This window comes from Ahaetulla prasina, chromosome 5 (assembly GCF_028640845.1).
Source record: "Ahaetulla prasina isolate Xishuangbanna chromosome 5, ASM2864084v1, whole genome shotgun sequence".
Classification (NCBI taxonomy): Eukaryota; Metazoa; Chordata; class Lepidosauria; order Squamata; family Colubridae; genus Ahaetulla; species Ahaetulla prasina.
In genome coordinates, this window is record NC_080543.1 from 11648082 (window position 1) to 11791422 (window position 143341).

Genomic DNA, 143341 nt, shown 5'->3' on the forward strand with positions numbered 1-143341 from the left:
GTATACCAATGACTGCATCTCCAATGATCAATTGGATAAGCTATTGAAGTTCGCAGATGACACAACAGTGATTGGTCTCATACGAGACAATGACGAATCCGCATATAGGCGAGAGGTCGAACGACTAGCCTTGTGGTGCAACCAAAACAATCTGGAACTGAACACACTCAAAACCGTAGAAATGGTGGTAGACTTTAGGAAAACCCTTCCATACTTCCACCTCTCACAATACTTGACAACACAGTATCAACAGTAGAAACCTTCAAATTTCTGGGTTCTATCATATCGCAAGATCTCAAATGGACAGCTAACATCAAAACATCATTAAAAAGGACAACAAAGAATGTTCTTTCTGCGCCAACTCAGTAAGCTCAAACTGCCCAAGGAGCTGCTGATCCAATTCTACAGAGGAATTATTGAGTCTGTCATTTGCACCTCTATAACTGTCTGGTTCGGTTCTGCAACCCAACAAGAAAACACAGACTTCAGAGGATAATTAGAACTGCAGAAAAATAATTGCTACCAACTTGCCTTCCATTGAGGACCTGTATACTGCACGAATCAAGAAGAGCCGTGAAAATATTTGCAGATCCCTCGCATCCTGGACATAAACTGTTTCAACTCCTACCCTCAAAACGACGCTATAGAGCACTGCACACCAGAACAACTAGACACAAGAACAGTTTTTCCCAAGGCCATCACTCTGCTAAACAAATAATTCCTCAACACTGTCAGACTATTTACTGAATCTGCACTACTATTAATCGTTTCATAGTTCCCATCACCAATCTCTTTCCACTTATGACTGTATGACTATAACTTGTTGCTGGCAATCCTTATGATTTATATTGATATATTGATCATCAATTGTGTTGTAAATGTTGTACCTTGATGAACGTATCTTTTCTTTTATGTACACTGAGAGCATATGCACCAAGACAAATTCCTTGTGTGTCCAATCACACTTGGCCAATAAAATTCTATTCTATTCTATTCTATGTATGTATGTTTCTATCTATCTATCTGTCTGTCTATCTATCTATCTTATCTATCCATCCATCCATCCATCTCTTTCTTTCTATTATCTATCTGGACGAACCGGTAGCAGAGGTCACGTGTGGGTCTGCCCACCCACCCTGGTGTAAAGACATCCTATTTAGCCACATTTTCGAGGCTGGGGGTGTCGTGTCCCACTCCTCCGCTGACGGCCGGGTCGGGGAAGTCCGTATCAGGCGTGCCTCTGCAGCTCTGCCAAAGTCCTAGCAAAGTTCTCAAGGCAGGCAGGAGACCAGGAAGTGACTTCAGCAATCCAAGGTAGACTTTGCCTGACTCAGAGAATGCCATAAAACAGATCCTTTATATAGGCCATGGGGTGTGGCTCCATGACTCAGCACTTATCCAGGCCTGCCCCTCCCTTCCTTTTGCTGACGCCACCTATCAATTCTCCTGAAGCGAGGATCTCTCCAGGCTCCAGCTGTTGGCAATTCACATTCCTCAGGCTCACATGCTGTGGGGGAGGGGGAGGGGTCTAGTTGCTCCATTTGCCTGGGCATGGAGCCAGGGCTGGGGGCTGGAGGCACATCAGGCCCTTCGTCTTGTTCTGCCTGTCTGGGCATGGTGTCAGGGCTGGGGCCTGGAGGCATGCCAGGACATTCCTCAGCGTTCAGCAGGAGATAAGAGAGACCCAGCTGCAGGGAAAGCGAGTGAGACACAACAGGGGCATGCGCGGAAGGCTCATGCGTTAGCAAAGTACATACATGGAAGGCTGGGCGCATGTACAGAAGGCGTGTGTGTGAGGCGAGCATGTGCATGTGCAGCAAACCAGTGGTAAGAATATGTGAATCCCTCTGCTGGTCAGAAGTGTACGAATTGGTCATAAGTCACTTTTTTGGGGGGCCATTGCAACTTCAAATGGTCGCTAAAAGATGGTTGTAAGTTAAGGGCGACTTGTACAGTACTTCATCCCCAATGCTACTGCTGCTGTCATGGCCCTGTGTTGAGGTACCCTAAGTATCCCAAGTACGCACAGGTGCAGTATATGTGGTACCTCGCTCAATAGTAGTAAGTGTGATTGGAGATCTACTGGACAATCATTTAAATATGAGCCAGCAGCTGCCAAAAAAACCAACACAGTTCTAGGCTGCATAAACAGAGGGACAGAATCAAGGTCACGTGAAGTGGATTCGCATAACGACTGCAGTGATTTGCTTAACAACCATGGCCCAAAAAAAAGATTGTAAAATCAGACGGAACTCACTTATCAACCGCTTTGCTTGGCAATGGAAATTCTGGGCTGTGGTTGTAGGTTGAGAACTACCTATACAGGAGCAGCTTTGCTCTTGCCCTTATGCAGCAAGGGGAAAACTTTTGCCCTTGCTATAAAAGGGAAATAGCAATAGCACTTGGACTTATATACCGCCTCACAGTGCTGTACAGCCCTCTCTAAGCAGTTTACAGAGTCAGCCTATTGCCCCCAACAATTTGGGTCCTCATTTTACCCACCTCGGAAGGATGGAAGGCTGAGTCAACCTTGACCTGGTGGGATTCGAACTCCCAAATTGCAGGCAGCTGACAGTCAGCAGAAGTAGCCTGCAGTACTGCACTCTAACCACTGCGCCACCGTGGCTGAAATATGGCAGATGGGCAAGGGTGGAGCATCAGCTTACTGATATCTGTTAGATCCTTGGTGCTTTCTAAGTTTGGTTGTTGGCAGCAGGTTTTTTGTTACCCAACTAGGTAACATTATCATTGCTATTGACTCTGGCATATAGTATCTATACAGTAGGTTGCTAGGGCAACGTTGGTGGTAGCAATATTGAGTGATAGATGTGGCTTGCTCCATTGTAAATGAGTACATAGTAACGGGGCCACAACATGTGTCTCAAAACCATCTGCCACAGGGCAGGAACTATGGGAAAAGGTCAGCCTGAAAAATTCAGAGAAATATCCAGATAAAAGTTAAATGTTCCCCTGCACATGAATGTTCCTGACTCTAGGGAGCCATGTTCATCTCCGTTCCAAAGCCAAAGAGCCAGCGCTGTCCGAAGACATCTCCATGGTCATGTGACCAGCATGACTCAACGCCAAAGGTGCACAGAATGCTGTTCCCTTTCCACCAAAGCTGGTCCCTATTTTTCTACTTGCATTTTTTACGTGCTTTCGAACTGCTAGGTTGGCAGAAGCTGGGACAAGTCACGGGAGCTCCCACCCCATTACGTGGCACTAGGGATTCGAACCGCCGATCTTTTAATTGACAAGCTCAGCATCTTAGCCACTGAGCCACCGTGTCCCCTACCCAGATATCAAATATCAGATGTCAAGTCATAGAACACAGAATAACAGGGTTGGGAGCAGTGGTGAAATCCATTTTTTTTTACCATCGGTTCTGAGGGCGTGGCTTGGTGGGCGTGGCAGGGGACGGATACTGCAAAATCTCCATTCCCACCCCACTCTGGGGCCAGCCAGAGGTGGTATTTGCCGGTTCTCCAAACTACTCAAAATTTCCACTACCGGTTCTCCAGAACCTGCTGGATTTCACCCCTGGTTGGGAGGGACTTCAGTGGGCTCAGGCAGGAGACCTTACACAGATAGTCCTCGACTTACGACCACAACTGAGCCCAAAATTTCTGCTGCTGAGCAAGACAGTTGTTCAGTGAATTTTGCCCCGTTTTACGACTTTTCGTACCACCGTTGTTAAGTGAATCCGTGCAGTTGTTGTTAGTAACACGGCTTTAAAGAGGAACTGGCTTCCCCATTGACTTTGCTTGCCAGAAGGTCCCAATGATGATCGCATGAGCCCAGGACATTGCAGTCGTCGTACATATGAGTCGGTTGCTAAGCATCTGAATTCTGAACACGTGACCGTGGGGATGCTGCAAGTGTGCAATGTGGTCATAAAATCCCTTTTTTTCTGTGCCATTGTAACTTTGAACAGTCCCTAAACTAACTGTTGTAAGTCAAGGACATCCAGTCATATGCACTTAAATACACAATGTTCCAAAACAGCAGGTGCCAGGTGTGGGTTAATCAATCGCTTAATCCTGCTTCAATACAAGCATGAGGGAAATAAAACCTCAAATCGATTCAGAATAACAGAATAAAAAGAGTTGGAAGGGACCCTGGAGGTCTTCTACTCCAGGGGTCTCCAACCTTGGCAACTTTAAGCCTGGTGGACTTCAACTCCCAGAATTCCTCAGCCAGCAAAGCTTAACACACAGAATCATCTATTGCAATGTCCTTCCTGTTAAAGACTACTTCAGCTTCAATCATAATAATACAAGAGCAAACAATAGATTCAAAACTTAATGTTAACCGCTTCAATCTTGATTGCAGAAAATATGACTTTTGTAAACAGAGTTGTTAATGCTTGGAATACATTACCTGACTCTGTGGTCTCTACTCAAACTCCCCAAAGCTTTAACCAAAAACTGTCTACCGTTGACCTCACCCCTTTCCTAAGAGGACTATAAGGGGCGTGCATAAGAGCACAAAAGTGCCTACCGTTCCTGTCCTATTGTTTCCTTTCACTATATGTGCTTGTACATAATGTTGTGACAAAAAAAAAAAAAAGTTTGGAGACCCCTGTTCTAGTCCAACCCCCTCCTAGGGCAGGAAACCCGATACCATTTCAGACAAATCGTTGTCCAATCTCTTCTTTAAAACCTCCAGTGATGGAGCGCCCACAAATTTTGGGGGCAAGTTGTTCCACTGATTAATTGTCCTCACTGTTAAGAAGTTTCTCCTTAATTCCAGGTTGCTTCTCTCCTTGATTAATTTCCATCCGTTGCTTCTTGTCCTTCCTTCAGGCGCTTTGGAGAATAGCGTGACTCCCTCTTCTTTGTGGCAGCCCCCGAGATATCAGAACACTGCTATCATATCACTCCTAGCTCTTCTTTTCATTAAACTAGACGTACCTAGTTCCAGCAACTGTTCTTCATATGTTTTCCAGTCCCCTAATCATCTTGGTTGCTCTTCTCTGCGCTCTTTTTGCATTCATTGTTCTCACTGTCAGGAAATTCCTCCTTAGTTCTAGGTTGTTTCTCTCCTTGATTAGTTTCCATCCATTGCTTCTTGTTCTATCTTCAGGTGCTTTGGAGAATAGTTTGGCTCCCTCCTCTTTGTGGCAGCCCCTGAGATATTGGAACACTGCTATCATGTCTCCTCTAGAACCCCTTCTTCAAAATGCAAAAATCTATACCGATCCCACGGAAGCTAACGAGATTGTTCTACAGGGAAAGAAAGTCTTCTCCAAACTTCCCTCCCTGCGCAAAACTATTCACACAGGCAAAGATCAAAAACTAACTCTTATACTCTTGAACACTCCCTCAAAGTCCTAAAAAGGACCTGTGAATTTAATGGAAATGAATTGAAATAAAATTAACCAAATAGAAGACTCTCAGGCAACATTCTGTCCCATTCAATATGTCACCACTTAGATGAGTAGGGGTGACAAGATAGCAGTCATCCAGTATTTGAGGGCTGCCACAAGGAAGAGGGAGTCAAGCTATTCTCCAAAGCCCCTGAAGGCAGGACAAGAAGCAATGGGTGGAAACTAATCAAGGAGAGAAGCAACTTAGAACTAAGGAGAAATTTCCTTGACAGTTACAATAATTAATCAGAGGAATGACTTCCCTCCAGAAGTTGTGGGTGTTCCAACACTGGAAGTTTTCAAGAAGAGATTGGACATCCATTTGTCTGAAATGGTAGAGGGTCTCTTACCTGAGCAGGGGGTTGGACTAGAAGACCTCCAAGGTCACTTCCAACTTTGTTATTCTGTTATCCTTCCGAGAAAAACTTTAAAGAAATGGGTGCAGATCCCAGGTGGCCCAAGTCTTCTAGGAAGGAAGGAAGGAAAGAAGGAAGGAAGGAAGGAAGGAAGGAAGGAAGGAAGGAAGGAAGGAAGGAAGGAAGGAAGGAAGGAAGGAAGGGGGATGGAGGAAGGAAGGATGGAGGAAGGAAGGAAGGAAAGAAGGGAGGGAGGGAGAAGGAAGGAAGGAAGGAAGGAAGGAAAGAGGGAGGAGGAGGAGGAAGGAAGGAAGGAGGAAGGAGATGGAGGAAGGAAGGAGGAGGAGGAAGGAAGGAGGAGGAGGAAGGAAGTAAAGAAGGAAGGAAGGAGGAGGAGGAAGGGATGAGGGAGGGAAGGAAGTAAAGAAGGAAGGAAAGAAGGGGGGAGGGAGGGAAGGAGGGAGGGTGGGAAGGAAGGCAAGCAGGCAGGCAGCCCGCCAGCTCTCTGGTCGGAATTCCCTTCTGAAGGGTGAAATGTGATCTCTCCCAGAGGGGCCGGAGAGGCGGGGATTCCTTGGCGGTGCCAGATCCCGAGAGGGAGCGAGGGAGAGAAAGAGAGAGAGAGAGAAAGAGAGCGCTCGCCTTCGTTGCTGCTGCTGCCGCCGCCGCCGCTCGCTCCGATCCTCCCCTTGTCCCCACCAGACAGGAGCCGCGGCGGGCAAGATGCGCAAACAACCGCCCGGCCAACAAGAGCATCTCTACAAGCTGCTGGTGATCGGCGACCTGGGCGTGGGCAAGACCAGCATTATCAAGCGCTACGTCCACCACAACTTCTCCCCGCACTACCGCGCCACCATCGGCGTGGACTTCGCCCTCAAAGTCCTCAGCTGGGACTCGGGAACGGTGGTGCGCCTCCAGCTTTGGGATATCGCTGGTGAGTTTCCCCGCCCGGCCCGGAGCGCAAGAGCAAACTTTGCTCCTTGGATGTTGCTCTCCTCCACCTGCTCCTCCTGCTCCTCCTGCTCCTGCTCCTGCTCCTCCTGCTCCTGCTCCTGCTCCTGCTCCTGCTCCTGCTCCTGCTCCTGCTCCTGCTCCTGCTCCTGCTCCTGCTCCTCCTCCTCCTCCTCCTCCTCCTCCCCTTCTTCTTCTTCTTCTTCTTCTTCTTCTTCTTCTTCTTCTTCTTCTTCTTCTCCTTCTTCTCCTTCTCCTCCTCCTCCTGCCCCAGATGATGGACTACAGTTCCTATCAACCCGGTCTCCTGGCAGGCCACAGTGGGAGGTATAGGCTGAGAGGTCAACCAGGCCTGGGCCAGGTTAGGCCAGGTTGAAATCCGTTAGTGGAAGCTGGGAGAACAGATGTACAGGGACCAAAATTGATGGGTTTACTTTTTTTAAACAAGGATGGATAACAGAATAGCAGAGTTGGAAGGGACCTTGGAGGTCTTCTAGTCCAACCCTCTGCTCAAGCAGGAGACCCTATGCTGTTTCAAACTAATGGATGTGCAATCTCTTCTTAAAAACCTCCAGTGTTGGAGAATTCACTATTTCTGGAGGCAAGTTGTTCCACTGATTAATTGTTCTAACTATCAGGAAACTTCTCCTTAGTTCTAGGTTGCTTCTTCCCTTGATTAGCTTCTTGTTCTTTGGAGAATAGGTTGACCCAAGCAGAGGATGATGATGATTGATGGTGATGATGATTGATGATGATTGATGATTGATGATGATGATGATGATGATGATAACAGCATTTGTATGTGGCAATTCAACCAAAGTCCATAGGATACTCAATTAAATATAGAGCAACAAGTACAATATTCTTGTGCAGTCACTCACGCCCTTGTGACGTCTCGTCTGGACTACTGCAATGCTCTCTACATGGGGCTCCCCTTGAGGGGCATCCGGAGGCTACAGTTAGTCCAGAATGCAGCTGCACGGGTGATAGAGGGAGCCCCTCGTGGCTCCCGAGTGACACCTATCCTGCGCAGGCTGCACTGGCTACCTGTGGCCTTCCGGGTGCGCTTCAAGGTGTTGGTGAACGTCTTTAAAGCGCTCCATGGCATAGGGCCGGGTTACTTACGGGACCGCCTGCTGCTACCGAATACCTCTCACCGACCCGTGCGCTCTCACAGAGAGGGACTCCTCAGGGTGCCGTCGCGACAGTGTGCCTGGCGACGCCCAGGGTAAGGGCCTTCTCTGTGGGGCTCCCGCCTCTGGAACGAACTCCCCAGGACTCAACTTCCGGACCTCCAAACCTTTCGCCGTGAGCTTAAAACTCACTTATTCATCTGCGTTGGACTGGGTTAGTTTTTTAAGTTTATGGGTTTTTAATGGGTTTTATTTCTAAATTTTAATTCTGGCCAATTTAATAAGTTTTTTAATAGCATTTTAATTGTATTTATAGTGTATTATGTATTTTTACTTGGCTGTGAACCGCCCTGAGTCCTTCGGGAGAAGGGCGGTATACAAATTTAAATAATAAATAATAAATAAAATAAATAATAAATAATAAATAAAATAAAATAAATAAATAAGTGGGTCAGCAACTTGGATTTCACGACTGGTCTGGCCTTAAGCAGTTTAACATAGTTTGTGGTCACATCGAGGCACATATGAAGCCCTGTTTGTTTGCTGTAGCATCGTGGGCTGTGTGAGCAAATGGCCTGTTAAACTAGGATTAAGATTTAATTGGATAGATCAGCCCAGCCCAGTTCTCTGAGTTGGTTCTCTGAGCCTTGCCCCTAAGTAAGGAAGCGTAATAAGAAAGAATTGTGTAATTGTGACACACTGAATTGTGTAACCTTCTCGGTGACTCGCTGAATCCATTGGGTCTTATGCCCAAGTAAACCATCATACTTTTTTGAAGCCACATTTTTAAGCTCTGGATGAAACTCAGAAATCCAGCGTCATCTCATCTAAGTTGATCCAAAAGTTGAAAAAGTTTGGACTTAACTTCTAAACAAGCGAACACAATACGGCAAACTTTTATTTTATTTTTAACTTATTACACAATTGGCCTAAGACTTTAAAACATTTAAAATTCTAAAAACCCATTAAAATTCATAATATAAAGTTAAAAACCAACAAAATTTAAGCCAGCCCTGCGCGAATAAATAAATGTGTTTTCAATTCGCGGCGGAAGGTCCGAAGGTCAGGTATTTGGCGTAAACCAGGGGGAAGTTCGTTCCAGAGGGTAGGAGCCCCCACAGAGAAGGATCTTCCCCTGGGGGCCACCAGCCGACATTGTTTGGCGGACGGCACCCTGAAAAGTCCCTCTCTGTGTGAGCGTATGGGTCGGTGGAAGGCATGAGGTAACAGTAGGCGGTCCCGTAAGTACCCAGGCCCTAAGCCATAGAGCACTTTAAAGGTAGTAACCAGAACCTTGAAGTGCACCCGAAAGACCACAGGCAGCCAGTGCAGTCTGCGCAGGAGTGGTGTTACATGGGAGCTACGTGGAGCTCCCTCTATCACCCGCGCAGCTGCATTCTGGACTAACTGAAGCCTCTGGGTGCATCTCAAGGGGAGCCCCATGTAGAGAGCATTACAATAATCCAAGCGAGAGGTAACAAGAGCATGAGTGACTGTGCACAAGGCATCCCGATCAAGGAAGGGGCGCAACTGGCAAACCAGGCGAACCTGGTGAAAGGCCCTCCTGGAGACGGTCGTCAAATGATCTTCAAATGACAGCCGTTCATCCAGGAGAACACCCAAGTTGTGCACCCTTTCCTTTGGGGTCAATAACTCGCCTCCAACAGTCAGCCGCGGCTGCAGCTGACTGAATCGGGGTGCCGGCATCCACAGCCACTCCATCTTGGAGGGATTGAGCTTGAGCCTGTTTCTCCCCATCCAGACCCGTACGGCTTCCAAACACCGGGACAGCACTTCAACAGCTTCGTTGGGGTGGCCCGGGGTGAAGAAGTACAGCTGAGTATCATCAGCGTACAGCTGGTATCTCACCCCAAAGCCACTGATGATCTTACCCAGCGGCTTCATATAGATGTTGAACAGGAGGGGCGAGAGAATCGACCCCTGCGGCACCCCACAAGTGAGGGGCCTCGCGGCCGACCTCTGCCCCCCTGTCAACACCGTCTGCGACCGGTCAGAGAGATAGGAGGAGAACCCCCGATAAACGGTGCCTCCCACTCCCAATCCCCCTAACCGGTGCAGCAAGATACCATGGTCGATGGTATCAAAAGCTGCTGAGAGGTCTAATAGGACCAGGGCAGAGGAATAACCCCTGACTCTGGCCCTCCAGAGATCATCCACCAACGCGACCAAAGCTGTCTCCGTGCTGTATCCGGGTCGGAAGCCGGACTGGAACGGGTCTAGATAGACAGCTTCATCCAGGTATTGGGGTAGCTGCCGCGCCACAGCACTCTCTACAACCTTCGCAACAAAGTGAAGGTTGGAGACCGGACAATAATTACCCAAAATAGCTGGGTCCAGGGAAGGCTTCTTGAGTAGGGGTCTCACCACCGCCTCTTTCAAGGCAGCAGGGAAAACCGCTTCCAACAAAGAAGCGTTGATAATCCCCTGGAGCCAGCCTCGTGTCACCTCCTGAGTGGCCAGCACCAACCAGGAAGGGCACAGGTCCAGTAAACATGTAGTGGCGTGGAGCCTCCCCAACAACCTGTCCACGTCCTCGGGAGTCACAAGATCAAACTCATCCCAAACAATCTCAACAAGACATGACTCCTCCCTCTCGCTTGGATCATCCCAATTTCCGTCCAGACCATCCCGGAGCTGAGCGATTTTATCGTATAGATAACCACTAAACTCCTCGGCACGTCCCTGCAAAGGGTCATCCTGCACCTCCTGATGAAGGAGAGAGCGGGTCACCCGAAACAGGGCGGCCAGGCGGTTATCTACTGACGCAATGAGGGTAGAGGCGTAGGAACGCTTCGCCTCCCTCATTGCCACTAGGTAGGTCTTAGAATAAGACCTAACTAGTGTCCGATCAGCTTCAGAATGACTAGACCTCCAAGTACTCTCTAGGTGTCTTATCCGGCATTTCATCTCCCTCAGCCCCTCGGAGAACCAAGGGGCCGGCTGAGATCTGCGCCGGGTCAGAGGCCGCAAAGGCATGACACGGTCCAAGGCTCCAGCCGCGGCCTATTCCCAGGCCACAACTAGTTCTTCAGCCGTGCCGTGGGCCAGATCCTCAGGAAATGGCCCAAGCTCCGTCAGGAACCTCTCAGGGTCCATCAGGCGCCTGGGATGGAACCAACGTATTGGTTCCGTCTCCCTGCGATGGTGGGTGGCGGTTTGAAGGTCCAGGCGAAGGAGAAAATGATCTGACCATGACACCGTTTCTGTTGCTAAATCATCTAATTCCAGATCATTTAGCCACTGTCCAGAGATATAAATTAGATCCAGCGTGCCTCCTCCCATGTGCGTAGGGCCATCATTTACTCGAATCAGGTCCAAGGACATCATGGAAGCCTGGAACTCCCGAGTTGCAGTCGATGACAAGCCGGTCGATGGCAGGTTGAAATCCCCCATGACTATAAGTCTGGGGGTCTCAACCGCCACCCCGGCAAGTACCTCCAAAAACTCGGGTAGGGCTGTGGTCACGCAGCAAGGAGCCAGGTACGTGATCAACAAACCCAACTGATTCCTATGGCCCCACCTCACAAAGAGGGATTCACAGCTGGCAATCTGAGGGACAGTGGCCTCCCTCAGCTCTAGATCTTCCTTAATAACAACCGCCACCCCCTCACCCCTACCTTGGGCCCTCGGTTGATGAAATGCTTGGAAACCCGGAGGGCACAGCTCAACAAGGGGGACCCCCCTCTCTGGGCCCAACCAGGTCTCCGTGATGCCCATAAGGTCCGCGGACTCCCCCTGAATAAGATCACAAATCAGGGGAGCTTTATTAACCATGGACCGAGCATTACATAACATCAACCGAAGACCCAAGCTCTGAGGATCATGGCCACCCGAGGAACGGGTAGGGACTGAGGGGCCAGAGCACGTGATCGCTTTCAAACAGCGAGCACGTGCTCCCAACACTCGATATGCCCCCCCCTCCGCCATATCTGCCTCTCTCACTTACCGTACAGATTGAACAACCCTCTAATCCTGGAACAAACCCCTCCCCCTCTGCCTTCAGACCAGATGCCATAGTGCCGCGAATTAGCACTGGGGCTGGATCCCTCCCCGACGTGTTTTTACCCCCACCCGTCATATCCCTCCCCCCCTTAAAAAACCCTTATTTAAAAATCTATTTAAAAATCCCCATATATATGTATATGTATATGTATATGTATATGTATATGTATATGTATATGTATATGTATATGTATATGTATATGTATATGTATATGTAGGGCTTGTCATATTCGGGTCTTTTCCCGTGTAAAGTTGAGAGTATCTTGGCGACGTTTCGACGAGGTCTCACTCGTCATCTTCAGGCTGGTGCTTATGGCTTCGTGCTTGTGCGAGCTTAGCGTAGTCGGAGCTGTCGTCTCTCTATAAATACTGGTGGAGAGGTGGGGAATGTTGCTGTAAGTGGGTTGGTTGGCTGTGTAGTTGCATCTTGATTGATAGGTGGAGTGGGTGTTTGCAGATTAGTCGGCTTCTTTGTAGCATCCTGTGTGAAGGTAGTCCTAGTTGTGTGAATGAATGGACATAAGCGGAAGACTACCTGTACAACATGAAGTAAGAATCTAAGCTGTTTATTCAATCATCTCTTCCATTCCATTTTTTGAGAGATATAGGTGCGAAGAGAGTTTGGGGTACTTCCGCACTTATATCAAGTTGTGTAATGGCTGTGGCTTCTTGAATTTGCATTGTGGAGACAAGGAGACCAAAATTCGCATTTTCACATATTATTTTATTATAAATTCTACAGGGACATTGGATCTGCTTATATCCTGCTTGCAATATGTGCATTTCCAGTAAGGCCAGATAATTTATAAAGTGGACCATTTCTTCTGGAACAGAGGTCTCCAATCTTGGCAACTTTATTACTTTTTTTAAATTATTATTATTTTATTATTTTTTTAAATTTGAATTTATATCCCGCCTTTCTCCGAAGACTCAGGGCGGCTTACACTGTGTTAAGCAATAGTCTTCATCCATTTGTATATTATATACAAAGTCAACTTATTGCCCCCAACAATCTGGGTCCTCATTTTACCCACTTCAGGAGGATGGAAGGCTGAGTCAACCTTGAGCCGGTGAGATTTGAACTGCTGGAAGTCAGCAGAGTTAACTTGCAATGCTGCATTCTAACCTATCTTCCTTCCTTCCTCCCTCCCTCCCTCCCTCTCAATAGCACTCGGACTTATATACCGCTTTACAGTGCTTTACAGCCCTCTCTAAGCGGTTTACAGAGTCAGCCTATTGTCCCTAACAATCTGGCTCCACATTTTACCCACCTCGGAAGGATGGAAGGCTGAGTCCACCTGGAGCCTGGTGAGATTTGAACTGCCAAATTGCAAGCAGCCGGCAGGCAGCAGAAATAACCTGCAGTACTGCAGTCTAAACACTGCGCCACCATTTTATACCCATGCTTAAAACAGGTAGTCCTCAGCTTACGACCGCCATTGAGCTCAACCTTTCTGTTGCTAAGCGAGACAGTTAACTTGCAGGATCCAATCTGGGTCGGTCACCAGGACCAGAGGTTTTGTCTTCCGAGCTTGTGTTGGAGCCCATCTTCAGAGAACTTCTCTCTCAGTTAAGTGAATTGTAGTCCAGTGAATGTTGTCCCGTTTTACAACCTTTCTTGCCACCGTCGTTAAGTGAATCACTGCAATTGTTAAAATTAGTAACATGGTTGTTAAGTGAATCTGGCTTCTCCATTGACTTTGTTTCCCAGAAGGTTGGAAAAGATGATCGCGTGACCCCGGGACATGGCCACCGTCATAAATCTGAGTCAGTTGCCAAGCGTTTGAATTTTGATCACGTTACCGAGGGGATGCCGCAACAGTCACGGGTGAAAAATGGTCGTAAGTCACTTCTTTCAGTGCTGTTGTAACTTCGAACAGTCGCTAAATGAGCCGTTATAACTCGAGGACTCCCGAACTGTGATATCAGAAAATAACATTTTCCATCAGCTGCTTTTTCCAAGGGAAAATGAGAGTAGAGACAGACAAGAAGAACATGTCTGTTCCACCCACGCTTACTGAACTTACCTGCATGAAACATTGCAATTTTTTTTCTTGCAAAATCCTTCCGGATTCAGTGCCGTCTTCCTGAAAATTCAAACATCTACACGCACCATTGCCGTGTTTATCCTAATTACCCTAATTGCTACACTGTGGGGATTTGCAAACAATAGCACACTCTAATGCCACCTAATTATACCTGTTATATTAACTGCAAATGGACTTTAGATTTCTTCCTGTTGCAAAACACGTCTATCGGAATGTGTTTTCTCAATGCTATTCTTGCAAAGGTCAAGAGTCCGTACTAAAATTAGTATCAGCACTTCAGAATTTCAGAATGGGCTGTTCCAGCCTCTTGATGCAATAAATTAATCTACTAGGGGTTAATGAATGGGGAGGGGGTTTGGAATTTTCTCCGACTTAATGTGGGGGGACATAACCAGTGGTGGGATTCAAATAATTTAACAACTGGTTCTCTGCCCTAATGACCAGCTGAGTAGGCGTGGCGCAGTGGTCATGTGACCGTGTGGGCATGGCCACTTCAACGTCACTCACGTCGATGGGCGCTTCGCCTTAGCTGTTACAATGTAATAAGGGTTAACCAGAGAGGCAGTTTCTGTAAGCAGGGCAATAAAGATTAGGCTAGAAACAACACCAGAATGTTTCCTTCCTGCCTTCCTTACAGGATTAGCCCTGTAAAGTGGAAAAAATAAGATTTCTTCCAATAACTGGTTCTCCGAATTGCTTAGAAGGTTAACAACCCGAATAGGTGCAAACTGGCTGAATCCCACCACTGGGCATAACTTGCAAGTGACAGGAGAGAAGTTAGAAAGCAACCTTAGAAAGTGTGACTTCACAGGAAAAAGTAGTGGAAATGAGGAACCCACTTCGTGGGTCAATCCTCAATAACTGAGTTTACACATGCTAGGGCTGTTCCATCTCTGACCTTGGGGAGGGGAGTAGCACTTCTCTGTCCAAATTTAGTATGAAATCTGAGGGGTTCTTCTGTCCCCTTCCCCACTTCAGACACACGAGCCAGCGGATTCACGGCTCTTATCAGTCCTGGCAGAGAAATCGCAGCTGCCTGCCAAAGTTCAAACAAATGACTCACATAGCAAGACTTTCAGCTCTTTTTGAAACGGTTCAGCTAAACTTTTGCTTCCTGTGGAGTGAGAGCAGTCCCAAAGCTCTTTATATATCCTGTGGGGTGGGGCTCCTGCCCTACCCTTCCCTTTGATGACGCCGCCTCGCTAATCTTCTGAAGCGCAGGTCAACCCAAGCTTGATTATTATTATCAGCTGGGTCTGAAGGCGTAGCCTGGGGAAGGGAGGAATCAGGAATGTCGGCCTCATTATGTCCTCCGACTGGTCTGGTTCTGGCTCCTGGAGCCGAGCCAAAGGAATCGGTGCTCCCGAGGTAAGCCTTACTGGCCCTTCCCCCTCACTCTCTGAGTCACTGTCGGGCATGGGGTCAGATTCGGGGGCTAGAGTCACAACAGGGGTCTTCCTGGCCTTGTAGCTCCTGATTGAAGAGCAGGCGCAGAGGTGAAATCTACTTACCTTCCTTACCGGCTTGGGAGTGCATGCATCGCACATGCATGTCACATGTGCGTGCAGACCTTCTGCGCATGCGCAAAACAACATATTACACCCGGGTGGGTGGGCAGAGCTTTGCTCCACTATTGCTACTGGATCACCGAACTACCGGCTGTGATCACTACTGGATCGCGTGATCCGGTCCGATCTGGTAGCATTTCACCCCTGAGCAGGGGCCACCTGTGGCCTTTGTACAACTCCATGTGGTGTGACCTTTCTAAATCAGGGGCAATTACTCATGCCCTAGTCACCTCGTGGTTTGACTACTGCAACACACTCTACGTGTGGCTGCCCTTGAAGACCACCCAGGATTTCAACTGGTCCAGAATGCAGCCGAATGGGCAATGATGGACCTGCCTTGGAATATATGTACAGGTAGACCTTGACTTACAACGGTTCATTTAGTGACTTTTCAAAGTTACAATGGCACTGAAAAAAGTGACTTATGACCCGTTTTTCATACTTATGACCGTTCCAGCATCCCCCGTGGTCACGTGATTTACATTCGGATGCTGGACAACTGACTCACATTTATGACGGTTCCAGTGTCCCAGGATCATACGATCATTTTTTGTGACATTCTGACAGGCAAAGTCAATGGAAAAGCCAGATTCACTTAACAACCATCTTAATAATTTAACAATTGCAGTGATTCACTTAACAAATGTGGCAAGAAAAGTCTTTAAATGGGGCAAAACTCACTTAACAAATTTTTCACTTAACAACATAAATTCTGGGCTCAGTTGTGGTCATAAGTCAAGGACTACCTGTATGTATGTATGTATGTATGCATGCATGAATTGATGGATGAGTGCATTAAAATCTATCTATCTATCTATCTATCTATCTATCTATCTATCTATCTATCTATCTATCTATCTATCTATCTATCTATCTATTACATTTATATACCGCCTATCTCATTTTCAAGCAACTCTGAATGGCTTACAACATAATAAAATAAAAATATAAAACAATTACAGCATTAAGCACATTAAAAATATTGAGCATTAAAAGTTAAACATTAAAGTTAACAACAAACTGGGTAGAGAGCCAGTTTGGTCTAGTGGTTAAGGCACCAGGTTACAAAGCAGAAGACCGTGAGTTCAAGTCCAGACTTAGCCACGAAGCCCAACGGAGTGATTCTGGACCAGTCACTGTCTCCCAACCCAACCCACCTCAAAGGGTTGTTGTTGTTGTTGGGGAAAATAGGAGAAGGACGATACATTGGGATATGTTTGCTGCCTTGAGTTATTTGTAAAAATAATAAAGGCAGGATACAAATAAATAAGATTGTCTTCTAATCTACTGACCACCTCCAGAATGGGATTGGCAGAGTCAGGTTTTTGGGTCCTTCCAGAAGAGGCTGGGGGCACAGAGGGCATGAACCATGGCAGAAAAGGATTTCCTGAAAGCCAGCTGGCTGACTCTGAGCCAATGAGACGGTGAATTCTAGTCCCGCCTCAGGTATGAAAGCTGGGCCAATCACCAGGAGACTGAGTTCTGGTCCCATCAGAGACATGAAAGCCAACTGGGTGACTTTGGGCTAATCACTCTGTCTCAGCCCAACCCACCTCACAGGGTTGTTGTCATGGGAGGAGGGGAAGGACAGAAACGAGTATTCGACACACTGAGTTACTTATAAAATAATAAAGACGGGATAAACAAAATCAAATAAATATTGCTATCCAAACTGCTATCCAGTTACACAGGAGTGAAATGTAAAATTTGTTACTACCGGTTCTGTGGTGTGTGGTGGGGGTAATGTGACTGGGTGGGCGTGGCCAACTTTTTTTTTTAAACTTTTAAAAAGATTTTTTCTACAACCTCTTCCGCCGAAGATGTGTAGAAAAAAATGCTTTTAAAGGGTTCTGAGAATCCCAGCTGAGTTGCCTGATTGCCAGAACCTTTTAAAAGCATTTTTAAACAACCTCTTCGGCCAAAGGTTATAGAAAAAATGCTTTTAAAAGCCTCTGACAATCCCAGCTGAGCTGCGCGATCATCAGAGGCTTTTTTTTTAACTTTTAAAAGCATTTTTTCAGCCAAAGAAAAAATGCTTTTAAAAGTAAAAAAATTAAAAAAAACTCTGATGATCACGCAGCTCAGCTGGGCATGGGGGGGGGGAAGGGATTTTTGCTACTGGTTCTCCGAACCACCCTCCACCATCGTTACCGGATTGGGTGATCCGTTCCGAACCGGGAGCATTTCACCCCTGCACTTACAAATCCTGCTCAGTAGAGTTACCACATCTAAGCTGCTTTTAATCCCGCCACCCTTTGACTGAATGGAGCATATCTCCAACTGAGGTTATTCCTGCCTCAAAGTGTCTGAATAATACTAGTCAAGACACTAGTGTAATAAAGTTAAAAGTTGGCAAAAACCTGTACATTTACAAAGCAAAACCTGGTTAAAAAAAGGTTCTAGAATTTCTAGATTTTAAATTGAAAACGTATCTACCGTACGTAGACCAGCCAAGCTCAATAGGCACATCATTTTTCCATTTTCTATTTGGAAAAAAAATAATATCCCTCATTGTTTAGAATACCTCTAGAGAAATGCCACTTTCACAAAATTATGTGTTTTTTTTCCTCCCTGGCCACTTCCTCCGTATAGAATTATTACTCCGCATTAAGCCGCTGCTGGGCTAATGAAATTTGTACATCGGTTTTAATTATCATCAATTTGTAGTGGTGATTTGCCAATCTGGCTGTTTTCAAGCTTGCTGGAAATATTACAATTTCCAGTCGGTGTTCAGTAGACACCATCATTTTGCAGCCCTCGAGCAACCGGCAGTTTATGACAGAAAATGCTGCTTTTTTGTATGTTATATAAAATGTGGGAGGCAAAGGAACACTGGAGGGGGGGGGGAAGGGGAGAGATGGCCCGCCCTTGCGTGTCACGTGTGAAGGGGCTGGGGTTGATTCTTCCCCGGGCTCCGAGTGAGTTTTTTTTTTTTTTGGCTCTGCAGCGAGAATGTTTTTTGCCTCCTGCGGGGCGGATTCCCGGAACAGAGATTTACTTTGCATGTGGTTTGCCCGGAATTGACCTGGTGATTTTTTTAAAATTATTTTTTGTTCACCCAGTTGTTTTGAGTTCCGCTGGAGAGTTTGGCTCTCTTGCATTCTTTTTTTTTTTCATTGTTTATTTGTGCATTTGTCTTCTTCTTTAAATGACATAAGTTCTTAATAGAATAGAATAAAATAGAATTTTTTTTAATTGGCCAAGTGTTCCACCATCTTACAACTTTCTTGCTAGGTGCGTTCAAACTATATTCATGGAAATTTTGGGATTCACTGGATCCCATACGCTGGGTACTGTTCCTAGTTGTGAATTAATCAGGGTTTACCTAATTAAATAGAATAGAATAGAATAGAATAGAATAGAATAGAATAGAATAGAATAGAATAGAATTTTTTATTGGCCAAGTGTGATTGGACACACAAAGAATTTGTCTTGGTGCAGATGCGCTCAGTGTACATAAAAGAAAAGATACGTTCATCAAGAATCACAAGATACAACACTTAATGGTAGTCATAGGGTACAAGTAAGCAATCAGGAAACAATATAAATCGTAAGGATACAAGCAACGAAGGAAGGACATTGTAATAGATGATTCTATGAGTTAAACTCAGGTCATGTCGAAGGCGGCGTAGTTCTAAATTTTCTAAAGCCAGGATTTCAAGTCTGGTGGCATAAGTTATTTTGTTGTATTCAGTGGTGTGTTGTTTTTTTCTCCCTTCCTCAAACAGCAACTGGGTTTGGTTGGGGTTTTGTTTTGTTTTGGAACGAAACTTTGTTTCCACAGTTTTTCTTTCTTCCTTCTCTTTTGTTCTTCTCTCATCCAAGAAGCGTCTCACTTCGCTTCAGTTCACTTCACTTCATTGTTTCTCACTTCACTTCGCTTCATCTCTTGAAAAGCGGAGGGTGTTCCACGAAAAAACAAACAAAAAACCAGAAAGTCCAGTTGCCTTTTGGAAAAAGCATCTTTATCACCAGATTGAGAATCTCCCTTGATATGGGACACATTTTATCAATGGCTAGATAGCAGTATAGAAAAATAGAATAGAATAGAATTTTTTATTGGCCAAGTGTGATTGGACACACAAAGAAATTGTCTTGGTGCATATGCTCTCAGTGTCCATAAAAGAAAAGATACCTTCATCAAGAATCATGAGGTACAACACTTAATGGTAGTCATAGGGTACAAATAAGCAATCAGGAAACAATATCAATATAAATTGTAAGGATACAAGCAATGAAGTTAAAATTATACAGTCATAAGTGGAAGGAGAAGGGTGATGGGAACAATGAGAAGATTAATAGTAGTGCAGATTTAGTAAATAGTTTGACAGCATTGAGGGAATAGAAACAGAAGTTAGAAAAGAAGAGATATAAAGGGAGAAGATGGTATAGAGCAGGGGTCTCCAGCCTTGGCAACTTTAAGCCTGGAGGACTTCAACTCCCAGAATTCCCCAGCCAGCTTCATGATTCTTGATATGGGACACATTTTATCAATGGCTAGATAAGTCCTCCAAGCTTCAAGTTGCCAAGGTTGGAGACTCCTGCCATAGACAATCTCCATAGACACCACACGCACACACAGTGATAATCAGCTCCACTGAACACAACTCGAGAGGGATAGCTGTCTAGGCCCCCTCTCCCCACCGAATTACAAATCCCATCCTCCCCAGTTTGCGTGAACATTGCTGGTTGGAAGTTGGTAACTAAACATAGTTCGGTGATGCCAGGCTGGGGCTTTTATCCATCCTGCTAAACCAAGTTAAAATGAGATTGTGGCAACTTTAAGATGTGTGGACTTTAATTCCCAGAATTCCCCAGCCAGCCTTGGTTCTGGATTGCATATGCTACCCCAGTCCCTGAATTGGGAATGCTTCTGGCTTCTTGAGTGCACAATGACCACAACTGAGCCCAAAATTTATGCTGTCAAGTGAGACATTTAAGTGAGTTTTGTCCCGTTTTACGACATTTCTTGCCATGGTTGTTAAGTGAATCACTGAAGTTGATAAGTTAGTAACCAGGTTGTTAAGTGAACCTTGCTTCTTCATTGACTTTGCTGGTCAGGAGGTTACATAATCCTGGGACACAGCAAAGGTCATAAATACGAAACAGTTGCCAAACATCCAAATTTTGATCACATGATCATAGGGATGTTGCAAAGGTCATAACTATGAAAAATGGTCATAAGTCACATTTTTCAGTGTCGTCGTAACTTTGAACGGTCACTAAATGAACTGCTGTAAGTTGAGAACTACCTGTACCATGATTTTCCTGACAAGATTATGATTATGTTGAATTTATGATTGTTATTGGCTAGATAGGATCACCTTTGAATTACAGATCGTCTTTGACTTATGACCACAGCTGAGGCCAACATTTCTGTTGCTAAGCGAGACATTTGTTAAGTGAGTTTTGCCTCATTTTATGACCTTTCTTGCCACCGTTGTTAAGCGGATCCATGCAGTTGTTAAGCTATTTAACATGGTTGTTAAGGAATTGGCTGGGGAATTCTGGGAGTTGAAGTCCACCCATTTTAAAGCTGCCGAGGTTGACAAACGCTGATATAGATATTAGAAATGTTCTTAAAAATATAGAAATTAGAATTTCAGCCCTGAAGCATCCACCCAAAAAAGCTGAGGCGCATCCATGGGTGCTATTCAGCAGATTCTGACAGGTTCTGGAGAACCGGTAGCGGAAATTTTTAGTAGTTCAGAGAACTGGCAAATTCCACCTCTGGCTGGTCCCAGAGTGGGGTGGGAATGGAGATTTTGCAATAACTTTCCTCCAGGAGTGGGGAGGGAATGGAGATTTGGGTAGTATCCTTCCCCTGGAGTGGGGTGGGAATGGAGATTTTGCAGTATTCTTCCCCGTCACACCCACCAAGCCACGCCCACCAAGCCACGCCACGCCCACAGAACCAGTAGTAAAAAAAATTGATTTCCACCACTGGGCGCATCTAACAGAAATCATTGGTGCCCAACATTATTCAAGAATAAACTTCATTTCATTCACCCAAATACTTGGATTGGATTGGAGCATGTCCCATTTTTTGAAAGGCGAAATATATCATCATATTCCATCCTTCAATGGCTTGGGGGAAGGTGGGGGGGAAGGTACTGAAAACCCATTTTACTCAGGCAATTTTCCACAAGCACAAATTAATAGTGAAGGGAAATTCATCAAAAGTAGAAAGTGACAAATCTGATCCAAGGTTTCAACATCTGTTCCCTTTCTGGTGAAGAGAGCTACTGTATCTATACAAGCCAAAACAAAACAAAAATGCAAGAGGCTTGATTTATAGGAGGAAAGACCTTTGTGAACCAGGATGGAAAAAATAAATATTTACATCATGACAAATTATGTTTTTAGGGGTCAGCGTTGGCTCCTGGCAGAGAATTCCCTTCATTCAGATACTGTAGTTCTCTATGTGGTGCATTTTCACCCCTCTTTTTATTTTATCCGGAGGAAATGGCAATTAAAGTTATTCATTAGGCTGGAAATTATTGTCAAATACAGCTATATGTTAAGCCTGTGATGGCAAACCTATGGCCCGCGTACCACAGGTGACATGCAGAGCCCTCTCTGCGGGCATGCGAGCCGTTGCCCCAGCTCACCTCCACCTTGCAGGTGCGCAGGCGCCTCCCGCCAGCCAGCTGATTTTGGGGTCTCTGCTTTGCATCCTCAGGGGGCGGGGTGCATGCGGGAAACATGGGTGCATGCGTGAGGGTGTGGGGGTCATGAGCACAGGCGTGGGGGTGGGAGTGGGGGCGGGGTGTGTGGCATCCCCCTTGCGGACTGTTTTTGGTCCCAGGAGGCTGCAGGGAGGCCTGCTAGGCCCAAGACAGGGCACGGGAGTGGGTCCTGTGCACTGTTGTGGCTCCAGCCCCCTCCCCCGGGCCTGGCCCCCTGCCAGAGAGTGACTCAGAGAGTGAGGGGGAAGGGCCATCAGGGCTCCCTTCTGCAGGGTCGGCCTCTCTGATTCAGCTCCAGGAGCCAGAGACAGGCCAGGTGGAGGAGGTGACGAGGCCTCCGTCTCCTGTATCTCCCCCCGCCCAGGCAACGCTTCCAGACCCAGCTGTGGACAATCAGTCCTGGTTAGATCCCAGGTTTCGTAGACAAGAGAGGCGGGAACAAAAAAAAGGGGGTGGGGCAGGCCTAGAGACTGCTGAGTCACGGAGCCAGACCCCACAGGGTATAAAAGCAGGAGGGGCTGCTCTACTATTTCGTGACAGACAAACGAACTGACTGGAAAAAACTTGAGCTGAATTATTTGACTGAGCATTTGGCCTGAATTGCTGTTTGTTCCTGACTTCCTGGTTGCTCCAGTAACGAGCTTCTGTGATGCCGGCATCTGGGAAGATAAAGGAAACCTTGGTATTTATTTATTTTATTTATTATTTAAATTTTTATACCGCCCTTCTCCCGAAGGACTCAGGGCGGTTCACAGCCAGATAAAAAATACACAATAATACAATATAAATACAATTAAAATACAATTAAAAAACTTATTAAATTGGCCAAGATTAAAAATTTAGGATAAAAACCCATTAAAAACCCATAAATTTAAAACTAACCCAGTCCAGCGCAGATGAATAAGTAAGTTTTAAGCTCGCGACGAAAGGTTCGGAGGTCCGGAAGTTGACGGAGTCCTGGGGGGAGTTCGTTCCAGAGGGCGGGAGCCCCCACAGAGAAGGCCCTTCCCCTGGGCGTCGCCAGACAACACTGTCGCGCCGATGGCACCCTGAGGAGTCCCTCTCTGTGAGAGCGCACGGGTCGGTGAGAGGTATTCGGTAGCAGCAGGCGGTCCCGTAAATAGCCCGGCCCTATGCCATGGAGCGCTTTGAAGACGTTCACCAGCACCTTGAAGCGCACCCGGAAGGCCACAGGTAGCCAGTGCAGCCTGCGCAGGATTGGTGTCACACGGGAGCCACGAGGGGCTCCTTCTATCACCCGCGCAGCTGCATTCTGGACTAACTGAAGCCTCCGGATGCCCCTCAAGGGGAGCCCCATGTAGAGAGCATTGCAGTAATCCAGATGAGACGTCACAAGGGCGTGAGTGACTGTGCACAAGGCATCCCGGTCTAGAAAGGGGCGCAACTGGCGCACCAGGCGAACCTAGTGGAAAGCTCTCCTGGAGACGGCCGTCAGGTGGTCTTCAAAAGACAGCCGTTCATCCAGGAGAACGCCCAAGTTGCGCACCCTCTCCATCGGGGCCAATGACTGGCTCCCAACAGTCAGCCGTGGACTCAGCTGACTGTACCGGGATGCCGGCATCCACAGCCACAGCCACTCCGTCTTGGAGGGATTGGTAGACGATCGTTGGTTTGCTGCCAGAGCTGATAGCTGCCGGGACTACATTGCTGGCTAATTGAGTCAGTTCACATGTTTCCCAGACTGAGGTGTGGGGGGGGGGACAGAACATGCACATTTGTGGGAGGGTGAGGGTAGCTCAGGGGGGGGGCACCCACATTGCATTATGGATTATTGCTTTCGGCACGCTTTCAGCACGGGATGACAAAACGGTTAGCTGTTATGTATCTTTAAATGTTTTGGCGGGAAAAAAGCATGTTGCTGATTGGTTGAAGCCGCCGGTTAAACAGTATATAAGGAGAGGTTTTTCTCCAGCCAGGTTGCTGGGTTCACCATATATTAAAGAGCTGTTGTCACTACCCTGGTCTCCAGCCTCGTTACTTCCCGAACTTAACACTGGCGGCGAGGTGGGATCTCGAGGCTAAGGAGCACCAGAACCGAGCTGAAGCACGGAAGAACCGAACCCAGCAAACCCAGGGCAGAAAGCGGAGATGGCCAGTTACACTCCGCCCGCCGTTTGACCCAGCCAGAGAGAAATGGGGAACGACATGACCCGTTTGAAAGCTTCTAAACAAGCGAACTGCAAGGAGTTCAGACAACCATAAAGGGCATATTTCTTGAGCCACTGCGGTCCCGAGGTCATTGACATCGCGGAAGCCCTGGCAGAGCCAACATCGGTACAATCGGTATCGTGGCAAACTCTGCAAACCATGTTAAAAAACCATTTCGCGCCAACGCCGTCCAAATACGTGCGGCGTTTTGAATTTGGAGAGCGCCGACAGCTAGAGGGAGAATCCATCGGCGACTACATGGCCGCCCTGCGGAAAGCCTCCAAAGACTGTGGGTACCGAGACCTGGACGAGGCGTTGCTGGAGCAACTCATCCGTGGGGTCAGAGACATGCGTTTGCGGAGGCGGCTGCTATCGAAAAGCAATCTAACGCTGGCAAACGCCCTGGACGAAGCCAGAGTGCATGAAATGTCCACCCAAGCGGCGGAGACCCTGCAAAAGCCTCTCACACCGAAGGCGAGCACAAAGTCAACCCCGGTGCACCAAGAAGAGATCCACCTTTAAAGCGCTCCATGGCATAGGGCCGGGTTATCTACGGGACCGCCTACTGCGACCAGATACCTCTCACCGACCCGTGCGCTCTCACAGAGAGGGACTCCTCAGGGTGCCGTCAGCTAGGCAGTGTCGTTTGGCGACGCCCAGGGGAAGGGCCTTCTCTGTGGGGGCCCCCACCCTCTGGAACGAACTCCCCCCAGGACTCCGTCAACTTCCTGACCTTCGAACCTTCCGTCGCGAGCTCAAGACACATTTATTCATCTGTGCAGGACTGGCTTAGATTTTTAAATTTAGAGGGGTTTTAAATTGATTTTAATATTTATATTTAATATTTATATTTCTATTTTTAATAATTCGGGCGCTAGAATAAGTTTTTTAAGGATTATTTTAATTTGTATATTGATATTGATGTTTTATATGCCTGTGAACCGCCCTGAGTCCTTTGGGAGATAGGGCGGTATATAAATTCGAATAATAAATAAAATAAATAAATAAATAAACTACCCTGGTCTCCAGCCTCGTTACTTCCCGAACTTAACATTAGCCATAACTGTGTTACGCTGTTCATTCTCCCCTAACCTGTCGTATCTTCATTTTAATGGGTACAATTGCTAATGGATCTTCACACAGCATTGTATCCATCTTTGATCCTTGTCTTGATTTTTTTTCTTAGTTGGTCTATTTTAGATCACTCATTAGCATTGAGTTAAGGTCTTGGTATATTGGAGATTTTACAGTATCCTTCCCCCTGGAGTGTGGCGGAAATGGAGATTTTATAGTATCCTTCCCCTCTCATGCCCACAGAGCCACGCCCACAGAATCAGTAGTAAAAAAAAAAATATTGAATCCCACCACTGCTCTCCTTGTACTGCCCAATGGAATTTAGGGAAACAGCAGCACCAGCAAAACTATTACAAGCTTCTTGTCAGTCATTGAGTTTTGAGTTCCTTTCAGACATAAAGAATAGAAGAATAATCATCTGAAACATCCTATGTGTTCCTCTTTGTTCAAATGGACAAAGATGGGGTGGGAAGAAAATTGTTACTCCAAAGAATTGGAGGGTTCTAGGCTTTCTTCTGGTTCAACAGTGAATGAAATCTGAAGTCTTGAGATTATCACCAAGGCAACAAGACAAGGCTACACTTCCATATAAGGAATAGAATAGAATAACAGAGTCCGAAGGAGGACTTTTAGTGCAACTCCCTGCACAGGCAGGAACCGTACACCACTTCAGACAAATGGTTGTCCAATCTCTTTTTAAAAAACTTCCAGTGATGGAGCATACACAACTTCTGGAGGCAAGTTGTTCCACTGATTAATTGTTCTCACTGTCAGGAAATTCCTCCTTACTTCTAAGTTGCTTCTCTCCTTGATTAGTTTCCACCCATTGCTTCTTGTCCTGCCTTCAGGTGCTTTGGATAATAGGTTGACTCTCTCTTCTTTATGGCAACCCCTGGGATAATGGAACACTATAGTTAGCAGTTGTGGGTTGTTTTTTTTTTGTTTTGTTTTGCACTTGTGTCAGAAGCGTTGAGGTTCCTCCAGGTTGAAAGGATTTAGCTGGTGACTTCAATGCTGTCCTGGAGATACCCAGTTTATTTATTTTATTTATTTATTATTTAAATTTATATACCGCCCTATCTCCCAAAGGACTCAGGGCGGTTCACAGGCATATAAAACATCAATATACAAAATTAAAATAATCTTTAAAAAACTTATTCCAATGCCCTATTATTAAAAATAAAAATATAAATATTAAAATCAATTTAAAACCCCTGTAAATTTAAAATCTAAGCCAGTCCTGCACAGATGAATAAGTGTGTCTTGAGCTCGCGACGGAAGGTTCGAAGGTCCGGAAGTTGACGGAGTCCCGGGGGGAGCTCGTTCCAGAGGGCGGGAGCCCCCACAGAGAAGGCCCTTCCCCTGGGCGTCGCCAGACGACACTGCCTAGCTGACGGCACCCTGAGGAGTCCCTCTCTGTGAGAGCGCACGGGGCGGTGAGAGGTATCTGGTCGCAGTAGGCGGTCCCGTAGATAACCCGGCCCTATGCCATGGAGCGCTTTAAAGGTGGTCACCAAAACCTTGAAGCGCACCCGGAAGGCCACAGGTAGCCAGTGCAGTTGGGGAGGGGTAGCTCCTTTCATATCCCTGGGAAGGAGTTAGAGTGAAGGATGAGAGCTCAACCCTGCAGCTCTCGGATCTCGAACGTAGGCATGCTAACTGCCTGCCCACAGAGTCCCGTGCCACTGTGCTCCTAGCAGCTGTATTGAACACAGGGATAAAAGCACAAAAGAAAAAAAGCAGAATGTAATAAAAATACAGTTGAATTTGCCGGCATATTTAATCTTTACATTGTTCAATTTCCGACACCTGGCATGACATCTTTAAAGCCCTATTTTGCTTTTCCGGATGCTAGAAGCTTTGCCCGTAGGGCCCATCTGTATCCTGCATTACTTATTCAATCTTGTTTTCATCAGAGGGTTTTTTGCAGATTTTTCTTCCTTGATCCTGAGCAAAGTATGCACCGAAAACCTCAACTGTCATTCAAAATTGAGCCACTTCCATTTCACTGCCATCGGTTTAACATTGGAGATATTCGTGTTTTGCAAAGGGGATTTCAGGAATGATAGATATTTCTCTTGTGGTTGTGATCCTGTTAGATGCCATCAAGTCCTGACCTACTTCTGGTGAGTCTATGGATAAATGCCCATTATCTCAATGTGTTCCTGGCGTCCATGTGACATCCGTGCAAGGACACAAGATGAGCCACTGAGAGGCCATCAAAATAATGAAACATGCATTGTGATGTTACGAAGGAAGCTCCCTTCCTTATGTCCCTGTGTGTAATGTCACAATATAACCTGCCAACCTGCCTGCCTGCCTGCCTGCCTGCCTGCCTGCCTGCCTATCTATCTATCTATCTATCTATCTATCTATCTATCTATCTATCTATCTATCTATCTATCTATCTATCTATCTATCTACCTACCTACCTACCTACCTACCTACCTACCTACGTATTTATCTATCATTTTTAGCTCTGTCATCTGCCTGCCTGGCTGCATATCTATCTATCTATCTATCTATCTATCTATCTATCTATCTATCTATCTATCTATCTATCTATCTATCTATCTATCTATCATCTGTCTGTCTGTCTGTCTATCTATCTACCTAACTATCTACCTACCTACCTACCTACCTACCTACGTATTTATCTATCATTTTAGCTCTGTCATCTGCCTGCCTGCCTGCCTGCCTATCTATCTATCTATCTATCTATCTATCTATCTATCTATCTATCTATCTATCTATCTATCTATCTATCTATCTATCTATCTATCTATCTATCTATCTATCTATCTATCTATCTATCTATCTATCTATCTATCTATCTATCTATCTATCTATCTATCTATCTATCTATCTATCTATCATCTGTCTGTCTATCTGTCTGTCTATCTATCTGTCTATATCTATCTATCTATCTATCTATCTATCTATCTATCTATCTATCTATCTATCTATCATCTATCTATCTATCTATCTATCTATCTATCTATCTATCTATCTATCTATCTATCTATCTATCATCTATCATCTATCTGTCTGTCTATCTGTCTGTCTATCTGTCTATCATCTACTGTGTTCTTTTTGCTGACGATGTTAAACTATTGAACACTGTGGACAATGCAACTACCCTTCAAAAAGACCTTGACTATGTGTCAGATTGGTCTAACAAGTGGCAACTTCAAATCTCAACCAACAAATGCTGTCTTGAAAATTGGCAAAAAAGTTAAAATAAAATAAATCAAAACATAAAATACAAATTAGATGGACATGACTTTATAGATGATCCTCACTCTGTCAAGGACCTTGGGGTACTCATTTCTAAAGATCTAAGTGCCAGAGCCCACTGTAACAACATTGCCAAAAAGGCACTAAGGGTTGTTAACCTAATCTTGCGTAGCTTCTTCTTTGGTAATATTGTACTACTAACTAGAGCATACAAAACATTTGCTAAACCAATCCTTGAATACAGCTCATCTGTCTGGAACCCGCACTGCATGTCAGACCTAAATACAATCGAGAGAGTCCAGAGATATTTCACAAGAAGATTCCTCCACTCCTCTGCTCGCAACAGAATACCTTATGTCACCAGACTCCAAATTTTGGGCTTAGACAACTTAGAACTACACCATATTCAGTCTGACCTAAACATAGTACATAAAATTATCTACCACAATGTCCTACCTGTCAATGACTACTTCAGCTTCAACCACAACAATACACAAGCAAATAATAGATACCAACTCAAGGTAAACCGCTCCAAACTCGATTACAGATAATATGACTTCAGCAACAGAGTGGTCAACGCCTGGAATGCACTACCTGACTCTGTAGTTTCTTCCCCAAACCCCCAAAACTTTAACTGTCTACTGTTGACTTCACCCCATTCCTAAGAGGTCTGTAAGGGGCGTGCATAAGCGCACCTGCATGCCTACCGTACCTGTCCTTATATTCCTTTTTTACTTACTCTTTTCATGTATCCAAATTATGTTTATACTTTTACCTGTTATCTTATATATGATTGACTAATAAATAAATAAAATAAAATACCTATCATCCATCCATCTATCTATCTGTCTGTCTGTCTGTCTGTCTGTCTGTCTGTCTGTCTGTCTGTCTGTCTGTCTATCTATCTATCTATCTATCTATCTATCTATCTATCTATCTATCATCTATCTATCTATCTATCTATCTATCTATCTATCTATCTATCTATCTATCTATCTATCTATCTATCTATCTATCTGACATTTTCCCAATCCAGTATCATTCTCAGTTGCGCCCCTTTCTTGACCGGGATGTCTTATGCACGGTCACTCATGCTCTCGTCACTTCTCGCCTGGATTATTGCAATGCTCTCTACATGGGGCTACCCCTGAAGTGCACTCGGAGACTTCAGCTAGTCCAGAATGCAGCTGCGCGGGTGATTGAGGGAGCACCACGTTGCTCCCGGGTAACACCACTCCTGCGCAGTCTGCACTGGCTACCTGTGGTCTTCCGGGTGCGCTTCAAGGTTTTGGTTACCACCTTCAAAGCGCTCCATGGCTTAGGGACCGCCTGCTGTTACCACATGTCTCCCACCGACCCGTGCGCTCTCACAGAGAGGGTCTTCTCAGGGTGCCGTCCGCCAAGCAGTGTCGGCTGGCGGCTCCCAGGGGAAGGGCCTTCTCTGTGGGAGCACCTACTTTCTGGAACGAACTTCCCCCCAGTTTACGCCAACTGCCTGACCTTCGGACCTTTCGCCGGGAACTGAAAACTTATTTATTTATCCAAGCGGGACTGGCCTGAGTTTTAAATGCTAAATTTTTTAAATTTTTTAAATTTTAAATTTTAATTGTATTTTATTGGGTATTTTATATGGTCAATTGGACGGTTTTAATTTCGGCCTTTTTGGAATAAGCTTTTTAATTGTTATTTTAGTGTGTGTATAAATTGTTTTAATGCAGGCTGTACACCGCCCTGAGTCCTTCGGGAGAAGGGCGGTATAAAAGTTTAATTAAATAAATAAAATAAATAAATTTTGTGGATAAACACACCTTCTACAACAGAAGTTCGATCTCAGTCCTACACACATTTGGCCTCAATTGGGTGACCAACATCACTGACAGAGAGATTTGGAAGTATCTTTGGGGACTGGGATTGCCTTCTTCCTGCAGTTTCAGGATTGAGGATGCTACACCTGTTGGGAAGTACACAGAGAACAATCAGCAAAACTTTTCTTTGGTGAGGTCAGTTCTGGAGATCATAGTGAAGAAGGTGGAGGTGCCTCCCAGTACCAAAGCAATAGCAAGCTTTTGGGTTGATGAGACTCTAGAAAGAGTGCAGAGAAGAACAAGAAAGATGATTAGGGGACTGGAGGCTAAAGCATATGAAGAACGGTTGCAGGAACTCAGTATGTCTAGTTTAATGAAAAGAAGGACTAGGGGAGACATGATAGTAGTGTTCCAATATCTCAGGGGTTGCCACAAAGAAGAGGGAGTTGGGCTGTTCTCCAAAGCACCTGAAGGCAGGACGAGAAGCAATAGGTAGAAACTAATCAAGGAGAGAAGCAACTTAGGAGAAATTTCCTGACAGTTAGAACAATCAATAAGTGGAACAACTTGCCTGCAGAAGTTGTGAATGCTCCAACACTGGAAATTTTAAAGAAAATGTTGGATAGCCATCTTTCTGAAATGGTGTAGGGTTTCCTGCCTGGGCAGGGGGTTGGACTAGAAGACCTCCAAGGTCCCTTCCAACTCTCTTATTATGTTATGTTACGTTATTTATCTATCTATCTCTGAACTCTCTCTTGCTCTGAAGAAGGAGGACAAGCGTGACGTTGTGACAGAAACTTCATCTGAAACTTCATGAACTTCTGTTTGACATCCCAGTGCAAATACAAAACAGTAGAAGAGAAAAGATGAGTTCGCGGGCTTTTATTGTAACTGAAGCTCATGCTAAATGTTCTTCCAGTGTGGTTTTTGAGGCAAGAGTAGTGCCTTTTGAACTTAGTGGACAGGATCGTGTGCGCACTCAACAAGCTTAATAAAAATAAATATCAGTGTAGGGACTCACAACAGATGTCTTTTAATCTCGCTTCCTCCCCAGTATTTCTGAACGTTGTAAGATCTATATATCATCTCCTACAAAAAATTTTTTTTTCCAGTTTTCCCTGGATGCTGCCATTTCCTTGCCTAGAGATATTGGTGGCTCTTGACCTGTCCTATTACTTGTAATCAAAACGCTGTTCAAAATGCAATCGGCTGAGTTAATTCCCAGATGGTCTGTGATAATTACTCAAGCCCAGCTGGCCACTCCAGATGGTGTAATATATATCAACCAGCCATGAGAAAAAGCATATCTTTCGGAATATGAGTAGTAAACAGCAGACTTCAGGATCATTTTGTGGTGTCAAGGCTTCAAGCCACTTACCCATCAGATTAGCATGGGGCTCTCTCAGTATCCTAACAGGATACTTGCCAAAGAACTGTTCTTGTTGTTGTTGTTTCTTTGTGTAATATAATATGTGTGGGTAGATACATAATTTTGTATGTATTTATTTATTTTGCCATGTTTATGTAGTGCGTATTGGAGCTGGTGACCCTTTGAGAGCTGTATGCAATGAAATTTCATTTTAATGTATGCTGATTCGTGTATAAAGTGACAATAAAGTTATTCTATTCTATTCTATTCTATTCTATTCTATTCTATTCTATTCTATTCTATTCTATTCTATTCTATCCTATCCTATCCTATCCCATCCCATCCCATTCCATTCCATTCCATTCCATATCCTATCCTATCCTATCCTATCCCATCCCATCCCATCCCATCCCATCCCATCCCATCCTATCCATCCCATCCATCCATCCCATCCTATCCTATCCCATCCCATCCCATCCTATCCATCCCATCCCATCCCATCCCATCCCATCCCATCCCATCCCATCCCATCCTATCCTATCCCATCCCATTCCATTCCATTCATTCCATTCCATATTTTATCTATCTATCTATCTATCCTATCCTATCATCCTATCTATCCTATCCATCCCATCCATCCCATTCCATATCTATCTATCTATCTATCTATCCTATCCTATCCTATCCTATCCTATCCCATCCCATTCCATTCCATTCCATTTCATTCCATTCCATATTTTATCCTATCCTATCCCATCCCATCCCATCCCATCCCATCCCATCCCATCCCATCCCATTCCATTCCATTCCATTCCATTCCATATTTTATCCTATCCTATCCTATCCTATCCTATCCTATCCCATCCCATTCCATTCCATTCCATTTCATTCCATTCCATATTTTATCCTATCCTATCCTATCCTATCCCATCCCATCCCATCCCATCCCATTCCATTCCATTCCATTCCATTCCATTCCATTCCATTCCATTCCATTCTAAACAGGACAAATGAGGCTACTTTGTGGTTTCACCTGTTCTAGATAAAGGGTTGAGGTCAACTCGGTTGAGTCATAGGTATCCAAAACTTGCATGATGACCTCAGAATATGGATTGCAACATTACTGAAGCAAATTCTACCATTCTAAGTCAGCATATTGCCCCAAACAATTTGGGTCCTCATTTTACCGACCTCAAAAGGTTGGAAGGATGAGTCAACCTTGAGCTGGTGAGACTCCAACTGATGAACTGCTGGCAGTCGGCAGTCAGCAGAAGTAGCTTGCAATACTGCATTCTAACCACTGCACCACAATGGCTCAAACCATGCTCAAAAGCAGCTGCGCAATGTGTGAGAGACATGATATAGGAGGGTGCTGGTGATTGGGCCTTCAAGTGTAAGAGAAGAAGAGAGGGAGAGGGAGAGGGAAGGAGAGAGGGAAAGGGAGAAGGGGAAAGAAAGAGAAGGAGAGGGAGAGGGAAAGGGAGAGGGAGAAGGAGAAAGAAATAGAGGAGAGGGAGAAGGAGAGGGAGAAGAGAAGGAGAAGGAGAGGGAGAGGGAAAGGGAGAAGGAGAGAGAGGGGGAGAAGGAGAGGGAAAGGGAGAAGGAGAAAGAAATAGGGGAGGGAGAAGGAGAGGAAGAAGGAGAAGAGAAGAGAGGGAGAGGAAAGGGAGAGAGAGAGGAAAGGGAGAAGGAGAAAGAAATAGAAGGAGAGGGAGAAGGAGAGGAGAAGAGAAGGAGAGGAGAGGGAAAGGAAAGGGAGAAGGAGAGAGAGAGGGAGAAGGAGAAGGAGAAGGAGAGGGAAAGGGAGAAGGAGAAAGAAATAGGGGAGGGAGAAGGAGAGGAAAATGGAGAAGGAGAGGGAAAGGGAAAGGGAGAGAGAGAGTGAAAGGGAGAAGGAGAAAGAAATAGAAGGAGAGGGAGAAGGAGAAGGAGAGGGAAAGGGAGAAGGAAAGGGAAAGGGAGAAGGAGAGAGTGAAGGGGAGAAGGAGAAAGAAATAGAAGAAGAGGGAAAGGGAGAGGGGAAGGGGATGCTGATGATCCAAGTCTCCCAGCCAGAGATCAGCTCAGACAAATGATTTTTATGGTTTAGTTACCGAAGGCAAAATTCATACCACCCACATACAGTATATAAGGAATCCAGCATGTTTTGATTCAGCATGAGGGTGACCCTAGTTACGAAGTCAACTTCACTGTTTACTTCCTTATCCTCACGCTCAGCACTTCATTGACAGCTTGAGCTCCTTGTCTTCTGCATGGTTATTTATGGGAGATTAAAACAACAACAACAACAACGTATTACTATAATTTCGTCAGACGAATTACAGTAAAAAATGACAAACTCTGCGGTGCTAAATTGTAGAGGTGCCTTCAAGATGTATTCATCACCCGTCAAATCCACTTATCCAATATTATTATTGATTCCTCCTCAGAAGAGGTCGCTTCGGAGAACAACTTATAGGGAACGGTCTCAGTTGTATCGTCCTTGGTTATATCTGTAATGTGATAAGCTGCCTCTTAAATGATTCATGGCCTAACCTGAAATATGTCTCTTTTTAAGCGAGAGGAAATGAAACACTTTGCGGAGACACAATCTTGCAAGTTCTGAAAAGGACATCGAGGAAAGAAATTTGTCTCATAGGAGAACGGTAGCAATACAATTGGTAAACAACTAAAAAAAAAACACCTTCCCCAAAACAAATGAGAGCAAATTTGCAAACTATTGGTAAGAATGAATAGAATAGAATAGAATAGAATAGAATGGAATGGAATGGAATGGAATGGAATGGAATGGAATGGAATGGGATGGGATGGGATGGAATAGAATAGAATAGAATAGAATAGAATATGGAGAGGAATAGACTAGACTAGACTAGACTAGACTAGACTAGACTAGACTAGACTAGACTAGACTAGACTAGACTAGACTAGACTAGACTAAGACTAAGAATGAATAGAATTAGAATTAGAATTAGAATTAGAATTAGAATTAGAATTAGAATCAGAATCAGAATCAGAATGAATAGAATAAGAATAAGAATGAATAGAATACGACTTCAGCAACCGAGTGGTCAATGCTTGGAATGCACTACCTGACTCTGTGGTTTCTTCCCCAAACCCCTGAAATATTAAGCTTAGACTGTCTACTGTTGACCTCACCCCATTCCTAAGAGGTCTGTAAGGGGGCGTGCATAAGAGCACCAGCGTGCCTACCGTCCCTATCCTAATGTTCCCTTTAATTGTATTCATTTTATGTATTCAATTCATGACTATACTTGTATATATTATCTAATATGTACTCGACAAATAAATGAATGAATGAATGAATGAATAAATAAATAAAATAAATCCTTGACTGAAGTCTCTTCCAAAATATAAGCATGACCTCTAAAGAATCAATAGTGTCACCCATGATCATTGTTTCTGGCTTTGTTTATATGAGGAGCATCAGCTGTTGGTTTACTTCAGATTTTTCTTCGTCAAGGCTATTGATTTCTCTCTGTTCTTTTACCTCAAAGCAAAACAAAATGGAGTTACAGGTAATCTTCGACTTACAACCTCAATTGAGCCTGAAAATTCTGTTGAAAGCGAGAGACCCAAAGGTGCTTTTTCAAGAGGCAACTGGACTTTCCGTTGTTTCTTTCAAGACTTTCAGCTTCTCATTCAAGAAGCTTCTTCAGCTCTGAAGAAGCTTCTTGGATGAGAAGTGAAATATCTTCAAAGAAAAACCAGAAAGTCCAGTTGCCTCTTGAAAAAGCACATTTGGGCCAACCATGACCTGGATGACCGAGGATCTCCGTAGACACCGCGAGTTGTTAAGCGTGAGAGTTGTTCGGTGAATTTTGCCCCATTTTACGACCTTTCCCGCCGTAGCGGATAAGCGAATCACTGCAGTTGTTAAGTTAGCAACACGGCTGTTAAGTGAATCTGTCTTCCCCGTTGACTTTGCTTGTCAGACAGTCGCAAAAGGGGATCACACGACTCTGGGACACTGCAACCGTCATAAGTGTGAGTCAGTTACCAAGTGTCTGAATTTTGATCTCGGGATCATGGGGATGCTGTAACAGTCATAAGTCGGAAAAACGATAATGAATCGATTTTTTCCCCACTGCCGTCGTAACTTTGAACCGTTGCTAAATGTACTGCTGTAAATCTATATAATATCTAATATATAACAACAGAGTTGGAAGGACTTTGGAGGCCTTCTAGTCCAACCCCCTGCCCAGGCAGGAAACCCTACATCATCTCAGTCAGATGGTTATCCAACATTTTCTTAAAAATTTCCAGTGTTGGAGCATTCACAACTTCTGCAGGCAAGTCGTTCTACTTATTAACTGTTCTAATTGTCAGGAAATTTCTCCTTAGTTCTAAGTTGCTTCTTTCCTTGATTAGTTTCCACCCATTGCTTCTTGTTCTACCCTCAGGTGCTTTGGAGAACAGCCCGACTCCCTCTTCTTTGTGGCAGCCCCTGAGATATTGGAACACTGCTATCATGTCTCCCCTAGTCCTTCTTTTCATTAAACTAGACATACCCAGTTCCTGCAACCGTTCTTCATATGTTTTAGCCTCCAGTCCCCTAATCATCTTTGTTGCTCTTCTCTGCACTCTTTCTAGAGTCTCAACATCTTTTTTACATCGTGGCGACCAAAACTGGATGCAATATTCCAAGTGTGGTCTTACCAAGGCATTATAAAGTGGTGTTAAGACTTCCCGTGATCTCGATTCTATCCCCTCTGTTTATGCAGCCCAGAACTGTGTTGGCTTTTTTAGCAGCTGCTGCACACTGCTGGCTCATATCTAAATGGTTGTCCACTAGGACTCCAAGATCCCTCTCACAGGTACTACTATTGAGCAAGATACCACATATACGGTACCTGTGCATTTTGGTTTTTTTGCCTAAATGTAGAACAAAAATCGAGGAATACTGGTACTGATTTCCTACTGGATACCCATTTACTGATAGATGGTGTTGCATTTCATCTCCACAAGGTGCTTTTTTCAGGAGGCAAATGGACTTTCTAGTTTTTCTTTGAAGACGTTTCACTTCTCATCCAAGAAGCTTCTTCAGCTCTGACTGGATGGCGGGGAATGAAAGGATTTATATTCCTTGCAGACAGCTGGTCATCTGCATCCTTTTAAACAGTCATTGGGGCCACGTGAAGGTTAATCTGTGTCCTCAGGGTCACCTGAGTGGTGCAAATGGTTCCTGTAGTCTGCAATTTTTCCTCTGGAAATCCATTCCTACTCCGACACCATTTGAAGGGTATTCATCCCAAAGTGTATAGCTAAAAGTCTATGGAGAGTCTTGGTCATCCAGGTCAGGGGTCTCCAACCTTGACAACTTTAAGCCTGGCGGACTTCAACTCCCAGAATTCCCCAGCCAGCTTTGCTGGCTGGGGAATTCTAGGAGTTGAAGTCCGCCAGGCTTAAAGTTGCCATGGTTGGAGACCTCTTATCCAGGTCATGGTTGTCCCAAAGGTGCTTTTTTAGGAGGCAACTGGACTTTCTTGTTTTTTCTTTGATGATGCAAGGAATATAAATCCCTCCATTCCCCACCATCCAGTCAGAGCCGAAGAAGCCAATATCTCAGGGGTTGCCACAAAGAAGAGGGAGTCAAGCTGTTCGCCAAAGCGCCTGAGGGCAGGACAAGAAGCAATGGGTGGAAACTAATCAAGGAGAGAAGCAACTTAGAACTAAGGAGAAATTTCCTGACAATTAGAACAATCAATAAGTAGAACGACTTGCCTGCAGAAGTTGTGAATGCTCCAACACTGGAAATTTTTAAGAAAATGTTGGATAACCATCTGACTGAGATGGTGTAGGGTTTCCTGCCTGGGCAGGGGGTTGGACTAGAACAGTGGTCACCAACCAGTGGTCCGTGGTGGTCCGTGATAAAATTTTGGTGGTCCGTAGAACAATTATTTGCATTTTTATATTGCACTAAATACTATTTATCTTTTTTTTAAAAAATCATATTAGTGGTCCGCAGGATTTAAAATTATGAATTTAGTGGTCCCTGAGGTCCAAAAGGTTGGTGACCCCTGGACTAGAAGACCTCCAAGTCCCTTCCCTATTATTATTATAAGCTTCTTGGATGAGAAGTGAAACGTCTCCAAAGAAAAAACAAGAAAGCCCAGTTGCCTCCTGAAAAAAGCACCTTTGGGATATCCATGACCAGCATGACTGAGAATCTCCATAGAATTCTCCACTCCTCCGATTACAACAAAATACTTTATGCCACCAGACTTGAAATCCTGGATTTAGAAAATTTAGAACTCGGCCGCCTTCGACATGACCTGAGTTTAACTCACAGAACCATCTGTTACAACGTCCTTCCTGTCGAAGACTACTTCAGCTTCAATCGCAACAATACGCGAGCACACAATAGATTTAAGCTTAATGTGAACCGCTCCAATCTCAATTGCAGAAAATATGATTTCAGCAACAGAGTTGTTAATGCCTGGAATGCACTACCTGACTCTGTGGTCTCTTCCCAAAATCCCCAAAGCTTTAACCAAAAACTATCTACTATTGACCTCACCCCATTCCTAAGAGGTCTGTAAGGGGAGTGCATAAGAGCACCAGCGTGCCTACCGTTCCTGTCCTAATGTTCCCTTTAATTGTATCCAATTTCATATAGCTATTGCATACTTATGATTATATATATGCTTATATATTGTATAGTTATTTCATACTTATGCTCATGGCTTAGGACCGGGATACCTTCGAGACCGCCTTCTGCCGCCGATTGCCTCCCAACGACCTGTGCGCTCCCACAGAGTGGGCCTCCTCAGGGTGCCGTCGACCAAACAATGTAGGTTGGCGGCCCCCAGGGGGAGGGCCTTCTCTGTGGCGGCACCAGCCCTGTGGAACGAGCTCCCTCCAGGATTACGACAACTACCCGACCTCCGGACCTTCAGACGGGAACTGAAGACTATTGTTTCAGCGTGCAGGACTAGCCTAAGATAAAAGGTTTTAGCATATTTTAATGGGGTTTTTATAGGTTTTTTATTTTTTAGTGACCAGGCCATGATATTATCTAGTTTTAATTGGGTTTTAATGTGTATTTATTGTACTGTTTTAATATGCCTGTGAACCGCCCTGAGTCCTACGGGAGATGGTGCGGTATATAAGTTCGATTAATAAAATAAAATAAAATAAAATAAATAAATATATACTGTTGTGACAAATAAATAAATGAGGACCCAGATTGTTGGGGGCAATAAAAGTTGACTTTGTATATAATATACAAATGAATGAAGACTATTGCTTAACACAGTGTAAGCCGCCCTGAGTCTTCGGAGAAGGGCGGGATATAAATTTAAAAAAAAAAAGAATTTTATCCCCAGTTTTTATGGAGTTGCACTGAAAAGAAGCAGAAAGTTATTTTACTTTGGAAGAATTGCTGCTGCTGCTGCTGCCATTAGCAAATTTGCAGTGACAATTTAGCGAGTCGGTGTCTGTACAAAGCCTCAAGGTTTTTGTTTGGGTCTTTGGTCCTTTCATGACATAAAAAAGAGATACTAACAGTCTCCCATTTGAGCGATCTCCTTGCCTCAGGCTTTTCAGAAAAAATAATTGCTACCAACTTGCCTTCCATTGAGGACCTGTATACTGCACGAATCAAGAAGAGGGCCGTGAAAATATTTGCAGATCCCTCGCATCCTGGACATAAACTGTTTCAACTCCTACCCTCAAAACGACGCTATAGAGCACTGCACACCAGAACAACTAGACACAAGAACAGTTTTTTCCCGAAGGCCATCACTCTGCTAAACAAATAATTCCCTCAACACTGTCAGACTATTTACTGAATCTGCACTACTATTAATCGTTTCATAGTTCCCATCACCAATCTCTTTCCACTTATGACTGTATGACTATAACTTGTTGCTGGCAATCCTTATGATTTATATTGATATATTGATCATCAATTGTGTTGTAAATGTTGTACCTTGATGAACGTATCTTTTCTTTTATGTACACTGAGAGCATATGCACCAAGACAAATTCCTTGTGTGTCCAATCACACTTGGCCAATAAAATTCTATTCTATTCTTCTATTCATCATTCCAGCAAGGCTTTTGGTAATACTAAAACTCCATGAATAATTGGCTTCCTCCCTTAGTCAGTGTTTAGATGGTGCCGCTGGGACCAGTTCTGAGATGCTTTAGAGGCATCCTCTCTACCCAGATGATACTCAGGCTATTATTCTTCCAACATGTCAGGTTGAGAGGAACAATACTACTACCCTTCAAAAAGACCTTCACTTTGTATCCGATTGGTCTAAAACTTGGCAACTCCAAATCTCAACCAGCAAATGCTCTGTTTTACATATTGGAAAAAAGAACCCAAACACTAAGTACAAGCTTGATGGACATTACCTTACAGATGACCCCCCCACCCTGTTAAAGACCTTGGAGTTTTCATATCAAATGATCTAAGGGCCAAAGCCCACTGCAACTACATAGCAAAAAAGGCTCTAAGAGTTGTAAACCTAATTTTGCGTAGCTTCTTTTCCAAAGACTCTACACTACTAACCAGAGCATACAAAACATTTGCTAGGCCTATTCTTGAATACAGCTCACCTGTCTGGAACCCATACCACATTTCTGACATCAACACAATTGAACGTGTCCAGAAATATTTTACAAGAAGAGTTCTCCGCTCCTCTGAAAACAACAAAATACCTTATACTACCAGACTTGAAATCCTGGATTTAGAAAACTTAGAACTCCGCTGACTCCGACAAGACCTGTGCTTAATACATAGAATCATCTATTGCAATGTCCTTCCTGTTGAAGACTACTTTTTTTTTAAATTTACATTTATATCCCGCCCTTCTCCGAAGACTCAGGGCGGCTTACAGTGTATAAGGCAATAGTCTCATTCTATTTGTATATTTACAAAGTCAACTTATTGCCCCCCCAACAATCTGGGTCCTCATTTTACCTACCTTATAAAGGATGGAAGGCTGAGTCAACCTCGGGCCGGGCTTGAACCTGCAGTAATTGCAGGCTGCTGTGTTCTAATAACAGGCTTCTAACAGCCTGAGCTATTCAGCTTCAATTGCAATAAAACAAGAGCAAACAATAGATTTAAACTTAATGTTAACCGCTCCAATCTTGATTGCAGAAAATATGACTTCTGCAACAGTTATTAACACTTGGAACACACTACCTGACTCTGTGGTCTCTTCTCAAAATCCCAAAAGCTTTAACCAAAAACTGTCTACTATTGACCTCACCCCATTCCTAAGAGGACTATAAGGGGCACGCATAAGAGCACAAAGGTGCCTACCATTCCTGTCCTATTGTTTCCTTTCATTTATCAAATTAATATAGTTATTGCATAATTTTGCTCATATATGCCTTCTATTGAGGACCTGTATACTGCACGAATCAAGAAGAGGGCCGTGAAAATATTTACAGATCCCTCACATCCAGGACATAAACTGTTTCAACTCCTACCCTCAAAACGACGCTATAGAGCACTGCACACCAGAACAACTAGACACAAGAACAGTTTTCCCCCGAAGGCCATCACTCTGCTAAACAAATAATTCCCTCAACACTGTCAAACTGTTTACTAAATCTGCACTACTATTAATCTTCTCATAGTTCCCATCACCCATCTCTTTCCACTTATGACTGTATGACTATAATTTGTTGCTGGCAATCCTTATGATTTATATTGATATATTGACCATCATTTGTGTTGTAAATATTGTACCTTGATGAACGTATCTTTTCTTTTATGTACACCGAGAGCATCTGCACCAAGACAAATTCCTTGTGTGTCCAATCACACTTGGCCAATAAAAAATTCTATTCTATTCTATTCTATATGATATGTAGTTATTTTATGTTGATGCTTGTGTATATTGTTGTGACAAAATAAAAATAATTTTTTAAAAAAGCTGATGTGGTAGGCAGTAGGAATGAAACGATAAACTTCCTCTCCAGCATCCTTGAAGAGAGAACAGGAAAAACGAAACTTGAAAATAAGCTGAAGAAGCTTCTTGGATGAGAAGCAAAATGTCTTCAAAGAAGAACAAGAAAGTCCAGTTGCCTCTTGAAAAAAGCACCTTTAGGACAACCACGACCTGGATGACTGAGAATCTCCATACACTTTGGGATGAAGATCCTTGGAATGGTGTGGGAGTAGGAATAGATTTCCAAAAAAATTGCAGACTACAGGAACCATTTATGCTACTCAGGTGACCCTGAGGACACAGATAAACCTCCAAGTGGCCTCAACGACTCTTTAAAAGGATGCAAGTGACCAGCTGTCTGTGCAAGGAGTACAAATACTCCTATTCAGCACCATCCAGTCAGAACTGAAGAAGCGTCTTGGATGAGAAGTGAAACGTCTTCAAAGAAAAACAAGAAAATCTACTTGCCTCCTGAAAAAAGCACCTTGTGGAGATGAAATTCAACACCATCTATCAGTAAAAGGGCATCCAGTCGGAAATCAGTACAAGTAGGCCTCGACTTACAGCAGAACCATTTAGTGACGGTTCAAAGTTACGACGGCACTGGGAAAAAAATCGACTCGTGACCGTTTTTTCCAACTTATGACCGTTACAGCATCCCCATGATCCCGAGATCGAAATTCGGATGCTTAGTAACTGACTCACATTTATGACGGTCGCAGTGTCCCAGACTCGTGTGATCTCAGTCTTGAAAGAAGTTTCAAGAATTAAGATTCCCTCCTTACTAATTAGCAAGAGCAATTGGAAAGCAGGCGGTCCTCGAACTTACAACCATAATTTGGCTCAAAATTTCTGCCACTGAGCGAAACATTTGTTAAATAGATTTTGCCCCGTTTTACAACCTTTTTTGTTTTTTTTGTTTACCAAAGTTGTTACGTGAATCGCAGTTGTTAAGTTACTAACACGGTGGTTCAGTGAATCTGGCTTCCCCATTGAGTTTGCTTGTGAGAAGGTTGCAAAAGCTGATCACGTGACACACACACACACTGCAACCGTCATAAATATGAGACAGTTGCCAAGCTTCCAAATTATGACTATGGGGATGCTGCAACGGTCGTAAGGGTGAAAAATGTCATAAGTCATTTTTCCTCCCACTCAGTGGTGAAATCTGAATTTTTTTTTAGCACCGGTTCTGTGGGCGTGGCTTGGTGGGCGTGGCGTGGCTTGGTGGGCGTGGCTTGGTGGGCGTGGCAGGGGAAGGATACTGCAAAATCTCCATTCCCACCCCACTCCAGGGGAAGGATACTGCAAAATCCCCATTCCCACCCCACTCAAGGGGAAAGGGTATTGCAAAATCTCCATTCCCACCCCACTCCAGGGGAAGGATACTGCAAAATCCCCATTCCCACCCCACTCAAGGGGAAAGGGTATTGCAAAATCTCCATTCCCACCCCACTCCAGGGGGAAGGATACTGCAAAATCCCCATTCCCTCCCCACTCAAGGGGAAAGGGTATTGCAAAATCTCCATTCCCACCCCACTCTGGGGCCAGCCAGAGGTGGTATTTCCCAGTTCTCCCAACTACTCAAAATTTCTGCTACCGCTTCTCCAGAACCTGTCAGAACCTGCTGGATTTCACCCCTGCCCCCAGTGCTGTTGTAACTTTGAATGCTCACTAAACAAACGGTTGTAAGTAACTAATCAGAACCAGTAACTAATCGGAATCAAGCCTGATTAATTTTTGGATGGAAGATCAGCAAGGAAATGCCAGGACTAATGCCAAACAGAGGGATAGAATCAAGATCACGTGAAGGGTTAATGCCACTTTATAATAATGCCTTGGTAAGGCCACACTTGGAATACTGCATCCAGTTTTGGTTGCCACGATGTAAAAAAAATGTGGAGCAGAGGTGAAATGCTCCCAGTTCGGATCGGATCAGGCAATCCAGTAGCGATGGCGGCGGGTGATTCGGAGAACCGGTAGCAAAAATCCATGCCCAACCTCGCCCATGCCCACCTCTCCCGCTTCCCCGCTTGTCGCTTCTTTTAAAAAATGCTTTTAAAAGGTAAAAAAAGATCACAGCTGAGCTGCCTGATCCTCAGAGCCTTTTTTTTACTTTTAAAAGCATTTTTTTAAAATAACCTCTTCAGCCAAATAGGCTGTAAAAATGCTTTTAAAGGTTAAAAGAAAGGCTCTGACGATCGCGCGGCTCAGCTGTGATCGTCAGAGCCTCTTTTTTTACCTTTTAAAAGTATTTTTTGTACAACCTGTTCGGCCGAATAGATTGTAAAAAAAAAATGCTTTTAAAAGTTCAAAAAAAAGATCGCGTGCCACAGCTGATCACACCCTCTGCACGCTGTTCTACTTACCCCATGCTTCCTTTTGGCATGCACGGCATGCGCACACACCTTGCATTTGGTGCATGATGCACACTACGCAGCCAGCGAATTGGTAGTAAACCAGTTCAGATTTTACCACTGATGTGGAAACTCTAGAAAGAGTGCAGAGAAGAGCAACCAAGATGATTAGGGGACTGGAGGCTAAAAACACACAAAGAACGGTTGCAGGAACTGGGTATGTCTAGTTAAATGAAAAGAAGGACTAGGGGAGACATGACAGCAGTGTTCTAATATCTCAGGGGCTGCCCCAAAGAAGAAGGAGTCAAGCTATCCTCCAAAGCATCTGAGGGCAGGACAAGAAGCAATGGGGGGAAAGGAACCAAGAACTGAAGAAGCTTCTTGAATGAGAAGCGAAATGTTTTCAAGGAAAAAAGAAAGGGAGAGAGAGAGAAAGTCCAGTTGCCTTCTGAAAAGCCACTCTGGGATATTGAAGCCTAGCTAATCCAAGCCGGTTGCTGATAACAATGAGCCACACGTGTTCAGTCCCCAAGCATATGCTAGGATTGGCCTCAAGGGTTGCAGCTTCAGACCTTTCCCTTAATTAAAAGGAAATGATTCAGGGCTTCCTGACAGCTGTTGTATTTCAGCCCTGAGTTGGGGTGGCTCTAAATTTGACATGACAAATGAATTGGCTGCATGCGTCTCCTTGCTGTTAGGGACGGAGAGTTGAAAACCCGCAGGCGAGATCCAACCCACAGGGCTTCCTTTCGGTCCCAGAATTCTCCTGGATCACTGAGGGTCTGTTTTTCCCACGCATGCAGTCCTGCTCCATCTTAGCTTCCTTCCCTGCCGAGGCCTCCTCTAACCTTCTTCTGTTTGGGGTCCCTGGTTTAAGGGTCACCTTCAAAATGATTTACTAAATGTTCAAAGGCCCCTCCCTTCAATCAGTGATCATTTCCCTCCCTCCCCTTTGCCTTTTCCTTCCTTCCTTCCTTCCTTCCTTCCTTCCTTCCTTCCTTCCTTCCTTCCTTCCTTCCTTCCTTCCTTCCTTCCTTCCTGTCTCCCTCCCTCCCTTCCTTTCCCTTCTCTTCCCCTTCTATATTTCCCTTCCCTTCCCTCCCCTCTCTCCTCTCCCACTGCCCTTCCCTCTCTTCTCTTCTCTTCTCTTCTCTTCTCTTCTCTTCTCTTCTCTTCTCTTCTCTTCTCTTCTCTCCTCTCCTCTCCTCTCCTCTCCTCTCCTCTCCTCTCCTCTCCTCTCCTCTCTTCTCTCTCCTCCCTGCCCTGCCCTCTTCTGCCCTCTCTCTTCCTCTCCCTTCCTCTCACCCCTGCTCTCCCCTCCCCTCTTCCCCCCTGCTCTCCCCTCCCTCCCCCCTGCCCTGAGGTCTCCTCATGCCCATTTTTGGCCTTTAGAGTGCTTCTGGGGGCCAGGGAGGGTGAAAACACAATGAGCGGAGGGTTTGGGAGGCCAAAGATGCCCGTATTTGGTCTCTAACAGGCGTGAAATGTAAAATTTGTTACTACTGGTTCTGTGGGTGTGGCTTGGTGGGGGGGTAATGTGACTGGATGGGTGTGGCCAACTTTTCTTTTTTACTTTTAAAAGCATTTTTTCTACAACCTCTTTGGCTGAAGAGGTTGTAAAAAAATGCTTTTAAAAGCCTCTGCTGATCAGGCAACTCAGCTGGGATCGCCAGAGGGAAAGAAGCTTTTAAAGGGTTCTGACGATCCCAGTTGAGTTGCCTGATTGCCAGAACCTTTAAAAAACATTTTTTTCTACAACTTCTTCAGCCAAAGAGGTTGTACAAAAATGCTTTTAAAAGGTTCAGACAATCCCAGCTGAGCTGCACGATCATCAGAGGCTTTTTTTTTTTACTTTTAAAAGCATTTTTTCGGCCGAAGAAAAAATGCTTTTAAAAGTAAAAAAAAAAAACAACCCTCTGATGATCACGTGGCTCAGCTGGGCATGTGGGGGGGCAGGGATTTTTGCTACCAGTTCTCCGAACAACCTGCCGCCATCGCTACCGGATTGGACGATCCGGTCTGAACCAGGTGCATTTCACCCCGGTATATAAGATGCACCTAAATTTTCATCCACTTTTAAGAGGGGGAGAAAAGATGCATCTTATATTCTGAAAAAATACGGTACCTCCCAATTTGCATGGCATTGAAGTCAAGAGAATGTGTCCTTGAAATACTGTCAAAAGAGGGAGCTATACAGTAGTCTTTGACTTACTATCACAATTGAGCCCAAAATATCTGCTGTTAAGTGAGACATTTGTTAAGTGAATTTTGCCCCATTTTACGACCTTTCTGGCCACAGTTGTTAAGGGAATCACAATTATGGGTGCTCCAACCCCGGTGGTTTTTAAGAAGAGATTGGACAACCATTTGTCTGAAATGGTATACGGTCTCCTGCCTGAGCAAAGGGTTGGACTAGAAGACCTCCAAGGTCCCTTCCAACTGTTATTCCTTATTCTATACTCACTGGCTGTGTCACTGATAAACAGATTTATCAGGGAAAGAAGGAAGAAGAAAGGGAAATAAATGCAATCCATCTCTATCAGTACTTCTGTTTTTATGCTAAACTAAAAAGAAAGAAAAAAAAATCTGAATTGTACAGTCATCTAATGTTAATGAGTTACTCTAGTCTCATGAACACCTGAATTTTTTTTTAAATTTGCATTTATATCCCGCCCTTCTCCGAAGACTCAGGGCGGCTTACACTATATTAGCAATAGTCTTCATCCATTTGTATATTATACAAAGTTAACTTATTGCCCCCAACAATCTGGGTCCTCATTTTACCTACCTTATAAAGGATGGAAGGCTGAGTCAACCTTGGGCCTGGTGGGACTTGAACCTGCAGTAATTACAAGCAGCTGTGTTTATAACAGACTGTCTTACCAGCCTGAGCCACCAGAGGCCCTAAATTCCATTTATTCTCCACTTTATGTTACTTGGGGCTAAGAATGAAATAGAAAATCTTTCTGGGTTAAAAGCATACAGGAAGTGCTTCACTTAAAGGAAGGGGTGGGGCTGCTGGGGGTTTGCAGGGGTTCGTGAGAACCTCTAGCTAAGATTCTGTGCAGTTCGGAGAACTCCCAAATCCCACTCCTGGCTGGTTCCGCCCACCCTGCCCTGCCCCTCCCAGGAGTCCCCATGCAGCCTGTTTTAGATGCAGGAAAGTGCGGGCATGCGTGCAGGCTCGAGGAGGGTGAAAAACGGGCCTACCAGATGTTTGGAGGGTCTCCGGAGCCTGGGGAGGCTGTTTTCACCCTCCCAGAGGTTTGAGGAAAGCCTCCAGAGCCCAGGGAGGGCAAAAATGCCCCCCATCCACCGTGATGCAGGAGGCTGACTAGGCCACGCCCACCACGGTCACACCCACCCAGCAATTGGGCAAAGAACCCCTCGCTAAAATTTTGGGAGCCCACCCCTGCTTATAGGACAACGGACGGTGTCCAGGACTGTGACTGAAAGTCATTGCAGTTTTAAATCGATTTTTATGCCTGTTTTTACGATGGTTGTGAAGTGAACGACCACAGCTGTTAAGTGAATTATGGTTGTTAAGCGATTCCAGCATATTCAACGGGTAGAATTTGCCAGAAATCAGTGGGGGAAAAAAATTACAAATCATTATTATATGCAACTGGTTTGTAAATGCGAGCCGGTTGTCAAGTACACAAAATGTGATCCACAGGGTATGTGTGTGGCAGTTGTAACTTTGAGAATCGGTTGTAAATAGCTTTTTAAAACTCCTTTGGAAATAACTTTGAAGAATCATTAAGCAACTGCTCATAAACTGTATACATATAAGGTAAAGGTAAAAGTTCCCCTCGCATATACGTGCTAGTTGTTGCCGACTCTAGGGAGCGGTGTTCATCTCCGTTTCAAAGCAGAAGAGCCAGCGCTGTCCGAAGACGTCTCCGTGGTCATGTGGCCGGCATGACTCAACGCCAAAGGCGCACAGAACGCTGTTCCCTTCTCACCAAAGGTGGTCCCTATTTTTTCTACTTGCATTTTTACGTGCTTTCGAAACTGCTAGGTTGGCAGAAGCTGGGACAAGTAACGGGAGCTCATCCTGTTACACGGCAGCACTAGGGATTCGAACCGCTGAGCTGCCAACCTTTCGATCAACAAGCTCAATGTCCTACCCCCTGAACCACTGAGTCCCTTGTATATATATACTATTCATGTCCCACTCCTCCTCTGACGGCCGGGTCGGGAAAGTCAAGCGTGGCTGCAAAGCCTCTGCAGCTTTGCCAAAGTTCTGTCAGAGTTCTCAGGGCAGGCAGGAAACCAGGATGTGACTTCAGCAATCCATTTTAGACTTTGCCTGACTCAAAGAATGCCAGAAAGCAGATCCTTTATATAGGCCATGTGGTGTGGCTCCATGACTCAGCACTTATCCAGGCCTGCCCCTACCTTCCTTTTGCTGACGTCGCCTCTCCACTCTCCGGAAGCGTGGGTCCCTCCAGCCTCCAGCTGCCGGTAATTCCAGCTTGTGACTGGCTTCACATTCCCCAGGCTCACATGCTGTGGGGGAGGGGCCCAGCTGCTCCGTTTGTCTGGGCATGGTGCCAGGACTGGGGGCTGGAGGCATGTCAGGCCATTCGTCTTGCTCGGTCTGTCCGGGCATGGTGCCAGAACTGGGGGCTGGAGGCATGCCAGGACATTCTTCTGCACTATCAGCGTCCGGCAGGAGACGAGAGGGGCCTAGCTGCGGAGAGGGGGGCGAGCGAGGCACAACATATACCTGCTGTATATTTTTTCATACTTATTGCCGCATCCCCATGGTCATATGATCAAAATTCAGCTGCTTGATAACTGACTCACATTTATGACGGTTACAGTATCCCGTGGTGATGTGATCCCCTTTTGCGATTTGACAAGCAAAGTCAATGGGGAAGCCAGATTCACTTAACAACCGTGTTTCTAACTTAACAGCCACAATGATTCACTTAACAACCGTGGCAAGAAAAGTCGTAAAAGGGGGCAAAATTCCCTTAACACCTGTCTCATTTAGCAACATAATCTTTTGGGCTCAAGTGTGTGGTCACACGTTGAGGACTTGTCGGTGTACAGTTTTTAATATCTAGTGAATACAGAGATGATGCTGAAGAAATTCTAAGTGATAATTAAGAGCACCACTTGCAAAGGCACATCATCATCAATCATCATAAATGTGCACTTTCGTGCCTGTCTATTTATGAAAAGGTGAATTCACCCCAAGGTGCTCTTTATCATCTCAGTGAGGTGGATGTTAAATTTATTTAATTAAATATCTTAAAAGCATATTTTTTAAAAAAAAAACAAAACGGGCCAGAAGCAGCCAGAAGCACAATAGAGACTGTACTGTGCTAATTACCTCTGACCTAAAGAACCACTTAAACATCTTTGCAATAGATTTCAATCTATTTGACTATAGATACATATAAAAGGGATGCAGTGGCTGAGTGGCTAAGACGCTGAGCTTGTCGATCGAAAGGTTGGCAGTTCAGCGGTTCGAATCCCTAGCACCGCGTAACGGGGTGAGCTCCTGTTACTCGTCCCAGCTTCTGCCAACCTAGCAGTTCGAAAGCAGATAAAAAATAAAAGAGTAAAAATAGGGACCACCTTTGGTGGGAAGCAAACCTTTGGTTTCAGCAGGTTTGACCAGTTCTGGAGAACCGGTAGTGGAAATTTTGAGTAGTTTTATTTTATTTATTTATTTATTTTTCATATTTATATACTGCCCTATCTCCCTAAGGACTCAGGGCGGTTCACAGGCAGTTAAAATACATATAAATACAGATTAAAATGACGATTAAAAAACTTATTCTATAGCCAAATTATTAAAAACAGTATAAATAGTAAAAACCCATTAAAACCAGTAAATTTAAAATCTAATCCAGTCCCGCGCAGATGAATAAGTGTGTTTTAAGCTCGCGACGAAAGGTTCGGAGGTCCGGAAGTTGACGAAGTCCTGGAGGGAGTTCGTTCCAGAGGGGGGGGGCCCCACAGAAGGCCCTTCCTGGGTGTCGCCAGACGGCACTGCCTAGCTGACGGCACCCTGAGGAGTCCCTCTCTGTGAGAGCGCACGGGTCGGTGAGAGGTATTTGGTGGCAGTAGGCAGTCCCGTAAATAGCCCGGCCCTATGCCATGGAGAACTTTAAAGATTGTCACCAACACCTTGAAGCGCAGTTTCAGTTTGGCGAACTGATAGTAAAAATTCTGACTGGCCCTGCCCCCCTCTGCCTCCTGAGTCCCAGCTGATTAGGAGGAAATAGATATTTTGCAGTAACCTTTCCCTGGATTGGGAAGGGAATGGAGATTTTACAGTATCCTTCCCCTGCCACACCCACCAAGCCACACCCACAGAACCGGTAGTAAAAACCTCACCTCATAGGGTTGCTATTGCGGGAAAAATAGGAGAAGGGAATATCAGGTATATTAACGGCCTTGAGCTATTTATAAAAATAATAAAGGGTGGGATATTAAATAAATACATGAATAAATAAATTAAAATGATTGCTACTTCATTGTTCATCAAGAACACTGTCTGTTTAATTACAGATTCATTAGCCCAGTGTGTTAAGTAGGTTGCTGGTTTGTTATGTAATATAAGAAAAGAACGTTAAAAAAAGACCAGGAAGAAGAAAAAAATCAGAGAGTTCCCTGCTTCATCAAATAAGCAAGAGTTAAGCCATTAATTCTTGCAAAAAAAAAAAAATGACTTCAGTAGTATGTATGTATGTGTGTGTTTGTGTGTATGTGTGTCGGGGGGGGGGGAGTTAGAACATTGTTAAATCATTGCTTTGCATTTAAATGAGCTGAGCAGGAACACCTGTCCGTTTGAAAGGCACTGTCCATCACAATCAAGCAGTTTGCACATCTTGCTGTTCTAACATGGATCAAGAGCTCCACTCCCTCTTCACAGATCCATGCCAGGCGACGTACTTTTTACGGCTCTTGAACATTTGGTATGACAGACGTTTAATGCATTGGAAAGGATTTAGAGATTAAGGCAAAGATACCCTCCACCAACCCTGAAAAAAAATTGTCCATGCGGTTATCTTTGCAATGATATGGATTTATTTATTGATCAAATTTATTGATCAAATTTATATACCGCCCTATCTCCCAAAGGACTCAGGGCGGTGTACAGGCATTTAAAAACATATAAATACAATATAAAAACAATTAAAAAACTTATTCTAAAAAGCCCGTTAATTTAGAATTAAAAATATAAAATAAAACCCATTTTAAAACCAGTAATTTAAAATCTAGCTCAGTCCTGCACAGTTAAATAAATATGTTTTAAGCCCGCGGCGGAAGGTCCGGAGGTCCGAAAGCTGACGAAGTCCGGGGGGTAGTTCATTCCAGAGGGTGGGAGCCCCCACAGAGAAGGCCCTTCCCCTGGGTGTCGCCAGACGACATTGCCGCGCTGACGGCACCCTGAGGAGACCCTCTCTGTGAGAGCACACGGGTCGGTGAGAGGTATTCGGTAGCAGTAGGCGGTCCCGTAAGTAACCCGGCCCAATGCCATGGAGCGCTTTAAAGGTGGTCACCAGCACCTTGAAGCGCACCCGGAAAGCCACAGGTAGCCAGTGCAGTCTGCGCAGGATGTGAATTCATTTTATATATATGTCACAAGACCACAACACACGCACATACCAGGGCTGGCATTCACTTACTGTCCCTACTGGTTCACAAATGTGAGCATGCGCCTTCTGCACGTGTGCTTTGCTGGTGCGAGTGCCTTCTGTGCCTTCTGTGCATGTGCCTGGCCTAAAAAATGTGCCTAAATAGCATGGCATAGAGCCGGGTGCTACCAGGTGCTACCGGTTCAGGTGAACCGGTCTGAACTGGCTGAATACCACCTCTGACACATACAGAAGTACGTACATACGTGTGTGTGTGTGTGTGTGTGTGTGTGTGTGTGTGTATAGCAGTGGTGGGTTTCAATTTTTTTTTACTACCAGTTCTGTGGGCATGGCTTGGTGGGCATGGCATGGTTTGGCTTGGCTTGGTGGACATAGCAGGGGAAGGATACTGTAAAATCTCCATTTCCTCCTGATCAGTTGGGACTTGGGAGGCAGAGAATAGATGGGGGCGGGGCCAGTCAGCATTTTGACTACCGGTTCTCTGAACTACTCAAAATTACCGCTATCAGTTCTCCAGACCTGATCAGAACCTGCTGAAACATACCACTGGTGTATAGATAGATGAAAGATAGATAGATAGATAGATAGATAGATAGATAGATAGATAGATAGATAGATAGATAGATAGATAGATAGATAGATAGATAGATAGCAGAGGTGGGTTTCAGCAGGTTCTGACCGGTTCTGGAGAACCGGTAGTGGAAATTTTGAGTAGTTTGGAGAACCAGTAGTAAAAATTCTGACTGGGCCCGCCCTCATCTATTCTCTGCCTCCTAAATCCCAGCTGATAGGGAGGAAATGGGGATTTTGCAGTATCCTTCCCCTGCTGCACCCACCAAGCCATGCCCACCAAGCCATGCCACGCCCACCAAGCCACACCCACAGAACCGGTAGTAAAAATATTTGAAACCCACCACTGATAGATAGATAGATAGATAGATAGATAGATAGATAGATAGATAGATAGATAGATAGATAGAAAAAGACAAAATGGATGGGGGAGAGGGAGATAGAGTGGGAGGGAAGGGAAAAGGGGAAGGGAAAGAGAAAGGGAGGCCATCAGGCAAGGATTACGTATATGCTTTTGGATTACCTATATGCTACAATCTACAATCTATATGCTTGACTGTATCTATGTTAGGGAGGTTACCATCTAATTATGTGTACGGCATTTTCCTTAAGCTTCCAAAAGTTTTTCACTTCTTGGTTTTTTGGTAGAGAGGAATTTGTTCCGTTTGCTCTTGAATGTAAATACAACTGATTGGACATTTAAGAAGCAAATCCACACTATTTCTTCATCAAAATTTGTTCTTCAAGCTTCATAATACATCTGGCCCATCAACATATACATGTAGGACAATAGTAGGATTCAAATCCCGGAGCTACCAGTTCTCTATTGGGAGCTCGTGAACGTGCGCTGCTTCTGCGCATGTACAGAAGGTTCTGCACATGCGCAGAGCGTTTTTGATGATGTCTGGGTGGGTGGGCGGAACGTCCCGCCACCGGTGCTACTGGTTCACGAGAACCGGGGCAAACCAGTAACAACCCACCTCTGGTGTAGGAGATGAGTAGGCTCAGCTGGAAGGTAGAGTTAAATGTGTCATCAGTTTAGAATCGTTGAGTTCACACAATTCTACTTTATTCCCATTCCTAGTTAATTGCACCCGATATGCTAGTATTTATGACAGTAGTAGTCCAGAAAAGCTGTGGACATCAGGTTGTGAAAAGGCATTTCTGGTACTTACCCATCCATTATCAACTTTTTGGGGAATACGAGTTACAAGAGGGAGTGTCAGATTCAAATCCTGGATCCCACAGTTTATAGGTTATTTAGGCAAAGCCACAATTAATTCTAGAAATGTAACCACAACATTTTTATGAGTGTCTACTTTAATGATTTGCAATTTAATAAAAGATATTCTCCCTTGTGGTCATTTGGAATCCATTTATATTCATCAAACCTAATCATTTTTATATGAATATCAGCAGAATTTGTAGATGCTGAAATTTCTGCTTCACCTTCAGATGACCTACTCAGAGAGCTGTAAAATTTGGAAAGACTGTAGAAACATTTCCTGCAAACCTGCAGGGTCAAACAAATGATAAATTCCACCCTGTTTTTACTTGGTTCAAAAACTGCTATATTTATGCAATATTCCACGAAGTTCAACGACAGCATTTAAAAATTTAAAGCGTGTATTTTGTACCAGTAAAGACGCCAAAGCATAGACACATTTTCTTAAGCTACAGCCATCCTATTCATTTTGATGTGAGCAAACAATTAAACAAAACTGCAGACAATTCTTTGAAAGGTTAGAAGTAAATATATATTCCTGCAGCAGCAACTCTTTAATGGAATGTTGTGATATATTATGGGGGGGAAAATGATGGTGCTAGAGAAATGTCCTTAGAACTGAGCTATAGGGCTCCTATTGATTATTATTAGCATGAACATAAAATTTATGCATCTGACAGTCATGCAAATATATGTAGTTAAAGATTATTAAAATTCCCCAATCAGTACTGTCTACATTGGAAAACATCCACAGCATACTAAATGACACCAAATAAATTACATTAGCTCAATCAACTGGTTGCCATTTATGACATCTGGTTTAATTAAACATCAGTGTGTCCCATTAAACTAGGTTGATGGATTTTTTCAGATCAAATAATGCACTGCACTTTAAGCATGCCTGGCATAATAATCATCGCGTGGGATTTCTGCTCGAGAGGTAAAGAGAAGAGCTCGGGAAAGATTTACAGAATTAAATGTCTGTATAAACTTGAGGTCCAGTTTTGAGCGGCTGATAGGAACAAACATACACGAAGGTCCAGGTTCTAAGTATGCCCATTATAGGGCACCCCATCACTAAAGTGACCAGATTTCAGCAATGGCAAAGCGGGACATCATTGATGGGGGAGGGGGGGAGAGGGGGAGAGGGGGAGGGCTGCGCATGCGTGCTGAGTCTTGCCACCTGCCTGAAGGAGGAGGAGCGGCTGCTGCTTCTCCGCTCTTCCAGGCAGGCTCGGCTCTCCTCTCGGCTCTTCCAGGCAGGCTCGGCTCTCCTCGGCTCTCCTCGGCTCTCCTCTCCGCTCTTCTCTTATTTATTTATTTATTTATTTATTTATTTATTTATTTATTTTATTTGATACCGCCCTTCTCCCGAAGGACTCAGGGCGGTGTACAGGCATAATAAAACCAACAATACAATATACAAATTTAAAATACGATTTAAAAAACTTATTTTAAATTAGCCCAATGATTAAAATTTACCATACTAAAAAACCCCGTTTAAAATTAATAAATTTAAACAATAAAATCCCATTTTAAGCCAGCCCCGCGCGGATAAAAAAAGATGAGTCTTGAGTTCGCGGAAATGTCCGAAGGTCAGGTATTTGGCGTAAACCGGGAAGCTCGTTCCAGAGTGTGGGAGCCCCACAGAAGGCCCTTCCTGGGGCCGCCAGCCGACATTGTTTGGTGGACGGCACCCTGAGAAGTCCCTCTCTGTGGGGCGTGCGGGTCGGTGGGAGGCATGTGGTAACAGCAGGCGGTCCCGTAAGTACCCAGGTCCTAAGCCATGGGCGATTTAAAGGTCATAACCAACACCTTAAAGTGCACCCGGAAGGCCACAGGCAGCCAGTGCAGTCTGCGCAGGAGGCGGTGTTACATGGGAGCTACGCGTAGCTCCTCTATAACCAGCGCAGCTGCATTCTGGACTAACTGAAGCCTCCGGCGCACTTCAAGGAGCCCCATGTGAGAGCATTACAGTAATCCAAGCGAGAGGTAACGAGCGCATGAGTGACTGTGCATAAGGCATCCCGATCAAGGAAGGGGCGCAACTGCCGAACCAGGCGAACCTGGTGGAAGGCCCTCCTGGAGACGGCCGTCAAATGGTCTTCAAACGACAGCCGATCATCCAGGAGGACCCCCAAGTTGCGCACCCTATCCTTTGGGGCCAGTAACTCGCCTCCAACAGCCAGCCGCGGCTGCAGCTGACTGAATCGGGGTGCCGGCATCCACAGCCACTCCGTCTTGGAGGGATTAAGCTTGAGCCTGTTTCTCCCCATCCAGACCCGTACAGCTTCCAAACTAACCGTACAGCTTCTTCCTCTCGGGTGAAGTCAAGCGGAGTCTCTCCACCCTCTCGCGCCCCCTTCTCCGCCACTCCCCCTTCTCTGCCTCCTCCTCTTGCGTTGCCGCCTCCCATTTTCAGAATGGGAGTGAAACAAACAAAAAAATCGGGACTTTTTGGAATTGCCGCGGGTCGCGGGAGAAATTATTAAAAAGCGGGACTGTCCCGCCAAAAGCGGGACGTCTGGTCACTATACCCATCACCCATGGAAAGTTTTAGAGTCCGCTTGTTGAATTTGGAAAGAGATCTTCAAATATAGAAGGCAAAATCAGCCATGTGAGCTGCGGTGGCGCAGTGGTTAGAGTACAGTACTGCAGACTGCTTCTGCTGACTGCCAGCTGCCTGCAGTTCGAATCTCACCAGGCTCAAGGTTGACTCAGCCTTCCATCCTTCTGAGGGCAGTAAAATGGGACCCAGATTATTATTAGCATGAACATAAAATTTATGCATCTGACAGTCATGCAAATATATGTAGTTAAAGATTATTAAAATTCCCCAATCAGTACTGTCTACATTGGAAAACATCCACAGCATACTAAATGACACCAAATAAATTACATTAGCTCAATCAACTGGTTGCCATTTATGACATCTGGTTTAATTAAACATCAGTGTGTCCCATTAAACTAGGTTGATGGATTTTTTCAGATCAAATAATGCACTGCACTTTAAGCATGCCTGGCATAATAATCATCGCGTGGGATTTCTGCTCGAGAGGTAAAGAGAAGAGCTCGGAAAGATTTACAGAATTAAATGCCTGTTTAAACTTGAGGTCCAGTTTTGAGCGGCTGATAGGAACAAACATACACGAAGGTCCAGGTTCTAAGTATGCCCATTATAGGGCACCCCATCACTAAAGTGACCAGATTTCAGCAATGGCAAAGCGGGACATCATTGATGGGGGAGGGGGGGAGAGGGGGAGAGGGGGAGGGCTGCGCATGCGTGCTGAGTCTTGCCACCTGCCTGAAGGAGGAGGCGGCTGCTGCTTCTCCGCTCTTCCAGGCTCGGCTCTCCTCTCGGCTCTTCCAGGCAGGCTCGGCTCTCCTCGGCTCTCCTCGGCTCTCCTCTCCGCTCTTCTCTTATTTATTTATTTATTTATTTATTTATTTATTTATTTATTTTATTTGATTTTTATACCGCCCTTCTCCCGAAGGACTCAGGGCGGTGTACAGGCATAATAAAACCAACAATACAATATACAAATTTAAAATACGATTTAAAAAACTTATTTTAAATTAGCCCAATGATTAAAATTTACCATACTAAAAAACCCCGTTTAAAATTAATAAATTTAAACAATAAAATCCCATTTTAAGCCAGCCCCGCGCGGATAAAAAAAGATGAGTCTTGAGTTCATGACGAATGTCCGAAGGTCAGGTATTTGGCGAAACCCGGGGAAGCTCGTTCCAGAGTGTGGGAGCCCCACAGAGAAGGCCCTTCCTGGGGCCGCCAGCCGACATTGTTTGGTGGACGGCACCCTGAGAAGTCCCTCTCTGTGGGAGCGACGGGTCGGTGGGAGGCATGTGGTAACAGCAGGCGGTCCCGTAAGTACCCAGGTCCTAAGCCATGGAGCGATTTAAAGGTCATAACCAACACCTTAAAGTGCACCCGGAAGGCCACAGGCAGCCAGTGCAGTCTGCGAGGAGCGGTGTTACATGGGAGCTACGCGTAGCTCCTCTATAACCAGCGCAGCTGCATTCTGACTAACTGAAGCCTCCGGCGCACTTCAAGGGAGCCCCATGTAGAGAGCATTACAGTAATCCAAGCGAGAGGTAACGAGCATGAGTGACTGTGCATAAGGCATCCCGATCAAGGAAGGCGCAACTGCCGAACCAGGCGAACCTGGTGGAAGGCCCTCCTGGAGACGGCCGTCAAATGGTCTTCAAACGACAGCCGATCATCCAGGAGGACACCCAAGTTGCGCACCCTATCCTTTGGGGCCAGTAACTCGCCTCCAACAGCCAGCCGCGGCTGCAGCTGACTGAATCGGGGTGCCGGCATCCACAGCCACTCCCGCTTGGTGGGATTAAGGTTGTGGCTGTTTCTCCCATCCAGACCCGCAACAGCTTCTTCCTCTCGGGTGAAGTCAAGCGGAGTCTCTCCACCCTCTCGCGCCCCCTTCTCCGCCACTCCCCCTTCTCTGCCTCCTCCTCTTGCGTTGCCGCCTCCCATTTTCAGAATGGGAGTGAAACAAACAAAAAAATCGGGACTTTTTGGAATTGCCGCGGGTCGCGGGAGAAATTATTAAAAAGCGGGACTGTCCCGCCAAAAGCGGGACGTCTGGTCACTATACCCATCACCCATGGAAAGTTTTAGAGTCCGCTTGTTGAATTTGGAAAGAGATCTTCAAATATAGAAGGCAAAATCAGCCACGCGAGCTGCAATGGCGCAGTGGTTAGAGTGCAGTACTGCAGGCTGCTTGTGCTGACTGCCAGCTGCCTGCAATTTGGCAGTTCGAATCTCACCAGGCTCAAGGTTGACTCAGCCTTCCATCCTTCTGAGGTCAGTAAAATGAGGACCCAGATTGTTGGGAGCAAATATGCTGACTTTTTGGAAACCACTTAGAGAGGGGGCTGTAAACCACTTTAAAGCGGTATATGAGTCTAAGTGCTATTGCTATCAGGTCCCCCTCCTAGGTTTCTTGATAACCACCTGGACAGGATGAGAAGCAATGTATGGACACTAATCAAAGAGAGATCCAACCTAGAAATAAGAATAAATTTTTGAAGGAATTGTATTGCATTGCATTGCATTGATTGCATTGTATTTAAGCTTAATTGCATTGTATTTAATTGTATTGTATTTAATTTAATTGTATTGTATTTAATTGCATTGTATTTAAGCTTAATGTGAACCGCTCCAATCTTGATTGCAGAAAATATGACTTCAGTAACAGAGTTGTTAATGCTCGGAATACACTACCTGACTCTGTAGTCTCTTCCCAAAATCCCCAAAGCTTTAACCAAAAACTCTCTACTATTGACCTCACCCCAGTCCTAAGAGGTCTGTAAGGGACGTGCATAAGAGCACAAGCGTGCCTACCGTTCCTGTCCTATTGCTTCCTTTCGTTATATCCAATTAATGTAGTTATTACATACTTATGCTTATATATATGCTTATATATTGTATAGTTACTTCATGCTTATGCTTATATATACTGTGTGACAAAATTAAATAAATAAATAAATAAATAAATAAATAAATAAAATAAGTATTTGCACGGCTGAGCTTTGAAAAAAGAAGAATTTTTCCTACAGGAGGTGTAGCCTCCTAGCCATAATATATAGTTCTCTGGGGAACAGCTCAGCATCTGTGAATTATGATGCTTTTATTTTGTCAGGCAGTGATATGATCCTTTTTGTTGTTGTTGTTGCTAAATCTATTATTTAGAACGGGGACAACTCAGAGAAAGCAGTGAGTTATTGGAGAGTTTTCTCCTTTGTCAAAGTGAGCCAAGGCTTCTCTTGATGGCAGCTAGGCCTGGGATAAAATTGTGGGTTTCTCATTCAACTCCCTGACCTCTCTTCTTTTTCAACCATTGCTCACCTTAAGAGATTCTCCACCAAATATTTTATTTGGACAATGTTTTTCAAGATTTTTTTTTTGTAATGTGGTGACCAAAACTGGATGCAGTATTCCAGGTATAATGCAGGGATGCTATTCAGCAGGTTCTGACAGGTTTTGGAGAGCTGGTAGCGGAAATTTTGAGTAGTTTGGAGAACCGGCAAATACCACCTCTGGCTGGCCCCAGAGTGGGGTGAGAATGGAGATTTTGCAGTATCCTTCCCCTGCCACGCCTACCAAGCCATGTGTTGTGACCTAGGCCCAGGTAGTTATTACCAGACACAATCAGTCCTAAACAAACGTATTTTATTAGAACAGCTGAGAATTACTTCATTCTCAGCTTAGTTCAAATTAAGTCCAAACCAAAGTCCTTCAGAAAAAGTCCTTCGGCCTTATCACAAACCTTTGTCCTCTTTGGCACCCTGCCCAAGGCTTTTCTTCACAAAGCCCCATGAAGTTCAGACACAAGGCTAGAAACAAATGTAGCAATGTTGCTTTCCTACAAAAAGCCAAAGAGCCGTTGCTGCTCTTTTAAGCCTTATGGGAGGGGCCAATCATCTCCTGGCCTTACTGCTGAGTTGTCCTTTTTGCTTTAGCTGCTCTTGCCTTCCAGCAGCTCTTTGCATGCGTTCACTAGGAACAGGCTCCTCCTCTTCCTCTGCCTCTCCGCTGTCCGCCTCTGGAGGCTCCGTAGTCCTCGCATCGCTCCCAGATGGCCCTGGCCCCACCTCTGCCTCCAACGCAGAGCCCTCATCCGGGCCTATGGTCCTCCCCAGCCTTCTCACTGTCCAACTCCACTGCTAGCTCCGCGGGCTCCTGCGGACCACAACACCATGCCCACAGAACCAGTATAAAGCCTTGGTAAGTTCACACCTGGAATACTGCAACCAATTTTGGTCACTATACTACAAAAAAGATGTTGAGATTTTGAAAAAAGATCAGAGAATAAAAACTAAATTGATTAAGGGCCTGGAGACTAAAACCTATGAAGAATGGTTGCAGGATTTGGGTTTGGCCAGAGATAAGAAGGACTAGGGGGGTCATGAGAGCAGTATTCCAGTATTTGAGAGGCTGCCACGGAGAAGAAACAGGTCAACTTATTCTCCAAAGCACCAAAGGGCAGGACAAGAAACAATGGAAGGAAACTAATCAAGGAGAGAAGCAACCTGGAATTGAGGAGAAACTTCCTAACAGCGAAGACAATTAACCAGTGGAACAGCTTGCATTCAGAAGTAGAGGCTTCATCACTGGAGGTTTTTAAGAAGAGATTGAACAGTCACTTGCCTGAAATGGTATAGGTTGTCCTGCTTGAGCAGGGGGCTGGGCTAGAAGACCTCCAAGGTCCCTTCCAGCTTCTCTTCTCTTCTCTTCTCTTCTCTTCTCTTCTCTTCTCTTCTCTTCTCTTCTCTTCTCTTCTCTTCTCAATAGTTGAAACTCTTCTCTTCTCGATAGTTGATAGTCGAAACTTGGGGGACTGTCTGTGACCCCTGAGTAGGAGTGGGCTACTGTCCTCATACATATGGGAGGTCCAGTTTAATATTCTGTCACTGTGGACCACACGGTCTTTCCCACTACAGCATAGATCTATAATTGTTAGAAATTCTGTGTATAGCCCTACATGTGTTCCTAAACACACACATACTTAATGTCTCTCCACAAGTGATTGAAGAAGGGAAACGGCAGCTGAATAGCTTTTCCCAAACCATCATTTGACGTTATTTGTCCTCCTAAAGTTGATTTCACGACAGATAAATTTTCAGCATGCGAAATCGTAGCATTTCATTTCCGCATAAATTCTAAATAATGGGAAGCACTTACACCGTAAGGCCTGGAAGTTGCCGATTAAACACCGTGTACAAGCCAACCGCCGCACAATCACGGAGATAATGGAATCATAATTGGCTCTGAAAATTAGATTAGAAAACGAAGTGACACCAAGCCGCGCTCCTAATGAAAAAGAAGGCACTAGCAGGATCACTTGGGCGAGAAAGATCACTTGAGCCATCGAAGCCAAGTGCAGAACCATAAACATGAATGCATTTGTCAAGGAATATGTGTGTTTGTGTTTATGCAAGTAGTGGAATCACACAGTGAACTCTATCATTGCATGTGGTGCTGTGAATTCATAGCCACTGAAATAGTATTTGTATTTAAAATGTATTTGCATTTCAGGATCAAATGTGCAAAGAAGCAAAGGAAAAGTAGCCTTCAAGTTTTTCAACTTTTCAAACTTTTAGTATTATTTGAGTTATTTTGTGTAAAAAAAAATATTTTTTTAAACATAAAAAAGTACATTTTTTTCTGAATAGAGTATTGACCAAGTCAAAATTTACAGCTTATAATGCAAGTACTTCCCAAATATAATTTATATATTTCTTTTTTTTTTTTTATAAAAAAGTTTTATTTTTTACAATCTTGTCAAATAATTCATCCAATGTACAGTTATATACAATTAGTCGGGCCTGCCCAGTCACCACCCCCCTTTTTAACCTTCTTCCCTCTTCTACCTTCTTTTACTTTCCAAACCTTCCTCTCCTTCTCTTATCTACCTCCTCTCCTCCCTCCACCCTACACTCTTTTCCCTCTTCTACCCCTCTTCCTTCCTCTTCTCCTCTTTCCTACCTCCTACTCTCTCTTTTTTCCCTCCCCACCGTTCTAAAATGGCAACTGGTCAGACCCGACCCTACATTAATTATATTTATACATCTTCAATAATCCCTGTACATTAACCATCACTCCATCACTAACCTCAACCCCCAATTCCTTCCCTTTACCCCCACCCCCACCCCGACTTCCCAGAACAAAATGCAGGGTATCAAAACTAACAATCATAATCTAAAATAATTCCTAAATTATAATCTCTAGTCTCTCCACGCTTATTCACACTCTCAATTCCCCTCTCCTTCAAAAATATATCTAATACAAATTATTTCCTAAATTTACTCATATGCTATTTGATATTTTTTTATCTGATACTTATTTTGAATATAATCAATCCACATTTCATGAAGGGGGAACATCTCCTCCCATTTGAATTTTATTAAATAACTCTTTAAGTGGTTCAACCATCTCATTTTGTAAATTTTTATAATAAACAGCTGTTAAACCATCTGTTCCTGGTGCTTTACCGATTTTAAGTTGTTTAATTGCTAAGAAAATTTCCTCTGAAGTAATTAATTGATTCAATTCTTCTCTTTGATTCTCTGTAAGCTCACAAATATTTTGTTGTTGTAAATATCTTTCTATCTCTGTATCATCCACCATATCCCTAGAATATAACTTACTATAATACTCTAAAAATGCTTTTTTAATCAAGTTCTTTTGATAAACTTCCTTACCCCTATATTCTATTTTATCAATCGTTCGTGATTTCTGTTTTTTCCTTATTAAATAGGCAAGCCATCTTCCTGGCTTATTGGCATTATTAAACGTATTATGTTTTACATATTGTAAATTAATTGCTACTTGATCTGCCATCAACATATTAAACTGACCTCTCAATATATTTATTGATTCTTTTATTTTACTATTTCCTGGGCTATTTATCAATAATTGTTCTTTCTTTTAATTTCCTCTTCCAGTTCCTTTTCTTTTCTGCAATTTATTTTTGTATTTAATATTCATTTGTATAAGATTTCCTCTCATATAAGCCTTACTGAGTCCCAAATCATCTCTATAGATGTCTCTTTTTCATATTCATAATAAAAATTCTTTCATTTGTTTTTACATTCATTTACATTTTGTTCATATTTAAACAAATTCTCATTCAACCTCCATGATCTCCTAGCCTCCTTTTCCGATCAAATTCAATCCAAACTGGACTATGATCAGATAAAGTTCTTGAACAAATCTTCGTCTTCTTCACTCTAGAATACAAATCATTAGTAATCAAAATAAAATCAATCCTCGAAAATGATTGGTGCCTATCAGAAAAGAAGGTAAAATCCTCTCTTCTGTATTATGTTCTCTCCAAATATCTCTTAATTCCAAGTCCTCCATCATTTCAAAAAGCCTTTGGTAATTTCCCGGCTTGATATCTTCCTTAAACTTTTTGTCTTTTGAGTATCCAACACACCATTCCAATCACCCATTAATATATATGATTTATAATCCCAAAATACTATTCTTTTATGTAAAAACTTGAAAAATTTTCTTGTTGTTGATTCGGAGCATAAACTCCTATTAATAATGTCTTCTTTCCTCCAACAAAGTTCAATAGCAATGTATCTTCCTTGCTTATCCACCTCAATTAATTTTGCTGATATATCCTTCTTTATATATATAACTAAACCATTTTTCTCCAAAGAGGAGGCAACAAAATGTACTCCCAGTTTTGAATTTATCAAATATTTCTGGTCTAAAGATCTAATATGTGTTTCTTGTAGACAAGTAATGTCATTGTTAAATTGTTTCAAATAATGAAATACTTTCCTTCTCTTCTGCGGTGAATTCAAACCATTAACATTCCAAGATAATAGTTTAATTGCCATTATCGGCCAAAGGAAACTTTTGGAACACTAGCCGCAAATCACATTTTGCTTTAGGCCTTGCTCCTCCCACTGTTTCCGTTGTAGTAGTTGCCAGTTGTTGTTGTGCCTTCATCTCTTGTTCCTTGCGTTTAGCAGCAGCTCTTGTCAGCCTTTGTTCTTTTGAATCTGGACCCGTCATAGGTATTTCCAACACTTGTAATAAATCTTCTTCCATCACAATCTGTTCTTGTACCTGCTTCACTTCTCTTTCCTTCACTTCAGTCTCCTTCTTCTAGCATCCAGTGGAGAAAGACTTCCAACTTTAATGCCTCAACATAAAATTCTCTGCTTTTCCAACTGTATTGAGATGATGTACTTTCCTGCATAATATACTATTATACCAGTTGGAATATCCCATCTATATTCAATCTGACGTTTTTAAGTTCATTCACCAGGAAGGCAAATTCCTTCTAGCCCTTAACATTTTGGTGGAATTTCCTTTAATATTAAAATATCTTGACCAGCAATCTGAATCTTCTCCCCTTATATGAGGCTTGCAAAATCTGATTTCTCACTGTTCTATTTGTAAAATAAATAACAACATCCCTTGGCAACTTTTTTGCCTTGCTATCCAAGAATTCACACGATATATTTTATCAATTTGATAAGCCACATCTGCTGGACGAGCTGCTAATATCTCAGCAAATACTTCAGAAAAATTTCCTTAAATCCTCTTCTTTATTCTCTTTCAGACCACGAATTCTTAGAGCAAATTCCATATTTCTATATTGTATCAAAACTATTTCATCATCTGTTTTTCCATTTTACTTTGAAATTCAGCCATTTTATTTTCTAATTTTGAATTATGTTGCTTAATTTCTTCAACCTCCTCTTCTAATAAAATCACATTATTTGCCAAACTTTGTACTGCAATTACAAATCCTTCCTTAACTTCTTTATTTCCCACTTGAATTTCTGATATCTGCTCTTTCATTTCAGACATCTCATCAGTTATTACTTTAAATTTTTCTTGCATAAAGTCTTTTAAGTTCTCATGTACCGCCTCTAAATTCAATGTTCTAGTCTCCACTGTATGAGCTGGAGAGGCACCAGCTGATAAATTCCAGAGCCCTTTGTTACAGTAGACTTTAATTGTTTGGCTGCCATCTTCTATAAAATTATTTATTTATTTCCAACTTAATATTCAGTTTAAATCTTCTTAACCTCTGAGAAACACAGTCCTTTAAAGCTTTTTTAAAGCAATATTTAAAAAGAAAATCTCTCCTAGATTCTAGGCAGCAAAGAGTTAAAGAGTTGAAGTAGCAAATAACATGCAATTTACCAAGAGCAGATGGCAAGCTGTGAAAGTATCACTTTCGCTTTCCACTCGTTAACTTGTTAACAATTCGCCTCCATTTTCTTGCTGTTTTCCAACTTGTTACAAAGTATCGGGGAATTGGCTTGGCTACTTGCATAAAGTTCTCCCACTTTCATTCTGTCCGGTATAATCCTTTATTGTCCAAAATAAATCTCGGCGTTTGGTCGTGGTGATTGGTTCCGCCCAAGCAGAAGAATCCTCGGATCTGGAGCTCTTCGGTTGCTGGAGGAACTTAACCTTCAAACCCCTTTTTCTCAGGGGCTTTAGGAAATTCAACCTCTGCCCTCAGCTCACCCCTCCTCTTCTCCCGAGAGGGTTTTCGAACCGCTGGACAGCAGATTTAAGCTGTCCTAGCGATTCCACAAAATCCAGAGGTTGGTGATCGTAAAGATCACCGCCATCACCTACGGTGCCAAACCGGAAGCCCCCAAATATAATTTATATATTTCAATTTCTGCCATATTATTCACTTTTTTTATTTTTCATCTCTACTTAATATTTAATGTATAATCAATATTACCACCCGCCCTAACCTCCAACCTTAATCTTATTTCATTTCATTATCTTATTTCTCCATTTATCACATATATTTCTCAAAATTACCACATTTGTAAATTATCATCAATTTGTTTCCTCTTATTTCCTTTTCTCTATTGAAGGGTTTATTATCAGGGGATGTCTTATTTTCGGGGAAACAGGGTATATACCACTTTACAGTGCTTTTTTACAGCCTTCTCTAAGCGGTTTACAGAGTCAGCCTTTTACCCCCAACAATCTGGGTCCTCCTTTGACCCACCTCGGAAGGATGGAAGGATGAGTCAACCTTGATCCTGGTGAGAGTCGAACTGCCAAATTGCAGTCAGCTGGCAGCCAGCAGAAGTATCCTGCAGTATTGCACTCTAACCACTGCGCCACCGTGGCTCTGCTTTCTATCCAGTTTGAGAATTTAATACCAATTGTATCAATCTTACCAAATTTATTTATTTATTTATTTATTTATTTGATTTCTATACCGCCCTTCTCCCGAAGGACTCAGGGCGGTGTACAGGCAAGAATAAAACAGACAGTACAATATACAAATTTAAAATGCAGTTAAAAAACTTATTTTAAAATTGGCCTGAGAAGTAAAATATATAATAAGCTAAAAAAACCCATTTAAAATTAATTTCTAAGAATTTAAAAATTTGTTAAAATCAATTTAAGCCAGCCCCGCGCGAATAAAAAGATGTGTCTTCAGTTCCCGGCGAAAGGTCCGAAGGTCAGGTATTTGGCGTAAACCCGGGGGAAGCTCGTTCCAGAGTGTGGGAGCCCCCACAGAGAAGGACCTTCCCCTGGGGGCCGCCAGCCAACATTGCTTGGCGGACGGCACCCTGAGAAGTCCCTCTCTGTGTGAGCGTATGGGTCGGTGGGAGGCATGAGGTAACAGCAAATTAGCTCTATCTGGATGCAAAGATAATGCAGCGATTCTAGTCCCTGCCTTAGGCGTGAAAGTTGGCTGGGTGACATTGGACCAATCATTCTCTCTTAGCCCAAACCCACCTCACAGGGTTGTTGTTGTGATAAGGAAAATAGAAGGAGTTTTAAGCATGTTCGCGCCCCCCCCTTGATTTATTTATAAAAGTAATAAGGGTGGGATATAAATAAAATATATAACTATTTCTTTACGAGGCAACTCCTCGACTTACGACCGCAACTGAGCCCAACATTTGTTGCTAAGCGAGACATTTGTTAAGTGTCGTTCTGCCCCATTTTATAATTTTTCTTGACCCTGTTGTTCAAGGAATCATTGCAGATGTTAAGCTAGACGCACAGTTGTTAAGCAATCCTGGCTTCCCTGGTTGTCTTTGCTTGTTAGAAAGTCGTAAAAGGGGGATCACATGATTCAGGGATGTGGCAACCGTCATAAATGTGAGTCGGTTGCCAACTGTCTGAATTTTGATCACGTGACCATGGGGATGCTGCACCGGTCATCCGTGTGAAAAAGGGTCACACACAGTCCCTCTTTTCAGTGGTATTGTAACTTCGAAGAGTCACTAAGTGAACTGTAGTAAGAAGAGTGTCAGTTTTGGAAGGCAATCTTCTTTTTTGCTTCTTAACTGCCACATATTTTAGCTGGGGAAGTTGGCAGGGGGTTGTTGTTGGAGCAGTAGAAAGTTAGTCATAACAACATTCCGTATTCAAGGATTTTTGCCTGTGTCTGATGGAGACCGCCTGAAGATTGTATCCAATTGAGTGTGAAGAGTTGATTGGACAATGTGATGAACTTGTGGGTGTGGGGCAGGGCTGTGAATTGTCAGCTGGGTGGGGAAAACCTGGAAATTTTCAGATTCGGGTTTTCCCAGATGTGCCAGCATGACATCTCTAATAAATTGGAACTTTGAGGAACCTCAAGCCTCAGAGCTTTATTTCGTTGGGGGTGTTCCTTGGAACCCTGACAATGAAGACTACCGGTGACATCAGATTCCATTCTCCTGCACACGGATGATGATGATGATGTTTTCTAATGTTAGCCTCATCAGAAAACATCTGCAGAGAGAAAAAATAAGTGAAAGGGAGTGAAAGCTTTAAATCCCTTTCCCCCTAAATTGCTTTTGTGTATCTCGCCCAGATGGTCTCTGCTTCATTACCCTTCATTATTTCCCTTCGATAATTGCTTCATTCTCTCTGAGAGATTTGGAGAGTAACTTGCAAATCTACGGAAACGAAGAGATGGACCTTCTCAGCAATCCTTCCGGTTTCCCCTCCCTGGCTTTGAAAAAAATTTCCTTTCTTTTTGCAAGCCAGATGTTTCCCCCAGAATTTGCTTCCTTTAGAATGCAATCAGGGGAAATCCTAAAACAATTAAAATGCATCATTTACAGATGAACACGAGTTAGAAGGGACCTTGTAGGTCATCTAGTCCAGTGATGGGTTTCAATTTTTTTTTACTACCGGTTCTGTGGGTGTGGCTTGGTGGGCGTGGCATGGCTTGGTGGGCGTGGCTTGGTGGGCGTGGCAGGGGAAGGATACTATAAAATCTCCATTCCCTCCCCAATCCAAGGGAAGGATACTGCAAAATCCCCATTTCTTCCTGATCAGCTGGGACTTGGGAGGCAGAGAATAAATGGGGGCGGGCCCAGTCAGAATTTTTACTACCGGTTCTCCAAACTACTCAAAATTTCTGCTACCGGTTCTCCAGAACTGGTCAGAACCTGCTGAAACCCACGTCTGCCCACACCCACTCAAGCAGGAGAGCCTTTACCAGTGATGGCTAACCTTTTTGCCGTCACATGGCAAAAGCAGGGGGGGAGCATGGGCGGTCGAACATATATGTGCCCACACATGTAACTCAATGTTCCCCACACCCCACACCCCCGCATGCACGCATGATCCCTTGTGCCCCGTTTTGGGCTTAGCAGGCCTCCCTGAAGCCTCTGGAGGCCAGAAACGGCCCATTTGCACTGGCTTCCTGTGGTCTTTCGGGTGCGCTTCAAGATTCTGGTTACCACCTTTAAAGCGCTCCATGGCTTAGGACCCGGGTACTTACGAGACCGCCTGCTGTTACCCTATGCCTCCCACCGACCTGTACGCTCTCACAGAGAGGGTCTCCTCAGGGTGCCGTCCGCCAAACAATGTCGGCTGGCGGCCCCCAGGAGTAGGGCCTTCTCTGTGGGAGCAGCGACGCTCTGGAATGAACTCCCCCCTGGCCTACGTCAAGTGCCTGATCTTCGGACCTTCCGTCGTGAACTAAAAACATATTTATTCATTCAAGCGGGACTGGCATAATAGTTTGGTTTTATATTGGGGTTTTATTAATATTTTAAATTTTAAATTCTTTTTAACTATCAGCCGTTAGTAATTGCTATATTTTAATTGCGTTTTAATTGTATATATTTTGTATTTTATTCTGGCTGTACACCGCCCTGAGTCCTTCGGGAGAAGGGCGGTATAAAAATTTAATAAAATAAATAAAATAAATAAATTTCCTGACTTCCAGTGAACCCGGAAGGCCTGTTTTCACCCTCCCCAGGCTCCAGAGACTTTCTTGGAGCCTGGGGAGGGCAAAAATGGCCTCCCAGAGCCTCCTCATGAGCCCTATACTAATCTGGCATTGAAAACGGGCTGCATGGAGACTCCTGGGGGGGGGCAGCCGAAAATTAGCTGACGGGCACGCGCATGCGTGCTGGAGCTAAGCTAGGGCAATGGCTCGCGTGTCCACAGATATGGCTCTGTGTGACATTTGTGGCACGTGTGCTATAGGTTCACCATCATGCGCTTATACCATTTCTCCCACAACTTCTGAAGGCAACTTTTTTTCCATTGGTTTTGATTGTTCTCATGTCAGAAAATTTCTGCTTATTTCCTTGTTCTCTCCTTGTTCAGTTTCCATCCATTATTCCTTGTCTGGCCTTCAGGTGCCTTGGAAAATAGCTTGATCCTCTCCTCTCTGTGGCAGCCCCTCCAATATTGGAAGACAGCTATCATGTCTCTCCTGGTCCTTCTCTTCACTGGACTAGCCATGCCCAGTTCCTGCAACTGTTCATCGTATGTTTTAGTCTCCAGTCCCCTAATCAGCCTGGTTGCTCTTCTCTGCACTTTTTCTAGAGTCTCACCCTCTTTTTTTTATAGTGTGGTGACCAAAACTGGATGCAGTACTCTAGGCGTGGTCTTACTAAGGCTTTATAGAGTGGTATTAGTACCTCACTTGATCTTGATTGTATCCCTGTGTTAATGCAATTTAGGATTGCACTGGCTTTTTTGGCTGCCGCTGCACACTTCTGGCTCACATTCAACTGGTTGTCCACTAAGACTCCAAGATCCCTCTTACAGTCACTGCTATTAAGCCTGGCTTCACCCAGTCTATATGTGTACTTTATCAAAGCACAATAATACAGACTGATAAAACAGCGGGCCCAATCGTGTGGGTTTTTTTGCACAGCTTTAAAATGAGCAATAAAGGAATAAAACTGAAAGAACAGCTATTTTAAAAAATATTAAAAGAAAGGATTAACTGGTCAGCATTAATATTTCTGGCATGCCTTATTCGGGTACTCCTCTACTTACGACCGCAACTGAGCCCAACATTTTCAGTTGTTAAGTTAATTTTGCCCCAACTTACGACCTTTTTTTGCCACATTTGTTAAGTGAATCATAATGGTTGTTAAGCTAGTAACAGGGTTGCTAAGTGAATCTGGCTTCCCTATTGACTTTGCTTGTCAGATAGTCACAAAAGGCAATCCCGGACATTGCAACCATCATAAATATGAACCACTTGCCAAGCATTCTAATTTTGATCATGTGACCATGGGGATGTTGCAACAGTCATAAGTGTGAAAAATAATCATAAGTCACTTTTTAAGTGATGATGTATCTTTGAACGGTCATTAAATGAACTATTGTAAGTGTAGGACTACTGGTATGGGATTTTTTAAGAATATCTTAAATCAGGAATCTCTAAACTTGGCCACTTTAAGAAATTGTGGACTTCAACTCCCATAACTCCTCAACCAACCCTACTAGATGAGGAATTCTGGGCATTGAAGTACATAAATCTTAAAGTGGTCAACTCTGGAGACTCCTAAATGCTTCACAGCTATGTTCTCAACTACTGTCAGAGCCACTTTATTAGATTTTATTCATTTATTAAGAAGGCAATAGGTGTGCCCTGCTGAATATCATTAAACTACAATTCCCAGCATCCTTGGCAAATGGAATTGCTGGAAATGCCAGCAATTGCCTACACCTATTGTAAATCATTATGAATTCCTGGATCTGTAACAAAATGTTAGGGCATATAGCAATAGCAATAGCAAAAGCAATAGCACTTAGACTTGTATACCGCTTCACAGTGCTTTACAGCCCTCTCTAAGCAGCTTACAGAGTCAGCCTATTGTCCCCAACGATCTGGGTCCTCATTTTTACCGATCTTGGAAGGATGGAAGGCTGAGTCAACCATGAGCCAGTCAGGATCGAACTGCTGGCAGTCGGCAGAGTTAGTCTCCAATACACCATTCTAACCACTGCACCACCACGGCTCTTGATACTTACTTATCAGATGTTTTAAATCGAGGACAATGTTTTGCAACAACAAATTGCCATTCTATACAAGCATATTTCAGTTCAGTTCCAGACCACTGCAATGGTTCTGACCCAGTTCCCAAACATGACGAACGCTCCGAAGTTAAATCAATGATTCCTTTATTAGGAGCACCAGCAGCCCCGGCAAAAAGTTTCTCTCATCGTAGGCTAACAAGTCCATCCGGCAGGGAGATGAATAGTTATCTGCCACACCTATTCATCTCTGCCCCCTGCCTTTTATCTCCAGAGCTAAGGTGGGGCTTCGCTAGTAGCGGTGGTTCTTCCATCCCAAGGACCGGCCCATAGATTTCCACTGCTCTCCTCTCCTCTGCCTTCTGCACATCCACGCATCAGGCACTGGACCCAGCTGTTCCTCCTCTTCCTCATCAGCCACCTCCAGACCTGGGGGCTGTTGACTCTCCATCTGAGGGCTGAAGATGGCTCAGGCTCTGCCTCTCTCTCTCTCTCTCTCTCTCTCTCTCTCTCTCTCTCTCTCTCTCTCTGCCAGCTCCATTCCCTCTTCCCCCTCATAGCTCCCAGGTTGCCTTGATGTTGACCCTGACTCCCACGCTGCCTCCTCCTCCTCCTCCTCCTCCTCCTCCTCCTCCTCCTCCTCCTCCTCCTCCTCCTCCTCCGATTCGGCTGCTGGAGGGGCTGGCGGCCGACAGACCACAACAGCAATAGTGTGAATATCCTTATAAAGCAGTCAGACTTTTTGGTTTCCCGGTGCAAACGAATATTTACCTTACACTATAGTCTAGTAAACATCAGAAGCTTATATAGAAAAGTACCTATTTTAATTAAACCACTTTATTGCTAAAAAATGCTAATCATCACCTGAGCCTTCAGCGAATCGTAATCTTTTTGCTGCAATATCTGCAAAATGCAATAAACCCAAATGCAATAAAATGAGGCCTGCCTGTAATTTTTCAGTATATTCATATGTGGGTGTCATTTTTAAAAAAATGGTATTAAGCCTAGTAAAGCCTTGAAATTTTAATCTCTTCTTTTCACAGCGAAATGCTTTTCTCGACAATCTGCTGCTGAAATTTTGGAGACACAGGAAGAGAAACTGATCTGAAAGGCATTTGCAGGATTCAAGGTTTTGCCCAAATAATGAAAGCACCGCTGTGCCATTACAACACATAAGACATAGAATAACAATATTGGAAGGGACTTAGGAGAGCTTCTAGTCCAACCTGCTGCTCAAGCAGGAGACCCTATATCAGTGTTGGAGAATCTTTTCGGCACTGAGTGCCGAAACGGGGGCGCACGATTGTCTGCATGCGTGCGTATGTGCCAGAAACTGGAAGAGCAACTGTCTAGGGTGCATGCGCGCACCGGGAAATTGATCTTCTGATTTCCAGCAGGCACATGTGCGCCGGCTACCTGGTCTTCTGGTTACTGGTGCGCATGTGTACACAAAAACCAGCTGGCCGGTGCGCATGCGCGTGCTGGAAACCGGAAGATCATCTTCCCGGTGCGCACATGTACACCGCATTATTTATTTATTTATTTATTTATTTATTTATTTATTTATTTATTTATTTATTATTTCAATTTCTATACCGCCCTTCTCCCGAAGGACTCAGGGCAGTTTACAGCCAACTAAGAACAACAAATATAAAAATTAAAAACAAATTTAAAAGATTAATTTAAATAGGCTGAAAATTCTAAAAACTATTAAAAACCCCCATTAAAAAAACTATTAGGCCAGTCCTGCATGATGAAATAAAAGAGTCTTCAACTCACGCCAGAAGGCCCGGAGGTCAGGGAGTTGGTGTATCCCTGAGGGTAGCTCGTTCCAGAGGGCTGGAGCCCCCGCAGAGAAGGCCCTCCCCCTGGGGGTCGCCAGTCGACATTGTCTGGCCGACGGCACCCTGAGGAGACCCTCTCTGTGGGAGCGCACTGGTTGATGGGAGGCCACTGGTAGCAGCAGGCGGTCCCGTAAGTAACCCGGTCTTAAGCCATGGAGTGCTTTAAAGGTGATAACCAACACCTTGAATTGCACCCGGAAGGCAACCGGAAGCCAGTGCAGCCTGCGCAGAATAGGTGTTATATGGGAGCTTCGAGCCGCTCCCTCAATCACCCACGCGGCCACATTCTGGACCAGTTGAAGCCTCCGGGTACTCTTCAAGGGGAGCCCCATGTAGAGAGCGTTGCAGTAATCCAGGCGGGAAGTGACAAGGGCATGAGTGACTATGCATAGGGAATCCCGGTCCAAGAAGGGACGTAACTGGCGTATCAGGGGAACCTGATAAAAAGCTCCTCTGGCGACGGCTGTCATATGTTCTTCTAACGACAGCCGTGCATCCAGAAGGACGCCTAGATTACGAACCCTCTCCGTGGGGGCCAAAGATTCGCCCCCCACAGTCAGCGATGGCCTCAGCTGATTGTACCGGGAAGCCGGCATCCACAGCCACTCGGTCTTGGCTGGGTTGAGCTGGAGCCTGTTTTTCCCCATCCAGACCTGTACGGCCTCCAGGCACCGGGACATCACTTCAACGGCTTCGCTGGGGTGGTTTGGGGTGGAAATGTACAGCTGTGTCGTCAGCGTACAGATGACACCTCACCCCAAAACCATGGATGATCTCACCCAGCGGCTTCATATAGATGTTGAACAAGAGGGGCGAGAGAACCGACCCCTGTGGCACCCCACATAAGAGGCGCCTCGCGGTCGATCTCTGCCCCCCCGCATGGCTGCTCTTCCAGTTTCCAGTGCTCCTGTGAGTGTGAAGATGAGCTGGCTGGCACGCATGTGCACACCGGAACCCGGAAGAGCAATGGGCGATGGCTCACATGCCCAGAGAGATGCAGTGGTGGGATTCAGCCGGTTCGCACCACTTCGAGAGAACCAGTTGTTAACTTTCTGAGCAGTTTGGTGAACTGGTTGTTGGAAGAAATCATTAGGGCAGAGAACCGGATGTTCAATTATTTGAATCCCATCACTGGAGAGATGGCTCTGCATGCCACTTCCCGCATGCGTGCCATAGGTTCGCTATCTTGGTCCTATATCATTTCGGACAAATGACTGTCGAATCTCTTAAAATTCTCCAATGATGGAGCACCCACAGTTTCTGGAGGCAAGCTGTTCCGCCGATTAATTGTTCTCGCGGTCAGGAAATTTCTCCTTCGGTTTTTTTGTTTTTGTTTACATTTATATCCCGCCCTTCTCCGAAGGCTCAGGGCGGCTTACAGTGTATAAGGCAATAGTCTCATTCTATTTGTATATTTTTTACAAAGTCAACTTATTGCCCTCCCAACAATCTGGATCCTCATTTTACCTACCTTATAAAGGATGGAAGGCTGAGTCAACCTTGGGCCGGGCTTGAACCTGCAGTAATTGCAGGCTACTGTGTTCTAATAACAGGCTTCTTAACAGCCTGAGCTATTCCGGCCCAAGAGAGAGGTTGGCTCTCTCTTGAATGATCTTTTATCTATCACTTCTTGTCCTGCCCTCAGGTGCTTTGGAGAATAGGTCGACCCATTCTTCTCTGTGACAGCTCCTCAAGTATTGGAAAACTGCTATCATGTCACCCCATGTCTCTCGTTCTTCTTTGACCTGCTCCCCAGTGCTTCTTAGTTGCTTCTTAGACTGGCTAACAAAGAAGTCAATGTCTTTCTTCTTGAATATGGACCCATCTAAGCTGATGGTAAGCCATTCTACCAGGGGTGAAATCCAGCAGGTTCTGACAGGTTCTGGAGAACCAGTAGTGGAAATTTTGAGTAGTTTGGAGAATCAGCAAATAGTACCTCTGGCTGGCCCCAGAGTGGGGTGGGAATGGAAATTTAGCAATATCCTTCCCCTGGAGTGGGGTGGGAATGGAGATTTTGCAGTATCCTTCCCCTGCCACGCCCACCAAGCCACACCCACCAAGTCACTACCACCAAGAACTGGTAGTAAAAAAAATAATGATTTTCACCACTGCATTTTACTAAGTACCGTATTTTTTCAGAGTATAAGACGCACCGGAGTATAAAATGCGCCTTAGTTTTTGGGGAGGAAAATAAGAAAAAAGCTGATTGGCAGGTGGATTGGCCTCCCGGAATACCCCCAATCAGCTGTTCCCAGAGGTGAATTTTAGCAACAGGTTCCTTAGTTAACATAACATAACATAACAATAGAGTTGGAAGGGACCTTGGAGGCCTTCTAGTCCAACCCCCTGCCTAGGCAGGAACCCTACACCATCTCAGTCAGATGGTTATCCAACATTTTCTTAAAAATTTCCAGTGTTGGAGCATTCACAACTTCTGCAGGCAAGTCGTTCCACTTATTAATTGTTCTAACTGTCAGGAAATTTCTCCTTAGTTCTAAGTTGCTTCTTTCTTTGATCAGTTTCCACCCATTGCTTCTTGTTCTACCCTCAGGTGCTTTGGAGAATAGTTTGACTCCCTCTTCTTTGTGGCAACCCCTGAGATATTGGAACACAGCTATCATGTCTCCCCTAGTCCTTCTTTTTATTAAACTAGACATACCCAGTTCCTGCAACCATTCTTCATATGTTTTAGCCTCCAGTCCTCTAATCATCTTTGTTGCTCTTCTCTGCACTCTTTCTAGAGTCTCAACATCTTTTTTACATCGTGGAGACCAAAACTGGATGCAATATTCCAAGTGTGGCCTTACCAAGGCATTATAAAGTGGTACTAACACTTCAAGTGATCTCGATCTATCCCTCTGTTTATGCAGCCCAGAACTGTGTTGGCTTTTTTAGCAGCTGCTGCACACTGCTGGCTCATATCTAAATGGTTATCCACTAGGACTCCAAGATCCAAGTTGTGAGCTCTGTGCCTTGCTTTTTTTTGCTTTTTTTTACCTGCCTCTGAAATTCTCTGAATTGCCTCTGAAATTCTGTTTCAGAACAAACTTTTTTCTGTCTCTGAAAGCCTCCGAAACAGCTTCAGAAAAAAAGCCTCTGAACCTCTGTTTGGGAGCTTTTTTTTCTGAAGCTCCTTTTCTGGTGTTGTTGCTTTTTTCAGTCTCTGAAACTTCCATTTGAGAAGCTGAGCAGGACTACACACCCAGATTTTCACACTCTTTTTTGGTGGGGGAAAGATGCGTCTTATACTCCAAAAAATACGGTTATTGTTTTCACTATCAGGAAATTTTTCCTTAGTTCTTGGTTGGATTTTTTTTTAATGATCTTCCATCTGTTACTTCTTGTCCTGTCCTCAAGTGCTTGGGAGAACCTTGCCGGTGGTAAATGCCATTTGTAAAACATCTTGTTTTATCAACATCATCATTTTTTTAACAACCCCATAATCCCTTGCAGAGTGGAGTCTGGGCAACTGAATGGAGCTAGCAGAGTGTTTAATGGCCAGATGCCCTTCCTGTCACCAATGCGGAGTTTTGTTCAGCAGATATATTCTCACTGTGCCCAGAGAGAGAACTATCTGCCTCTACCTAGGATCGAACTCACAGCCTCCTGGTTGTGAGGCGAGAGCTCTACCTCTAGGCCAGTGGTGGGATTCAAGTAATTTAACAACCGGTTCTCTGCCCTAATGATTTCTTCCAACAACCAGTTTGCCAAACTGATCAGATAGTTAACAACCGGTTCTCCCGAAGTGGTGCGAACTGGCTGAATCCCACCACTGCTCTAGGCCACCGCACCACTCCATACGGTAGCTTTTATGCTGTATCCTAATTGAAATTCTACCCACTACTGTCCAATGATATTACATAAATGTAAGTCCTAGAAGTAAACCAAGGTCATTTTTGTGTGTCTGATGCATGAAACAATCTTATTTGAAATGTCACACTGATTAGGAATGTGTCAGAGAGAGCACCTGTTCTTCTTTCCTAGTGTCATATACTGCATTAGACCTTCTCCTCACTGTCAAACAGACTTTGTCAACAGGAGGGAAACCATCACCGAGCGAGGAAATAAGCATTTGCAAGCTCTCTGTTATCGGAGAAGCATTTGAAAATGGGTAAAATTATTTTTTTATTTATTTTGTCACACAGTATATATAAGCATAAGCATGAAATAACTATACAATATATAAGCATATATATATATAAGTATGAGTATGTAATAACTATACTAATTGGATATAACAAAAGGAAACAATAGGACAGGAACGGTAGGCACGCTTGTGCTCTTATGCACGCCCCTTACAGACCTCTTAGGAAAGGGGTGAGGTCAATGGTAGATAGTTTTTGGTTAAAGCTTTGGGGATTTTGGGAAGAGACCACAGAGTCAAGTAGTGTATTCCAAGTATTAACAACTCTGTTACTGAAGTCATCTTTTCTGCAATCAAGATTGGAGCGGTTCACATTAAGCTTAAATCTATTGTGTGCTCGTGTATTATTGCAATTGAAGCTGAAGTAGTCTTTGACAGGAAAGACATTGTAATAGATGATTCTATGAGTTAAACTCAGGTCATGTCAAAGGCGGCGGAGTTCTAAATTTTCTAAACCCAGGATTTCAAGTCTGGTGGCATAAGGTATTTTGTTGTGATCAGAGGAGTGGAGAACTCTTCTTGTAAAGTATTTCTGGACACGTTCAATTGTATTGATGTCAGAAATGTGGTATGGGTTCCAGACAGTCGAGCTGTATTCACGAATTGGTCTAGCAAATGTTTTATATGCTCTGGTTAGTAGTGTAGTGTTTTTGGAGAAGAAGCTACGCAAGATTAGGTTTACAACTCTTAAAGCCTTTTTTTGCGATGTAGTTGCAGTGGGCTTTGGCCCTTAGATCATATGATATGAAAACTCCAAGGTTTTTTTAGTACAGGTAGTCCTTGACTTACCACCATTCGTTTAGTGACCATTCAAAGTTACGATGACTTAGGACCACCTTTCACACATCGGACTGTGGCAACATCTCCATGGTTGCTGCAACCTTGCAGGCATTTGTTGAGCCAAAATTTCCACTGCTAAGCAAGACAGTGGCTAAGTGAGCCTTGCCTCATTTTACAACCTATTTGCCACAGCTGTGAAGTGAATCACTGCAGTTATTAAGTTAGTAACATGATTGTTAAGTGAATCTGCCTTCCCTATTGACTTTGCTTGTTCAGAAGGTTGCAAGAAAAATTGTTTCAACTCCTACCCTCAAAACGACGCTATAGAGCATTGCATACCAGAACAACTAGACACAAGAACAGTTTTTTCCCGAAGGCCATCACTCTGCTAAACAAATAATTCCCTCAACACTGTCAAACTATTTACTGAATCTGCACTACTATTAATCTTCTCATAGTTCCCATCACCAATCTCTTTCCACTTATGACTGTATGACTGTAACTTTGTTGCTGGCAATCCTTACGATTTATATTGATATATTGACCATCAATTGTGTTGTAAATATTATACCTTGATGAACATATCTTTTCTTTTATGTACACTGAGAGCATATGCACCAAGACAAATTCCTTGTGTGTCCAATCACACTTGGCCAATAAAAAATTCTATTCTATTCTATTCTATTCTATTCTATTCTATTCTATTCTATTCTATTCTATTCTATTCTAAAAATGTTTAGAAGAAATGTCAGAGTCTCAGTCTATTCAGAAGGCATCCCACCATTATCGCTTATAAAATTAGCCTCTTCAGCAGTTCATACAGGATTAAGTCTTCACCTTAGCAATTTGAGACTGGTGCTGAAATTTAATAAATGAAATGAAACATAAAACAATAGCAGTAGCACTTAGGAATAGCACTTAGACTTATATACCGCTTCATAGTACTTTACGGCCCTCTCTAAGTGGTTTATTGCCCCCAACAATCTGGGTCCTCATTTTACCAACCTCAGAAAGGTGGAAGGTTGTGTCAACCTTGAGCTGGTCAGGATCGAACTTCTGGCAGTGGGCAGAATTGGCCTGCGATCCTGCAATTCTAACCACTGCGCTTCCATAAATAAACTTGCCTTGCAGTGACACAGTGCTGCTTTTGACATTTGCCCAACTTGTTTTGACTTCAGGAGATGCTTCTAGTTACCGTATTTTTCAGACTATAAGAGGCACCTCTTTCCCCCCTAAAAGTGGGTGAAAGTTTAGGTGCATCTTATAGACTGAATATGGGCATTTTTGGGCTCCCAAGCCCATGATACGTCGTCTTTTCGCCCTCCCCAGCCTCAAGAAGCACTCTGCAGGCCAAAAATGGGTCCGTTTTTGGCAAAAATGGACACATTTTTGGTGAAAATGGGCTGTGTGGAGCACTGCAGAGTGCTTCCGGAGACCTTGGAGGGCGAAAATCTGACGTGTGGAGGCCAAAAACTATTTTTTTTCTTGTTTTCCTCCTGTAAATTTAGGTGTGCCTTATAATCCCATGCATCAGAAAAATATGGTAGATCAGTCTTCTCTCAGGAAATTTCCTTCTCACGTGCCACACTTATGATGTTAGGTGTTTTATGAGCACCTGTTGGCACAGTGGTTAAAGTGCAGTGTTGCAGGCTAATTCTGCCAACTGCCAGCAGTTCAATCCTGATCAGCTCAAGGCTGGCTTCCATCCTTCTGAGGTTGATAAAATGAGGATCCAAATTGTTGGAGGCAATATGCCAGTCTTGCTTACATTGTAAACCTCCCAGAGAGTGCTGTAAAGCACTATGGGGTGGTATATACGTAAGCCTAAATGCCATTGCTATGCTATCCCCCAAAATGGAAGGAAACTTTCTGTCTCTCACTTATGCTTGCCAAGTCTAGTAGAGTTGGAAGATTGGCAGCTAGTAAGGGAAATATTTGGGGGCAGGTAGTTCTAGTTCAAAATAAGTAGGTGGACAGGGAAAATCTTCTAGATTTCTGCAGTTATCAACACACAAAGGAATCTGTCTGTCTGTCTGTCTGTCTCCTTCCCTCTCCCTCCCTCTCTGTCTCTCTCTTTGTCTCTGTCTCTGTCTCTGCCTGTCTCTCTGTCTCTCTGTCTCTCTGTCTCTGTTTCTCTTTCTCTCTTTCTCTCTCTCTTTCTCTCTATATATATCTGTCTCTCTTTCTCTGTGTCTCTCTGTCTCCCTCTGTCTCTCTCTGTCTCTCTGTTTCTCTCTCTTTCTCTTTCTCTGTCTCTGTCTCTGTCTCGCTCTCTGTCTCTCTGTCTCTCTCTGTCATTCTGTCACTCTGTCTCTGTCTCTCTCTGTGTGTCTCCCTCTGTCTCTCTCTCTTGCTGTCCCTATCTTGCTCTCTGTCTCTTTCTGTCTCTCTGTCTTGCTGTCTCTGTCTCACTGTCTCTCTCTGTCTCTCTGTCACTCTCTCTCTCTGTGTGTGTGTGTCTCTGCCTTGCTGTCTCTGTCTCTCTGTCTCTCTCTCTGTCTCCCTCTCTCTTTCTCTTTCTCTGTCTCCCTCTCTCTGTCTCAGTCTTGCTGTCTCGCTGTCTCTCTGTCTCTCTGTCTCTCTCTCTCTCTCTCTGTCTCTCTGTCTCTCTCTGTCTCTCTCTCTCTGTCTCTCTCTCTCTGTCTCTCTCTGTCTCACTCTCTCTCTAGTCTCTCTCTCTGTCTCTCTCTGTCTCTCTCTCTGTCTCTGTCATTGTCTCGCTGTCTTACTCTTTGTCTCGCTGTCTCTCTCGGTCGCTCTGACTCTGTTTCTTTCTCTGTCTCTGTCTCTGTCTCTGTCTCGCTGTCTTGCTCTTTGTCTCTCTGTCTCTCTCTGTCGCTCTGTCTCTGTCTCTGTCTCTGTCTTGCTCTCTGTCTCTCTGTCTCTCACTCTGTATGTGATCTGAATATTAAAATGCCCAGGAAACCATAATTCTATTTGTAGTTATGTCTTTTTACTACTAAACCATGATCATAAACGAAGGTTTCTCCGACACCTTCTTTTTCTTGCTCATGATCTCTCCCCAGACCCATTATTGCCGAACCTTAAAAGCAGTTTTCTGAGCATCTAAAAACTCTTAATCGTGCTGCCAAACGAAACCTGTGGTTTGGTAGTAATTGAGATAATATCCTATACTTTAACAATTTTTGCATAACGCTTCAAAGTTAAATCAAAGCAATTTCAGAAACATCTGTTTCTATAACCAATTTCCCAGCTGAAACTGAAATCTTAATTAGGCATAATTGAGAGAAACACGTAAGCAATGTAGCATTTTATTAATGCGTGCAAAGTGGTTTCCCCCCCAAATTGTGGTCTGCAATGCGTTAATCCATATGCCAAGGTCTCTCTCTCTCTTTCTTGTACTCAATATTGAATGATGAAGTATAGAAGGAGCAAAGGTGTGTGGGGAGCAAACTACAGCACAGTACATGTATTCCTTAATGTCTATGGAGATTCTCAGTCATCCAGGTCATGGATTGATTGATTGATTGATTGATTGATTGATTTATCACAACAGTATATATAAACATAAGCATGAAATAACTATACGAATTGGATACAATCAAAGGGAACACTAGGACAGGAACTGTAGGCACGCTGGTACTCTTATGCACGCCCCTTACAGACCTCTTAGGAATGGGGTGAGGTCAACAGTAGATAGTCTTTGGTTAAAGGTTTGGGGATTTTGGGAAGAGACCACAGAGTCAGGTAGTGCATTCCAGGCATTAACAACTCTGTTACTGAAGTCATATTTTCTGCAATCAAGATTGCAGAAAAGGTTCACTTTAAGTTTAAATCTATTGTGTGCTCGTGTATTGTTGCGGTTGAAGCTGAAGTAGTCTTCAACAGGAAGGACATTGTAATAGATGATTCTATGAGTTAAACTCAGGTCGTGCCAAAGGCGGCATAGTTCTAAATTTTCTAAACCCAGGATTTCAAGTCTGGTGGCATAAGGTATTTTGTTGTGATCAGAGGAGTGGTGAACTCTTCTTGTAAAATATTTCTGAACACGCTCAATTGTATTAATGTCCGAAATGAGGTGTGGGTTCCAGACAGTCGAGCTGTATTCAAGAATTGGTCTAGCAAATGTTTTGTATGCTCTGTTAGTAGTGTAATCTTTCTGGAGAAGAAGCTTTGGTTGTCCCAAAGGTGCTTTCTTCAAGAGGCATTGTTGGCACTCTCTCTCCCCGCCTGTCTCTCCCTCTGGCTCTTTCATTGTTGTGACTCCGGCTCCTGAGTCTGGCCTCCTGGAGGAAGATGACTCTGAGAGTGAGGGGAAGGAGCCGAAAAGGCCTCCCTCTCCAGGTCCCTCCTTTCTGGCTATGCCTCAGGTGCCAGCTGAAGGCCAGGAAGAAGGCATGTCAGAGCCCCCACCGACAGAGAGCGAGGAGGATCAATCCTGGTTTGATCCCAGACAGCATCAGAAGGGGAAGCATGCGCAGTAAAGAAAGAGGTGTAGCAGGCCCAGAGAGTGCTGAGTCACTGAGCCACACCCCACAGGGGATAAAAGCGGGTGGAGTTGCTCTGTAGCCCCTGTGACGGACAAAAACTGCAAAGCATGAATTTTGGATTGGTTGTTTTTGAGTTAAGGCCTGGACTGTGTGAAGGAATTATTCTGTGAACTCTTGGCTGCCCCGGCAACTGCCTACGGACAAGTGACTCCAATCTCTGCCAGTGATAAGGAACTTGGTAGGCATTTGAACTGTAGCTGCCAAGTCTTTTATCCACAAAGGAAATTCAGGTTGGTTGTAGAATAAATGACTATTAGACACTCGCTCCTGCGCTCTTTGATGTGAGGTGGGGAGGGGGACAGAACATTCACTCTGTCTGTCTGTCTGTCTCTCCCTTTTCCTGTCTCTGTCCATTTCACTCTCTCACTCTCTCCCCCCCTCTCCCTCTGTCATTTTCACTCTGTCTGTCTGTCTGTCTTTCTATCTCTCCCTCTGTCTTTTTCACTCTCTCCCTCCCTCTCTCTGTCTCTGTCTCTCTTTCACTCTGTATCTCCCTCTCCCTGTTTCTCTCTCTCTCTCTTTTGCTCTGTCTGTCTGTCTGGGTCTGTCTGTCTCTCTTTCTCCCACTCTGTCATTTTTGCTCTGTCTGTCTGTCTCTCCCTCTGTCTCTTTCTCTCTGTCTGTCTATCTGTCTATCTGTCTGTCTGTCTTTCTCTCTGTCCCTCTCTGTCCCTCTCCTTCTCTCGCTCTCTGTGTCTCTCTCTCTCCCTGTCTGTGTGCAGCTGTCTGAAATGTTTTCATAAACTACATTCTTGGCTTGGGCTCAAGTCTTGTTCATCCCGTTTGTTACCTTGGTGGAGATCTTCCCTCTGACCTTCAAAGCCATCCTCTTTACTCCCTGCATTTTGTGTGTGCAATTCTGAAACTGTGTTAAGAATAGATGGATCCCAGCACCTGAATCTCTTTTCCAAGGCCTTTGTGGCTCCTCTGTCAAATGCTAATCTGTGGCATATTACTTGACAGCCAGTTCCTTTACCGTCAATAGCTGATTCCAAGAGCCAGAAGCTGTCTACCACTTCAGTATCTTCATTGTCAGTTCTAAAGTTGATTGCTCTAGCTGGTGTCATTAGTTTCTCGGTGAGCCCTTCCTAAGCGTTCCAATTATTCTCACTCCTGCCTCGCTTCTGACTGCATTCAGTAACCATCCTTCAACCCCATCACCATTCGAAGCATTCCATAACTCAAGTTTATTCCTTTTACAATATGCTTTTGCTAAATCAATAAATATTCTAACATTCCTACATTCCTCAAGGATAAACTAAAAATCTGGTATGTGCATCCATGCTCACATTGCAATTTCCAAATTATCCCACTGTCACCTTTCCTACCCTTGAAATCAGAATTCTGCCCAATGCATTTCCTTGAATATTAAACAAACAGTCTCGGAATTGTTGCATTTGTGTTTCCTGGTTGTTGTTTTTCTGTATGCAGTACAAAGGAGCAAGAACTTCATTTCCTCAGTCATTGGGCATATGCTATCTCTATTCCAATACTCAACATAGTAGTATACAGCCATTACCCAAACAAGCCACATGAATATTTTATCATTTTGTTTTTCAGCTATGCTCTTATTTTCTGATATATAGAACATAAAACATAGAATGGTAAAGTTGGGAAGGATCTTGGAAGTCTTTTCATCCAACCCACTGCTTGAGCGGGAGATCCTATACCTGTTGTGCCTCGCCCGCCCTCCTCTCCTCAGCCGGGCCCCTCCCATCTCCTGCTATCTGAGCCAGAGACTGATAGAGAAGAAGAATGGCCTGGCATGCCTCCAGCCCCCAGCCCTGGCACCGTGCCCGGACAGACTGAGCAAACAAACTTCCCTAAAGCGTGTGAGCACGAAGCCAGCCACGAGCTAGAATTGCCGGCAGCTGAGCAGGAGGACGAAAAATGGACAGATCCCTGCTTCTGGAGAATGGAGAGGTGACGTCAGCAAAAGGAAGGGAGGGGCAGGCCTGGATAAGTGCTGAGTCATGGAGCCATACCCCATGGCCTATATAAAGGATCTGCTTTTTGGCATTCCTTGAGTCAGGCAAAGTCTCATCTGGTTGCTGAAGTCACACCTTGGATTCCTGCCTGCCCTGAGAACTCTGACAGGAATTTGGCAAAGCTGCAGAGGCTTCGTGGCCACGCTTGATACAGACTTCCCAGACCCGGCTGTCAGAGGAGGAATGGGACACAACATCACCTGTCAACCCACCCCACCATCTTCCCAGAGTCTTTATGCCACCCGGCGAATGAGTCGGCATTCGGGACTCAGGACCCTGGACAGCACCTGCTAAGTGGGGAGTTGGTTTGAGTTTTTAAAAGATAGATTCGGGTTAACACCCCCAACCAATGAAGACTCCAAGGTCAGCAGTTTCTCAAAGTTCCATTTTATGAAAGATGTCATATTGGCACATCTGGGGAAAATCCGAATCTGAAAGCTTCCAGGTTTTCCCCACCCAAAGAAAAGTTGAAGTCCCTTCCCGCTGCACCCACTTGTCCATCACATGGTCCAATCTATCCACCATCCCAACTGGAGATGCCTCCCAGTCATGCCACTCCAGGTGCAGGCTGAATGTCCTTGACTCTCTGAGAAAAGAATGGTGTTATGGCTAAATACTTCTACCAACTCCATGCAAACCCTCCTCCCAATTTCCCACAAAGTGTAGCAGCCCTGAAGAGCCAAAAGAAAAGAGGGCCTCCAGGGCTGACAATACCCTTTCAGATAAATGGTTGTCCAATCTCTTTTTTGAAAGCCTTCAGTGATGCTTACCTCTCACAAGGCTATATCCCATGGTCACCCACAGCTGCTGGAGTGGAGTGACCTCTACAACCCGCAAAATTGCTCCGTTGGCGAATGTGATTGATGACACACCATGGGGGGGAAACAGGGTCACAATTGGGGTGTAAATTACATAGGGTCAGAGTTGGTTTCACTTGGAATATGCCGACATGAAGCTTCTAATAAATAACTGCATTTCTTTTGAAGCTTGGCTCGAGGCTCATGATTTAATTAGGGCATCAGACAGAACCCTGACACAAAGTCAATGGGGAAACCAGATTCACTTAACAACCATGTTAGTAACTTAACCAGGGCAGTGATTCCCTTTACAGTTGTCGCGAGGAACGTCATACAATGGGGCAAAACTCACTTAACAGATGTCTCGCTCAGCAACAGATATTTGTGGACTCTATTGCGGTTGTAAATCAAGGATTACCTTTATTGTTACCACTGGGGAGGCCAACGATTTAATTTTTGCTAAGAGTTTATTTATTGCAAGTGCAACAAAATAATCTTCCACTGGAAATCCAGATTTCCCATATAACAGATGGCGGAATCAGCGCCCTGATACATATCTACAGCTCTCCCAATTGTCAGCTGTGAACTCCAGACGAGAAATTATTCTCAATAAATAATTTTTTATTTCCATTTTTCAACATCGTATTTATGTACAAACTATTATCCATCATTAATCATTAATTTTTATTTATTACTAATTCAGGCCTGCCCGATTGCCACTTCCTTTCTTCACAACCTCCCTCTCTACCCTCTACTACTTTCACATTCTTCATCTCCTTCACTTTACTACTTCCTCTCCTCCTTCTCCACTCCTCCCTTCTTCCACCCTATCTAACCCTCTTATTCCCCTTCTCCTTCTCTACACTTTCCTATCTACTTTCTTCCCTCCTTCTACTCCTCTCTCCTTTTCTTCCCGAAATGGCAGTCGAGCATCCCCAATATCATTTTAAATTTTTTAATTTCATATCTTCAAAAATTACTGTACATTAATAATCAGTCCATGTATCACTTGTTGATTCATTTCCCCCCCCCTCCTCCCCCTTCCCCCCCCCCCCAGACTTCCCAGAGCAAATACCGGGTATTATAACCAACAATCACAAGCTAAAGTATACAAAATATACATAACCTCCCACCTTAAAAAAATTTAAAACTATAGATCCCCTCACAATAAAAATAAAAAAGATAGGAAAGAATAATAAAAAGAAAAGAAAAGAAACAATACCAACTTCACATATTGCTTCTTCTTACAGTCCATTTTTTAAAATTAATCCATCTTCTCAAATTCAATTTTTTTCTTTTCCCACTTGTATATTCCTTCAAATTTCATAAGTCCATTTCTCAAATTACAGTCCATCTTCTCGAACTCAAATTTTTATCACTTATATATTTCTTCAATTGCCATAACATACATATACATATCTACAGTTCTCTCAATTGTCAGCTGTGAACTCCAGACGAGAAATTATTCTCCAGTTCTCCTCTTTGTCTAGTTAGGCTGCTGTGAGGCCACTCTTTGGCCAGCTTCCTTTCTTGTAACAAAATATATCATTTTTATCCTCTTTCCTGGAAGTGATTGTATTGTGATGCCTCTATCTGCAGAGAGAGCTCAAAGAGGAATGGAATTACTTAGAGATGAGCGAGACCGCGGGACATGAAATCTTTACAAAATGTTATAATGCACCTACCTAAACTGAGACAGCCTTCTATAATCCAGTGTGTTGTAAGTGCCAGCAAGAGGTTGGGTGGGGGAAAGACAGGGCAAAGGTCACTGCATGTGTTATGATGTCACGTGGACAACAACCTTGTGACACAGCGAGGAAAATACATCTAAACCTGGATTTGTTTTCCATTTCCATACGTAAAAGAGAAGAGTAAAAGGATGGAACTGTTCTCTTTTAGATATGGCCAGGGTGAAAATCAGTTCATCTCTTGGCCTAATCCCAAAGAGACTCAAATTGACCCTCCCTATCCTAGAACCCCACCCCACCCCCGCAATCTCATCAAATTAAAGAATAGAAGTCCCATCGCCAGTTGACACCACAGCCCAAAAGCAGCCCTAGCAAGGGAATTGCAACCTAGAGAAACCCAACCTTCCATCCTCCATCAGCGGATGACTTTGACATTCCATCTCCTTCGCAAGGAAGTTCTTCAGCTCTGCGGTCCTCCTGAAACGTCCATTTTGCCCAACAATAGAACTTCCTTCCTTTCCTCCCTCCATCTTCTTTTTCCTTCCTTCCTTCCTTCCTTCCTTCCTCCCTCCCTCCCTCCCTCCCTCCCTCTTCTTTTTACTTTCTTCCTTGCTTCTGTCCTTCCTTTTCCCCCTTCATCTTCTTTTTCCTTCCTTCCTTCCTTCCTTCTTTCCTTCCTTCCCTCTTTCCTTCCTTCTTTCCTTCCTCTCTCCTTCTCTTCCTCCCTTCCTCTCTCTTTTTCCTTTCTTTCTTCCTTCCTTCCTCCCTCCCTCTTCTTTTTCCTTCCTTCCTCCCTCTTCTTTTTCCTCCCTCCCTCCCTCCCGCTCTCTTTTTCCTTTCTTCCTTCCTTGCTTGCTTCTGTCCTTCATTCTTCCCTCCCTCTTCTTTTTCCTTCCTTCTTTCCTCTCTCCCTCCCTCTTCTTTTCCTTCCTTCCTTCCTTCCTTTTTTCCTTCCTTCCCTCTTTCCTTCCTTCTTTCCTTCCTCTCTCCTTCTCTCCCTCCCTTCCTCTCTCTTTTTCCTTCCTTCCTTCCTTCCTCTCTCCCTCCCTCTTCTTTTTCCTTCCTTCCTCCCTCTTCTTTTTCCTCCCTCCCTCCCCCCCCCCCTCTTTTTCCTTTCTTCCTTCCTTGCTTCCTTCTGTCCTTCATTCTTCCCTCCCTCTTCTTTTTCCTTCCTTCTTTCCTTTCTCCCTCCCTCTTCTTTTCCTTCCTTCCTCCCTCTTCTTTTTCCTCCCTCCCTCCCTCCTTATGTTCTTTTTCCTTCCTTCCTTCCTTCCTCCCTCCTTCCCTCCCTCTTCTTTTTACTTTCTTCCTTGCTTCTGTCCTTCCTTCCTCCCTCCCTCTTCTTTTTCCTCCCTCCCTTCCTTCCTTCCTTCCCCCCTCCCTCCCTCCCTTGTATATTGTGCCTCTCTGTGACTTAATCAAAAAACCCAGGCATTTGAGCAAGTGAACCAAAGTCTGTTTCGATACCCGTTCCAGCTTTAAATCACTAGGAAATCATTTCAGCTCCACTAAACTGAAAAAGAAAAAGTGTGCAAGAGAGAGATTGAAACCTTATGTGTAAGGCCATATCATCCCAAGCAAAACCAAAGCCAACCTGTCAATTCAAGGATCATAAAATGAGGAATGTTTAGCGTTACCTTTTAATTGGAGAATCCCAAATCCCCTACAAAATCCAGTCACTAAGAAGATCCCCACTTATTTGAGAATCGGTTGGGAGGGTAAAAGATTTCCGTAGCAATTATTAGTATGAAAATATTTAATTAAAACACAGATTATTTCATCTAGGCTAGGTGAATGTTAATGTTTGCAGTCTTATTGCTGAAGATTTGTAATGTTCTTATTGCTTCATATTGTGTTTTTATATTGTTGTCAGCCATCCAGAGTCACTTGACAGAGAGATGTCAAGCATGTAAATTTAATAAATCAATATTCCATGAAGAACGGACCAGTGTGACAACGGGAAATTAATTTTGGCATATCCATCGCATTACAAGTAGAAAATGATACAAAGGAAGACCCACTGACATAAAAACTGTAGTCTTTCATATGGAACAGACAAATGTTTTGGGTTCACAATCACGTTTGGAATTTTTGGAAACAACCATGTTGTTGTTGTGACTCCAGCCTCTGAACCTGGCCCCATGCCCGAAAGTGACTCCGAGAGTGAGGGGGAAGGGCTGGTAAGGCTTACCTCGGGAGCACTGATTCCTTTGGCCCAGCTCCAGGAGCTAGAACCAGACCAGTCGGAGGACGTCATCCCCTGATTCCTCCCTTCCCCAGGCTACGCCTTCAGACCCAGCTGATAGTAATAATAATCAAGCTTGGATCGACCCATGCTTCAGAAGATTAGAGAGGCATCATCATCAAAGGGATGGGTAGGGCAGGAGCCCCACCCCACAGGATATATAAGGAGCTTTTGGACTGCTCTCATTCCACGGGAAGCAAATATTAGCTGAACCGTTTCAAAGAGAGCTGAAAGTCCTTCTCTGTGAGTCATTTGTTTGAACTTTGGCAGGCAGCTGCGATTTCTCTGCCAGGACTGATAAGAGCCATCAATCCACTGGCCAAAGGCCACTCGTTGCTCCGAAGTGGGGAAGGAGACAGAACAGTTGTTTCCAAAATGGTTGCCCTCAAGACAGTCGGAGCTTGCCAACTCACAAAATGGCTGCCCAGGTGACTTCTTCACCAGGACATAGATTGATAAGGCTGATCTCTACTACCCCTTTCAGCTTCTCACAGTGCTGTGCACCACCCAAATTTACAGTATATGGCCGTGATGGCGAACCTATGGCAAGTGTGCCACAGGTGGCATGCATAACCATATCAGTGGGCATGCCAGCTCAGCTCCGCTGCACATGCGCGCGCCCAGCCAGCTGATATTCGGGCCTTCTGGGCCCACCAGAAGTAGGGAAACAGGCTGTTTCCTGCCTCTGGAAGGCCTGTGGTGGGTGGGGAAGGCCCGTTTTTCTTTCTCATCTGGCTCCAGATCCTTTCTATGCATCTAGGGAGGCCGAAAACAGGCCCATTTCCCCAGGCCCTCTGGAGGCCCAAAACGGCCCATTTCCCAACTTCTGGTTGGACAGGAGTGACTTTTTTTGCTGTTCCCAGCCTCCTGAGACTCCTAGAGAGGCTCTGGAGGCTGGGGACAGCAAAAAACGTCACTTCCTGTCCAACCGGAAGTTGGGAAACGGCCCGTTTTGGGCCTCCGGAGGACCTCCGAGGGGGTGGGGAAGGCTGCTTTTGCCCTCCCCAAATGCATAGAGAGGATCTGTAGCCAGGTGAGAAAGAAAAACGGGCCTACCAGGCTATCATGTGCCAGGAGCAGGGGTGGAGGGGGGTTGCACCTGCATGCGCAGGGCAGGGCACATAGAATTATGGGTGTGGGCACGCACAGGCGCGAACCTTCCCCCCCGCCCCATTCTGGCATGCAATGACAAAAAGATTAGCCATCACTGGTATATGGTGTGGTGCGGGTGACTGAGACAGTTCTAAATATAGGAATAAAGACAAACATAGTTTTCAATAATGTTAGTCCTTGACTTATGACAGGTCACTTAGTGACCATTCAAGTTGGGCCCCGGCCCCACCCAAAAGATACTCATGACTGGTTTTTAAGACAGCTGCCCTCCTGCCGCAGTCATTTGACCAGAATTTGGGCACCCAGCAACCGTCCCAGTATTTACAGCTATTTGAACCATCCTGCAATCCCACGAGTGACAATTTGCAATGTTTTTAGTTTCAGTATTTGGCAAAAACAGCCCATAGCAAAGCATGGGCTCACTTAATGCCCGCCACAAAAAATGGACAATAAAATGGGTCCTGTCACATGATGGTCAACTTTCTAACCCTGATGACTTAGGCCCATAATGGCTAAGCTCTATTATGGCCATAACTCGAGGACTTCGTATATAAAGCCTTGAGCTGGACTCACTCATCGTTTTTGTGTTTACAACTGTTCTTATGGGACCTATGGGGCAGAGGTGGGTTTCAGCAGGTTCTGACCAGTTCTGGAGAATCGGTAGCGGAAATTTTGAGTAGTTCAGAGCACCGGTAGTAAAAATTCTGACTGGCTCCACCCCCATTTATTCTCTGCCTCCCAAGTCCCAACTGATTGGGAGGAAATGGGGATTTTCCATTAACCTTCCCCTGGAATGGGCTGGAAATGGAGATTTTATAATACCTTTCCCCTGCCACGCCCACCAAGCCACACCACACCCACCAAGCCAAGCCCACAGAACAGGTAGTAAAAAAACTTGAAACCCACTAGTGCTATGGGGCATTCTTGGAAATAAATATAATGCTGGGGACTTGTTTTTTTTTTTAAAGAATAATTAGGAAAATAAATAAAGGAAATCGATGAACTTGCTGGGCCCCCAAAAGCAGTGTTGGTGTACTGCTTCCCTGACCACCATATTACCTTTCTTCTTGCTACTTGATATGTGACCATGCATATTTAGATACATGTATAGTGGCTGTGATTTAAAGAGGCATCCAAGCTCAAACCGCCCAAGGAACTGCTGATCCAGTTCTACAGAGGAATTATTGAGTCTGAGTCTGTATTTTGCACCTCTAGAACTGTCTGGACTTCTGCAACCGAACAAGACAGACACAGACTTCAGAGGATAATTAGAATTGCAGAAAAAATAATGGCTACCAATCTGCCTTCCATTGAGGACCTGTATATTATACAAGTCAAAAAGAGGGTCGTGAAAATATTTACAGGCCCCTCGCATCCTGGACATAAACTGTTTTAACTCCTACCCTCAAAACGACGCTATAGAGCACTGCACACCAGAACAACTAGACACAAGAACAGTTTTTTCCCAAATACCATCACTCTGCTAAACAAATAACTCCCTCAACACTGTCAAACTATTTACTAAAGCTGCACTATTAATCTTCTCATCGTTCCCGTCACCCGTCACCCGTCCTTCCACTTATGACTGTATGACTGTAACTTTGTTGCTTGTATCCTTACGATTTATATTGACAGTTTCCTGATTGCTTATTTTTACCCTATGACTATCATTAAGTGTTGTATCATTAAGTGTTAAATTTGTACCCTATGACTATCATTAAGTGTTGTAAGTGTTGTACCTTGATGAAGGTATCTTTTCTTTTATGTACACTGAGAGCATATGCACCAAGACAAATTCCTTGTGTGTCCAATCACACTTGGCCAATAAAAAAATCTATTCTATTCTATTCTAATAATAACTTGTGAATGACAGATTCCTGTGGCTGCTCCATCTGCTGTCCAGATGCTTGCTGGTGAGGATAACTTGGTGACACTTGCCAGCACCGGTATCAAAGCCAGAATCCTTACCGCATATTGGACATTAATACAATTGAGAGTTCAGAAGTACTTTACAAGAAAAGTCTTGCATCCTTTGTTCCATAACAGAATAGCTTATGCTACCAAGCTTGAAATTCTAGGTTTGGATAGTGTAAATGGTGACGCTTGCGGTTAGATTTAGGTATTGCATACAAAATTGTACATGGTAACACTTTACCTATAAATGACATTTTTTTTAGGTTTAATTGTAATGTAACACATGCAAACAATCACATTAAGGTTGACTCAGCCTTCCATCCTCCCGAGGTGGGTAAAATGAGGACCCAGATGGTTGGGGGCAATACGCTAACTCTGTAAACTGTTTAGAGAGGGCTGTAAAGCACTGTGAAGCGGTATATATGTCTAAGTGATATTGCTATTGCTATTAAACATAATGTAAACTAGACAAGGAGACCCAAACTCCTTGGTAGCTTCACATTGCAATGAATAAGGACACACATTTAATTTTGTAGCTACTAAGATTGTTGGCTGAGCAGGTACAAAGATAGCCAGGGAAATGATTGAAACCTGGGAAATGGGCCCCTTGTCAGTCTACAGGAGTGCTGAATTACCACCAGCCTATCAAATACTTAGGAGGTGAGGGCTTGGCAGGCTAAGGAAACGACAGCCAATCGCCAGCCATCATCACACCAATCAGCTAATAGGAAAGTACCACATAAACACGACTCACAGAATAGCCCAAAGCATATATTCCGGCAGAGAGAAATTCCCTGAAGATGGACTCCAGCGTGAGTTCAAAAACTCAGAGGAGTAAACCTCTGGTCCCAGTGACCAATTCTAATTCAATCGGGCATCATTATCCTGGGACACATATATTCGCCTTCATCCGTTAATGTAAACTGTTCCAAACTCGATTGTAAAATAAATAAATAAATAGATTTTTGTAACAGAGTTCTCAAAGTCTGGAATATCTCGCTCAGTTCAGTTGTGATTTTTAACTTTCATGATTTTAATTCTTCTGTAGCTCTCACCCTTTATTTAAGAAGACCCTAATGGGGGGGCCTGTGAGGAGTGAAATTCAGCAGGTTCTGACAAGTTCTGGAGAACCGGTAGCAGAAATTTTGAGTAGTTCGGAGAACCGGTAAATACCACCTCTGGTTGGCCCCAGAGTGGGGTGGGAATGGAGATTTTGCAATATCCTTCCCCCAGGAGTGGGGAAGGAATGGGGATTTTGCAGTATCCTTCCCCTGGAGTGGGGAGGGAATGGGGATTTTGCAGTATCCTTCCCCTGGAGCGGGGAGGAAATGGGGACTTTACAGTAGCCTTCCCCCAGAAGTGGGGAGAGAATAAGGATTTTGCAGTATCCTTTCCCTGGAGCGGGGAGGGAATGGGGATTTTACAGTATCCTTCCCCTGCACCACCCACCAAGCCACGCCCACAGAACCGGTAGTAAAAAAATTTGGATTTCACTACTGGGGCCTATCCTCCCTGTTTATATTTTAATTTTCTTATTTTGCTTGTTCGAATCTGTAATTTTTTGTCTGACGAATAAAGTTAAAGAAGAAGAAAAAAGAAAGAATGCCAGGCAATGAAGAAATTGCAGGAAGTAGCCAAATTCAGTCTGGTTAAGAGGAAGGATTCATAATCAACATTAGCTGCGACATAGAAAGAAGAACAAAAACATAAACTCAACAGCAACTCATCCCGTGTACACACCAACAACCTGAAGAGTTGTAGCTGTAGGATCTCAAATCTATTGGTGGGGAATTAAGAGCAGTGAATATATTCATGCATGAATATGTGAATATTCATGTGTTCAAGCCCCTTTTCCCCCTACCCGCAGATATTTAATCACTACAACTAGTTACCAACAAGCCAGAAACTCATTTTATTCATGTTTTCTATTTTCCATACATTTTAGAGTCAATATGTTCTTCAGTAATTCTCAATTTATTACGTGGGGAACCATACTCATTCATTCATTCATTCATTCATTCATTCATTCATATTTATATAGACAACCATCTCACAAGAGTGTGACTCTGGGAAGCATAAAACAGTAAATTATATTTCCTTCCTTCCTTCCTTCCTTCCTTCCTTCCTTCCTTCCTTCCTTCCTTCCTTCCTTCCTTCCTTCCTTCCTTCCTTCCTTCCCTTCTTTGCAAAACAAAGATATGCTCTTACACTTAAAAAAGGAAACGAAGGGCATTTTTTTAAAAAAAAATGCTTTATTTTCTTTCAATGAATATTTGACAATACAACAAGAAAAAAAAAGCAAGCCCAAAAGATAGATTCAGGTTGACAACCAGTGATTGATGGGATCGCTAAGAGTAAACACAGACTTTATGGTACATAATTAATCTGTGTGTGTGTGTGTGCAAGTACACACATACAAACACAAAGAGAGAGAGAGAGAGAGAGACTGTAGATATGCATGTGTGTGTGTGTGTATGTGTGTATATATATATATATATATATATGTATATATATATATATATATATATATATATATATATATATATATATTTGTTTTCTGAGGTTTTCACGGGTGTTTGTATATAGGTCTTTGGTTGTTGGGTTTCTCCGTGTAAAATTGGAAGTGTCTTGGCAAAGTTTCAACAAAGTCTCATTCGTCATCTTCAGGCTTCAGCTTCGTGCTTCTGGGAGCAATGTGTGATCGCAGCTGTTTCTTCCTTTTAACAAGACACTTCCAATTTTACACGGAGAAAACCCGAACAACCAAAGACCTATATATATATATATATATATATATATATATATATATATATGTATATGTACACACACACACACACACATGCATACACACACATACATAATAGAATAGAATAAAAAAAATTATTGGCCAAGTGTAATTGGACACACAAGGAATTTGTCTTGGTGCATATACTTTCGGTGTACATAAAAGAAAAGATACCTTCATCAAGATACAACACTTACAAGACTTAATGATAGTCATAGGGTACAAATTTAACATTTAATGATACAACACTTAATGATAATCATAGGGTACAAATAAGCAATCAGGAAATAATCAATATCAATATAAATCAATATATCAATATAAATCATAAGGATTGCCAGCAACAAAGTTACAGTCATACAGTCATAAGTGGAAAGAGATTGGTGATGGGAACAATGAGAAGATTAATAGTAGTGCAGATTCATTAAATAGTTTGAGAGTGTTGAGGGAATTATTTGTTTAGCAGAGTGATGGCCTTTGGGAAAAAACTGTTCTTGTGTCTAGTTGTTCTGGTGTGCGGTGCTCTATAGCGTCGTTTTGAGGGTAGGAGTTGAAACAGTTTATGTCCAGGATGTGAGGGGTCTGTAAATATTTTCACAGCCCTCTTTTTGATTCGTGCAATATACAGGTCCTCAGTGGAAGGCAAGTTGGTAGCCATTGTTTTTTCTGCAGTTCTAATTATCCTCTGAAGTCTGTGTCTGTCTTGTTGGGTTGCAGAACCAAACTAGACAGTTATGGAGGTGCAGATGACAGACTCAATAATTCCACTGTAGAACTGGATCAGCAGCTCCTTGGGCAGTTTGAGCTTTCTGAGTTGGCGCAGAAAGAACATTCTTTGTTTTGCTTTTTTGATGATGTTTTTGATGATAGCTGTCCATTTTAGATCTTGCAGTATGGTAGAACTTAGAAATTTGAAGGTCTCAACTGTTGATACTGTGTTGTCTAGTATTATGAGAGGTGGAAGTATGGAAGGGTTTCTCTTAAAGTCTGCCACCATTTCTATGGTTTTGAGGTTTTCGCGGGTGTTTTTATGTAGGTCTTTGGTTATTTGGGTTTTCTCCCGCATAAAATTGGAAGTGTCTTGGCAAAGTTTCAACAAAGTCTCATTCGCTGTATACACCAGCCTGAAGATGACGAATGAGACTTCGTCGAAACTTCACCAAGACACTTCCAATTTTACACGGGAGAAAACCTGAATAACCAAAGACCTACACACACACACACACACACATATTAGACATAATGATAGATAGATAGAGATAGTGATAGATAAATGATAGAGATGATAGATAGATTAGATAGATAGATAGATAGATAGATAGATAGATAGATAGATAGATAGATAGATAGATAGATAGATGATATAGACAGACAGACAGACAGATGATAGGTATGGTAGGTGTGATAGGAGATAGAGCTACTTCATTTCTTTTCTGATCCTCTATTAAGCAATAAAATACATTGAAAATTTTTTAAAAAAAAATTTACCTCAAAGAAGGAGCCCTGTTTCTGCTGCATTGTGTGGATCTGTATTCTGCACACAGCCAGAGCACTCTGTAATTTAATCAGAAGAATTTCCTTCCTGTCCTATCTCAGCTATTTGTATACTATGAAAATCAGAGACCTGGAATTGTGAAAGTGGAATGCAGAGATTTCTACATCCAATAAATTTAGGAAGTGCTCATGACTCTGTGTCAAAGATGGGTGATTATCCAGGCAGCTGACAACCACAACTATTTCTCTCTCCCATCAACTCTCAGACTCGTTGGTATGATAATGCTGTGCTAATGAAACAGAAATTTGTTTTTCACAAGAAGCCAGTAGAGAAAGAGACATAGGTTGATCATTTTGGACAATAGCAATGAGGCCACAAGTGAAGTATTACTCAACAAATGCATAAAATGTGCAAAATGTGGTAAGCTCCATGTTAATGGCACAACTATATAGTGATACGGGTAGTACTTGGCTTACATGAGTCCATTTAGTAATGTTCAAAGTTACAACGGCACTCATTTTTCTTACTTATGACCCTTGTAACTTTCCCATGGTCATATGATCAAAATTCAGCTGCTTGGCAAGTGACTCATATTTGTTGAAAGAAAAATCCTGTCCGATTCCAAGCCGGGAGAAAGATGCTGGAAATAAAATGGAGGCTGATTGGAAAGAAGGGCTCTACTTATTGGGAGGCCAGAAACTTCAATGAAATGTTTCTGGGGTGGCTGACCTCTGAGCTTAGGAATGGATGGATTTTTATAGGGTTCTGAGATGCTCCAGGGGGTTGTGCAATGTAGTGAGCCTTGTGTCTTTTACTATTTCAATGGTGGTGGATTAATCCTATTATGTCCTAGAGGTCATGTCCTTTCCTTAGAATTTAGGTGGGGGGAATGTAAATTTTTAAACCCATCAGCTGGAGCTGAAGGTGTTTTATTTATGAATAGATTGGCCCAGTCTTTCATAATAGATACAAAATATCCATCTCTAAAGACACTAGGCATCTGCCAGAAGCTTTGGGGGCTGTTGTGTCCCACTCCTCCGCTGACGGCCGGGTCAGGGAAATCCGAATCAGGCGTGCCTCTGCAGCTCTGCCAAAGTCCTAGCAAAGTTCTCAAGGCAGGCAGGAGACCAGGAAGTGACTTCAGCAAGATAAGGTAGACTTTGCCTGACTCAGAGAATGCCAGAAAGCAGATCCTTTATATAGGCCATGGGGTGTGGCTCCATGACTCAGCACTTATCCAGGCCTGCCCCTCCCTTCCTTCTGTTGATGCCGCCTATCAATTCTCCTGAAGCAAGGGTCACTCCAGTCTGCAGCTGTTGGTAATTGACCTTCCTCAGGCTCACATGCTGTGGGGGAGGGGGAGGGGTCTAGTTGCTCCGTTTGCCTGGGCATGGAGCCAGAGCTGGGGGCTGGAGGCACTTCTTCCTCCTCGGCCTGTCTGGGCATGGAGCCAGGGCTGGGGCCGGGAGGCATGCTAGGACATTCCTCAGCGTTCGGAAGCAGATAAGACGGGCCCGGCTGCGGGGAAAGCGGACGAGACACAACAAGAACATGTTTCCCCATTGCTCCTTTTGGGAAATATAATATTCTGTCTCTCTTAATATTACAAATAAAGAATATTTTGATTTTGGTATGTGTGTGTGTCTTCCTACATATTTATGATGGTTGCATGTGATTCCCTTGGATGACTTTCTGATGAGCAACGTCAATGGGGAAGCCAGATTCACTTAATAACCATCTCACTAACTGAACAACCGCACCGATTCTTACCGCACTTACAAACTGCAGTAAGGAAGGTCGTAAAATGGGACAAAGCTCTGCTTGACGAATGTCTCGCTTAGCAACAGAACTTTGGGGCTCCTTTGTGGTTGTAAGTCCAGGACTACCTGTGCTTATAAAAAAACACCGAAACGCATGACTGTTGACTACGTTTTACTGACTTTGCCCCTCGAAATGTTCATTTCTAGAGGCTGACGGGGCAAAAAGGGCCGGTTTAGCTCACGCTGGTAAAAGCCTGTTATTAAGAACACAGCAGCCTGCAATTACTGCAGGTTCAAGTCCCACCAGGCCCAAGGTTGACTCAGCCTTCCATCCTTTATAAGGTAGGTAAAATGAAGACCCAGATTGTTGGGGGCAATAAATTGACTTTGCATATAATATACAAATGGATGAAGACTATTGCTTAACATAGTATAAGCCGCCCTGAGTCTTCGGAGAAGGGCAGGATATAAATGTAAACAAAAAAAAAAAACGCAGCGAAATGAATGGAGAAAAGTTGCTCCGCGATAGAATCAATTAGAACTTTATCGTGATGAAGTTGACATAAATCTGCCACAATGAATCCTATTTTTGGAAACGGCCCCTAAAGCGGTTTTTGAATTCAGCTGTTTCTGCAGCTGCCTTAAAGGGGTGAGAATCACTGATTTTGCTTCTTAAAGCTATTTCTATCTGGTGGTTCGGAAGATATTATTCAGCATGTATCGCCTCTTCCTAAGGAATGTGCTTAATTATGGATTTTGCAAGGGGTGGCCAAGCTCAAGTGTGTGTGTGTAGTTATGTGTGTGTATACACAATCGTATACAAGAAGAGACAGACATCGAGATCTCCAGAACTTAAAATATATTATCCACGTAGCTTTCATTAGCCTCTGCTAACATTGTCAGAGTGTAAAAACCACAATTGAAGAGATATTCGCCTTTATGCATCATAGATCAATTTGGCCATGGCGCGCGTTGCACACATATACATACGCACACACAGATGACGTAGACTTAGAATAACTTTATTGTCACTTTAAGCAAACAAGTTCCATTATTCAGCCAAAGTTGGGGAGAAAAATTAAAATAATCAGAATAGAATAGAATAGAATAGAATAGAATAGAATAGAATAGAACAGAATAGAATAGAATAGAAAACTGCAGGCTAGAATAGAATAGGATAGAATAAAATAGAATGCAGGAAATGCAGAATGGAATGGAATGGAATAGAATAGAATAGAATAAAATAGACGAGACGAGACGAGACTAGATTAGACTAGACTAGAATAGAATAGAATAGAATGAAAGAAATAATAGGAATAGAATAGAATAAAATAAAATAGAATGCAGGAAATGCAGAATGGAATGGAATAGAACAGAATAAAATAGACTAGACTAGACTAGACTAGACTAGAATAGAATAGAATGAAAGAAATAATGAATAGAATAGAATAGAATAGAATAGAATAGAATAGAATAGAATAGAATAGAACAGAGAATGAAATAGAATGTAGTATGGAATGGAATGGAGTGGAGTGGAGTGGAGTAGAGTAGAGTAGAGTAGAGTAGAGTAGAGTAGAGTAGAGTAGAGTAGAGTAGAGTAGAGTAGAGTAGAGTAGAATAGAATAGAATATAGAATGGAATGGAATGGAATGGAATAGAATAGAATTCTTTATTGGCCAAGTGTGATTGGACAAACAACGAATTTTTCTTCGGTGCCTATGCTCTCATTGCACATAAAAGATATAGGTGATAAATCATGATCATAGTCATCATAAATTCATTCATCATGAATCACAATGCTTAGTGATTGTCATAGGATACTAAATAAGCAATCAACATAATTCATACTAGGAAACTGAATTAATAAACACAATAATAAAACAAACAGTATCGGTATTTATATAAATAAACACAGATGCACACATACATACAAATACATTCACATGCGCATGTACCCCGTATACTGTAGAGTACATAGTACAATGTGCATACTGTAATTCACTGAATCATACACTAACCCATTAAGCATAACTAAGCCCCCACCACACCCAAGAAATTTTTAATGTTAACATTAAATGAGCTCACCAGCTGTACAGATGCACTGGCAACTGAATTAATTTAGCATGATGTGTAAAACCAGCCTCTCTGAAATATTAATTTAACTCCCCCCCCCCAATTTAATGGACTTTGAGTGCAATAAACCAATTTTCTGTCTGAACATCCTCGGGCTAGCCTGTTGCATCCAACGTGGTCCAGACAAGAACATTAAATTATCATTAATTTTACATAATATAGGGTGATTGACATCGCTTATCACATTTGCATCAGGAGGCTACTAATATCAATCATCATGACTGAAATTTACGGCTATTAAAGAGTAATAAGAACACCACCACCTGCCAATTGGTCTGTTACACTGTGGTTTGGCTGAATTGTTTTTGGCCTCTTACTTTTTAAAAAACTTTTCTTAATCTTTCTTTCTAATGCCTCTTGTCACCCTTCCTTTTCTCTTCTTCCTCTACAGCACGAGTGTCAAACTCAAGGCCCGCGGGCCAGATCTAGCCCATGGGGTGCTTAGATCTGGCCCGCAGGACCGGCCTGGGAATCAGCAAAGGACCAGTGTGTGGTCCCTCTGCCGGCCAAAATAGGGCATGGGGAGGCCTCGCGCAGCCTCCCCTCGTCCTGTTTTTGGCCTGGATGGCCTCCTGCAGCAACCTGCTGGCTAAAACAGGGCCCAGGGCGGCCACGCGCTGCCCCCACATGCCCCATTTTGGCCAGCAGGGTACTGCAGGAGGTGACTCTCTCCCCTCCTGCTGGCCCGCGAAGGACAACTACAATGCTGATCTAGCCAGTGGTGGGATTCAAGTAGAATCCCGGACCTCCGAACCTTTCGCCGCGAGCTTAAAACTCATCTATTCATCTGCGCAGGACTGGACTAGATTTTAGATTTTAAATTTAAACTGGTTTTAATGGGTTTTATTATGTATACTGTTATTTTTAATTATTTGGCTATTTGGAATAAGTTTTTTAATGGATGTCTTATTTTGTATTTATATGTATTTTTTATCTGCCTGTAAACCGCCCTGAGTCCCTAGGGAGATAGGGCGGTATATAAATACGAAAAATAAATAAATAAATAAATAAATAAATAAATAAATAATAGAATAGAATAGAATAGAATAGAATAGAATAGAACAGAACAGAACAGAACAGAACAGAACAGAACAGAATAGAATAGAATAGAATAGAATTTTTTTTTAATTGGCCAAGTGTGATTGGACACACAAGGAATTTGTCTTGGTGCATACGCTCTCAGTGTACATAAAAGAAAAGATACCTTCATCAAGGTACAACATTTACAACACAAATGATGGTTGTTGTGTCTCGTCCGATCTCAGCTCAGCCGGGGTCTTCTTATCTGCTTCCGAACATGGAGGAATGTCCTAGTGTGCCTCCCGGCCCCAGCCCTGGCTCCATGCCCAGATAGGCTGAAGAGGAAGAAATACCTCCAGCCCCCAGCTCTGGCTCCATGCCCAGGCAAACGGAGCAACTAGACCCCTCCACAGCATGTGAGCCTGAGGGAGGTCAATTACCAACAGCTGCCGACTGGAGTGACCCTCGCGTCAGAAGACTTGATAGGCGGAGGCAACAGAAGGAAGGGAGGGGCAGGCCTGGATAAGTGCTGAGTCATGGAGCCACACCCCATGGCCTATATAAAGGATCTGCTTTCTGGCATTCTCTGAGTCAGGCAAAGTCTAAACATATCTTGCTGAAGTCACTTTCTGGTCTCCTGCCTGCCCTGAGGACTTTGCTAGGACTTTGGCAGAGCTGCAGAGGCACACCTGATTCGGATTTCCCTGACTCGGCCGTCAGCGGAGGAGTGGGACACGACAATGGTTAATATATCAATATAAATCATAAGGATTACCAGCAACAAAGTTACAGTTATACAGTCATAAGTGGAAAGAGATGGGTGATGGGAATGATGAGAAGATTAATAGTAATGCAGATTTAGTAAATAGTTTGACAGTGTTGAGGGAATTATTTGTTTAGCAGAGTGATGGCCTTCGGGAAAAAACTGTTCTTGTGTCTAGTTGTTCTGGTGTGCAGTGCTCTATAGTGTCGTTTTGAGGGTAGGAGATGAAACAGTTTATGTCCGGGATGTGAGGGATCTGTAAATATTTTATTTATTTACAAATATTTAACAACCAGTTCTCTGCACTAATGATTTCTTTCAACAACCAGTTTGCCAAACTTCTCAGAAAGTTAACAACCGGTTCTCCCGAAGTGGTGCGAACTGGCTGAATCCCACCACTGGATCCAGCCCTCGAAGAAATCCAGTTTGACACCCCTGGTCTATAGCTACAGTAGTCCTCAATTGTAACAGTCCAGATGGCATATGCCACCTGAGAAACTGGCAAAAATGTTTAAAGATAAATCAGCTAAATGCTGGAAATGTTTTCAGTTACCAGGATCTTATTATCATATGTGGTGGAGATGCCCAGAAGCCAAAAATTATTGGGAGAAAATAAAGGGTTGGTTAGAAGAAATGATCCTTTCTGGACCGGGATGCCCTGTGCACAGTCACCCACGCACTCGTGACGTCTCGCCTGGATTACTGCAACGCTCTCTACATGGGGCTCCCCTTGAAGGGCATCCGGAGGCTGCAGCTAGTCCAGATTGCGCCTGGCCGGGTGATAGAGGGAGCCCCCCGTGGCCCCCGTATAACACCCATCCTGCGCAGACTGCACTGGCTGCCTGTGGCCTTCCGGGTGCGCTTCAAGGTTTTGGTGACCACCTTTAAAGCGCTCCATGGCATAGGGCCGGGTTATCTACGGGACCGCCTGCTGCTACCGAATACCTCTCACCGACCCGTGCACTCTCACAGAGAGGGACTCCTCAGGGTGCCGTCAGCGAGGCAATGTCGTCTGGCGACGCCCAGGGGAAGGGCCTTCTCTGTGGGGGCTCCCACCCTCTGGAATGAACTGCCCCCAGGACTTCGTCAGCTTCCGGACCTTCGGACCTTCCGCCACGAGCTTAAAACATATCTATTTAACTGCGCAGGACTGAGTTAGATTTTAGCTTGTGGGTTTTATCTTGGGTTTTAATTTTTATATTTTTAATTAGGGCTTTTGAATAAGTTTTTTAATTGTTTTTAGAATTGTATTTATTGTATTTTTTGTTTTTTTAAATGCCTGTAAACCGCCCTGAGTCCTTTGGGAGATAGGGCGGTATATAAATATAAACAATAAAATAAATAAATAAAATCCAACAACATATTGATTTAAAACCGGAGCTGTTCTTATTGGGGATTCTACCAGAGAAAATAAGTAAAGAAAATATCTATTTGATTATACATGGAATAACAGCAGCAAGAATTGTCTTTGCGCAAAATTGGGAAGCAGAGAAAATACCCCTGGTAGGAGAAATTATTAGAAAAATTTTAGATCGTGCAGAAATGAACAGATTAACCTTGAGGATTAAAGAAAGAGAGGATTAAGATAGGGGATAAATTCTACCATTGGTTAGAAAAAAGGTATAGATAAGCAATAGATAATTATGTAAGAAAATGGTATAATTAGAATGGTGTATTGGTGTAATGGATGGAGTCACTGAAGCAGTCGGCGGGAGCTTAAATGGACTCCAGAGGATAGTAGAGGACAGGAAGGCCTGGAGGAATGTTGGTGGGGTTGCGATGGGTCGGACACAACTTCGCAACTAATAACAACAACAAATAGTTTGACAGTGTTGAGGGAATTATTTGTTTAGCAGAGTGATGGCCTTCGGGAAAAACTGTTCTTGTGTCTAGTTTTCTGGTGTGCAGTGCTCTATAGTGTCGTTTTGAGGGTAGGAGATGAAACAGTTTATGTCCGGGATGTGAGGGATCTGTAAATATTTTATTTATTTACAAATATTTAACAACCAGTTCTCTGCACTAATGATTTCTTTCAACAACCAGTTTGCCAAACTTCTCAGAAAGTTAACAACCGGTTCTCCCGAAGTGGTGCGAACTGGCTGAATCCCACCACTGGATCCAGCCCTCGAAGAAATCCAGTTTGACACCCCTGGTCTATAGCTACAGTAGTCCTCAATTGTAACAGTCCAGATGGCATATGCCACCTGAGAAACTGGCAAAAATGTTTAAAGATAAATCAGCTAAATGCTGGAAATGTTTTCAGTTACCAGGATCTTATTATCATATGTGGTGGAGATGCCCAGAAGCCAAAAATTATTGGGAGAAAATAAAGGGTTGGTTAGAAGAAATGATCCTTTCTGGACCGGGATGCCCTGTGCACAGTCACCCACGCACTCGTGACGTCTCGCCTGGATTACTGCAACGCTCTCTACATGGGGCTCCCCTTGAAGGGCATCCGGAGGCTGCAGCTAGTCCAGAATGCGGCTGCGCGGGTGATAGAGGGAGCCCCTCGTGGCTCCCGTATAACACCCATCCTGCGCAGACTGCACTGGCTGCCTGTGGCCTTCCGGGTGCGCTTCAAGGTTTTGGTGACCACCTTTAAAGCGCTCCATGGCATAGGGCCGGGTTATCTACGGGACCGCCTGCTGCTACCGAATACCTCTCACCGACCTGCACTCACAGAGAGGGACTCCTCAGGGTGCCGTCAGCGAGGCAATGTCGTCTGGCGGCGCCCAGGGAAGGGCCTTCTCTGTGGGGCTCCCACCCTCTGGAATGAACTGCCCCAGGACTTCGTCAGCTTCCGGACCTTCGGACCTTCGGACCTTCCGCCACGAGCTTAAAACATATCTATTTAACTGCGCAGGACTGAGTTAGATTTTAGCTTGTGGGTTTTATCTTGGGTTTTAATTTTTATATTTTTAATTAGGGCTTTTGAATAAGTTTTTTAATTGTTTTTAGAATTGTATTTATTGTATTTTTTGTTTTTTTAAATGCCTGTAAACCGCCCTGAGTCCTTTGGGAGATAGGGCGGTATATAAATATAAACAATAAAATAAATAAATAAAATCCAACAACATATTGATTTAAAACCGGAGCTGTTCTTATTGGGGATTCTACCAGAGAAAATAAGTAAAGAAAATATCTATTTGATTATACATGGAATAACAGCAGCAAGAATTGTCTTTGCGCAAAATTGGGAAGCAGAGAAAATACCCCTGGTAGGAGAAATTATTAGAAAAATTTTAGATCGTGCAGAAATGAACAGATTAACCTTGAGGATTAAAGAAAGAGAGGATTAAGATAGGGGATAAATTCTACCATTGGTTAGAAAAAAGGTATAGATAAGCAATAGATAATTATGTAAGAAAATGGTATAATTAGAATGGTGTATTGGTGTAATGGATGGAGTCACTGAAGCAGTCGGCGGGGGCTTAAATGGACTCCAGAGGATAGTAGAGGACAGGAAGGCCTGGAGGAATGTTGGTGGGGTTGCAATGGGTCGGACACAACTTCGCAACTAATAACAACAACAAATTCCTTCTCCTATTTGTGTGAATTCAGCCAGTCTCTATTACTCTATTATTTTCCAACTTGACTAATTTGTGTTGCAATGTATCATCAATAACCGAAGAGGGCAGTGTTTGCTTTTCCTACATTTTGTCTTCTTGTGCACTAAAAAAAAACACACACACAACAACAACAACGGACAGGCTAATTGCTGGATATGGAAACAACTTGGCTGCCAGTGAGTTGGGGGATGGGGAGGGCCGAGAGTGGCATTTTAAGAACATAATATTTGTCATTGGCTGTGTAAAATGGTAATTTGCAGCCAGGTGCAAAGAGAAGTGAATGAAGTAATGTCCAATAATGGCAAGGATAGAAGAGGGACACGACTTCTACAGCTGCTTAAAGTAAAGAAAGAGAACAGCCTTTTTGTGTACCAACCAGAGTCTCCTTAATTTTTCTCCTTAATGTTTTTATTTCATTCTTTTTTTCCCCCCCCCTCCGTTCTTTTTGTTTCCTAGGATGGATTCTTGTAGATCCAGGTGGGAGAAAATGCAGGGTCTACTAGTAACTTGCCCTGCTTGATTTCTTAAGGGTCTGAAATCTGCAAAAGGAGAAATTTATTCAAGAATGAACGGATGCTTGGTTGCCCTTGTCTCATTAAACCGGCTTATTTCCATGTCGGTGAGCTCCTGCATCTCTTCTTCTCCTGCTATCTTCGCTTGAAAAATCCAGTCCAAGAATGCAGAATTGGGCTGTTCTCACTGTTAAAAAGTTGAGGGCCAGTTTGGTGTGGTGGTTCAGGCGCCAGGTTTGAAATCAGGAGACAGTTTTTATTTATTTATTTATTTTTATTTGAATTTATATCCCGCCCTTCTCCGAAGACTCAGGGCGGCTTACACTGTGTTAAGCAATAGTCTTCATCCATTTGTATATTATATACAAAGTCAACTTTTATTTCCCCCAACAATCTGGGTCCTCATTTTACCTACCTTATAAAGGATGGAAGGCTGAGTCAACCTTGGGCCTGGTGGGGCTTGAACTTGCAGTAATTGCAAGCAGCTGTGTTAATTCTACAGAGGAATTATTGAGTCTGTCATTTGCACCTCTATAACTGTCTGGTTCGGTTCTGCAACCCAACAAGAAAAACACAGACTTCAGAGGATAATTAGAACTGCAGAAAAAATAATGGCTACCAACCTGCCTTCCATTGAGGACCTCTATACTGCACGAATCAAGAAGAGGGCCGTGAAAATATTTACATATCCCTCACATCCTGGACATAAACTGTTTCAACCCCTACCCTCAAAACGACGCTATAGAGCACTGCACACCAGAACAACTAGACACAAGAACAGTTTTTTCCCGAAGGCCATCACTCTGCTAAACAAATAATTCCATCAACACTGTCAAACTATTCACTAAATCTGCACTACTATTAATCTTCTCATCGTTCCCATCACCAATCTCTTTCCACTTATGACTGTATGACTGTAAGTTGTTGCTGGCAATCCTTATGATTTATATTGATATATTGACCATCATTTGTGTTGTAAATGTTGTACCTTGATGAAGGTATCTTTTCTTTCATGTACACTGAGAGCATCTGCACCAAGACAAATTCCTTGTGTGTCCAATCACACTTGGCCAATAAATTCTAAATTCTAAAATTCTAATTCTAATAACAGACAGACTAAGTCTGCTGAGCCACCAGAGGCCCAGTGAGTTCTAGTTGGGTGACCTTGGGCCAGTCAGTCCCTCTCAGCCCTAAGAAGAAGACAATGGAGAACCACTCCTCAATCTGGCTTCCCCGTTGACTCTGCTCGTCAAAAGTTTGCAAAAGGGGATCACGTGACCCCGGGACACTGCAACCGTCATAAATATGAGTCCGTTGCCAAGCGTCCGAATGTAAATCACGTGACCATGGGGATGATGCTGCCATGGTCATGGGTGTGAAAAACAGTCATAGATTCCGCCCCCCCTCCCAGTGCTGTTATAACTTCGAACAGTCACTAAATGAACTATTTCAGAGGTCTCCAACCTTGGCAACGTTAAGCCTGGCTGGGGAATTCTGGGAGTTGAAGTCCACCAGGCTTAACGTTGCCAAGGTTGGAGACCTCTAAACTATTTATTTTCAAGCTATTTATTATTATAAGCTATTTTCCAAAGCACCCGAAGGACAGACAAGGAATAATGGATGGAAACTGACCAAGGAGAGATTCAACCTGGAAATAAGGAGGAACTTTCTGACAGTGAGAACAACCAACCAATGGAACAAAAGTTGCCTTCGGAAGTTGTGGGAGCTTAATACCTGGAAGCTTTCAAGAAGAGACTGGACTGTCACCTGTCAGAAATGGTGTAGGGTCTCCTGCTTGAGCAAGGGGTTGGACTATATGACCTATTAGGTCCCTTCCAACACTGTTAATCTGTTAAAGGATTGACTGATTGGATCTCCTCGCAGTCCAATGGACTCACAAGAGTCTTCTCCAATGCCACAATTCGAAAGCATCCATTCTTTAGCGCTCAGCCTTCCGTATGGTCCAACTCTCACAGCCATATGTTATTGCTAAATACATTCCCCTAAAATAAGAATCCACAAAGGGCTAATTGGTTTCCTTGCTTGTGTTCTGGGAGCTCAAAAAACCATTGTTTGGATTGGATCTCCATCCATGCCTTCACTTCCTTCTTTGCCATTGTATTGGTGCAAAGAATAAAGGAATAAACAAGAAGCCAAGTAGACAGGAAGGGGTATGAAATTGTTTTATTGTGTTCTGTTGCATTTCTTTCATATCCCATACTCAGCCCTCCAACCAACCATCCATCCATCCATCCATCCATCCATCCATTGTCAGTTTTGGAAGATAATTTTCTTTTTTGCTTCTTAACTGCCACATATTTTAGCTGGGGAAGTTGGGAGAGGTTGTTGTTGGAGCAGTAGAAAGTTAGTTATAACAACACTCCGTATTCAAGGACTTTTGCCTGTGTCTGATGGAGACTGCCTGAAGATTGTATCCAGTTGAGTGGGAAGAGTTGATTGGACAATGTGATGAACTTGTGGGTGTGGGGCAGGGCTGTGACTTGTTAGCTGAGTGTGGAAAACCTGGAAGATTTCAGATTCGGGTTTTCCCAGATGTGCCAACATGACATCTCTAATAAATGGGAACTTTGAAGAACCTCAAGCCTCAGAGCTTTATTTCGTTGGGGGTGTTCCTTGGAACCCTGACATCCATTCTCTCTTCATAGCGCTCATCAAGTAAAATCTCTTGGGGAAGCCACAGCTATTTAAATAAATGAAGTAACAAAAGGCTGCAGTAAAATCCGTATCTTTAGGATTACCCAAAGCAATTTGCCTTAGAATTGCCATCGGTTGGGAACACAGCTAGGAAAACAAGATTGTCTTTATGTCCTCTTGAAGGGCTCCCCAAAGGTGTCTGTTTGTTTATTCTGGACATTTCTGGATAATCAGACTTCCCCTCTCTCAAATACCTCCCACGTCTAGTATAAATTCACCCTAGGATTGATCCAGGATGTTTTAACCATAGCAAGACTATTACCTGGCTTCCATTTCTTGCAATTATTCTGGCACATTTAGGTGGCCCCGGGGAAATTAACCAGAGTTAGTTAATGATGGTCCTGCCAGAACTGCCCATAGTCAGACTAATTCTACAGTGGTCCAGCAATATATGGTATTGAATACTCTTGATTAAGAAACTCATGTCTTAATTATGAGCCTTATTGAACTGTTATAATTGCAGCTGTTACCACAACCACAACAAAATGAAAACACACAACGATTTTAAACTGCAGGAAAAATAATTGCTACCAACCTGCCTTCCATTGAGGACCTGTATACTGCACGAATCAAGAAGAGGGCCGTGAAAATATTTACAGATCCCTCACATCCAGGACATAAACTGTTTCAACTCCTACCCTCAAAACGACGCTATAGAGCACTGCACACCAGAACAACTAGACACAAGAACAGTTTTTCCCCGAAAGCCATCACTCTGCTAAACAAATAATTCCCTCAACACTGTCAAACTATTTACTAAATCTACACCACTATTAATCTTCTCATCGTTCCCATCACCCATCTCTTTCCACTTATGACTGTATGACTGTAACTTTGTTCCTGACAATCCTTATGATTTATATTGATGTATTGACCATCATTTGTGTTGTAAGTGTTGTTCCTTGATGAACGTATCTTTTCTTTTATGTACACCGAGAGCATATGCACCAAGACAAATTCCTTGTGTGTCCAATCACACTTGGCCAATAAAAAAAAATTCTATTCTATTCTATTCTATTCTATTCTATTCTATTCTATTCTATTCTATTCTATTCTATTCTATTCTATTCTATTCTAAACAGAGGAATTCCAGATCAGTATTCCAACAAACAAGTAGCAGGGACATCTGTGTTGGTAGAGCTAAAAGAATCATATGTCACATGAAGGATCTGGTGTTGCTTTATTAAATATACCCAATAATCCCTGGGAAGATGATGATGATGACGATGACGATGTTATCCATTCAGTCATATCCGACTCTTGGTGATTCTATGGGCCAGATCTCGCCCCATCTTCCAATCTTGCACTACTTCTTTGACTTGTTCTATACTCTGGCTGGTGTCAGGTTTGATGGTGTCCCGCCATCGTGTCCTTGGTTTCCTTTTGCCGCTAACTCCTCCAAACCAAATGGCATTCTCCAGTGAATTTCCCCACATGTAAAGGTAAAGGTTCCCCTCGCACATACGTGCTAGTCATTGTCGACTCTAAGGGGCAGTGCTCATCTCTGTTTCAAAGCCGAAGAGCCAGAGCTGTCTGAAGACGTCTCCATGGTCATGTGGCCGGCATGACTCAACACCAAAGGCGCACAGAACGCTGTTACCTTCCCAACAAAGATGGTCCCTATTTTTTCTACTTGCATTTTTACATGCTTTCAAAACTGCTAGGTTGGCAGAAGCTGGGACAAGTAATGGGAGCTCACCCCGTTACACGGCAGCACTAGGGATTTGAACCGCTGAGCTGCCGTCCTTTCAATCGACAAGCTCAACATCCTAGCCCCTGAGCCACATGACATGACCAAAATAAGCCCCTGAGCCACATGACATGGCCAAAATAAGCGAGATGCATTTTTATGATTTTGCCTTCCAGTGACATGAATTTCAAAAATTTGGCAACTGTGAAAGCTAGTTGAGTTGAGTCCCATGATTGATTCTGACTGGCTTCCAACCCTATTTGCCAATCCAAAGACTTACTAGAAAATCTAAATGTGCCTTTTTAAGAGGCAACTGGACTTTCTGGTTTTTCTTTGAAGATGTTCCTCATCCAAGAAGCCTCTTCAGCTCTGACTGGATGGTGAAGGATGGAAAGATTTATACTCCTTGCAGACAGCTGGTCATTTGCCTTCTTTTAGAGAGTTGTTGAGGCCACCTGGAGATTTCTCTCTGTCCTCAGGGTCACCTGAGTAGTGTAAATGGGTATGGAGCCTTCTTGGAACTGTTGAATGGACTATGTTGTAGACTGGAGATGTCTTCAAAAAAAAAACCAGAAAGTCCAGTTGCCTCCTGAAAAAGCACCTTTGAGACAACCATGACCTGGATGACTGAGAATCTCCATAGACACCTACTGGAAAGGATTCTTGGTGGATTGACTCTATTGGAGTTAGGAGTTCTACATATGTTTTGTGGCTTACGGGGTTCTTTAAGTGAAAACCAGCACTTTGAATGGCCTGGAAGCCTATTGGCACCCAGTGCAGAAAATACAAAATAAATTTAATGCAGTCATTACCACTGGAGTTCATTTAACACTTTGCCCCTGCATTTTGGATCACCTGCAGTTTCTGAGTGATTTCCAATGGCAATCCTACGCTGAGCACATTGCGGAAGTCCAATCATGAATGATAAGAGTTTGAGTCACTGGTGAAATCTAAATTTCTTGCCTACTGGTTCTGTGGGCGTGGCTTGGTGGGGTCATGTGACTGGGTGGATGTGGCTATGTGACTGGGGGATCAAAAGACAGAAACTCACTAACAGTGTCCTTCTGATGCAGGGTTGGACTAGATGATCTCCAGGTCCCTTCCAGCCCTGGATTATCCTTTGAAGCTATGTCTAGTGCCAGGTTTGTAGTCCTTCCTTCCTCTCCTTTTTCCTCCCTCCCTCCCTCCCTCCCTGTTCCTTCCTTCCTTCCTTCCTTCCTTCCTTCCTTCCTTCCTTCCTTCCTTCCTTCCTTCCTTCCTTCCTTCTTTCTTTCTTTCTTTCTTTCTCTCTCTCTCTCTCTCTCTCTCTCTAACAACCCCCCCATTTTTTGCCTAGCAGGTTTCAGCTTTTTTACCTTTTAAAAAATGCTTTTAAAAGTTTTTTAAAAAGCCTCTGATGATCACGTGGCTCAGCTGGGCATCATGGGGGGCAGGGATTTTTGCTACTGGTTCTCCGAACCACCCGCCGCCATCACTTTCGGATCAGCTGATCCAGTCCGAACTGGGAGCATTTCACCCCTGGCTTGAGTCACTGTAACCAGGTCTTCACAGTCCAAGAATGATCACAACTAGAGCACCAGATAAACCTGGGTAATGTTTTTCCTGTTTCACTAAAACAGAAGTCTCCAAACTTGGCAACTATAAGACTTGTGAACTTCAACTCCCAGAATTCCTTAGCCAGCCATATTTAAGGTTGCCAAGTTTGGAGACCCCCCCTACTCTAAAACATCTGAAGAATATCCCAAAGGTGCTTTTTTCAAGAGGCAACTGGACTTTTTGGTTTTTCTTTGAAGACGTTTCGCTTCTCGTCCAAGAAGCTTCTTCAGCTCTGACTGGATGGTGGGGAATGGAAGTCAGAGGTGAAGAAACTTCTTGGATGAGAAGCAAAACATCTTCAAAGAAAAACCTGAAAGTCCAGTTGCCTCTTTTTTTAAAAAAAGCACCTTTGGGACAACCATGACCTGGATGACTGAGAATCTCTGTAGATATCTGAAGGATACTAATAGCTTTGTCAATCTACTATCACCAACAAAAGTGTCCTTAAGATTTTAACCAATATGGAAATTTTCCAGCTGAACAAACAACATCGCTTGCAACTCCCGCTGTGAAATTGCAATTTCTTGCATTTTTTAAAAAAAAGGTTTGCAAACTTTTAAAAAGTGCTCTTCTAAAGAACTGCATTGCCGTGGATATAAAACTGTAACTTAGTTGTTCTTTGATCCATGAAAAAGATAGCTTTTAAATCCACCTGGCACTTAAACGGAACATGCTCTTGTTCCGGTAAAATAAAGATAAGTCATTTTCTAATACGGTTTGTCATATCTGTTTATGATGAAATTTGTCAGGTTGGAAATGATAAAGGTTGGCTGATTTTTCACAGCTAATGTAGTTTTTCCTGCTTCATTGCACCTTGATAGATAATCAGTCCTAGACTTACGTGATGTATGGATTTGAGACACCAATGAGACCTGTCATAATACCCTGGCATAAAAGTTCAGCATTTCTATGCAGGCATGCGATAATAGAATATGGCCAGAATAAGGAAAAAAATCTCTTGAAGTTGACCCGACATCTTTCGTAACGCATAATCCCTGAGGTTTCATGGATGAGATTGGATGGAAGGGGAATGAAATAATTTTCAGGAGATGAGACGATGAGATTCCACGTGAGTGGTTATATTCTTTTCTGATGCACCAGATGCTTTTTGAATTATGCTAGCCTAGATGGCTATCTCCTGAATTTGATTGTGGAGAACAACAGAATAACCGAGCTGGAAGGGACCTTGAAGGTCTTCAAGCCCAACCCCCTGCTCAAGCAGGAGACATTATACCATTTCAGACAAGTGACTGTCCAATATCTTGTCTTAAAAACTTCCAGTGTTGGAGTGCCCATAACTTCTAGAAGCAAGTAGTTCCACTGATTAATTGTTCTCACTGTGTCAGGAAATTCCTCCTTAGTTCTGGGTTGCTTCTCTCCTTGATTAGTTTCCACCCATTGCTTCTTGTCCTGCCTTCAGGTGCTTTGGAGAATAGCTTGACTCCCTCTTCTTTGTGGCAACCCCTGAGATATTGGAACACTGCTAGCATGTCTCCCCTAGTCCTTCTTTTCATTAAATTAGACATACCCAGTTCCAACAACCATTCTTTATATGTTTTATGAACATATAAACATAATATGAACATCATTCTTGGAATACTTCACCTGACTCTGTGGTCTCTTCCCATAATCCTAAAAGCTTTAACCAAAAACTTTCTACTATTGACCTCACCCCATTCCTAAGAGGACCATAAGGGGCGTGCATAAGCGCACAAACATGCCTACCGTTCCTGTCCTATTGTTTTTCTTTTCTTCTTCCTATATATATATATATATGCTTATACCTCCTTATATTTACTCATATATATGTTTATATACTATATAATCTTTTTCTATGATGCCTACATATATTGTTGTGACAAAATAAATAAATAAATAAATAAATAAATAAATCATTATCATCATCATCATCATTCTAGCCATTGTCTATCTTCTTCCACATGTTTCCAACCAATACAGTCTCTTGACTCTTGAGCTTTCTTTTGCCAGTTGGGCCCACAATACTTGCTGATGTCATCGATCCATGAACATATTAGTAACCATACATTTCATATGAATGTATGGTTACTGACAAGGGATACAGTAAAGGGAATGCTTTCCCTGTCCAGCCATGTCTGACTGAAAGGTGTGCCGCTCATCTCCATTTCATGGCCAAAGGAGCCAATGTTGTCCGGAGACATTTTTGTCACATGGCTAGCATGGCTTTATGCCAAAGGTGCACAGAATGCTGTTACCTTCCCTTCAAAGTGATACCTATTTATCTACTCGCATTTGCATGCTTTTGAACTGCTAGTTATGAAGATTACAGTAGTATCCTGCTAAGATACTATTATACTAGTGCTAGCATTTGATACTGGAACTAGTACTAGATACTAGTAGTACTGTTAGGTGGGGATACACTAGCATTCTTCAAATAAAGCTCATGTTTGATTTACGGCTGCAGCTGGGACCAGAATTTCCATTGCTAAACAAGATGGTTGTTAAATCAGAATTGATATTCAGCCAGTTTGGGAAAACCAGTAGGAGTGACCTGCAGGTGGGCCCACCCAGGCACAATCCCATCCTGTATTGCTGTGCGGATGGCACGCACGAGTGAATTGCGTTGTTGTTTGACATCGTTTGGACAGCGCGTGTGAGCGCATTGCCATGTTTTGTGATGCCACACGTATGTGCAGATGGTGTGCGCTCACATTTCCAGTGCTGGGTGAACCGGTGGTAAGACTATGTGAAACAGGACTGGCATAGAATTAGTATTAATATTTGTAATTTTAAATGGGGTTTTATGGTTTTATGTATTTTAATTTAGGGGCCAAATTTAATAAGTTTTTTAGCACTGTTTTTATTTGTATTGTATCCATTGATCGTTGATTTTATCTGGCTGTGCACTGCCCTGAGTCCTTCGGGAGAAGGGTGGTATAAAAATTAAATAATAATAATAATAATAATAATAATAATAATAATAATAATAATAATAATAATAATAATAATAATTGTTATTGTTATTATTATTATTAAACCCACCTCTGTGTTAAATGAGTCATTTTTTTTTTGCCACGATTGTTAACTGAATCACTGCAGTTGTTAAACGTGGTTTATAAGTGAATCTAGTTTCCCCCGTTGACTTTGTTGGGAGCTGTCTGGGAAGGTCACAATTAGCCGTCACATAATCCCAGTTATGCTTAACACCGGGTTCTAAAGTCCTCCTTTGCAACGTTTCTTTGCCTGTCAATAAAGCAGCCGTAGTATATTTATTTTTCCACCCCGTGATTAGGGAAATATGCCAAAGAAAATTTTTACATTCGGAAGGCAGCACAGGAGGGCAGTTGATGCTCTCCCTGGAGATGTGAAGCTGAGCTTGAAAAGTTCTGAACTAGCTGGCCAAAAAAAACCCAACAGGGTTAGTGTCAAAATGTTCCAGCCATCCATGTTCTCCCCAGTGGGTTTCCATCTTACAAACACTTCACATATAATCGCATTCTGAAAGGCAGATGACCCCCTGAGTTTAAGCAGATGGAAGAACGATGGACAAAAATTCTGTTTTAACAGATTTCAACTTTTAACAGAGTTGGAAGGGACCTTATAGGTCATCTAGTCTCACCCCACCCCCACTCAAGCAGGAGACCCTGCACCATTTCTGACAAATGACAGTCCAATCAGGAGACCATTTACAGCATTGGGATGCTGTAAAAGTCGTAAGAGTAAAAAAAAAGAACATAAGTCACTTTTTTCAATGCTGTTGTAATTTTCAACCGTCACTAAATTAACTTTTTAAGTGAAGAATTACTCATATAAGATTTTTGCCTCTATCAAAAAAAGCTGTATATCCATCAAACCTAAAAGGAAAAGTTCCGGCTTCAATTTTATATTGATTTTAAGAATCTTTTGAATTAGGATAAAAATCTGATCCCACTATTTCTTTAGGTTTTTTTTCTTCCTTTCTTCCTTCTTAGACACAAGAACAGTTTTTTCCCGAAGGCCATCACTCTGCTAAACAAATAATTCCATCAACACTGTCAGACTATTTACTGAATCTGCACTACTATTAATCGTTTCATAGTTCCCATCACCAATCTCTTTCCACTTATGACTGTATGACTATAACTTGTTGCTGGCAATCCTTATGATTTATATTGATATATTGACCATCAATTGTGTTGTAAATGTCGTACCTTGATGAACGTATCTTTTCTTTTATGTACACTGAGAACATATGCACCAAGACAAATTCCTTGTGTGTCCAATCACACTTGGCCAATAAAATTCTATTCTATTCTATTCTTTCTAAACTTTTCTTTTTCTCTCTTTCATTTTCTTGACTTTTGGTCTGTGTCTATATTTTATCCTATAATAAACTGATTTTTTAAAAAAAAAAACCAACTAAATTAAATCTGAGGTTTATGTGGTTTATGCAAGCCATGGATTAACAATGTGCAAATCCAGTTAGTGAATGGTATAAATGTAGAAATCTGTTCACACTTACTGATTCTTCTTTGCGTTGGTTCTAAATCAATCAAATTGCAAAGATTGCATTTCGTCTAGCATTTCATTCGGTTTCCATGCCTATTGAAGGAAAGGCCTATGCCATATCATGTCCTTTGCAACAAAAGATACATACCATGATTATACACAGATTTTTAGATGTATTTATTCATAAGGTACAGGTGTGGTTTCTGTGACCCTTTGCAAAACAGTATGTGACACATAGATTATTTGTTTTTCTCTCTCTCGTGTTTATTATTTTATGCTACCTGGTGGAATATAGAGGTATCTCATCCATCTTTTATGTGATTTAATTTTTAGCCCATCCAGCAACAGCAGAATTCTCTGGCTGGATGACATACGACTAAAATAAAATTAAATAAAATACAACCGACAAATACAGTAATCAGCACAGGAACAGTATATATGCGTCCAGTTTTTGGGGAGAAATATCCAAGTCCAGTTCCAAGCTGGGAGAGAGGCACTGGAGATGAAACGGAGGCTGGAGGCTGATTGGAAAGAAAGGTTCTCTTTATTGATGAAGCAGAACCACCAACCGCATGTGATTCCAGGACAGCTGACCAAATGGAGTCGAGAGTGGGTGGGTTTTTATACCTTCTGGATTCCTATGGGGTCATGTAGGGATCATGGCTGGCTCTATAGGCAAAAGCGGAACCTAGGTCAGGGGTGTCAAACTCATGGCCCATGGGCCGGATGTGTCATGCACTGGCCACACCCACCCACTGTTTTAGTGAAGGGGGGAAAATTGTGATACGTCACGTGAGGACAATGTGCCACCGTGAGTTTGACACCCCTGTCGAGGGGTGGGCTTCAAAATTTTTAGCAAGGGGTTCTCTGCCCGGTTGCTGGGTGGGTGTGGCCATGGTGGGTGTGGCCTAGTCAGCCTCCTGCCTGTACCACGGTGGGGGAGGGGCATTTTTGCCCTCCCCAGGCTCCAGAGGCTTTCCTTGAGACTCCAGGAGGGCAAAAATGGCCTCTTCAGGATCCAGAGGCCCTCTGAAGGCTGGAAACAGGCCCATTTCTGGCCTTCCCAAACTTCCAGTAGGCCCATTTTTTGCCTTCCCCGAGCCCCCACATGTGCCCTGCATCTAAAACAGGCTGCATGGGGACTCCTGGGAGGAGAGGGGAGGGGCAGGCGGGGCCAGCCAGGAGTGGGATTTGGAGGGTTCTCCGAACGGCACAGAATATTAGCTAGAGGTTCTCCCAAACCCCCGAGAACCACCAGCATCCTGCTGCTGCCCCTGTCCTAGATGGTTGTCTGAGCTAATTTTGTCAACCTTTGGCTTGATTGTGTTGCTTATTGTGTTGCCCTCATTGTGTCGCTTATCTGAGTTTTTGTCTTGACAGATTACCAAAATCTGCATTTCTAAAAGCTCTCCTCCTCCGTTTCTGCTTGGGGGAAAGGAAACTGGGCCTGGTTTCTGCCTCCCTTAAGGTTCCCCCCCCCCCGTTTCTCCTTTAGGGGAAATATTCCATCCTGCCTTTTTAATATTCCCCGAAATATTTCATTCTTTTTAGGGGAGGGTTGGGGGGCTTCCCACACTCCTGCACCTTTCTTGGATCCAAGAAAGACTAAAGACAACTTCAGCTTCAATTGCAATAATACAAGAGCAACCAATAGATTTAAACTTAATGTCAATCGCTTTAATCTAGATTGCAGAAAATATGACTTCTGTAACAGAATCATCAGTGCTTGGAATACTTTACCTGACTCTGTGGTCTCTTCCCATAATCCTAAAAGCTTTAACCAAAAACTTTCTACTATTGACCTCATGTCAAGGTTCCAGAAAAACCTCTTCTGCATAAAGGAAACTCAGAAGCCATTGTCTTTAAGAGTTCTTCACTAGCATGAGGAAACTGGCACATGATGAGTGAAATTCCAAAACTGAACTTCCGGATTCTTTTCCCAGTTATACAAACCCCAAGAGTCCCACCCCCCTGAACCCTTTGATGGTCACATGGTCCCACGTTCTCCCAGTTCATTCGAATATCTTCTCGCCACTCTTCCTGCAGATGTGAACACCATCCGACCTTGACCGCCTGAAGAATGTTACCATACCCCTCAGCCCCCCTTCTTCCCCTCAGGGGAAAAATGTGGCAGCGTCTGGAAACCTAAAGTCTAGTATGGTTTCCAGGCCTGACACCTCACCCCATTCCTAAGAGGACCATAAGGGGCGTGCATAAGCGCACAAACGTGCCTACCGTTCCTGTCCTATTGTTTTTTTCTTTTTCTTCTTCTTATATACATATATGCTTATACCTCCTTATATTTACTCATATATGTGTTTATATATTATATAATCTTTTTGTATGATACCTACATATATTGTTCTGACAAAATAAATAAATAAATAAATAAATAAATAAATAAATAAATAAATAAATAAATAAATAAATAAATAAAAATAAAGATCTAATTTCATTAGCAGCTTTCCACGTGCCACTCTTGGCACTATTTTCAACATCAGTCTCTTGCCCTCTTGCCAAAACATGCTGACTCTGAAGTCAGCTCAGTGTCGGGGTCTCATGTTAATTAACCATGGCAACTACCTGCCCCAGGGGGGGTCAGGTGGGTTCGTGCAAATGTCAGATGCTGACAGCATGGTCTTTCATCCTTGATAACATCAAGAAACAGATGCTGGTCAGGTCTGCTCCAGCAATGTGACATGCAACTTTGATTTGACAAAGGCCATCTCACCGAACACAAATATGTCTAAGCAAGGAACATTGACTCCTTCTTTTTTTTTTTTTGTCACAACAGTATATACACAAACATCGTCATAAATAAAAACAAGATATCATGAAAGAAATATATGTATATATAAGTAAAAACATGCAACAACTATGTTAATTTGATATAATGAAGGGAACAATAGGACAGGAACGGTAGGCACTTTGTGCTCTTATGCACGCCCCTTATAGTCCTTTTAGGAATGGGGTGAGGTCAATAGTAGACAGTTTTTGGTTGAAGATTTTGGGATTTTGAATAGAGACTATGGAGTCAGGTAATGAGTTCCAAGCATTAACAACTCTGTTACAGGAGTCATATTTTCTGCAATCAAGTTTGAAGCGGTTGACATTAAGTTTAAATCTATTGTTTGCTCAAGTATTATTGAAGCTGAAGTAGTCATTTACAGGAAGGATATTGCAGTAGATGATTTTGTGTGTTAAACACAGGTCATGTCGAAGTCGGCGGAGTCCTAAGTTTTCTAGTCCCAGGATTTCTAGCCTGTTGGAATAAGGTATTTTGATGTTTTCGTATTTTGTTGTTTTCGTTCTTTCCGTAAGAACGGGAGAGATAAGAGTCTGCATCCCAATATTTGCAGGACAAGAAGCAATGGGTGGAAACTAATCAAGGAGAGAAGCAACTTAGAACTAAGGTGAAATGTCTTGAGAGTTAGAACAATTAATCAGTGGAACGATTTGCTTCCAGAAGTTGTGGATGCTCCATCACTGGAGGTTTTTAAGAAGAGATTGGACAACCATTTATCTGAACTGATACATGGTTTCCTGCTTGGAAAGGGCGTTGGACTAAAAGGCCTCCAAGGCCCCTTTCAGCTCTCGTCTTCTGTTATTTAACAGATTTAACAGATTAACAGAGTTGCAAAGGACCTTATAGGTCATCTAGTCCAACCCCCCCACTCAAGCAGAAGACCCTATACCATTTCTGACAAATGGCAGTCCAATCTTTTCTTGAAAGTCTCAAGTAATGAAGCTCCCACAACTTCCGAAAGCAACTTCTATTCCATGGGTTGATTGTTCTCACTGTCAGAAAATTTCTCCTTACTTCTAGATTGAATTAGTTTCCATCCATTATTCCTTGTCTGGCCTTCAGGTGCTTTGGAAAACAGCTTGACCCCCCTCCTCTCTGTGACAGCCCCTCAAATATTGGAAGACTGCTATCATGCCTCCCCTGGTCCTTCTCTTCACTAGACTAGCCATGCCCAGTTCCTGCAACTGTTCATTGTATGTTTTAGCCTCCAGTCGCCTAATCATCCTGGTTGCTCTTCTCTGCACATTCAGATTTCCAAACATTTTCAGATGTTTCAACTCCACAAGGTAAATAACTGTGTATGAGACCACCCACTCCATTCAAATATTTCAAAAGCTTCTATAACTGAAACACCCTAATTGAAGTGTGCGTGGGAAGAATTTTAATAATCAGTCATAATCATAGAAGATCTCCCCCATACACACACACATTTCAAATAATTGACCAAGGCTATTTGCAATCTAATGAGTACATTTTAACAAAGATCCACTGCTAAAATTGCTCTGTCCATTGATGAATAGTAAAATCAATGACCTGGGCAGGAGTAATTAACCAGAGAAAGAATCTGTTCATTTACACTCCCCCAAATCCAAAATTGGTGGCCCAGGCACCTACACAACAACAAAGGCAAGCCAACAGACAAACCACGAAGGACAATTAAGATTGATCTTTTGACTCTGTAGAGCATGTACACAGACCAAGATCCAGTCCCCACTTATAAAACAGTCTCTCTCTACCTCATTTTATGTGTAGGAAGGAAACCTCTTTTTTGGGGGGAATTAATAAAGCCTTACACTCCTTACACTCTGTGAAGAAATAGGATCAAATCAGAAAGGTTTTCATTCTGATGTGATCTTGTGCAACCCCAGTTCGAATTGGGACCCTAAATTATTCTTATGACGTGCGCTTAATTCCATGCACGGAATCTTTCCAGCAGTATCTACCTTAGTGTCTACTTAAGGTGCCAGGAATTATAATTAACTACATGGACTAGCTAACGTTGATGCTGGGCTAAAATGTAGTTGGTTGCTCTTGCTTGCCTGGGTTGTGGGAACTCATTTTGCCTATTTTCTGACTCCTGAGTACCTCTTTATCTCTTTCTGAAAGTGCATGAACATGAGGAGGGAAGGGGAGGAGAGGAGGGGAGGGGAGGAGAGCAGAGGAGAGGTGAAAAAGGAAGATAGGATAGAGGGAGAGGAAAGGGGAGGGGAGGGGAGGAGACAGGGGTGAAAAGGGGACAGAGAGAGAGGAGGACAGAGGAGAGGAGGGAGGAGAGAGGAGGAGAGGCAAAAGGGAAGAGAGTACAGAGGGAGAGGAAAGGAGAGGGAGAGACGAAAAGGAGACAGAGGGAAAGGAAAGGGGAGGGGAGGAGAGGAAGGGAGAGGTGAAAAGGGAAGAGAAGACAGAGGAAGAGGAGAGGGGAAGGGAGGGGAGGAGAGGGAGAGGCGAAAAGGGAAGAGAGGACAGAGGGAGAGGAGAGGAGGGAAAGGAGAGAGGAGGGGAAGAGAGATGGGAGGGGAGGGGAGGAGAGGAGAGAGGAGAGGGGGGAGGAGAGAGGAGAGAGGAGAGGGGAGAGGGGAGGGGAAGAAAGTAGAGGTGAAAAGGAAGAGAAGACAGAGGGAGAGGGGAGGAGAGGGGAGAGGCGAAGGAGAAGAGAAGAGGAGCATTTTTTTTAACTCTAACAAGCATAAAGCGTCCCCTGACAGATTGCAAAGGGATTTTTCTACTCGGATGGCAGCTGGCTTTGAATCAACTTTCTAAGAAGCTCTACCTGTCTTCAGATAATTAATGAAAACTTGGCCATGTCTTTTTCCCCACCTTGCCTTCGCTGCTCCATCTTCCTGAGCCAAAGACACGATAAGGAGTTTTCAACATGGCCTTGCTTTCCAGTACTGCCTGGTGTCTTCTTACGAGGCGCCTATTTATAGCAGCTGGTTTCTGCCAAAGATCCGAATTCTAATTTACTGGAGCTTGTTGCAGACTTGTTCAAATTAGCCTCGAGCATGCTTTGCTCCCCGTGGGATTAAACCTGGAGCTTCGTAGCTTGAAAGGAAATCTATACTCTCTGTTTTTGGCCAAAAAAAAAAAGGAGGCTCCAATACATGTTATAATTTTATAATACATGTAATTGTATGATATATACATACAAGGGACACCATGGCTCAGTGGCTAAGATGCTGAGCTTGTCGATCAGAAGGTCGGAAGTTCAGTGATTCGAATCCCTAGTGCTGCATAATGGGCTGAGCTCCCGTGACTTGTCCCAGCTTCTGCCAACCTAGCAGTTCGAAAGCACGTAAAAAAATGCAAGTAGAAAAATAGGGATCACCTTTGGTGGGAAGGTAACAACGCTCCGTGCACCTTTGGCAGTTTAGTCATGCCCAGGGGTGAAATCCAGCAGGTTCTGACAGGTTCTGGAGAACTGGTAGCGGAGTATTTTGAGCAGTTTGGAGAAATGGCAGCGGAGATTTTGAGTAGTTTGGAGAACTGGCCCCAGAGAGGGGTGGGAATGGCGATTTTGCAATATCCTTCTTCCAAGAGTGGGGAGGGAATGGGGATTTTGCAATATCCTTCCCACAGGAGTGGGGTGGGAATGGGGATTTTGCAGTATCCTTCCCCCAAGAGTGGGGTGGGAATGGAGATTTTGCAATATCCTTCCCCCAGGAGTGGGGAGGGAATGGGGATTTTGCAGTATCCTTCCTCTGGAGTGGGGTGGGAATGGGGATTTTGCAGTATCCTTCCCCCAAGAGTGGGGTGGGAATGGAGATTTTGCAATATCCTTCCCCCAGGAGTGGGGAGGGAATGGGGATTTTGCAGTATCCTTCCCCTGGAGTGGGGTGGGAATGGAGATTTTGCAATAACCTTCCCCCAGGAGTGGGGAGGGAATGGGGATTTTGCAGTATCCTTCCCACGGAGTGGGATGGGAATGGAGATTTTGCAATATCCTTCCTCCAAGAATGGGGAGGGAATGGAGATTTTGCAATATCCTTCCCCCAGGAGTGGGGTGGGAATGGGGATTTTGCAGTATCCTTCCCCCAAGAATGGGGTGGGAATGGGGATTTTGCAATATCCTTCCCCCAGGAGTGGGGAGGGAATGGGGATTTTGCAATATCCTTCCCCTGGAGTGGGGTGGGAATGGAGATTTTGCAATATCCTTCCCCCAGGAGTGGGGTGGGAATGGGGATTTTGCAGTATCCTTTCCCCAAGAGTGGGGTGGGAATGGAGATTTTACAATATCCTTCCCCAGGAGTGGGGAGGGAATGGGGATTTTGCAGTATCCTTCCCCTGGAGTGGGGTGGGAATGGAGATTTTGCAATATCCTTCCCCCAGGAGTGGGGAGGGAATGGGGATTTTGCAGTATCCTTCCCCTGGAGTGGGGTAGGAATGGAGATTTTGCAATATCCTTCCCCCAAGAGTGGGGTGGGAATGGGGATTTTGCAGTATCCTTCCCCCCATAGTGGGGAGGGAATGTGGATTTTGCAATATCCTTCCCCCAGGAGTGGGGTGGGAATGGGGATTTTGCAGTATCCTTCCTCTGCCACGCCCGCCAAGCCACACCACGCCTACCAAGCCACACCCACAGAACCGGTCGTAAAAAAAAATGGATTTCACCACTGGGTCAAACCACTTCTTGATGTTTGCCAAGAAAAGTACTTAAACGCCTCCATCAATTCAGACTCCCCAGCCTGCACTATCTGAGTATTGGTAAAACACTTGATGGAAGCGACTTCCTGCATATGCTAAAAGTGGGATTGATTAGGGAGAGTTGGATTCCCTTGCTCCTCTTTTGCAACAAGTAAAAGCTTAATTAAATCTTTTGGATGTAATGAATTCATCTGCAGCAGGGGGTTGATAATTTTTTTGGGTAACAGCCCAGGGGCCTTCCCTCTTTAAGTCAAATCACGCAGGCTCTTGCATTTTTTCATGAGGTTTCTCCTTCCCAAAATATGTCGGGACCTGTGGGCATCTGAAGACTCCTCCAGGACACAGTTCACATTTTATTTTGGGATGCTTTCAGGGTGAAAAAATGGCCGCTACAAATTTCTTTAGACACAACCGCATTTATTACAATCTTGAAAAATGATGCTCTTAACTCTTAAAAATATCACCGGCTATGGCAAACCTCCTTCCCAGGCTGAAGGTAATCAACAACTGGCAGATGACCTGAATGAGTTTTACTGCAGGTTTGAAAGGAAACTACAGCCACCTATCTCCACAACCCCCATCTCAGACACACCAACAACAGCCAAGCCTCCTACAACTGACCCCATTTCATTGGGTTCACAACCCCTAGTGATCACAGAAAAGGAAGTGCAGGACCTATTTCACAGACAAAAGCCAGGAAAAGCTCCAGGCCCAGACAAGATAACTCCTTCTTGCTTAAAAGTCTGTGCTGACCAATTGGCCCCCATCTTCACCCATATTTTCAATAAATCACTAGAGATGTGCTATGTTCCTTCTTGCTTCAAACGCTCTACCATCATCCCAGTGCCAAAGAAGCCCACCATCAAGGAACTGAATGACTACAGACCAGTTGCTCTAACATCTGTAGTCATGAAAACCTTTGAAAGGCTAGTGCTTTCCTACCTGAAAACCATCACGAATCCGCTCTTAGATCCCTTGCAATTTGCATACCGAGCAAATAGATCAACAGATGATGCTGTTAATATGGCTCTGCACTACATCCTACAACATCTTGAGTCTCCAAAGACCTATGCAAGGGTCCTTTTTGTAGACTTTAGTTCAGCATTCAATACCATCATTCCAGACATTCTTCTAACTAAGCTAAACCAGCTACAGGTACCGGAACAGACTTGTAAGTGGATCACAAGCTTCCTAACAAACAGGAAGCAGCAGGTGAAGCTAAGCAAGATCACATCAAATACCTATACAATTAGCACAGGGCCCCCAAGGCTGTGTGCTCTCCCACTTCTCTCTCTCTGTATACCAATCACTGCATCTCCAATGATCCATTTGTTAAGCTACTGAAGTTCGCAGATGACACAACAGTGATTGGTCTCATTCGAGACAATGACGAATCCGCATATAGACGAGAGGTCGAACGACTAGCCTTGTGGTGCAACCAAAACAATCTGGAACTGAACACACTCAAAACCGTAGAAATGGTGGTAGACTTTAGGAAAACCCTTCCATACTTCCACCTCTCACAATACTTGACAACACAGTATCAACAGTAGAAACCTTCAAATTTCTGGGTTCTATCATATCGCAAGATCTCAAATGGACAGCTAACATCAAAACATCATTAAAAAGGACAACAAAGAATGTTCTTTCTGCGCCAACTCAGTAAGCTCAAACTGCCCAAGGAGCTGCTGATCCAATTCTACAGAGGAATTATTGAGTCTGTCATTTGCACCTCTATAACTGTCTGGTTCGGTTCTGCAACCCAACAAGAAAAACACAGACTTCAGAGGATAATTAGAACTGCAGAAAAAATAATTGCTACCAACTTGCCTTCCATTGAGGACCTGTATACTGCACGAATCAAGAAGAGGGCCGTGAAAATATTTGCAGATCCCTCGCATCCTGGACATAAACTGTTTCAACTCCTACCCTCAAAACGACGCTATAGAGCACTGCACACCAGAACAACTAGACACAAGAACAGTTTTTTCCCGAAGGCCATCACTCTGCTAAACAAATAATTCCCTCAACACTGTCAGACTATTTACTGAATCTGCACTACTATTAATCGTTTCATAGTTCCCATCACCAATCTCTTTCCACTTATGACTGTATGACTATAACTTGTTGCTGGCAATCCTTATGATTTATATTGATATATTGATCATCAATTGTGTTGTAAATGTTGTACCTTGATGAACGTATCTTTTCTTTTATGTACACTGAGAGCATATGCACCAAGACAAATTCCTTGTGTGTCCAATCACACTTGGCCAATAAAATTCTATTCTATTCTATTCTATTCTATTCTTAATTAAATCTTTTGGATGTAATGAATTCATCTGCAGCAGGGGGTTGATAATTTTTTTGGGTAACAGCCCAGGGGCCTTCCCTCTTTAAGTCAAATCACGCTCTTGCATTTTTTCATGAGGTTTCTCCTTCCCAAAATATGTCGGGACCTGTGGGCATCTGAAGACTCCTCCAGGACACAGTTCACATTTTATTTTGGGGTGCTTTCAGGGTGAAAAAATGGCCGCTACAAATTTCTTTAGACACAACCGCATTTATTACAATCTTGAAAAATGATGCAATAAGTACAGGTGACAACCAGAGGTGGGCTTCAGCAGGTTCTGACCAGTTCTGGAGAACCGGTAGCGGAAATTTTGAGTAGTTCGGAGAACCGGTAGTAAAAATTCTGACTGGCCCCGCCCCCATCTATTCTCTGCCTCCGGAGTCTCAGCTGATCGGGAGGAAATGGGGATTTTGCAGTATCTTTCCCCTGGAGTGGGGAGGGAATGGAGATTTTACAGTATCCTCCCCCTGCCACGCCCACCAAGCCACACCCATCAAGCTATGCCCATTTTTGAAACCCACCACTGGTTACAACCGTTCATTTAATGACCATTCAAAGTTGCAACAGCACTGGAAAAAATCACTTATGACGGCCTTCTTGGAACTGCTGAAAGGACGGTGTTGTAGGCTGGAGATAGATGATGTCGCATCCCTCCCCTCTGTGGAGAGAGGGCTGTGCAGTTTGACATACAGTAGTGGCCAAAATTGTGGAAAACCTTTTGGGAAAAGTGTATTTTCTAAACCTAGCTAATAACACCGCTTTTTTGAGGGGGAGTAGTACTGTTGGAAGAAATATCCACCCATCTGGGTTCAGTTCCAAGTGGGGACAAAGACACTGGAAACATGGAGGCTGCTTAGAAAGATGGTTTAATGGTGGCCAGGATCACATGGCTTGAGATCCTGAACAGAAAAGGGGCGAGATCCTGTGTGCTCCCTGGTTTTATGCTTTTTCTGAGCTTTGAACTTTCTGGGGCACAGGAAGAGTATCCTGATTGGCTGTCAGACTCCTAGGGGGTGGGGGTCTTAGCTAACATTGTAGGTTGTCTCTCAAGCTTGCTTGAGCCTTGCCATGTGGTAAGATTCTGTTGCTAGATGGGTAGGGGCTAATCCTATCTTTGTCATGTAGACAATGGACTGGCTCAGGTCTTAATGGCCCATTGACAAAGGTGGGGGGAATTGCTTTGTCTTTAAAACATGTTTCTCCATTTCTCATCCAGGGAAATATATTCTGCCTTTTAAATATTTTCTAAAATATTTCATTCTTCTAGGAGGGGGGTGGGTGCTAAATTCCTACAATCCCTACTTCTTTTTTCTTTTTCAAAACATGAGTTTTGAAACATGCTCTTGGCAAAAAATTAAAATTGATCAAATCAGGGAGGCTCGATGGGTGCTTTTAATTTTTCTGATGCAAAGGAAGCCATTGATAGAGACAACAGAAAAAAGATTCCTTCAGTGGCTCCCAAAAGCTTTCAACCATGAAGGTCTAGCAGCCAGAGGAAAAAGTTCTGGTAAGAATTTTACAGTATCCAATTTTCTATGCCAATTAATTTCAGCTGTTAGATATCACTTTCTGTGAGCTTCCAGTCAGGTTTCAAGCAAGCACACATCCCAAAATTTTCACAGCCATGGTTTTCCTTTAAATTACAGGCTGCCCATTTCCAAGGGTTGGTTACTGAACCTGCCCTAGCTCTTACTTTAGTCTATCCAAGATTTTTTTTTCCAGTCCAAATTGAGGTTAATCAGTGTGCAATCCAGGCTTTTTCCTTTCTTTTTTTTTTTTTAAAGTTACACACAATGAGCCCTGGGACTTCTACTCATGAGACCACCAGTGCAATATATCTTGCTTTACTGGGCAACTGGGCAGCATCATTTGTGAGTCATAGTCAAAGCTTGGGTTTTGGATATCACTTTTTCTGCTATCTCTTCAAGAGAGGAATTGCCTGAGGGGGATGCCCCTCCCCCATGGAATTAGCAGGGAGATCTGACTCCTTGGGCTTTTAGTGCCACAGAGCAAAATCAACCTAGGGGAAGCCTTGTGTGGAGGTAAGTGAAGGGAATAGACTAATTCTGAATGGTGTGTCTCTCTGTGTGTGCCTGTGTATGCAGCTACTTTTACAATACAGGCAATACAAACATTTTGGACATATTTCCCTCCCACCAGACAAAAATCTAAGGTGTTCAGAACTTGCTGTGGTAGCCACTCAAATACAATCCTTACATGAATACTTTAGACTGATTACAATATAAAGGAGACAAGACAGAAAGACCTTACAATGAATTTCCACCCTTTCCCATAGTCTTTCCAGTTGTCTTCTGGGGATTGAAAAGAGTCTTTTAGTCTTTACTTGTACATCTCAGGGTCCTTTCTTTCATGTCTGCTAGGTGGCATGCTTGGTAATAAGGCTGGTTAGTCAGGCTTGGAAGGTCTGCTCCACTCTGGTTGCTGTGATGACTTTCAGTGGGGGCTGGATTCAAACTCAATTCCTGGTTCCAACAAATGGAAGGTCTCCTCTGGGGGCAGCATCTGGAACCATGTGCTCTGCTTCCAGTTGCAGAGTCATCTTTTCAGGCTGAAAGACATTAGAATAGGATCTCCTCCCCACTTTTGTGGGTAATCTTCTCAGGAAAGGCATTGTAACAGGATTAAAGGGGGGGGTAGATATCTTGCAGGCAGAGTTTGAAAAGATACAACACATCAATATTGCAGTTACTAAAAGATAATGCAGTTTCAACAAAATGCAGTTTCAACAACTGATGAGAAAGAAAAAACTGGATTCGCATGCTTCAGGAATGAACAGGTAAAATCATTTAAACACACAGTAAATGCAAGACTGAATTTTTTTTTCTCTTGTAAGTGAACTTAAAACGTTTCCTTATAAACTTGAGTTGTTACTTTAAGATAAAGAGAGAGAAGGAGACAAAAGCAGAAATGAAAAGTTCTTTGTACCCAGTTTCCGGTGGCCACACGAAAACAGGGTAAAGGCTCTTTCTTTCTTTTTTCTCTCTCTCTCTTTTCCCTATTTTCATTGTTTCAACCTTTTGTTTTTGTTTTTCCCTAACAATTTAAAATTCTTGTCTCTAGAGATCAGATACATTTTACAGTTACAATTACCTCAAGGGCCCACAAAGACAGACATACACACATAAAAACAAGGAGGACAAAGAGGAAAACAAAACTCTGAGATTTATACACACACTGATCATTCCCGCCATAAATCTCAGTTAAATTAGGGAAGGCACAAATCTTAACAGACAGACCACGTGGTTCCATAGAAGACAGAGAAAGAGACAAACAAACAAACAAAACAAACAAAAACCCAAACATTCCTATTTATATATTCCCCTTTTCTTTTAAGTACCTTTATTTAGCCAAATTTGTCTTCCTGGTGTTATCTCTTAGCAAAGCCCATTTTTTTTACACAATTTCTTCAATTTCTTTTCTCGCATGCCAGTCAACACTGGCACCTGCCTGACGTCCCAGGCCCCAAGCATGTCTCTCAGGGGGTTTCCCTCTACCCTCGAGCTTACGCTTCCCATGATCCTCGGAATGTGAGGCTCACTTTGTCATAGCCGGGTACTCCCGCAGTTTCGGAAAAAAAAGGTATCCGCGAAGGACTCCGACTCCCTTCTGTCGAAGTATGGGCCCCTTCCTTAAGGGAACTCTTATTTGAAGATCACCAATAAAAAAATAGTGATCCCGGAGGACCTTGCTGCCCCTACAGCAGGTACGAGCACCTTGTCTCACTCCACATGCACCACTTTAGGCTTTCCTTTCCTTTTTTAGATACACCGATAGTTCCTATATATTTCTTTTTCCCCCTTCACACTTCTTTTCCTTTCACTCAGCTTCCGTTCCTTGAAAACACAAAGTTCCACATTTGGCTTCCCCCCCTTGCTTTCTCTATCCTACCGGTCACGGCTCGGTGGAGCTAGCAGTAGGTAGAGGTGCGGCTAGAGGTTGCTCAAAGAGGTGGAATCAGACTGTTTCCTCAGGTGGAATCCCACACACACACTTCCTCCTTTCCTAACAGAAGGTCCTGTGCTCTGGCAAAAACCCCATGCTCTCCAGACTTTTGGTCTTTCTGCGGTTAGGAAATGCACAGAGGAAGCAAGATCCAGCTATGATTGGGAGAAGGGCTCTCTTACTCACACACATGCAGGCATACACATATTTCCCATACTTTTCCATGCTTAAAATTAAAATTTAGAGGTACTCACCTTCTTTCCAAGCAGTCTTTGAGCTCAACACTCAAAACCCCTTTAAAACCTAGTTCCAAATGGCCAAGGTCCAGGAAAACTTACCCACAGACTCAATGGGTCTGCTGCTAGCAAGGGAGGCTTACCTGGGCCAGGTCCATTGGTTAGGTTAGCTTGGAGTCCCATCTGTGGGTGCCAATTGTTGGAAGAAATATCCATCTGGGTTCAGTTCCAAGTGGGGACAAAGACACTGGAAACATGGAGGCTGCTTGGAAAGATGGTTTAATGGTGGTCAGGATCACATGGCTTGAGTTCCTGAACAGAAAAGGGCCCGAGATCCTGTGTGCTCCCTGGTTTTATGCTTTTTCTGAGCTTTGAACTTTCTGGGGCACAGGAAGAGTATCCTGATTGGCTGTCAGACTCCCAGGGGGTGGGGGTCTTAGCTAACATTGTAGGTTGTCTCTCAAGCTTGCTTGAGCCTTGCCATGTGGTAAGATTCTGTTGTTAGATGGGTAGGGGCTAATCCTATCTTTGTCATGTAGACAATGGACTGGCTCAGGTCTTAATGGCCCATTGACAAAGGTGGGGGGAGTTGCTTTGTCTTTAAAACATGTTTCTCCATTTCTCATCCAGGGAAATATATTCTGCCTTTTAAATATTTTCTAAAATATTTCATTCTTCTAGGAGGGGGGTGGGTGCTAAATTCCTACAGTACCATAAAATTATATATCAATGGAAAGATAATTTAATCAAGAATGCAATGCAATAACTTTTATAAAGTATTTGCTAGTAGAATAGCAGTTACAGTATAAAGAAGAAAAGTGAAACACAGAAAAAAACGAGATATACAAAAACTATCATGTCAGTTAATACTTAGTTGGGTAACCTTTAGCATGAATTACGGCCTTACAATGTCTTCCCATGGCGTGAACCAAGTCTTCTGGTTCTGCAGCTGTTATCATGTGAAACCAAGATTGAACGATTGTTTCTATTAACTGGGTTTTATTGCTGGGCTGCTTCTGACTAACAAGTTTCTTCAGTCGGCTCCTTAGATTTTCAGTTGGGTGAAGGTCTGTCTGGGCTATTCCCAGGCCATTCCAGCAGTGGAATAGGATTATCTTGAAACTCCCCCCCAAAAAGTGGTGTTATTAGCCATCAAATCTCAAAAATACACTTTCCCCAAAGGTAAAGGTAAAGGTTCCCCTCGCACATACGTGCTAGTCGTTGCCGACTCTAGGGGGTGGTGCTCATCTCCGTTTCAAAGCCGAAGAGCCAGCGCTGTCTGAAGACGTCTCCGTGGTCATGTGGCCGGCATAACTCAATGCCAAAGGCGCACAGAACGCTGTTATCTTCCCACCAAAGGTGGTCCCTATTTTTTCTACTTGCATTTTTATGTGCTTTCAAAACTGCTAGGTTGGCAGAAGCTGGGACAAGTAATGAGAGCTCACCCCATTACACGGCAGCACTAGGGGATTCGAACCGCTGAGCTGCCGACCTTTCAATTGACAAGCTCGATCGTCCTAGCCCCTGAGCCACAGCGTCCCTATTTTTCCCAAAACCTTTTTCCCAAAAGGTTCCCACAATTTTGGCCACCACTGTAGAGGGCCTCTTTGACCTCTCTTTCAAACCAGCAACCTTCTCTGTCCAGAATGCAGACTTTGCTGTCTTCAAAAGAGTGATCTTTCTCTTTCAGATGCAGATGGAGTGCTGAATCTAGTCCTGGTGGATTTGTTCTCCTACGTTGTGCCATGCCTTCATGAAGTGGTTGTTTTGTTTCATAGAAGCTAAAGAAGCTTCTTGGATGAGAAGCGAAATGTCTTCAAAGACAAACCAGAAATGTCGTGTCCCACTCCTCCTCTGACGGCTGGGTTGGGGAAGTCTGTATCAAGCGTGGCCACAAAGCCTCTGCAGCTTTGCCAAAGTTCTGGCAGAGTTCTCAGGGCAGGCAGGAGTCCAAGATGTGACTTCAGCAATTCAAATTAGACTTTGCCTCACTCAAAGAATGCCAGAAAGCAGATCCTTTATATAGGCCATGGGGTGTGGCTCCATGACTCAGCACTTATCCAGGCCTGCCCCTCCCTTCCTTTTGCTGACGTCGCCTCTCCATTCTCCGGAAGCGTGGATCCGTCCACCGTCCAGCTGCCGGCAATTCCAGCTCGTGATTGGCTTCATGCTCCTCATGTTCACATGCTGTGTAGGAGGGGTTTATTTGCTTGGTCTGTCCGGGCATGGTGCCAGGACTGGGGGCTGGAGGCATGCCAGGCCATTCGTCTTGCTCCATCTGTCCGGGCATGGTGCCAGGACTGGGGGCTGGAGGCATGCCAGGCCGTTCATCTGCACTATCAGTCCCTGGCTGAGATAACAGGAAATGAGAGGGGCCCGGCTGCGGAGAGGGGGGCGGGCGAGGCACAACAAGAAAGCCCAGTTGCGTCTTGAAAAAAAGGGGGGAAAAACAACAACTTTTGGGAATAAACGTGACCTGGATGACTGAGAATCTCCATAGACATATAGCACATTCAGAAGCTCAGGTGGCTCAGCGTGCTGACATAACGAGAGCAAAGATGGAGTTACTGAGACACAAAGCAAAATACAATTATGCACAGAGGGAGCCCTTTGGTTCACAAGTGTATAGCCTGCTGTGTTGTTATACCAATACGGATAGTCCTTGATGCACAACAGTTTATTGAGTCATTATTATCATTCGAAGTTACAACAGCACTGAAAAAACTTGAGTTCAATTCAGAATAGGGCTGGAAGGGACCTTGGAGGTCTTCTAGTCCAACCCCCTGCTCAAGCAAAGAGACCCTGTAGCATTTGAGACAAGTGATTGTTCAGTGTCTTCTTAAAAACCTCCAGCTCCTTCAGAACTCTGGGATGTAATCCATGGTGATTTATACTCATCAAGATCAGACAGGTGTTCTCTTGCCATTTTCTTGTTTATTTTAATGTTTATTTCAAGTCTGCCTTTTATGGTTATGTTTTTGGTAATTGGGCTACAGTTTCTTTTTACGTGAAGATGGAACGAATTAACAGCTCTGGTTTCTCTTTGCTACCTGTTACTACCTTGACACTCAGGTGACCCTGAAGACACAGATAAACCTTCATGTAGCCTCAATGACTATTTAAAAGGATGCAAATGACCAGCTGTCTGCAAGGAATATAAATCCTTTCATTCCCCCACCATCCAGTCAGAACTGAAGAAGCTTCTTGGATGAGAAGTGAAACGTCTTCAAAGAAAAACCAGAAAGTCCAGTTGCCTCTTGAAAAAAAAGCAAAAAGCACATAACATAACATAACATAACATAACATAACATAACATAACATAACATAACATAACATAACATAACATAACATAACATAACATAACATAACATAACATAACATAACATAACATAACATAACATAACATAACATAACATAACATAACATAACATAACATAACATAACATAACAACAGAGTTGGAAGGGACCTTGGAGGCCTTCTAGTCCAACCTCCTGCCCAGGCAGGAAACCCTACACCATTTCAGACAAATGGTTATCCAACGTTTTCTTAAAAATTTCCAGTGTTGGAGCATTCACAACTTCTATAGGCAAGTTGTTTCACTTATTGATTGTTCTAACTGTCAGGAAATTTCTCCTTAGTTCTAAGTTGCTTCTCTCCTTGACTAGTTTTCACCCATTGCTTCTTGTTCTACCCTCAGGCGCTTTGGAGAATAGCTTGACTCCCTCTTCTTTGTGGCAGCCCCTGAGATATTGGAAGACTGCTATTATGTCTCCCCTAGTCCTTCTTTTCATTAAACTAGACATACCCAGTTCCTGCAACCGTTCTTCATATGTTTTAGCCTCCAGTCCCCTAATCATCCTTGTTGCTCTTCTCTGCACTCTTTCTAGAGTCTCAGCATCTTTTTTACATCGTGGCGACCAAAACTGAATGCAATATTCCAAGTGTGGCCTTACCAAGGCATTATAAAGTGGTATTAACACTTTAACACATATTTGGGACCTGGATGTGCTATTAGAAGGATTGATATCAAATCAGAGCACAAGTGAGTGACACGAGAAAATACTTTTTACGGGCTTTACATTTATACCTTTATACCTACATTTATACGGGCGTATTTCAGCCCTCGTTTGGAACGTTCACCATCTTGTCATGAAAGCTTAAATTCTAAATTAAGGAGAGTTCATCCGAAGATCTCAAAATGACTTCAAGGACTGCTAACGAACTAGCCAGATGTCTTTTGTGGACTGGCTCTGTCGAAGCTCAGTGCCAATTAAGGGATCACTTAAGCTGTGTGAAAACTGACTTCTGGTGTCAAAAGTGGAAAATGAAAACAAGAGAAGTTAACTAGCATCTATAACCTACCATGGATAAAGAAGAAGGATCACACACTTCAGTTTCTGCAGGACTCCGAGAAGAAGTTTATAACAATAGAAGCTATGGATGTAATGCGCAGAAGGAAACACTTCTTTTAAAATCAATTTTTATTGATTTCGCCCCCCCTCGCACCCCCCCACAGGTTTTATGAACAGAGTATTGGCCGTATCATATCTTATACAACTTAACATAGCCAAATACATTTTACTTAGTTACAAATTTCTGCCAAAATATTCTTTTTCCATATTTTTAAGTATATCTGAATGTTTCTAAGCTTATTTATGTCAACCGCATCTTCTTTCGCCCTCAAGTTCTAATTTCTCCATTTTTACTAATACATATTCTCTTTTATTTATTTTTTAAATAATTCAGTTTTTATCCTGATATTTTGGGGTTGCCTTTCTACCATTTCATCTTTTCTGTTTTACAGCAATCTTTCTTCTCTTTCTCATTCCTCCCTTTTTTTATCCTTCCTACTTTCTTCTCTCTTCTCCTACTCCTTCTCTACTTCCCCTTCCTTTCTCCCCCTCCTCCTTTCTTCCTCCCTATCTAACCTTCTCTCCTACTCTTGTTTCTCCTCCCTTTCTTCGTCTCCTCTTCCCTTTCTTCTTTTCCTTTCTCTCCAGAAGGAATAACTTTGATGGACAGGAGAAAGAACTGCATCCAAGAAATTGGTCTGATAAAAGACATCCCATGACACTGCAACCATCATAAATATGAGTCTGTTGCCAAGGGTCGGAATTTTGATCACGTGACCATGGGGATATTTCAGGGTCATAAGTGTGAAAACAATCATGTCACTTTTTTCAGTGTCGTCGTAACTTGGAGTATTCACTAAACGAACTGTTTATTTATTTATTTATTTATTTATTTATTTGATCATATTTATATACCGCCCTATCTCCCGAAGGACTCAGGGCGGTTTACAGGCACTTAAAAACACATAAATACAATATAAAAGCAATTAAAAAACTTATTCTAAAAGCCCGATAATTAAAAAATATAGACATAAAACCCAATTTAAAACCCATAAATTTAAAATCTAACTCAGTCCTGCGCAATTAAATAAGTATGTTTTAAGCCCGCGGCGGAAGGTCCGAAGGTCCGAAAGCTGGCGAAGTCCGGGGGGTAGTTCGTTCCAGAGGGTGGGAGCCCCCACAGAGAAGGCCCTTCCCCTGGGCGTCGCCAGATGACATTGCCTTGCTGACGGCACCCTGAGGAGTCCCTCTCTATGAGAGCGCACGGGTCGGTGAGAGGTATTCGGTAGCAGTAGGCGGTCCCGTAAATAACCCGGCCCTATGCCATGGAGCGATTTAAAGGTGGTCACCAAAACCTTGAAGCGCACCCGGAAGGCCACAGGTAGCCAGTGCAGTCTGCGCAGGATAGGTGTTATGCGGGAGCCACGGGGGGCTCCATCTATCACCCGCGCAGCCGCATTCTGGACTAACTGTAGCCTCCGGATGCCCTTCAAGGGGAGCCCCATGTAGAGAGCATTGCAGTAATCCAGGTGAGACGTCACGAGTGCGTGAGTGACCGTGCATAGGGCATCCCGGTCCAGAAAGGGGCGCAACTGGCGTACCAGGCGAACCTGGTAGAACGCTCTCCTGGAGACGGCCATCAAATGATCTTCTAGAGACAGCCGTTCATCCAGGAGGACGCCTAAATTGCGGACCCTCTCCATCGGGGCCAATGACTCGCCACCGATGGTCAGCCGCGGATTTAGCTGACTGTACCGGGATGCCGGCATCCACAGCCACTCTGTCTTGGCGGGATTGAGCTTGAGCCTGTTTCTCCCCATCCAGACCCGTACGGCCTCCAGACACCGGGACAGCACTTCGATAGCTTTGTTGGGGTGGTCCGGTGTGGAAAAGTACAGCTGGGTGTCATCCGCTGTTGTAAGTCGAGGGCTATCTGCTGCGAACTCTGCATAGGCATCAGGAAGGGCATCCGGCTAGTAAATGCTCAGCTCCATCCAGTCGCCCCGACTCTACTCCGAATTAAGGGATTACAGGGTCGTAACAAAAGGGTGTTTATTGTGGAGAATATCTATGTAGTTGCCAAGAGCAAAAAGAACTGGGTGGCACATTGTCAGTCCATCAGTCAGATGAAGCCCACAATATTTGTGTTCTCCAAATATTCAGACACAGGTTTTGTCCAAGTCCTGCCTGGAGACAGTCAGATCAAACCCAACCATATCTTTAATATGCAGAGCAGGTGTGTGACCACTGCACTATAACATTTCCAGAGCTCAGTGTGAAGTTATTAGGTGATATTTGCATAAAGACCTGCTCAGAAGAGTCTCAGCAGGCATTTGGTTTCTTCGGGCAAGGCACAGTAGGTTTTGTGGATAGATGAATGTGCACATAATTCCTGCTTTCAACCTTTCTACCCCTTCGCTTCTTTATTTTCCTATTCTGAGCTGGACAGAATGATGGAGGCTTTGATAACTGCAGATGTCAGTAGCCGGCTCTTGTGTTAACATAACATAACATAACAACAGAGTTGGAAGGGACCTTGGAGGCCTTCTAGTCCAACCCCCTGCCCAGGCAGGAAACCCTACACCATCTCAGTCTGATGGTTATCCAACATTTTCTTAAAAATTTCCAGTGTTGGAGCATTCACAACTTCTGAAGGCAAGTCGTTCCACTTATTAATTGTTCTGTCAGGAAATTTCTCCTTAGTTCTAAGTTGTTTCTTTCTTTGATCAGTTTCCACCCATTGCTTCTTGTTCTACCCTCAGGTGCTTTGGAGAACAGCCCGACTCCCTCTTCTTTGCGGCAACCCCTGAGATATTGGAACACAGCTATCATGTCTCCCCTAGTCCTTCTTTTTATTAAACTAGACATACCCAGTTCCTGCAACCGTTCTTCATATGTTTTAGCCTCCAGTCCCCTAATCATCTTTGTTGCTCTTCTCTGCACTCTTTCTAGAGTCTCAACATCTTTTTTACATCGTGGCGACCAAAACTGGATGCAATATTCCAAGTGTGGCCTTACCAAGGCATTATAAAGTGGTACTAACACTTCACGTGATTTTGATTCTATCCCTCTGTTTATGCAGCCCAGAACTGTGTTGGCTTTTTTAGCAGCTGCTGCACACTGCTGGCTCATTTCTAAATGGTTATCCACTATCTATATTCTATACTATCTATGTTCTATACTATCAGAAAGTTCTGATTAGCTAAAACTCTCATTTATCTACATCAGTGGGGAAATTCAATTTTTTTTACTACCGGTTCTGTGGGCATGGCTTGGTGGGCGTGGCAGGGGAAGGATACTGCAAAATCCCCATTCCCACCCCACTCTGGGACCAGCCAGAGGTGGTATTTGCTGGTTTTCTGAATTACTCAAAATTTCTCCAGAACCTGTCAGAACCTGCTGGATTTCACCCCTAGTCTACACACACACACACACACACACACACACACACACACACACACACAGATAGAGAGGGGGGGCATATACATAACATTCCTGCACACGTGGGAGTGCAATGGCTCAGCAGTTAAAGATGCTGAGCTTGTCAGTCGGAAAGCTGACAGCCTGGGTTCAAAAGCCAAGTGCCCTCATGGCACGGTAACTCCTGCTCCTTGCCCCAGCTCCTGCCAACCTAGCAGTTCAAAAGCATGCAAATGCAAGTAGATAAATAGGTACCATTTTGGTGAGAAGGTAACAGCGTTCCGTGCGCCTCAGTGAATAATCATGCCAGCCACATGACCATGAAAGCGTCTTGAGACAACGCTGACTCTCTCGGCTAAGAATTAGATATGAGCATCGGGCCCTAGAGTCAGATATGACCAGACAGGGGAAATCTTTACCTATACCTCCTTCACAGAGTCATGAATTGCTCTTCCATTTTGACTGTGCGCAACCTAAAAACAGAAATTGCTCCTTTGGCCCCTTGGATGTATTTTAAAAACTTGAAACTAAGGATATTTGTACCGCCTCCTCACCACAAGCAGCGGTTGGAGTTGTCTAATCTTTCCCTGCGATTTAACTTAGTAAAATATCGGAAGGTATGGAAGAAGAAAAAGGAATACAATTAAGAGGAAATTGATTTATGGTTTTGAGCCCATTGAACAAACATCTCTATATGTACCAACTGGAGGGTATCATTTCAGCATAATAATATGACTTAGAGGCAACGTACAATCAAATTATCAAACTGCGGGAGTTCTTCAGCTAAAATTGCATCCTTAAAAGCATTTTGTACATTTTTTAGAAGAACGAAGAAAAAAAATGAAAATAAACTGCCCCTCTGCATGTCCAGCTGAGATAAGCAGGTATTTTTCTCCTGATGAACAAGCAGGGAAAAACCAAGGTAGAAGGCATTAAAGCTGCAATCTTCCCCAACTCTGAATGTATTACAGTCAGGGTTGGGCTGCTGGGGGTTCGCAGGGGTTTGCGCGAAACTCTAGCTAAGATTCTGTGCAGTTCAGAGAACCCCCAAATTCAATCCTGGTTGGCCCTGCCCAACACACCCCTCCCAAATGTCCCCACGCAGCCTGTTTGGGATGCAGGTAAGTGCAGGTCATGCACGGAGGCTTGGGGAGGGTAAAAACAGGCCTACCGGAAGTTCGGGAAGGCTTCCAGAGCCTGGGGGGAGACTGTTTTTGCCTTCCTGGAGGCTCGAGGAAAACCTCCGGAACCCAGGGAGGGCAAAAATACCCCCCCACACTGTGGTGTAGGAGGCTGTTTAGGCCACGCCCGCCATGATCACGCCCACCCGGCAACCAGGCAGAGAAACCCTTTGCTAAATTTTTTGAAGGCCACCCCTGATTACAGTACAGTATAGTCCTCGAATTATAACCACAACTGAGCCCAAAATTTCTAGTTACTAAGCGAGGCAGCTGTTCAGTGAGTTTTGCCAGCCCCTATTACGATCTCTCTTGCCACAGATGTTAAGCGAGTCGCTGCAGTTGTTAAGTTAGGAACACGGTTTATTTATTTTATTTATTTATTTATTCATACTTTTATACTGCCCTATCTCCCTAGGGACTCAGTTAATTGAGCCTGGCTTCCCATTTGTCTTCGCTTGTTGGAAGGCCACAAAGGGGGAATCACATGACACTGCAGCCGCCATAAATATGAATCAGTTGCCAAGCATCTGAAGTTTTGATCACATGACCGCGGAGATGCTGGAATGGTCGCAAGGGTGAAAAATGGACATAGGTCACTTTTTTCCCCCCAAGTTTCGAACGGTGACTAAATGAACTGTTATAAGTTGAGGACTATCTGCAATACAGTAGGAAAGTTTCAAAGCTTGTTCTGACCATAAATTTAGTATCTACAAAATTTGGTTTTTCTAGCATCTATTCGGATACATTCGAGGAAGAATGATGCCTCCCAATCCTAGGAAGTAGATTCTGATATAAAGCTGTTTTTATTCTCAGGTTGGTTTTCTCAACATTCAGTGGGAACCTGCCTCCCTGAAATTTAAGACCAATTCTATCAAGTCTGGGCTGAGAGAAAGCAGACATGGTCTTGTTTAGTTCCCATAATATCTAAGGCGATTTCCGGGTCCATAATGACTGGAAATTGAGAACATTGAATCCAACCCATTAGAAGAGTATAAGGCAGGGGTGAAATGCTCCCGGATCAGACTGGATTGTGCGATCCGGTAGCGATCGTGGCCGATGGTTCGGCGATTCAGTAGCGATGGCCGAGCAAAGCTCCACCCACCCGCCTGGGTGTCATTACTTCCTGGTTTTAATGTGCACTTTTAACTGGTTCGGCGTGTGCACTTCCGAATCGGTAAGGAAGGTAAGTCGATTTCATCCTTAGTATAAGGTTATATACCTCACACAATTGGAAGGAGAAATAGGCTATTAGGTCTAATCCATTGCTCAATAAAAATTGTTGTTGTTGTTCAGTCACTAAGTCGTGCCCGATTCTTTGCAAACTCATAGACTATAGCACATCAGGCCCTCCCATCCTCCACTGTCTCCCAGAGTTTGTCCAAATTCATTTTCATTGTGTCAATGACACTATCTGATCCTCTCCTCCTCCTTTTGTCTTCCATCTTTCCCAACATCAGGGTCTTTGTCATGCACCTATCGGAGCCTAAATCTGCAGAGGAAAACAAGCCACAGTTGGAGCTGATGGAGATTGAGGGGGCAGTTTTGTTGGCTTCGGAGGAATGTGGGTAGGAGCAGGCCGAATCAGGCCAGGGCCTTTCAGGCTTCGGACGGCTTGCAGACAGGGACGAATGGGGGCAGGATGACCAAAAGAGGACAAGCAGTGAACATGAGAAGCGATAGAGCTCAGGTGATGAGCAAGGACCACCCCCTCCTGATCCCCGAGCATGGAGAGTGGAGAGAAGGCAGGAACAGTGCAGGCCGACACGACAACTCGGGAGGAGAGCACCTCGTCCCTTTTCACAAGGCACACCTGGGGACTGAGCTTTAAGGAGACGCTGTGGGGAGGGGCATTTGTCAGGAACAAATGCTGAATTCATGGAGTGTTGTGTGCTGTTGCCGATGTTTGAAGTTTCCTGGACTTCTTGCTTTATTTCTTACTTCCTGGATTAATTGCCTTGTTCCTCTGCTTCCTGAAATCATTGCCTTGTTCCTTTGCTTCCTGGACTCATTGAATTATTTCCTTGCCCCGCTGGATTTCTTGCTTTGCCATTGCTTTGCCATTGTGCTCACAGTGGTGTGCTGGACTACTTGTAGCTCGTGTCAGTGTTCCAGAACTCCCCACCCCCCAACTCCAAGTAGAAACTCTGAAGCAAGCATCTTTTAAAGTTCTATTTACTAGGATAGATAAACTGGCACATCTGGGAAAATCCGAATCTGAGAAGTCCGGGTTCTCCCTCAGTAAATCAAACCCCCCAAAACCATCCCCTCACTCCTCAGTCGATCACGTGTTCCAATCGCCATCCGTCCCATCTCGAGACAGCACTCCGACCACTCCTCCTCCAGATGCAGGATCGGCCTGATCTTGACCGACAGGAAGAATGCTATTATGTCTAAAGACAACCCCTCTACTAAATTCCCCCCTCCTACTTTCCCACACATGAGAAAGTGGCAGCACGGAAGATTCCTGCTTAGTATGGCTTCCAAAGCTGAAAGCCAGAGGCTACTGGAGGTATGTGTGTGTGTGTGTCATCAGCTCTGGGACTTGCCATAAACGTGAGAGCATTTGGGGGAAAGTTGGAGCAATAAAGGGGAGGTTTGAATTACCAGCTGACTGTGTTGCCTCAGTGCCTTGCCCCAGGTCATCACAGTCTTCTCCAAGGAGTCCTCTCTTCTCATTAGGTGGACAAAGGATTTGGGCGTCAGCTTCAGGATCCCTCCTTCCAAAGGACAATCGACTGATTTCCCTTAGGATCGATTGATTGGATCTCCTCGCAGTCTCTCAAGAAGACTCAAGGGTCTTCTCGAAAAACCACAATTCAATTTTTTGGCACTCAGCCTCTCTAATGGTCCAATCCAGGGGTGCTATTCAGCAGATTCTGACAGGTTCTGGAGAACCGGTAGCGGAAATTTTGAGTAATTTGGAGAACTGGCAAATACCGCCTCTGGCTGGCCCCGGAGTGGGGTGGGAATAAGGATTTTGCAATATCCTTCCCAGTGGTAGGTTTCAAATTTTTTTACTACTGGTTCTGTGGGCGTGGATTGATGGGTGTGGCATGGCTTGGTGGGCGTGGCTTGGTAGGCATGGCAGGAGAAGGATACTGTAAAATCTCCATTCCCTCCCCACTCCAGGGGAAGGTTACTGCAAAATCCCTATTTCCTCCCGATTAGCTCGGATTTGGGAGGCAGAGAATAGATGGGGGCGGGGCCAGTCAGAATTTTTATTACCGGTTCTCCGAACTACTCAAAATTTCCGCTACCAGTTTTCCAAAACTCACCGAAACCCACCTCTGATCCTTCCCCTGGAGTGGGGTGGGAATGTAGATTTTGCAGCATCCTTCCCCTGCCACTCCCACCAAGCCACACCAAGCCATGCCCAAACAGCCGGTAGTAAAAAAAATTGGATTTTGTTATGTTTGGGTAATGAAGAGGCAGGAGACGACACAAGTGACAACAGCTTATTTTATTTATTTTATTTTATTGTGACCCAGCAAAGCCCAACAAGCAAAAACCTCTCTTTAAATACTATTTTGGCTGAGGCATCAGCCAATCAGCAACGTGCTTGTTCCCGCCCAAACTTCCCTC

The 143341-nt window shown here is 43.7% G+C and overlaps 1 protein-coding gene across 2 annotated transcripts; it reads left to right on the forward strand.

The window, feature by feature from the left end:
• The first annotated feature begins 6195 nt into the window (after positions 1-6195).
• On the forward strand, positions 6196-84157 carry LOC131200056 (ras-related protein Rab-38-like). 2 transcript variants are annotated; one of them, XM_058186392.1, is made up of 2 exons: positions 6196-6658; positions 38500-39258. In XM_058186392.1, exons 1-2 carry the CDS (start codon positions 6448-6450, stop codon positions 38754-38756), a joined length of 468 nt encoding a protein of 155 aa, XP_058042375.1. In that variant the 5' UTR covers positions 6196-6447; the 3' UTR covers positions 38757-39258. The 2 variants fall into 2 exon arrangements, with proteins under 2 accessions (XP_058042375.1, XP_058042376.1); XM_058186393.1 differs by lacking the exon at positions 38500-39258 and adding an exon at positions 84117-84157 and having other exon boundaries at positions 6201-6658.
• Positions 84158-143341: the final 59184 nt, after the last annotated feature.

Bases quoted from the DNA above. Each gene is read 5' to 3' on its own strand.
- LOC131200056 (XM_058186392.1), top strand. From the start codon at position 6,448: ATGCGCAAACAACCGCCCGGCCAACAAGAGCATCTCTACAAGCTGCTG. The intron at 6,659-38,499 runs GTGAGTTTCCCC...CTCATGGCTTAG, and splicing joins CCAGCTTTGGGATATCGCTG to GACCGGGATACCTTCGAGAC.